Raw genomic sequence first — 115,939 nt, 5'->3', positions numbered from 1 at the left:
ATTAAAATAATTAAAAAAATTTATTAATTATTTTAAGATATAAGAATTTAAACCTTATTTATTTTAAGAAATTAACCTTATAAATATTATAAATAATAACCTTTTTTAAAATATTTTAATAAATTTTAATTTATTTAACCTTATTTTAAATAACCTTAACTTTAATTATTATTAAAATTAATTAAATATATCTTTATTTATTATTTAAGTATATTAATTATTTATAATCTTAAACTTATTAAATTCTTTAAACTTTAATATTTAAAATGCTAAACTTATAATATGCTTATATATAAAATAAAGAAACTTAAAAAATAAGCCTTTATAATTTATTAATATTTCTTTGCTTTAATTAAATAACCCTTAATATTCTTAATATAATTAGCTTAGCAATACTTTTAAATTTTAGCTTAAGTATTTATTTAAAGGGGGAGGGTTATCTTTTCTTATATATATATATATATATATTTATTATAATATAAAATTTCTTTTTTTTTTATATATATTTATTTACTTAATTAAATTTAGCCTTAAGTTTAAATATAAAATATTATATTTTTAAAAAATGCATTATAAAATTTATTATATATTTATTTATTATTTTTTTATTAAGATTAAAAACTTTCTTTTTCTTTTAATAACTTAGTTTATTTTTCTCTTTTTTTTACTTTTACCTTAATTATTATTTATACCTTATTAAAAGCTTATTTTTATAATTAATATAATAAGAATTTTATATTATAAGGTTATAATTATTAACCTTAAATAATATTAATCTCTTTATTTTAAATAATATTAAAATTAATTATTCCTTTAAGCTATATTATCTTATTAATAATAATTATAAAGTTAAGCATATCCTTAAACTTTATTTACTTAATTATTATAGCCTTTTATACCTTCTTTATATTATTATATTTATTAAAAATATAATTAAATTCCTTAATATAATAAATATAGTTAATATAAGCATTATTATAAAAATTATATAAGGAATAGTAATTAAAAAAAAAAATTATAATAAAAATATTCTTATTTATAATTAAGGAAAAGTTGCAATTTATATGCTTTAAGTAATATTTATAAAGAGAAGCATTTTAATAGTTATAAAAGGTTATAAGTAAAGCTATTTAATAATAATAATTAAAGTAATTATATATTATTATTATATACTTTTTATAAAAAGCCTTATTACTTTCCTTAATAATAATAATATTTATATAGCTTTTAATTAAATTCTTAATATTATTTAAAAATTATTCTTTTTATAACTTATTAAGAAACTTATTAAATAATTCCTTAATTATCTTTTTAAAGGTAAAATTAATAAATTATTAAGTAAGATATTAATTTTATTTAATATTAATAATTTTATATATATAAATGCTTTTTATAAAAGTATTATAAAGAATAATCTTAATAAATTAATCTTTATTAAAAATGCCTTTTAATTTAAAGAAAGTATAAATGCTTTTAATTAAGATTTATTTAACTTATAAGTTATAATAAATAACTTAAAAAAAGAAAAGAAAATCCTTTTATATTAAACTTTTTAACCTTAATTAAAAAGAGTTTAATAATAAAAATGCTATTATAAAAAGATATTTAAGGATAAGAAGATTATAATATTTTATTTTAATTTTAGCTTAACTTAAAGGCTAATTAAAGTTAAAAAAATATTAAAAAAAGAAAGAAGGAAAAAGAAACTTAAGGAAAGAAAGGAAATTTATATATATAAAGTTATTATAATAAAAGGAAATAAGTAATGCTAATAATAAGCTATTTTATTATTAAAAAAAATAATTTATTACTTTACTTTTAATTAAAATTAATTTATTATTAAAAAAAAGTTACTTATCTTTAATTCCTTACTTATAAAAAAGTTATTTATCTTTTTATTATAAAAGAATTTTAATTAAATAATTTATTTTAATTTATACTTAATAAACTTATAAATTAAAAAAAAATACTTTATAATTAATTATTATTTAAAAAAAATAAAAAACTATATATCCTTTTACTTTAATTATTAATAAAATAATAAATTAATAGCTTTTAATAATAATTTATAAGCTTCCTTATTACTCCTTTTTTTTAATTAATATAATTATTTAATTTAAGAGTAGTAAGTTATTAGCTTTTACTATTTTAACCTATATATACTATTATACCTATTTATTTATAATTAAGTCCTCTTCCTTTTTCTTTCTTCTTCTTTTTCTTCCTACCTTTATATTATTATTAATTAAAGGTTAAAGGTTAGTTATTACCTAGCTATCTTAATAATAATATGCTTTTAATATATTAATCTTTTCCCTTATTTAATTTTTATTTAAGAATAAATAATAATTATTTATAAAAGCTACCTTAAGCTATAATTAAATATTAATTATATCTTTTCCTTATTTTTAACCCTCTTTATTTTAATTACTTATATAGCAATCCTTAAAAATGCAAGGCTTTTTTTATTACTATATTTCCCCTTTTTATTACTTAACTTTTATTACTTACTCTTTACTTTACTATTTATTTCCTTTACCTTTTTTTTTATAATTAAAAGTTAAGATATTTTTTAATTAAAAAGATAAAGTAAAAAAGCGCTCTTAATTATTTTTATATTATAAAATATCTTAAAACCTTAATGCCTTAATTTTAATAATTAAGCTTATTAATTTAAAAAAGAATAATTTAGCATTAATAATTTTAAAACTTCCTTACTTTAATAATTTTAAAAACTTACTTAATAAAGCATTATAATTTTTAAATATTATAAATATTTAAAATTAATAAAACTTTACTTAAAAAGTAAATATTAATTTCTTTAAAAATCCCTTTAAAATAAGAATTATTATAAATAAAGTTTATTTAAATAATATTTAATAATTTTAAATTCTTAATTAATTATTATTTTTTAATATAAAATAAATAGCATTTAATAATAAGCTTATAAAGATAATATAAAAATATTTCTTAAGCATTAATCTTTACCTTAAGCTAAGAAAATTAGCTAAGTTAATAAATTTAATAAAATAATATTAAGCCTTTTTTACTCTTAATTTTTTTAATATAAAAGGGATGCTTTATAAATGCAAAGAATTAAAAACTTAATATATTATAGCCTTTATAATTTAATAGCTTTTTAATTTTTAAAATATTATATTCTTACTTAAAAAATCTTTATATTATAATTATACTTTATTTAAGAAATATTAATAATATAAATTAATAAAAAATTATAAATTTATTATTATACTTATTTATATGCTTAATTATTAAATAATAATAATTTTTAATAAGATAAAGAATTATTACTTATTATAAAATAATTTTATATTAAGAAATAAAAAGAGTAAAATAAATAAGGATGCTAAAGTATTTATTTATAAATATTTAATAGCTACTTTAAAAGATAAAATGTAAAATTTTAATAAAGAGTTTATATTAAAATTAAAATAAATTAATAAAGTATTTTATAAATAATATATTATTAAGTTTATTAAAAACTACTTTAAGAAGAATTAAAAAAAGAATAATTAAAAGATATAAGATTAAGCTAAAGCTTTTTTAATTAAAATTATATATTATAAAATGCTTAAAGCTATTATTAATATTATTATTTAAATATTTATTATTTAATTAAAGCTTAATAAAATTAATAAAGTTATTTAAATACTTATATTAATTCCCTTTATTAAAATTAATAGTATAAAAGTAATTAAAGTAAAAAGTAAGCTTTTATTATAAAGGGATATTATTTAGCAGTAGCTATTTAAATTGCAATATGCTAAGATTATTGCTAATTATAAAAAGGATATAAGGGAAATAATATCTTTAATATAAATTAATTTAATAACTTAATTTTAAATATTTAATATATAATAAGATATAAACTTTTAAATAGCTTAAAATTAATTAAGCATAACTTTAATTAAATAAGCCTTTAACTTAGGTATTATGCTATAAAATATTTTAAAGCTAATAAAGAATGCTTATCTTAATATATATAAGGATCTTTTTTGCTTACTTATCTTAATAATAAATATAAATAAAACTTAAAGTATATTAGTTAATTTAAAATAATTAAAATAATAATAAAATTTATTTAAAAATAATTTAAAAGGCTTATAAGTAAGCTAGCTAAGTAATTAAATATAAAGCATAAATATTAAAAGTGAAAACTTTATAAGAAGTAAAAGCAAAAATTAATAAAGCTAGCATATTATGCTTAATGCAATAATTAAAAGGAAGAATAAATTTACTTTTTATTTTATAAAGATATTTAAATCTTTAATAGCTATATTAATGCTAGCTATTAAAGCAAACTTTAATAGCTAAGAAGATATAATTAATAAATATATTATTAAATAAATTTTAAAAATATTTAAAGCTTTTATAAAAGAATAAAAACTATAATAAGATAAGTAAGTAAGGAATTAAAGATAATAATAATAATTAGAATTATAATAAAATAAATTTTAAAATTTATAAGCTTAATTAAAAATAATAAAGTTTTATTTTAATAGTTTTTATAATACTTATTATAAAGTATTTAAAAAAGGGTATATTAGCGGATATAAGGAATTATATAAGAAATAATATTGCATTAAATTTTAATTAGCTATAAAAAGCTAGCTTTTATGCTTATTTTAAATATTTTTTTAAGAAATTAACTTTTCTCTTTTTATATATATTTAATGCTTTAATTAAGCTTTTCTTATTTTTAAGAATTTTTAAAATATTTATTTTTTCTTTTTCTTTAATTCCCTTTTATTCCTATCTTCTTTTTTTATTGCATTAAAGCTCCTCCTTAAGTTACCCTTAAGAAGGTTTAGCAAAACCTATTCCCTATTGTTTAGGTAGCTCGTTTTCAATATATATATATAAATGCTTTAAAATTATGCTTTTCCTTTAAATCATTACTTAGCTAATTAAATTGCTTAATTAATATAAATATCTTATTCTTTAAGGGGCTATAAAGGGCTAAGTACTTTATAGCCATTGCTTTAATGGGTTAAGTATAAGTATTTAAGTATAAGTATGCTTAAATATTTTAAGTGCTTAAATTACTTAATTAAATTATTTAATTGTTAATACTTTAAAACTTTAAAGTATTTAAATGCTATGCTTTAATTAATTAATTATTACTTTAATAGCTTCTTTCTTTTTATTATTAAGTTAATTAAGGTGCTTAAGGAATGAATTAAGCCTAAGCTAATAATAGTTATTGCTATTATATCTCTTAATAAGGAGGAGGTTATAATCATGAAAGAGGTTATTGCCATGGGGTTTGCGTTAAGGGCATTGCTAGTTAAGAAAAAGGTTATAATTAATAAAGAGGAAAAGGAGGTATTAGCTTTTTAATGATTAGCTTTATAATAGTTAGCTTTATTTTAATTAGCTTAGGCTTTTTTTAATATTTATATGCCTTTAATTATAAGTAAAAAATTATCATTATAAATTTTTTTTAGGGCCATTAAAGTAATTCTTAATTATTTATTTAAGCTATAATAATTAATGCTTTTGCTATTGGTATGTAATTATATCTTATATATACCTTATGATAATAAAATATTTATTTAAGCTTATGGAAAAGCCTTTAATTAATCTTTTAAAAGCGTTCCTTTATTTATTTATAAAACTTGCATTAAAATTCATTAAAAAGATCTTTATTATAGCCTAAATAACCCTTAAAGCTTTTAATTATATTAATAACCTTCTTTTTATTAAAGAAAGGGGCTATTATTAATGCAAAGATTATTATTATTAAAGTAAATCTTATAATAATTAATTATAAGGTAAAAAGAAAAGGGGGAAAGAAAATATTCTTTTGCTATGCTTATAAGCTAATAATTAGCTTTTAAACTATTTACTTGTAAGTAGTGATGCTTAAATGCTATTACTGCTTAGTAAACTAACTTATACTAATTTTAAGGCAATTTATGCTTAAGATTTTATTAAAGGGCGTTAATAAGGAAGGCATTAAAAAGAGGGAAAGTTATGCTTATTAATTTAATATTAATTATTATTAAAAGGTAAATGTTTTAAAGGTTTAATTAAGTTGTTTATATAGCTAAATTAGCAATAAATCTTAACTAGTTCCCTTAATAGTTTTAGGCTAATTAAGTAAATAAAATAATTATATTAATTATTTATTTTTGCTAATTAATACTTTAAAGTATTTAATTAAGTATGCTAATTAAGTATGTAAATCGCTTAAAAGAAACATTGTTTATTAATACTTTAAAGTATTTAAGCGCTTTATGCTTTATTAAGTGCTTAAGGGGTTTTTAAAGGGTTATAAGCCTTAAGGATATTATGTAAGTGCCTTAAGGGGCATTAATTATAAATAAGGGCTTTTTAAAAGTGCTAAGCAAGGGTTTTTTAAAGGTATTAATTAAGGGCTTCTTAAGGGTGCTAATTAATAGCTTTTTAAGGGTATTATAAGAAGGGCTAAAGGTGTAAGGATAATATAATTAAAAGTCAAGTATTTATTATAAATTAATTAATCTTACTTAAAAGTTAAGCAATTTATTATAAATTAAATAAAATTAAGTAAAGCTTATTATTAATTTATTTAATGATTAAGGGTATTATAAAAGGGCTTCTTATGGTTAGGGAAGGTTATAATTACTTAAGGGTATGTTAAGAAAGGCTTTTTAACTAAGGCTTATCATAATTATTATTATTAGCGATTTGCATTAATATACATAATTAAAGATTAGGTATTATTGCTATGAATTAGTTTTAATGCTTAGTTAAGCTTTTTAATGGCTTATAATATTATTATTAATATAAAGTTCCTTAACGGAATTATTATAAGCAAATAAGCTTTTAAGGGATAAGATTTATTTCTTTAATACTTAATTATTTATGCTTATTAAGTAAATATTAATTAGTATTGGTTTAGCTTTTATATGGTTAGTAATAAATAAATAAAGTATGTAATTAATTTAGCTATAGTATAAAGAATAGGTTGCAATAAAGCTATAGCCTTCCCTCATTTAGCTATAGGCTAGCTATAGTGATCTATATGCAGGGTATGTAACTGCCAGCTGGCAGCTAGCTAATACCGGCTGGCAGCTGCTATTAATAAAACTAATCTAAACCTTGCACCTCCAAATCTATGCATTACCTGCAGCGCACCCACTGCGTGGGCACGCTGCACGTAATGCCCACACGTACTATTCCCACAGAAATAAATTTTTTTTTTTAAAGATTTTTAAATTTTCTTTTATTTATTATTTTATTTATAAACTATATATTATTTTTATTAAGTTTTATAAAATTTTATATTTTATATAATATAATTTTGTTTTATATAATTAATTCTTTAAAATACTTATGGCTTTTTAAAAATAAAGGTTTTAATATATTTATATTAAATCTACTAAATGGCAATTACTTATTTAGGACATAACTACCCCCCTTATACCCCCTACCCTTAGCATTACTACTTAAATATAATCATTAATATCTCTTTATATAAGAGACTTAAAATTATATAAAAAATACTTTTTAATAGATTTTATTTATAACTTAATAAATAAAATATTATTTAAAATTATTCGCTCTTTAGAAAAATAAATATAAAAGGATACGTTACTTTCACCTTAAATATAAAAATTAAATACTACTTTATATAATTATATAATAATATTAAAATTTTTCTTAGTATAATAATATTATTTTTATATATAGAAAGAAATCTTTAAAAATGTTATGTATAATTTTATTATTTTTGTTTATTAAAACCTATTTACCCTTATAAATGCTTTATTTTAAAACTAAATATAAAGCTTATTAAGGCCTATTTACCCCTATAAATGCTTTATTTTAAAACTAAACATAGAGCTTATTAAGGCCTATTTACCCCTATAAATGCTTTATTTTAAAACTTAAATATAATAAATATACTTAGAATTAAACTTACAAGGTTTAAAATAAGTAGGTTTAATTAATAAGCTTATATAACTCATATAGTAATAATAATAATAAAACTTTATAACCTTATATTCTTATATATAATAATATTTAATATTTATTAAAAGTCTTATTAAATATAATAAAATTTAAAAATTAATAATATATAAAATATTTTTAATAAATAAAATTTTCTTTAATAATATAAAATGTATTCTTTTTTTTCTTAAATATTAAAGTAAATTTATAAGTTTTTTTTTTTTTTAATAAGTAATTACTATAATTTAGCGGTAAAGCATATAACTATAATAACTACCTAAGTTACCATTAAGAAAAGATTAATTTATTTTCTTTAAAAAGCTATAATTAATACTATATTAATTTATAGTTATTAAGGGCCTTAAGGGATATTTTAAAACTTAATAATTTAGATTTTATTATATTATTTAAACTTTAAGGAGCAAGGTTATCCATTAATTTATTAATATAATGCTTTAATTATAAGCTATTTTAAGAGTAAATTACACATTTCGCTATATATTTATCTTATTTATTCTTTTAATAGCTATATAGTTTTAAAGCAATTGTTATATTTTTATTTTTTATAAATTAAATTATAAAGTTTATTTAATTTATATTATATATATATATATATTATATAGTTTTAAAGTAATTATTAATATTAATATATTTTATTTTTTTATAAATTAAATTATAAGATTTATTTAAAATAAGTAATATATATATATTATAAATTAAATAAACTTTATAAAATATATTATAAAATTTATTAATCCATTATTTCCTTTAAATCTTTAATTTCCTTTTTTAACTCTTAAATATTATTAAATTTCCAATTCTTTAATAATATTAATTCCCTTATTATCTCTACATTAAAATTAACCCTTAACTTAATAATAATATTATTAATAATAGAAAATATTCTTTTTATAATAATAAATATAGCTAAAATAGCAAGGTATCTTTAGGCTAATATACTTAATATAAGGTATTAAAATTTATTATTTTTCTAATACTTTAATAAATTTAGCTATTTAAATATTAAAATTTATTTTTAAAAAAGTTTAAATCTTTTTTTAAAAATACATACCTTTAAATTATAAGTAAGTTCTTATAAATAAATTATATACTCTTCTTTATTATTATTAAAAAAAGAATTAATATATAATTTATTATTAAAATCATAGCTTTATTAAAGGAAATTAATAGGTAAAGAATTAAATATATCTTTATTTAAATTAAAAACTTTTAATTTAACCTTAATAAATATTAATATAAATATAAAAGTAATAAAAAATAATTAATAAAAAAGCTTACTTATTAAACTTAACCCTTAAGAAAGCTTTAATATCTTCTTTTATATTTAAATAAAAGTATAAATACCTATTTACTTAAAAATAAAATATTTTAAAGCTAGGGTTTAAAATTAAAGCTAAAATAAAAGATTTATAATCTTTTAAATTATTTTTAATTTTAATAGCTTTAATAAATATAAATAAATATTCTTTTTATTTATATAATTAGTATTATATTTCTTTTAAAATAAAATAAAAAGTAACTTATAAAGTTTAGCTTTTGCTTATACTTTCTTTTATACTTTCTTTTATACTTTCTTATTAAATCCTTTAATTTATTATATATTTAATAAATATATAATAGCCCTTAAAAAAAAGTTATATATAACTTTCCTTATAATTTAATAAAAGGTTTTAAAAAGACTTTAAAAGTCTTTTTAATTTATATAAGAATAAATAATTTAAATATGCTAAAAAATATATTTTTATATTTCTAATTTAAGGTATTCTTACTTATATAATTTAAAGGTTCCTTTAATTTTAAGAAAACCTTTAATATTATATAAGTAGAATTTTAATACATAAGGGTATTTAATATTAAGTTAATATTTAATTTTTCTTATTATTTATAAAAAGAAATATTAAATAAATAAATTTTATTTATATTAAGTTATATGCTTTTAAAATTAAAAAAATAACTTACTAAATATAAGATATTAATATTTATTAATTTTTTCCCTTTTTAATAGGGAAGAGTATATAAATAAATAAATTATTTTAAAAAATATAAATATTTATTTTCTTAAGAAAAGGGAGTTTATAAGTTAGGGAATTAAATTTATCTTTTATAATAAAAGGTATTTAAGAATTTTCTTTTAAAAAAGAAATATTATAATTTTTAATGAAAATTACTAAAAAATAATAAAAAATAAGAAAGCAAAAGAAGATATTTTATTTATATATAATAAATAAAATAATAAGAGTATATAAGTAGTTAAAGTTTAAGGAAATAATAAATAAGTAAAGTAGGCTTAAGGAGTAATAAAGAAAGAAGAAAGAAAGAGAAAAAGAAAGAGAAAGAAAGAAAGGTTTATATATATAAAAAAAAAAAAACGGATAATTTATTCCTTTAAATTAAATAGTTTATTTCTTTAAATTAACTAAATATTTACTTAAAGAAATATATAATATTTTAATTTTTAAAATATTAACAAGCTTTTAAAATAATATAAAAATATATATAAATAAAGAATAATTTAAGGAAAATTCTTATATATCTTTTATATAATTATTTAAATATATTTAATTTAAATTTAAATAATATATATTTTTATTATAACGGAATCTTAGGTTTTAAAACTATTTAATTTAAATAGTTAATTACCCTAAACTTCTTTTAAGCTAAAATAAGCCCTATAGCTACTTATAAACTTAAAGTATTTATAAGGGTAAATAAGCCTTAATAAGCCTTATAGCTACTTTTTAAGTTATAATATTTATAGGGGCAAATAAGCCTTAATAAGCCTTATAGCTACTTTTTAAGTTATAGTATTTATAGGGGTAAATAAGCCTTAATAAGCCTTATAGCTACTTTTAAAGTTAAAGTATTTATAAAGATATATAAGTTTTAATAAATTTATTTACATAAATCTCTTTATTATTTATAGAAATTTTTAAATTTATATAAAAATATAATATTTATATTTAAAAAAAATTTAATATTATTATATAATTTTATTAAAAAGTATTTTAAATTTTTATTTAAGGTAAAACTTAATTAAAGTTAAATATTTATTTTTTTAAAAAGTAAATATATTTTAAAAGTTTTTTATATATAAAGATTAAAATATAAGCTTTTAAAAATATTTTATTTATATTTATAGCTTTATAAATCATTAAGATATTAAAGGTTATATTTAGGTAGTTACGCTAAGAGTAGGGGGAAGAGGGGGGGGTATAAGGTATATATATTATATATAATATATATACATTATATATACTTATAAGGAAGCCAAATTATATATATTTCGTAATTCCATAGTGTATATAATATAATTATATATAGCGTTAATAAAATTTATAATAATTATCCATAATAATTATAATAATGCTTATTAATTTATTAATATATGAATATAATATAAATTCCTTGCTTATAATTATATGCTATATTATGTATTAATAGCTAGGGGTTTTAAATCACCTTTAAAATAGATTTTATTTTGTTTTTAACTCTTTTTATTCTTTTAATTCTTTTAATTCTTTTAATTCTTTTAATTCTTTTAATTCTTTTAATTCTTTTAATTCTTTTAATTCTTTTAATTCTTTTAATTCTTTTAATTCTTTTAATTTCTTTTAATTCTTTTAATTCTTTTAATTCTTTTATTCTTTTAATTCTTTTAATTCTTTTAATTCTTTTAATTCTTTTAATTCTTTTAATTCTTTTAATTCTTTTCTTTAATTCTTTTAATTCTTTTAATTCTTTTAATTCTTTTAATTCTTTTAATTCTTTTAATTCTTTTAATTCTTTTAATTCTTTTAATTCTTTTAATTTTTTAATTCTTTTAATTCTTTTTAATTTAATTAATTTAATTTTTTTTTTTTTTTTTTAATTAAACTTAATTTAGTTTGTAATTTTTTAGTTTTAATTAATAGGCTTAACTAAAAACTAAAAACTATATTAAGTTTTTAAAAAAGTACTAACTTAAAACTAAAACTAAAAACTACATTTAGTTTAACTAAAACTTAAAACTAATTTTACAACCCTATATAAAAGGTATTTTAATAATTAATAGAAAATAAGCTTTATTTAAACTTAAATAAGTATAAATTTGCTTAAAAGAAAGTTAAATACTTAGAATTTATTATAATAATAAATATAAGGGTTATGCTAAATTTTAAAAAGATATATATAATATTAAAATAAAAGGCATTTACTTTAATTAAAGGGGTATAAAGCTTTTTAAATTTCGCTAACTTTTATTATTATTACGGTTTAGGCTTTGCCTATTGTAATTAGTTAGTAAGCTTTGGCTTTATAAGAATAGGCTTTAGCATAAATATAAATAAAAAGTAAACCTTTTCCTTTATACTTTAAATATAAACTTTATTTAAATACCTTATAATAAATAACTTAAGGTTAATTTATAATATATATTTAAAGTCCTTTTATATTATAAACTTATAATGTAATTATATAAAACTTAATATAATAAGATTTAAAAAGAATAATGGCAGCCCATTAAATTCTTTTTTATTTAAAGGAACTTTTATCTTAAGAATACTTAGTAACTTAGCTAATAAAAATAAGGGCTAAGTTTATAATAAATAGGAAGGTAATTAATGCTAAAAGGGCTTAATTCTTTTATATATTTAATTAGCTAAGAATTTTTTATAATTAATTTTTACCTTATATTAGTTTTATAAAGATATTTAAGGGGCAGCTAGAAAGCTTTTTAAAAAAGGTTTGCTTTGTATTTAGGGATTCTTTTAAGCAAAGATATATTGGGCTTAGCTTAGTTATATTATAGCAGCATTATAGGGAGGAAATAGTAAAATTTCTTACTTAATTTAATTAATTAGCTTATATAGTAAAGGCTTAAAATTAACTAAATAAGTATAAAATATTATTAATAGCTAATAATTTAATTTTTATAATAAAAGCCTGGCTTAATTGCAAAGAATAGCTAATTATATTTAAGGCCTTTTGCTTTGCTTTATAATGATATAAAAGCGTTTTTAATGCTATAGCAAGGAAAAATAATACTTAATCTTAAAATAGTAAAGTAATAAATATTAATATTACGGTAGTTTTAATAAGCAAAGTTAAGTATTTTATATATAATTAACTTAGCTATTATAAGCATAATTACTTTAATTATTATAAGAGAATAAGAATATAGCTTTTATTAATTAAGGCTAATAAGGGGAAGGAATTTATTTAAGGGGGTGTAAAATTTTTTTTATAAGGTAGGGCTTAAAAGCAATGCTAGCTTAGCGCCGGCTTGGGCTTAAAGTGAATTAGCTATATATTAATTAATTTAGCGTTATAAAAATACTTAAAATTTAGGAAATTTTTATTAATAAAGTAAATTGCTTATAATTAAGCGTTAATTAATTATAAATTATATAATAAATTTATAATTTTAAGGTTTTAAGTAAAAAAGCTTATATAAAAGGCTTATATTAAAGGATTATAAAAATGTTATTAATTTAATTATTAACTTATGCTTAAATAATTATTTTTTATTAGCTTACTTTAGCTAATATATTAAATTATAAGGGCTAGGATATATTAATTATAAATAATAAGCTAAGCCTTTAGCATAATTAAGAGGCATTAAGGTATAATTAAATGGTTAAGCAAAAAGTAATATTTAATTTATAATTAAATTATAATATTCTTTATTTTTTATTATATAATTACCCTTTAAGGCTTGCTATAAAGATTTAGAAAAAAAGGATATATTATAATTTAAGCTTTGCTTATTATAATTAGTTAATAAGCTTTAGCCTTATAAAAATAGGCTTTAGCGTAGGTGTAAATAGGGAGTAAACCTTTTCTTTTGCACTTTAAATATAAATCCCATTTGGATACCTTACGGCAAATAACCCAAGGCTAGCCCATAATAATTATATATTTATTAAGAATTATTTTATAAAAGCTGCATTATTAATAATGTTAATTAAAAAGAATATGCTATTTTAATAAATAAAAGATTATTAAAAAGCTTTTAATAGGCTTAAGGAAGCCTTTATATAAGCCTTAATCTTAACGTAATGGGATTTAAATAAAAAGATATTTTTAAAGGCTAATTATAATAGTTAAGGATTAAGAAAGGTATTATTTTATAAGATTAATAATTAATTAAAACTTATAACCTTTTACTTAAGGAAGTTAATAATAATTAAGCATAATTACTAAATTATTAATAAAGAAATGTTAATAATTATAAATTATTTTTATTAATAACGCGCAAAATTAAAAAGCATAAATTAATTTATTATTTTCTTTAATTATAAGAATTTAAAATATTTTATAATAAAATAGCAATTTTTAAAAAGATAAGCTTAATATATAAAATTCTTTATAAACTTTTTATTTAATTTAATATATAAGCTAAGTAAGAAAACATTAATACTTAATGCCCTTTTTTAAAGGGATTAAAACTAAATAATATTTATAAATAAGAAAGCAAGAATTATTTAAATAATATTAAAAGATACCCTTAATTATTAACGCTTTAATATTACTTAATTAAAAAGGGGTATAAAGTTAAAAAAATCTTTAAGTTTTTAATAATTTAAATTTATAATAATTATAACTAAAAGTTATATTTAAAAATTAAAAATATATAGCAATATATAAAGCGATTTTATAAAGGGATTGCAAATTAAATTTAAATCTTAAACTTTATATTTAATTAGCTAAATATAGTATTAATCCTTAAAAATGCTTAAAATATTATAATAAATTATAAATTTTAAGGGCATTAATTATAATAAAGAATAAATATAAAAATATTAGCTTAAAAGACTTAAAAGCTAATATTTTATATATAAAAATTATTTAAGATATTTATAACTTTAGTATTAATAAATATCTTAAGAGAAAAAAGATAATTTTTGCTATAAGCTAATACTTTTATTAATTATTATTATAATAAAAAGTAAGGTAGTTTTTAAGGAATTATAATATTTATGGGAAAGTAAAGGTATGGAAAAAGGCTAGGAAGGTATTTTTAAAACCCTTATTAATTCCTAATTAATATTATTAGGAAATTGCTATGGATTTTATTATGGAATTACTTAATTTAAAAGGGGGTAAATTTAAGAATATTTTTACTTTTTAGGGTTGCTAATATTTCTAAGTAATTTATAATTATTTAAGTAAGGAAATTATATTAAAATTTATATATTTTATAAATATAAAAGCGTATGCTAAGCGCTTTATATAATATTAAATAAGGTATTATTAATGGCTAAGTATAATTATTTTTAATTAAAGTTTAAATTAAGTAAGCTAATTTTAAAAGTATATTTGCTAGTTATTATAAATTAATTAATAGCTTAATATAATATATTATTTAAAAATAAATAGAAAATTAAAAAGGATAAATTAAGAAATTAAGGCTTATTTATTAGCTTTTATTAATTAAAATTAAGAAGATTAAGTAAAATGGGTATTAGTAATATAAATAGTATTAAATAATTAAGTAAATATTAATATAAAGATATTAGCCTTTTTTGCAACTTATGGTTATTAACTTAATTTCGTTATTTTAATATTTAAAATTATTAAATAGGAAACTTATTTAATTATCTTATTAAAGGAAAGAGTAAAGGTATTTATAAAGAAGCTTTAGTAAATCTTGGATTTATATTAAGCTATTATGGTATTTGCTATGCAAATTTAAGAGTTTGTGGTAAATCGTAGGAAAACCCTAGCAGTATAATTTTAAGTGGAAAACTTAGTTTAAGTGAATTTAAAGAATTATAGGTTTCTTTGGTATAAAAAGAAACTTAATTAAAAATATATAAAATTTTATATAAAATGCATAATATTCCCTTTAATTATAAAAATATTTAAATTTTTAAATAAAAAGTATGCTAGGATTTATATAAAGTTATTATGATATGCTGCTTTAAACTTATTACTTAATTAAATTTAAAAGGATTTTTAGCCATCCATAATAATAATTAATAAGTATTAAGAATATTTAATAAAAAAGTTGCTTTATATATATTTAAAGCAAGTGGGTAGGAAATTTAAAAGGGAGGGCTTAATAAAATAAGTAAGGTATAAGGAACTTAATTAAATTAATTTGGAAAATTTAGTAAATATTATAGCTTAAAATAACTTTAAATATAAATATAAAGATTTATAAAGGGCTAATAAGCCCTTAGCTAATTATATAATATATAATTAATAGTAAAAAGGGGGTAAATTATAATGCAAGCAATTAAAAAGAAATATAAGGAAATAAAGGGGGGGATAATATATTTAAATATACCCCTTTTTAAGAAATATTAAGAATGTATTTAATATTAAGGAGAATAAGAAAGAAAGAAAGAAAGGATAGAAAAAGTAAAATTTTAAATAAGGTTGAGAAAAATTTAAAATCTAGGAATAATTTTATAGCATTTAAATAAGGAAGATGGAATTTATAATGGCAAGGAAATGAAACTTACTTTTATATATTTTTTGCCTTTAAAGAAAACGAAGTATAAGGAAATAAGGTATATATTTATAAAAAATAAGATATTGTTATGGGCTGGCCCTAAAGGGGCTGTAGGCTGGCTAGCACCTTCTTCCATAAGCTGCAAAGCAGCAATTATTTGCATCAAAAGGTACGTAATAATTTAAGCTCCCTTGGATTATTTAGCTATACTATATAAGGCTTGGGCAATAACTTAAGCCCATTATATAGCCCCTTCCCTTAGGACCCTTTTAATATAGTAGTATAATTACCCCTAAGGCTTACTTATAATATCGCCTTTTTAAGCTAAAAATCTTCTTTATAAAAGGGGTGCTTACGTAATTGCGGTAGATATAACTTAAACCCTTAACCCTAAAGCTTAGATTATTTGTTATAAGCTGGCCTTAAAGGGGCTGCAGGCTAGCTAGCGCCTTTTTTTATAAGCTGCAAAGCAGCAACCATTTATACCAAAAGGTACGTAATAATTTAAGCTCCTTTGGATTATCTAGCTACATTATATAAGGCTTGGGCAATAGCCCAAGCCCATTATAAATATAAGCCTTATTAATTAATTAAGGGAAGTGTAAAAGGCAACCCTTAAAGGAATAATTTATAATAATAATATAAAAATATTAAATTTTAAGGGAAAATGGTAAATTTTTAAGAATATCTTTATAATATTTAAAATAATAATAAAGCAAAATATAAAGGTAAAAAATCCTTTTTTCTTAATTTAAAAGCATTATTAACTTATAAATTAATTAATTAAAACTTAAGCTATTTAAATTTAAAATTTAAATAAAAACTTATAAAAACTTAATAAAATGCATTAAAAAAGTTTTAATTATTAGTATTAATATGCTAAACTATTAAGTTAATAAAATAAATAAAAGTATAATTATTATTTTTATTAAAAAATATTTAAAAATTAAGGGGAAAATAATTTATAGCGGGAAAATGCTTATTTCCTTATATTTTAATATAATGCAATATATAATATAAAGCTTCTTAAAGCAAGCATTTTAAAAAAGTTAGCAAATTTTAATAATCTTTCCTTAAAAATTAATAAAAATCTTATTATATAAATTTTAATAATATTAATATTATTATTTTTAAGCTTTTCTTAATAAGCAAGGATAAATAAGAAAGTTGCATTATAAGTAATTAAAAATAATTAGCTAGATTTTAATAATTTTTCTATAGAAATTATATACTTTTCCTTTTAATAATTATTGCAAGCCTTTAGGGTTTAATTATTTTTATTAATAGTAAAATTATAATTATAATTATTAAAAAGGCAAGAAAAATACTTATATTAATTTCCTTAAGAAAATATTAAGAAATTAAATAAAAATTATTAAAAATTATAAAAATTAAAAACTTACTTAATCCTTAAACTTAATTAAATAAATAAAAATAAATAATATAATAAATAATAAATTTTTAATTTTAAAGATTATTAATTTTTAATTAAAAAGCTTTAAATATTAATTATTAAAGATTAGAAATTATAATTTTAAGTTTAAGGTACTTACTTAATATATATATTATTAATAAAAGGAAGGAAAGAAATGAAAAGTAATGATTTTAATAGGTATTTATAATTATAAAAAGGGCCCTGCAAATAAGTTTTTACTGCTTATAAATAATTTTTTTTGCTTTTAAATATAATAAGCAGAATTTAAAAAAAGGGTAGAAAGGGGGTAATATAATAAATATAATTTATTAAGGTAAGGGTTTTAGGTTTTAGCTTAAAACTTAAGGTTTTTAGCATTTTATTGCCGGAATTTGGGCAATCTAGCTTTTATACCTTTTCTTTCTCTCTCTTTATTTAATTAAGCTTAGCTACGATAGTGCTTAGCATTTGCAATACATAAACCCATTACAAAAAGTAGCGGATATTAGGAAGTAGCGGATTTTCCTAACTTCAGCCAACTTTAGCAAGCCCTAACACCCACTTAATGTAAATAATTTAATTAAATTTAGCATTAATTAATGCTAATTGCATTTAAATCCTTATTTATAATTAATTTTATTAATTTAAAGGCATTAACGTAATTATAATATTAATTTAAACTAATTAATTTTTAATGGAAAATATGCATTTAATATTATTTAATGCTAATTATACCCTTAAAAAGATAATTCGCCGCAAATTATTAATATATATATTTATATTAATTAATATTAATTAAGCTAGATTTGCTATAATATAATTAAAATTTAATTAAATAAACCCTTTTTTATCTTTCTTATAAGTTTTTATATTATGCGTAATCTTACTATAATTACCATACCATCTTTTCATTAATCCGCTGCAAACCAACTCTTTAATATTACCATTTATTTTATTAGCTAGCTGCTTCCTCTTTTATTTTTCTTAAATAAAACTTTAAGATTCTTTAATTATAAATACTTCTTTAAGCTATACTTAAGTTCTTTTAACCCTTTAATATTTAATAAGTGCTATATTAGCCTCCTTAAAAATATAAACCCAATCCTTTAAAATAATAAGTTTATATGCTATTACTTATATACTCTTTGCTATTTAATTAACAACCTTTATAATTAATATAAAGAAGCTTCCTTAATAAGCAAAAATCTTATTCTTAATAAAACTTAATTACTTAATAATTTATTAAGCATTTAATAATATTTAAAACTCCTATTTTTAAGGAAAAAAAAAGAAGAATTATATAAGAGTTTATAAGTAAATATTAAGCTTAAAAATTATAAAATTAAAGTCTTAAGGGGAAATTCCAACTCTTTTAAATGCAAACTTAATATTTTTTATTATAAAAGTCTTATTATAAGCTACCTAAAATGCAAAAAAGAACTTAAACTTAATAATATAATTAATAAAGGCTTAAATAAAAAGGTTAATTTAATTACTATATATATGCTTTAAAGGCAAATATAACGCAATATTTAATAGCTAAAGTAAGTAAGATAAATGCAATAACATGCTAATAATAATAATCTTATTATCCTTATAATATTAATTAAACTTAATTAATATATAGCTCTTATAATTATTTATAATTAATATTTCATAATTAATATTTTTCTTTAATTTAATATATTTATTAAAGTATTAAATCCATTTTAAACTAATTTCATTATTTATTTATTTATTAAAAATAAGCTTAATAACTTAATTATTTAAAAAACTTAACTTTATTGCTTAGCTAGCAAGGTAATAAGCGCCTTAAATAATTATAAATAATAAAATTTATAAGCTACTTATATTAATGCATTTAATAGCAATTACTTATTTTTAATTATTAAGCTAAACTAATTTAATCTTTTTATATTTATTAATGTATATAATAATTATTAATGCAATAATTATGCTTATTATAAAGCTAATCTTATTAAAGTTATAAAGATTATTATTAATAATTTAATACTTAGCCATTATATTGCAAAGTAATTTAAATTAATTTCCAATAATCTTTAAATCTTTATAAAGGGCCCTTTAATAATTATAAAAATAGTTAAACTTAATCTTTAAGCTAAGTTATAAATCTATAAAGCATTAAACTTAATACTTACCTATAAATTTAGCATTATGCAATGCTAATAAAAAGTTAGCTATATTTTTTATATTAAAAAGTTATAAAGAAAATCCTTAAGCATCTTACTTAATAATATATTAAATAAGCGTTTGCTCTTTAATTTAGTTAAATTTATGCTTATTAATGCATAATTCTTTATATAAGCATTATTAATTTATTTTATAGCATAATATAATTTTAAGGATGTAAAAAATGCTAGCAGCTTAAGTTATAAGCATAGGTTTTGCATTGTTTTTCTTTAAGTTTTTAATTACTTATATGGCTAAAAGGATTTTATTTTCTTTAAATAAAGAATATATTAATAATTATTGATTTTTAATATATTAAATATTTAATTAAGTGGATTAAAGCAAAATTAATGCAAAAAACTAAGACGCAATTTACATTAAAACAAGTTCCCCTTACTAAAAGTTAATTATTTTAAACTTAAATATAATTATATTAATCGCTTTAAATTAATAAAATTAATTATAAATAAGGATTTAAATGCAGTTAATACTAATTAGTACTAAATTTAATTAAATTATTTACATTAAGTAGGTGCTAAGGCTTGCTAAAGTTAGCTAAAGTTAAGAAAATCCACTACTTCCTAATATCTACCACTTCCTAATAAACCACGTTAAAATAAATATTAATAAAAACTTTTAATTCTTATATATTTTTATATTAAAAAATATAATTTCCTTTATTAAAATTTATATAAAGAAATATTTATACTTAACTTTTTAAGTTAAATAAAATTTATAAATTTATATCTTTTTTTATAACTTTAATATATTTATATATAAGGTATAAAAATAATATTTTCTTAAATTATTTTAAGTTATATTATATAATATATAAAATTTACTTTATATAATTATTATAATTTATAAATAACTCAAATAATTAAATTCTTTTTTTATATTTAATATTATATAAACTATATATGCTTTTATTTATATTATTATAAATTATATATTAAATAAAATAAAGGTAATTAAAATATTAAAGTTTTATAAAATTATAATTTATATATAATAATAAAAATAATACTTATATTAATGTTTTTAATATAAGGTTTAATATATATAATGTATACGCGGTTTTATTTTTAAAATTATAGCTATTAAATTAGTGGAGATAAATATTAGCTTTTTGGTGTGAAAAGTGGCCCGAATTAGGGGGTGGCCCAAATGTGGGCCACTAGACTTACGAAGATTTTCCTTGCGCGTGGCCGACGGCTTCGCACCGGGACCAAATCTACACTTGACGCCGGGCAAAAATCGACGTATAAATTGTAGCCCCCCCCCCTTTCCCCCTCCACTGCAAAATTGTTCCAAATTCAACAATACACCCTCTGAGGGCCACCCGAACGGGCAGCCTGCACGGCCCACATTCGCACCGCACGATCCGAAAAGTGAAGGGCATCGGGGCATATACTTGACACGATGAGAAACAGATGGATGTAAAAAGGGATTGTCATCAGAAGAAATTGATGCAAGGAAAAGAGGATAAAGTACGAGAGGTGCGAATACTCGAAGGCATAGCTTCGACGAAACGAAGAAACGCGGTCGTCAATGTACCACACCAGAGCTCCAGGGCTATGGAGGATGATCTCGGAAGCATCCGAAGCCAACAAAGCCAAACAGGGGGCACTCCTGCTCACCCCTGGCCAACCGTCAATTCTCGTTAACCTCACATCATCGTCAATGCAATGTCGTCGTTCTTAATCTCTTGCTACGATTACCTCGTCGCCTTTTTGTCTTTGTCAACGCAGACAAACTCCCGCACAGCTAGTCAGCTGCACTTTGTCAAATTGGCCATGGGCCAGCTCCATTGCCGTCTTGGCACGACGCTCGGCATCGATTGCCCGCAGGTTGTCGCAGGCTGGAATGTCTGTGTGTCAAACGGCAGTTGGTGGCGTTTCAGGTCTCCCACTTGTTTTGAATGGGCACTTCTCAACATGTGAACGTTGAACTACTTCTCTCATACATCACCATCACCATTACCATCGAGGTCGTCGCCGTCGTCGCCCATATCATCGATCAATCCGATGTCAAGTTGCTATAGCCATCGACACTCACCGCCGTCATGATGCTGTGCCAGAACAGACAGGAAGATGTCGTGAGTGCCTTCTAGCCCTTGTACTTGCTCCATGCAGGATACCAGATGAGGAGCACACTTTCCGCAACTGACAGTCAACATCAGTCATTCCTCTTGGGTGCATCGCCCGGCCTCCCATCACAATGCTTTTTCGACACCATCCTGGTGCCGTTACCGACCTGGGTCTTCATCCTCGCCCTCCCAGCCGTCGGCCTTATCCGCACCAGGGTGCCGTCCACACAGGTCCTCCACGCCAATGTCCGCCGCGCCTGGATCCGCAGCGGAACGCTAGGACTCTACTACTTTTGCGTGTTCGCTATCGTCCTAATGGAGTCTATCGAGGTTGGGCGCCTGGCTAAGGCCGACATGGGCGTCGGACTGCTGCCCTTCGTCTACGTCGCTTGTGTGCTGGCCGTGGTCACGTGCTGGACGGATGCCAGGGTAGCGGGCGCGCTGGGCTGGGAGCGAGGGTGGTGGCACGAGGCGGTTGCGCTATTCTGTGTCATGAGTGGGATCATTTCCACCGTCAAGACCATCGCCGTCGAGGCGCTGGACGGGGCCGGGCGCTTGAATACAGCGTATCCCGTGAGCGACCAGTATACGGACCTTGTCGTCCTATCGGTGCTGTATTTCGTGCTCTTGCTGGTTGTCGTGGTCATGAAATACCTGGTCAGACCGCAAGCGCCAGCCAACCACCGGCCTGAGTCTAACAACATCGATATCGAGGAGGTGGAGCTCACAATGAAGGTTTGAGTTGATCTATGCGCCAGCGGTCTCATCAGGTGGACCTCTAGACGCTTCACCAAACTCAAGGCGATGACTTTGGAATATGCCTAGAGCACCTAGTTACCCACAGCCTATTGGGAAAATTGGGCAAATTACTGCGGATTTCGAAAAAGGGAACCGTGGGCGGCTGTGGCATCAGCAACTTCGTTTTGCAATTCTGCCCTTATCATCGCTCCTTCTTCACCTCGATCTGGGTCGCCCCCCTACAAAACCACCGAACAGCCCTCCTACCTAGGTATTCACTGAACTTCGCTCTCCCGTACTGAAGCAACTTCTTCGGCATTATTTCGCGGGAGAGCGTCAATCCCAGGTATTCATCAACGTTTCTCTGAATCCAGTAGATACACTGTACACTTAGTACTCTCCTCATTCCGCCCGGACAGACAAATACTGCATCAATCTCCGTGATTGAGAGCCATGGCGCTCCAAGAACAACAGGGAGCTCCCAGCGACGAAGACCCAGTTCAACAACAAATGTAAGCCTACCTGGTATCCCCAACTTGGCTCTCAGGCATGTAACTCTCACGCGACAGTATCGTCGCGCCCGAAGACAGCACCGAGCGTCCAGGCCAGCAGCAACCCACTGGGAACAGCCACGACCAGCCAGCGTCGCTCCAAGTCCCGACTCCCACCCTTGGGCCCCTCGGTGAAGACCAACGCGAGCCTCAAAAGTCTAATGACTGTGTCTACGCCACTGGTCCCGGCACAAAGATATGTCTTCCCCCATCTGACGAGCAGACTCCCTCGAAGACGGCCCGCCCAGCAAAGGGCAAGGGCAAGTGGTGCGCCCGTTGTACAGAACTCAAGACCCAGCCTGGCAAAGATGGCCGCTCCAGGAGGAACGCGGCATACGGCTGCAAGGATTGCGCAAAGCTGAGGGGGGAGGCAGGGCCCCGTGGTAAAAGGCGAGCTAGACACTCTTCCACTCTCAGCGGCCAAGGTACCCCGCTGGCCACACAAACGCGGCTCCATCCAGGATATGCAGGGCGCCCGCAGCCGAAGTTATCGTCCTTGCCGTCCATGGCAGAGACAGAACCCAGGAGAGACTGCCCATTCTGTCCACCGCAAAGGGTGGAAGCTAGACGTCCCGTCCAAGCAAAGGCAGGAACGAAATCGCGGTTTTGATCCCGGCACGGAATCGGACGACTCCGACAATCCCCCGAAGCCCAACATCGACAACCCCCTCGTGGACCGCTTTGGGACGCAGAAAGACCCTTCCTTATCCAATCGCCAGATCCAGTCCATCCAGGCAATCCAGGGGTTCGGCCAGCCACGGACCACGTATCCTCCGCAACCGCCTCTTCACCAGAGTTCCGTCGTGTCTGGGGCTAGGCATGCCTCATTCCCCCCAGCCCGGACTGCGACGTCGACCCTGAACACGAGGAGCCCGTCCCAGGTCGTAGGCCTGCCCGACCAGCCGTCGCTGTACGAGGATCACCCCCGGCCCATGGATACGCCACGGATGTACGACTTCACGTCCTCGCTGGCGACGAACAATGCCAGCGGGCCTCAGCAGCAACGATCTGGAGGAAGGCCCGGCGTCTTTTCCCTCTTCCCCCCAGTGCCGTCCCCGTCCTCCGGGGGACCGAGCTATCCCAACGCAATCCAGGGCAACGCGAGCTTTTCCAGCGCCTTCACGTACCCGGACCCGATGGAGTGCGAGCTATATAGTACATCCAGCCATTTCGACGACGCATTTGACCGTACGGAGTTGTTCAAGGAGGGCGAGGCCTTGTTGGAGTCTGATTCCACCGGTGGACCGAGCCGTGGTCCCACGGCCGTGCCCACTGGGCGATTTCACAACACCTTCGAGGCCCCCTCTCCGGCGCAGCTCGACCTCTCCGGCATGCCCGGGCCCGCGAACCCGGCGCCTGCGAATCCGCCCGTGTGCCAGCGCCCGGCCGGCCTCCAGCCCGGGTCAATCGACCCACTGCTCTCGGGGGCAACGCAATAGTCCTGCGCATCCCCAGGTCCAGCTCGCAGCTTCCCGAGTGCTACGGTTGTCGGCCAGGACAATCGCGAGCCGAGCACGACGACTGTAGACCAGGACGATTACGGTGTGAGGATGCAGTTAGAGTACTTTCGCGAGTTACGCCGAAGACTGTCGGAGAGGCCATGACAATTGATATCACTCCGAGCTGCAATGCGACGCATCGAGCATGGGCATCACAATCAATGAGCAGGCATCATGCCATAGAGGGGGCTAGAACGGGACTGGCCACGTTCGATGAGCACCTGGTTTCGACGAGCACATGACGGTTTGAACAGTACACGGTGGTGCGATTCCAACACGGTCCTTCCTGAGTTGGCGTTTTTCTTCGATAAATTCATTAATACAAGGACTATTCGGCCTCGCGGCCCCTAAAACGAGATCTCGTTATTGTTACATTCCGTCATCCCCTCCGCTCCAGGGCAGCGAGTGGCCCGATGCTTGCTATCCGTGATCAATTTTGAATGCGTTGTCGTCTCAACCACCATTGCTTTGTGTGCAGTTGGTGACCCCGTCTTGCGCCCCGTCCGTGCCTCACATGTCCAGGCTCCCGATATTTGTCTTGCTGGCGTGCTCCGAGGCGCCGGCCGTCCTCACCTTGCCGCGGGGCAGGCCGGACGCGCGGGGGAAGAACTGCCGCCGGACCGTGGCGCGGTCGCTGCCCTTCTTGCGGTCTTGGTTGAGTGGATGGTCTGTTGATGTTGGCGCTGTGATGGACTCCATCTTTGTGTATGTGTGTGTTTTCTTGGTTGGGTGAGCGATCGGTGGTAGACACAGAAGCAGCTTGTTGGGATGCAGGTGAGAGATATCGGATTATGAGGAGTGATCTTGGTGCTGGCTAAGACTTATGCGATTTATATAATGGCAAAAGGTGTGGTGGTGGTAGTCACAGAATGGAAGTTGTTTCCAAGAAGCGTGACTGACTGTTCTTGATGGAAGTATGCCCAACTCGGGAAACGAAGGTGGATGACGAGCATTCTTATAAGAGCGAACGGCCCCGACATGTCTCAGTGGTAAAGTCAAACAAGAGACCGGTGAGATTGAACCCGGCTGGGCCCTCGCGATGGACAACTCGAACCCGCGCGTGGGTGGGATTGACGCAAGTTTGAGCCTCAGTCGCGGCGGTGTCACTAACACCACCGCCCCGTAGGGCTCAATCCTGCGCGGGGTGGTGCATCATGCGTGTGAGAAAGAGAGAGATGCCTGCCTGCGTGTGCCTTGCCCCCCCCCCCCCGGGGCCGCGGTGGCGATCGGTCAATCATGATGCCCACGCGCACACGTTACACAAAGGACCCACGTCCTCGTCTTACCTCGCTACCGCCTGAGGATCCCGGCGCTGATGTAAGCTGCAACCCCCAGCCGCAGCAGAGGAGGATCGGAAAGACAGACAGATGTCTTAGGCAGACCGCTGGTTTGTGTCCCCATCAATCAGGCAGCAGAGACGTTTGCCTTGTTTGCCGGCACGCGTTCATATTCCATATGGAGAGGGCGGAAGAGGGGGTCCCTGCGGGTGGTGTGAGGTGGTCGTCACCGTACGTGTGCCGCCTGGGCGGTGTATGTGCTGGGGCCTTGTGGGCTTGATCCATTGCCGCTGACTAAGGATCATATCAGGCAAAAGAGAGACAGCGCCGCGTACGTATAGATCTACGCGGTGATCGCCCCGTATTGGAGAGTAGATGGGCTGGATGGAAGGGCCGTGGAACACCCAGTGGAAGGCAGCCTGCCCGCAGCCTGCATTAGCACGTCTCGCCTGTGCAGCACCGCCAAGATACCAACAATGCAGTCATGGCACGAGGCGATGCCGGGGAGCTCATGCGGTATCACCGGCGGGTGCTCTCGGTCGCCCTCGACTGGACTGGGCTCGGCCAGAGGAGTGCATGTGCTTACACGCCGGTGAACAAGCTGCGTGGGGGGGACTGGTCGCCAGCATGCCAGGCATGCACGGTGGCAGACACGTGCCGTACGAGCAGGGCAAACGCAGAAGAGCGGCGTCGGCCCGTCTCTCGCCATGCCGGCACCTATCCCGCGCAGGGCAGCAGCGGCACGCATGCGCGCGAGGGGCGGGCGGCCTCGGCGGCCCTCTGCTGTTGCTCGGCGTGGTGAAGGCGTTCGCCTCGTCACCGGAGGGCATACGACGCGCTCTCTCTGGCGATGGGGGTTGGCGATTGGGCTGTAGTTGAGGCAGAGTGGCAGATGGCCTCGGGCTTGCTTTGCTGTTCGGTGAGTGACGCCGATCTGTGACGAACGAGCTGTCGTGATGCTGTCCGCGCGGCCATGGCCAAGCAAGGTATGAGCTGCAAGGTTCGATGGCAGGTCATCTGCTTGGCCGCACTCTACGCGCGGGCACTCGCGCCGATAGCCAGATGTCGCTGTGACTGTGGTTGATACTCGAGTAGAGTGGCTTGTCGAGGAGTAACTGTGTCGTGGACCGTTTCCAATAGCCTGAACGTTCCGTTTCGAGGCCGGCTGCCTTGTTTTCCCACCCCAACTCTCTCGTATGCTGCTGAAGGGTGGTTGACAGTGATGAGTTGTCCCGGCATCGCCTTGGGCAGATGACCAGAGTGTCCCGACTTGTTCATGCAGGGCAGGGGCCAGGTGTCAGTCATCCGTGGCGGAGGGACGAATAGACGCCGTCCAGGGGATGGCGGGATGGGAGCTAGGCACTGCTGGGGACGGGCTGGTGGTGGGCGAGGAACGGAGCGACGGGAACGGTGGGGCAGCCTTGGAGGACTGGTGTGTGGGTCGGCAGTGGAGCTCCCATCAGCAGCAGCCCCTCTGAAGCCTGGGGGATCCCTGGGGCGGGCCTTCCTCCTGATTGAGGGCACTTGAGCTTTCCACAGTTCTGACCCACGGTCAAGCGTCCTCCGCCACACGACATGTGATGTCCTTTGCACGGGAGCTACCCAGCTAGAGCCTTAACAAGGCCGTTATTATCTCTATTTGCCTTCCTTTTTCAATCGCTCGATGTTTTTGTTGTCCAATGAGAAAAATCACTCGAATTTATCTCTTTGCCTTTTGGGTGTCTCCAAGTAAAAATCCCGCGCGGCGTGGCTGAACTGGTCTGAATGGCTGCATCGGCCCTCACCTTCGCGACATCTCTAGCCTGAACGCCACGCGACCGGCGTCGACTGATGTCGGTGACGTATTTGTCACCGACGTTCCTTTTTTGCTTTTGCTCCGAGCTGAGAATGGCGAATTGAGCACTACTGAGGAGAATTACATTACAACGTCGAATTCATGGTGATTTCTCGATGGTCGGACGTGGTGACTCAGACACCCCGAGAGACAGACAAGCGCGGGCTATCCGGACTTACTGCTGCGGTGCCCCCCACGGTGCCAGCCAATAGTCAATAAGCTCAGGAATCCCACTTCGCCGGGTCTCGTGGAACGTATCACGGTTGGTGTGCTGCATTGCAGATCGAAGGCATCTTGCCCCTGCGCCGACGGGCATGACCAGACTCGTGGGAGCTTCAATGGTCAGGAGTTGGTTGCCATCTACTGAGGGACCATTTACATGGCCCTAGACAAGCTTCTCGCAGATTATTTTTTAATGCCAAAGGGATTTTCATTTTATCGAATTTATCTGAGGGCTTCTTCCCCTCCTCCTTGGCAGTGTGGTGTGGTCATCCTCCCGGGGTGGTGACTACCTCTGGCTGCGCGTCTACGCCTCGAGTCCAACACCAGGCCTCAGGTCCGCACGTGGGATCCCCTCCCCATCGACTCAATTCCTCGAGATCGCTCGTAGCCCCACTCCCGACACGACACATCGTTCCCCGGGTGTCTCACTTGCTGGCAGTTCGAGGGCCTTTAGCTTCCATTGTCACTGCTCACTGTCTCAGACAGCATGACTTCATCCCCACAGGGCCAGGGCAGCACAAGACCTGGTTGCCACTCTTGCGACACGTCGCGAGAGCCTCATTCGATATCTTCAGCAGATGTCTGAGATTAGCTGCCTCATGTACCTTGACTTCGAGCAAGTACTGCCCGACGAAGATGTTAGCCAGCCTGCCAGACGCAGATGGGTGGTGGCGGTGGTGACCCAAGATCAAGATGATGTGTTATCTCGACATCAACTCGCAGTTCCTTGCTGCTAGGTCAAGATCAACATCCGCGATGACCTGAATTCAATCCGGCCCACCGATTCCTGGCTCCTTATCACATCACGCACCGTGGTCGGGCATTCACCGTGTAACACGGGTAAGCCGCCCAATATTGACAAATACGCGTCGGCCAGTGCTTTCTGTCAGGAGGTGACACTCATATTACCCATCACCTTCCTTCCATGTCACTCCGAGGCTACCCTAGCAGCACTGATTGGTATCTGCCGTGACTTCGACTGGACGGTCCATTCATGGGGGAAAGGAATCTTGAACGGTGACATCAACGACGCGTCGTGGGATGAGTGACGTGTCTGCGTTGCCGCCGAGGTTGGCGTCAAGATCTCCTAAACCAACAACACCGGTGTGGGAGCAATCAGTCACGGCGCCTATGTACATGGCCGGTCCTCGCATCACCCCACGTCCCCGGGAGACCGAGAATGGCCCGCCCTCCCTGCGCCACAATGGAAGGGGATGAAGAGTTGGTGTGGTTGGTCTATATCGCCTTCCTTGAATTCTCTTCCAAGCGAGACCCAGTCAATGAAATACGCGCTTGCCTGTTGCCACCATTTCAGGCCGGCGCGGATGGCATCGCCCTGATTTTGTGTTGCGTGCTCATCATCCAACCGACTGGCTCAGCTTCTCTTACTTGTGGCGACCTGTCTATCTTGTGACGCTGTTTGTCACTGGGAACAGTCTTTTAGTATCTTGATGGCCATCCCTCGTGTTTAAGTCGCTTCCAGGCTGGTAACGCCCCCACGTCGTGAAAGATGAACGTCTTTTTATTTCTTATGATTGTCCATGAATATACGATTACTTACGTGAGGCTACTAAAGTCCGAGTCTTATGAGGATGTTTGCCTTTATTATTCGGTATTTTCGTGCGCTATTTCCTAGGATAAACAGATTGTATACTCTCGAGCATGGCAGAGTGAGATCATGTAGACTCCCAGATCATTTCGTTTATAAGTCCGGATGTGATCGACTACCTTGTGATAACCTTTGGTCTTCGGAGCATAGGGGTACCGACCTGCCCAGAATTAGAATTGGTCCATGCAGCTCACGTTACACAGAAGGAGTGGAAGATCAAGCCATCAGAAATAAAGCCGGCTGCGCAGAACATCGGAAGTTGAAGACCGGTCACCTTGGTCTCGGCTACAAAAGCACAGGGAGGAGCACGACATCTGATAAATGTACAATTATGATATCTCGATTTGACGCAGAATATCCCCGAGCTCTAGTTAAAGTGACTCTTCCTTGGCGTGATCGGCAGCCGAGGCCAGGGCCGAGCAGACTGAGAGGACTGGGCATCCATGCTATACCGCGGCCGCTCAACATCATCCAGTGGTACTCTGTGCCAGTGGTTCCTGTACACGTGCTCGTCATCCGGCTTCTCGTGGTATGATGGATTCGATAGCGATAACGGGCGGAAAGCAGCAGCGCTTTTTTCTTTGGCACGACCTTTCGTCTCATCTGAGAGGATATTAGTAACAAACTCGCTGATGGGGCTGAGAGAAGAATTATTCGAAAAGAAAAAAAAAAAGAAGAAAAAAATGAAACACTCACAAAGATAAACAGTAATCAGCTCGAGCGCCACGGGCGCCCAAGTGACAAGCGACAAGACCTGCCCGAACGTCCACTCCGTGTCCTGGTCCGACTCGCCGCCTTCTGCTTGACCGCCTCCCTGTACGCGGTGAACAGGAACAGGAACGTCCACATGAACAGACCGCAGACGGCGCCGTCGAGCAGCCGGAGGTACGGCTGCGACGCCTCCCACCTGCGGCGCCACGGCCCCGCGCCCGAGTAGTCGACCCGCCCGTTCTTGAGCTTCTCGAGGCTGCTGCGGCGGAAGGTCGCGGTGGCGTGGTAGAGCCAGCGGAGGCAGTTGAGGGCGAGGAAGACGTGGCCGGCCGTGGTCATGGACGCGAGGATGCTGCGCATCTTGTGCGAGTCGCACTTTGCCAGCCAGATGTCCTCGCTGACCATGGTGTCCTGGTTCCAGAGGTACTTGAAGTAGGCGCCGTAGACGTAGCGGTAGAGGACCTCGACGGTCAGGGCGAAGATGATGACGAGGAACCACAGGAAGAGGCGGATCCGCTTGCGGCGCAGGCCCGGGGACAGCGACTGTAGCGCCAGGGCCGGGAAGATGGAGAAGGAGGACATGAAGTTGGCGTTGAGGAGGCCGTAGAAGGCGTGCGGCTCGTTCGGGTGGACTATTGGTGCTGCCCAGCGCGTGATGGAGGCGACGTTGACGGATATGGCGAAGAGGAGGACGGCGCTAAACACCATGTTAGAGATAAGATCCTCATAAGCTTACTTATGGCCCTATATCGTAATTATCTTGAGAAACTCACTCTTGGAAAGTGTTCAGGGACTTCCGGAAGCAGTTGATGAGGATACTATGGCCCTCCTTCTGTCCTGCGGGTATAGCTGCTCCTGAATAGTCTCTGAGGCTATCCGAAAAAAGAACGATAAAGTATAAAGTTGCGAAAACGGCCAGCATGTAGTAAGACATCATGGCCTGATGTACCACTGTGGTCAGCATGGGTAGGTAAGAGTTGGTAGGTGGACTGTGCAAGCTAAGCAGTACTCACGCCAACACCAGTGAGATCGGGATCGCCTTCCCACTGAAGCTTTGGGCAAACTTGTGCACTGCACTTTGACAACGGAAAGTTGATCATATCCATGAGAAGTGCGTTGTTGTCTCGGAAGTAATTCTTTTCATGATACCAAACTAGAAGGTTCGCGTCCGTCGGTTTGGTCCAATTCCTGGGTATCATAGACCCCAGATAGCCAATCACGATGTCAAAAGAGACACCATCCCAGAGCGAGCCTTCGTCCTCATAAAGCTGGCCATATGCAGCGAGCCATGCGGCTGCTGCAGAGCAGTTGGTAAAGTTCAGCCATGCTGCTGGTGGAGGGCTCCAGGTGGCGTTGACGACGTCACCAACAGTAATGACCATTTTCCAAAGCGTCGAATAGAATAAAATGTGCCAATAGAAAGAGCGCGGCTCCAGAGAGAAGAAAATCACGGAAGAAGAGATTGAGAGGAGATCACCCGCACCCTTACCACTGATCGCAGGCCTGGATAGATGTTAAGGTTCTGGCATTGTTGATCATGCTCATATATTTGTCGTACATGCCCCATCTAGTCTCTAATGTAGTCTCCTTAGCCGAAATATAGTATCCAACCTTGTTTCGCGCATCAACTTCGTCAGAGGCAGCCTCCGTCCCTATCCCTTTCTCTCTTCACCCCATACTTCATCTCGCTTGACCTGTCTTCGGCATTGACTGCTGCTGTTCAGGTGGGTTTGAAACACAGATCGGCCTGTGGCAGATCTCTCATCAGGGGTGCGAGTCATGCTGCGGGTAGGCCACGTGTGAATAGGCAACGGGCATACCGTGGTGAAGCAGCAGTGCGCACGTCTTGGCCAAATAAAAAGAAACAGGAAAGAGAATCCACGTCTAGGTATATAAATACGCACAGTACAGTCGTCGTAGATCTTCTCACAGCACTGCCCTTACTTTGCCCTGGGGCTTTGGCCGCAATATGCACTGCTGCGTCATGCACGCGACCAAGTTCCGCTGCTCGTCCCAGAGCCGGCCCTCTGAATACGTCCGGCCGAAGCCAGCTGCAATAGTCTTCCTCTCACGGAGGTGCCAGTTGCTCAGGTCGACATCCGGCGTGAAGAGCCGCAGAGCGAAGTCAAGCGTCGAGCAAGCCCCGGCATCGTCGAACCACAGGTGCTCATGCCACAGGGGGAGGAAGGACAGGCCGCCGTCCATCAAGAACGAGAGAGCAGCCGCCTTCTCGCCAGCCGACGTCAGGACCTCCTTCGTCTTGGCCCAATCTCCCGAACTCCTCTCTGTCAACGGAAGATCGTCCTGGTCCGTCGGATGCGTCCTCAGGAGGCCCAAAACATTCTGACCCGTCAGGCCCTCCGCGCAGGTCCTCGTCTCGAAGAACTGCTCCATCATCGAGAACATGACGGTGTTCTTCTCGGCCACGTCGCTACCGGCAAGTCCCTGAGCGACGGCTTTCTGCGCCAGCTCCCTCGCCGTGGGGCTCTCCCGCGGTCCCGCGAATGGAATCGACGGCGGCGCCGAGTATGCCATCAGCGCCGGCTCCTCGACGTGAAAGTCGGCCAACAACTCCATGCACGCGCGCAGCTGGCCGTCCGGCCGCCGCTGGCTGACCACGACGCGCCGGGTAGCAAAGGTCTTTGTGTCGCGCGTGGCGTGGACGGTGCAGAGCAGCTTCTCCGTCGTCGACGCGGGGCCGAGGAAGTGGCCCACGAGGGAGTACAGCGAGAACGACTCGGGGACGGTGGCACAGGCCGCGCGGGTGGCTATTCCTGCGGTGCACCCGCCGTAGGCAATGGGCATTGCGTTGCCCATGCGTTTGGGCAGCTCCTTGGAGATGAACTGGCCTGGTCCGGTCTGCTCGATCGCCAGCTGGTCTGCTAACGTCTCCGCCATATTTGGGAAGTAATGAACGCAACTATATGTAAGTGAATGGATGAGGAATATTAATTAGTCTAGGCTTTATTGCTCCTGTGTTGGCGTTCCCGGAATGTCAAATACGGGATGATGTGCTCTAGTCTTACCAAGCGAAGCCGAGGTGGCTTTTCGCTCGTCACCAGATACCTCGGCACAATTCCCGACATCATTCCTTCGGATCTTTACCTATTTAGCACTCAAAGCCCACTCCGGCCTCTGTCGGGTCCGAATGCCCTGGTAGCTAGTCTACTAAGCAGGCTTTTTGAGGACTAGCGTGAGTCCTGAAGCCGAAGGATAAGGAAACGTGCGCTGTCCCGTTTCAAAAGCACAGTCCCCGTTGTAGTGTCTCAACTACATAGGAGGCAAGAAGAGCTAGCATCTCCTCATGTCGAATTTGGTAGAAGGTATGACGATGGCTATAGTCTTGCTTTATCCCTTGGCTGCCATCGTCATCAGAGCAGCGGCGCGCTGACAAAAGTGGATCCAGCCAAGGCCAACTTGGACTCAGCCCAGTGTAGTGGCGAGACAAGCACGCATAGTCGGAAGAAACAGCACTGGACGCCATGGCTGGTCAAGAGTGGAAGGTGTTGGCATTACGCGAGAAAACTCGACTTTTCGTTGCACAAGGCCACCTTTAAGTAGGGCGGATTACCTTCGCCAGAAAGTAGCCAAATTTCCGGCATCAAAATGCCATTTTCTAAACACCCCGGGCCAGTCACACATCGTCGGTCAGACTCGGCAAAACCAAATACACCATTTTTTAGGCATTAATACAGAGTTACTGCGTTGAGACACGTCATGAGTAAGGTCAAGAAGTATCCGGCCCCAGACACACCAAAAGTGCGAATAATCGTGCTGGAGACGGACGAGGCTCACCCCGACACACACGCGGAGAAGGGCAGTTTTGGAGAGGTTCTGCACAGTCACTTCCAGCATGCAGGCGCCGAACACGTACCCGCACTGGGTGTTGATACGGACATGAGATTCGTGGTAGAAGACAAGGGAGGCAAGGTCCCGCAATTCGAGGAGTTTGACGATTACCAAGGGGTCTTGATCACGGGGAGCATGTACGACGCTCATGCCGATAACCCGTGGATTCTGAAGCTCACTTCTTTGATGAAGGGTGAGACAGTACTAATTTTTTGGTGGCACAAATTAGAGAGAGGCTGACCATTTGGTATAGAACTGTGGGAGCGCCGGCCAGATCTGCATCTCAGCGGCGTGTGCTTCGGCCATCAGCTGCTATGCCGAATGCTGGGAGCCGACGTCACCCCTGCCCCAACCCAGGACTGGGAGCTCGGCCATTCAAGGATTGACCTCTCTTCCGTGGGGCATCAGCTGTTCCGAACAGATGACAGCAGCGTCCACCTGCACCAGATGCATTAGGACCATGTGGTGGCACCACCTAGTCCTGAGACGTCGAATGGTCTACTCCGACCGGGTACGAGGGTGGATGTGTGGGGCCATAGTAGCCATACAAAGGTGCAAGGTGTCTATATCCAGGGGAGACTCTTCACGACGCAGGCTCATCTGGCTTTTGACGAGGACATGGTCAAGAGACAGATCCAGCTGAGGGTTGAAAGTGGCGGCATCGAGGATCTGGACCATGCAGACAGGGCAGCAGAGACGGCTCACTGGAAACATGATGGCGATGTGGTTGCTGCAGCAATCTTGAGATTTTTCCATGGTGATGATGATAGCACCGAATAGATCTGTGGCTGATTGGATACTCTGTTAGTTAATCCAATCTGTTCGAGTCGTGTCGCATGAGCTGGATTCCGACAAATGTCATTTTGTATCGACATTTTATTTGTAAAGGAGTTTGGTAGAGTGTATGGTCCTGAAACCGATTTTGATGAAATGATTTCCGATCAGGACAAGATAGTAGGGAGATGCAGACGCAATAAGTTAAGCTGCTTACGATCTGGGCGACATGTTTGTGTTGTGTTGATTTGCAATGCCATCTGTGACATGCATCCAAGCCATCATACTTTCATTAGGTAGAAAGGACACATAATCTCAATATTCTATTGCTCGTTGTCAAATTTTGGCTACTGCGAAATGAGAAGATGACATGATGTAGAGCGGTCTTAAGACGTTGGCTCCTCCTGCTGCCTAGTTTGGTCAGGACACAGGCCTCAACTTCATCAAGCCACCTGTCACGGATCTTCGATGTTCTTTTCCAGCTTAATATAACTTACAATCTGCGTTGAAGTTGAACTTTTGTGAAGTTTTGACTTCATGATCAACTTCACAGATTTCCAGTCATGGCAACGACCTATAAGACGGTCATTCTCCCTCTTTTCATCGCACTGTTGCTCCTAGGCGGACTTATTACTGCCTATCCGACTCCGACGATTTACGACAATTCATTGGCAATCAGCAATTACGTCAGGGACGCCGAGCACCAGAATTCCAGCTTCGAAACTTTTGATTCCCTTTTTGGTCATGCCGATCCTCTCAAGCTCTGGCGCTTCTATCCCAATTGCTCATTAGTTTCAATACCGGGCTTATACGAATACGATAAACATTTCGCCCCTTGGAACTGCTCCTGATGGGAGCGGTTCAATCCGTATGAACCATGCAGTCTGGGGAGGTGTATAGCAGGAAGGGTACACGAAGAGTGCGAGAAGAGTGCAAAGTACGCAGCCCACTCAGTACCTTCCTCCAGAGGAGAGAAAGGCGCCCCAGCCCCAGCCAGCCAGAATGGGCATGAGGAGATGAGGAAGAGAAGAAGATGAAGAAGAGGTTGTTTAGATTGACGTTAAGTTGGAATTTAAGAAGACTCTCTATATGCAAAAGAACGGGAGGGCAATTCTGAGTGGGCCATTTTAGACGCCGAAGCTTTGCACTCTTCCTGTAATCTGCACCCATCCCGCATGGCTTCCCTTCCGAACCTCTCCCAATAATGAGTCGTTGATTGTTTAGAACTGTTACAAAGCAGCTCCAGTAGGGGGACTGTTTCTAACTAACAGGAGTGATTCTGGTATGGTGAAAAGACGGCAAAAATACGGCTCAAATGTACCGCCGACGAGCTATATTGTTGTTGACGAGCTAGGGGCGGCTCGACAAGTCTCGACCAACAACCTCTGCAGGATGGAAAGCTTACTTCAGCTTTTCAGATCATAGACATAATTAGTGAGAGCACAACACGCACAGCGGGGTGTCTGCTGATCATCACCGACTTCATTGCTGACGCCGTGATTTCAATTACAGGCCAGGGCTTGATAAGTTCCATCAAGGTAAGAAGAAATAATCAAGTAATCAACAACAATGACAGGTAAAAGTTAGTAAATTCGAGTGCAAGTACTCACTTGGTGGATTCTTACAGCTAGAGAATAAATGATAGCACTATCCCCCTCCCCTCTGCATATAAGGCACTCGAGGCCACGAGGTAGTGGCGTAGGAATTTTCATTTGTACCACTGGCTTCTGTAAACATGCCGGCCAACCACACTCCAGACCGAATCTGGGGTCCGGGGTCGGTGCATGGCTAGCATTCGGCATCAGACACGTCAGTATCGAGAAAACCCCCCCGAAGAAAACCCTCCGAATATCTACGTGTTGAATGAAGTCTCAAAAGAATTTCAAATTTGTTTTTACAGACACTCACTCGAAATAAAATCTTTAGTGTCGACTTAATGATTTTTTTTCTTTCCCGCGGGTAAAGCTTGGCTGCAAAGATCAAACCACCAAGCAACCCGAACGCCCTCTCTCCACGCCGTAGCTTCGTGAACACACATTTATCACGCCCTTTCCACAGAAATTTCGGTCACCATTACCAACAGGGAGAATGTCGACATCACATTCCGAGCCCGCACCATGCATCTCGGAGCCTGCTGTGGTCCCGTTCAGGCCGGGCTTGAAATTTTGGGCTATCATTGTTGCCATCGGGTTTGCAGGCATGCTGACTGCACTCGAGGCAACCATCACATCCACTGCACTACCCTCAATTATCGCTGAGCTTGGTGGAGGAAGCGAGTGCATCTGGGTGATTAATGGCTATTTTCTCGCCATGTGGGTAAACATTCTTCCCCCACCCCCTTTTCCCATCGGCAACCCGCGCTGACCACTGCCCACGTCAAGGACTTCACTACAGCCGCTCGTCGGCCAACTCGCTAACGTCTTTGGTCGTCGCTGGCCTACCATAATCTCAACGGCTGCTTTCATATTTGGTAGTGGATTGTGCGGGGGCGCGACCAACATGGCTACGCTGATAGCCGGCCATTCCATCCAGGGAATAGGCGCGGGGGGCATCAACGTCCTTATCGAGGTCACCGTGTGTGACTTGGTGCCCCTCCGTCAGCGAGGCAACTATCTTGCAGCGATCTTTGGTCTCGTCGCCATCGGCACAGCTCTCGGGCCCTTCTTTGGCGGGCTCATTGTCCAGTACAGTGATTGGCGATGGACTTTCTATATCAACCTTCCTGTCGGCGGCGTGGCCCTGTTGCTGCTCTTCTTTTTCCTACATGTCAAATCCAAGAAAGAGCCGACACTTGCTATGAGCCTTGACAAGATCGACTGGGTTGGCAGCGCTCTGTTCGTTACCGCCGTCTCATCTACCCTCGTCGGCCTGGGCTGGGCCGGCGCCGTTTATCCCTGGAGCTCTTTCCGTGTCATCGTTCCGCTGGTGCTTGGACTCCTCGGCCTTGGTGCATTCCTGGTGCTTGAGATGTTCGTGGCAGAGCCGATGGTCCCATTGTGCCTCTTCTCCAATCGCACCTTGATCGGTGTGTACCTCTTGACCTTCCTACACAGCATCATCACCTTGTGGTCCATCTACTTCCTCCCAGTTTATTTTCAGGGCGTCCTGGGCGCGTCGCCGGGTGACTCGGGTCTATACCTTCTCCCTACTATTCTGATCCTCGTGCCGACGGCAGCAGGAGGTGGTGGCATCATGTCCAAGACCGGCAAATATCGTCCCACACACTACGCCGGCTTTGCCCTGATGACTATCGGCTTCGGTATCTTTAGCCTCCTGGACAAGGACTCGAGCACTGGCGAGTGGGTTGGATATCAAATCCTTGCAGGGGCTGGCGCCGGTCTCGTCATCCCCACGCTCCTGCCGGCGATCATGGCGCCGCTTTCCGAGGGCGATACTGCCTTAGCAACGGCCACCTGGGCTTTCTTGCGCAGCTTCGGGCTTACCTGGGGGACCGCGATCCCCGCAGCAATCTTCAACAATCTGGTCGCAGCTCTTTCCGGGCGCATCACAGATCCCCAGGTTGCAGAGACAGTGACCGGAGGACGAGCCTATGAGCACGCCGTCGCTTCTTTTGTGGACTCGCTGGAACCCGAGACAACGGCGCAGTTTGTAAATGTGTTGTCCGACGGGTTGAAGCGAATCTGGGAGGTCGCCATTGCATTCGCTGCTTTCGGACTTTTCCTTGTTGCTCTTGAAAAGGAGTATAAGCTGCGAGATGAACTCGAAACAGAGTACGGGATGGTTGACAAGGAAAAAGCAACGACTGATCCTGAGGCCGTTCCGACCGCGCCAAAGAACAGCTGATGTAATGACAGAAAGTTTGTGGTCTGTGGACAACACATCGCGGGACCGAAGCGGAGCAAACGTTGATGTTGTTGGGGGTGTGTATGTAGCGTTGTATTGTGGCTTGGACTCATAGACACAGAGGATATACGGATGAGGTGACTTCATGTCTAAGTGTGACGGCCGTACACTGTTACCTGTCTATAGTGAAGCGTCAGTTACAAAATGTTCGTGTATCAACCTTCATTCACAATAGACTCGTAAGGGATCACGTGCATTTTGTAATTAGAGTTATGGCAATATTGTTATATTGAACTAGTCTAATGGTGCCTCCGAAGTAGGCGCCTAAGTTACTTAAATCATGCCCGACGCGGAGAGGGACCACTTTATCTCGTGAGCTGATTGTACTGAGCGAGTCCCCGAGCTCTGCAATGCTTAATGCCATCACATCCCGACGACGCGCTGCACTTCCTGGATATTGTCACATAGGGAGGCGATGGTGGCTTTACCAGCACCGTTGGACATATCCTCCATGACCGTCTGAAACAACTTACTCACTTCCATATCGAGACTTGAGAAAAGAGTGGTGGTATGGGATTTCCCAATTCCGGTGCCGCTGCGGCGTACGACAGAGTACTCATCCGGGAGCCCCAAAAGAGCTTCCACGCTTTCCAGCTGGTGATTGATCACCTGAACCATGATCTTGATCGACAGGCCCCCTTGCATCAGGCTCGTTCCTGGTACACGCAACCCAATCGTCCTCATGGGAACTCGGAATGCATCAAGGGGCATTTCTTGCAATATGGCGCGAATGTGACCGAACAGCTTGTCGTAGAGCTCGAGCAGCTGCAACCAGGTCGCCAATATCAGCAATATGGTAGATGTGCTGGGTGAGTCGTCAATGTTGGGACGAAGGCAACGTGGAGTCAGAGATAGCGGAGTCTGGTTGCTTGTGGTCGGTACGGCTGCAGGACATCTGTTGGAGGATCGCAGCCAGCTCCGAGTTGCTTTGCAGAACCTGAGCAAGAGGGTTTTTGATCCATTCCCTGACCTTTTGCCATGCAGCTTGCCTGAACCTGAGACGGATGCCACGAATACGTTTCAACCCTGTTGAGCTGCTGGGCGACGTTCTCGCTCAATTTCGAGAGCCGGATACGGGGGGTCCGCCAGCGTCGTGGTCGTAAAATTCTGCTCCTCAACGCCCATCTCGCTGATAGGTTGCATCTCCCACCCCACTGAGTGAGTGTGATCGAAATTGGCAATAGTTTCGAGGAAGTCGCCACCAGCCACGCTTGCCCTGCGCTCCAGTTCCATCGCGTTAAGGTCCCCATCTCCCGCGTCTCCGAGCAGCTGAAGCTCAACAAGACTCGTAACACCGGGCTGACTCGGCCTTGGTGACGATGCCTGGCTTTTGCTCGATTCGTGTGGAGCAGAGGCGCAGGTCGAGGAGCTGAAAAAGTCAGGGTATGCATCGAAGCTGGCAGTCGGGGACCAGAGAGGTATATTTGCTTGTACCGGAGTTCTGTTGGAAGGTTTTGCCGACGAGAGACCAATCACACCACCGCTAACACCGGACCCGGTAGGGAGTTATTCAGCCACAGGCAAGGGGGAGATGCGTGGCCGGCCGTTGGGTCTAGAGCTGCTCGTGACACAGATGGCATGAGCGCGCAAACAGCGGCCACACGGCTCAGTGGCCGAGTTGACGCGTGGGCACCGCAGCTTCTGATCTCGGCACCGATCACAGGCCGCACGCTTGGTCACAGCGCTGTTCATGGTAGCATGTGTTCGCACAAAGCAAGTGTTAAAGATCAGACTGTGGAGGTTGATGGCGAGTGGGGCATAGGCCTTGTGTCAGTATGCTGGCGGTTATATGTTCTGTTGTTCGTTCCTGTGGCTGAGCGGCCGGCTGAATCCTTCGACTCCAGCCAACGGCACAGGCTGCAACGGTTTTACCAACTCGCAGAGCCCCGATTTCCGGGCACCTATCAGGATCTAGCACCATCAAGTCAGCGCCTCTAGGCAGGCGACCAATAAACATTTCTGATTATTGCTACACTTGATTGTGAGAAGCGAACTGGGCCTTGCTGAGCTAACACTGTTGCAAAAGCTTGAATTGGGATTTCCAAGTTAATGCAGCCACCCCAACCTACTTGATGCCCAGAGTTCGAGTCTCTTTCCTCACTGGACACATGGTTCAGGACACCTTTCGAACTTAAATGCAGGTCAGCGATAATTCGTGCAGCCATCAGTTCTGGTTTGCAAACTCTACAGAGACATTGAGCTGACTAGTTAGTCTACCACACGGTTCATCTGCCGTACTAAGTATAGAACCCACTCTTCCGCGGTGCCTACCAGTAGAGATATTGATAGCTAGTTTATAGAAATCTCTGTATAAAGTTGGTTTTGCTAGTACTATAATAGGGCATATTCTATATATATGACCGTTTTACTTAAAGATCACTTGCTGTTGTAGTGGTATATTCTTGTGAATAATAGTTAATTATAAAGACAATCCGATCCTCTAAGTTCTCAGAGTGCTACAGCAAGAAAGATACATTTTAGCACCATTCTAAGGATTCTGTTTATGGTTATGCTGGCTGGGATGCTGCTTTATCATTCATGGGTCTCTGCTTATCTACACTGGGCTGATAACTTCTCCTGCCCTGCGACTTGTGTGATACAGCCGTCGGTTCGAGAACAGGATGGTGAACCTCTGTCCTGGACTATCTCAAACTTTGTGCTCGTCTTTTACGCCTACACAATCGCATTCATCCAATTCTCCCCCACTATACGAAGTATCTGGCTTACAGGAGTCCGATCACATATAGTTGTGTCAAGGAACCACCGGACAGCCGAACCAGCATCAACCGGGACTATCTGGAGATGTGGCAAGACCGCAACGTGGGCCACTGTTCAAAGCATCAGAATATATGTTCTAACGCCAACTTGGTATATTTTGGCGTCGGAGCTCGAAAGTGTGGCTGAGCAGGTGGTATGGTTTGCTTTGGGAATTTATTGGACCCTTTCGGACGGATATCTGGGTCATTATGAGATGCATCCCGATGAGATCGTCACAGAAGACACCTGGGGATTTGGACAAATTGTTCCTGTTGTATTGATCCTCATTCCACTCCTGCAGTTCATTGGGACACTTGAAAATGACACAGGACAACGACGTCATCAGTGTCTTCCTGAGGCTATCCACTCGGGACCGTGTGCAGCAGGGTCCCGCTGATTGTACAAGACACCAGGAACGGCCGGAGTGACACAGGAGCGGTCGAAAAATATCCGAACTAAGCCAAAAGATGCAGCTAAGACGTCGCTCTACGCCGATACATTATATAGTAGGGAACCAAAAGGTAAAAATCGTTCACAACGCTCTGGACAATGCAGCGCAGCCTACCTGCCTGTGCCGTCCGTCACAGCAGCCACGGGTTGCAAGAAATGATTATTAGAGCGTAATTAAAGCCGATCTTTAAAAGTTCAATCTTAACACAAGCATCTATCACATTCTGAGCATTAAAGAGGAGTTTAAGCCCAACAACTGTTAGAGCGGTTGTTATAGTGGCATCCCCACTTTCCTTAAAGGACTGGTATGTCCCTTTGAAGATATGACCTCCATTCGGGTAGTGCCCTCTTATGCTGCCACCCGCCCGTTGTTTGCTGCAAATCCTCAATAGCACTCGCCCATTTCACAAGCTCACTTTCCGCCCAGGCGGCCTGCATGATAGCAAGCCCGAAAGGCATTCCATCGCTTGAGTGCGTGCCTGCCGGCACTGTGATCATCGGGTATCCTGCCTGCGCCGCAATCTGGTACGTCTGCCCGACGTCCGGGGGTACGAGGAGCCCGTCGAGTTTGGCCTTTCCTTCTGGGATGTCTTGGCCGCCACCTTGAAGCGCCCAGTTGATCCCTTCCCTTGTCTTCCCTTGGCAGAAAGACAGAGCCTGCCAGTAGGTTTCGTTCCTGATTCCGCCGGTGGCCAAGGAGGCTAGAAACCCGTCTTGTCCCGAGGCGAAGGCAGGAATGCCCCCTGCGTCAGGATAAGGGTAGCCGCCTTCGCTGCCGTCGTTTTCATAGTTGTATTTGACAATGTCTTCTAGACTTTTAATGTTCGTGTTTTTCAGCTCAGAAAGGTACGATTGGATGTTGTTGTAGAAATCAACCGCAACCACGGTGTACTCGCTCTCGTTGGGACGGCCTCTGGTGGTTCCCCAATCCCAGTCCCAGCCGTCATTGCTGACCAGTGTCTCGTAGTCAAGAATTTCGGTTTCATTCAAAATGGTGGCCCCGGCTGACTGTATCAGGTCCAAGATGGAGACGAGGATTTCTTGTTGCTCGGCGTCAGCATATTTCCAGAAGCTCTTCCACGGGAGGCCGAACACAGCGCCTTTGAGGCTGGAACTGTTGGTAAGGAATTGTGCATAGCCACCACTTGGGGTATTTCCATCCTGGCCCAATGTGTAGTTGTCCCGTGTGTCGACGCCGTATATCGCATCCAAGGCGTAAGTAGCGTCCCGGACAGTCCGTCCAAATGTCCCCACCGTATCTTGATGTTCGCACTCGGGAACCACACCGCTTCGTGATGTAAGACCAACCGTAGGCTTGATGCCCACGATGGCGTTCCTCTCAGCCGGGTTGATAACACTGCCGTCTGTCTCCGTCCCGAGAGAAAACGCGATCGCGTTGGCAGCGACTCCTGCCGCGCTGCCGGAACTACTTCCACCTGGATTCAGCGTCAGGTTATACGCGCTCCTGGCCTGGCCGCCGCGCGCCGAGTAGCCCTCCGAATACCTGTTACTTCTCATGTCGGCCCACTCGCTCAGCGCGGCCTTCCCGAACAGCACAGCACCCGCGTCGCGTAGCTGTTTCACTACGAACGCATCCCGTGGCACGATACTGCCTAGTAAAGCCCAGCTTCCTGCTGTTGTCTCGAGATTGTCTCTCGTGGCGATGTTATCTTTCACCGTAAACGGTATCCCGTGCAACGGGCCCCGGACCCGGCCTGCTGCGCGCTCGGCGTCCATCTGGGCCGCGATAGCAAATGCATCTGGGTTGGGCTGTAGGAGTGAGTTTATGTATGAATTCGTCTGGTACGTGCGAACGAGATAGCAAGCCACTAGCTGTTGGGAAGTAAGGCTGCCATTGGACATCGCAGCTTGCATTTCATCGATGGTCGCTTCTTCAAGACGGAAAGTACCGCAAGGGGACATCGGAAAGAGGGCTGCAGAGTCTGCATATTGCTCGAGAGGGAATAGAGGAGGGGTCAAGCTGGTGCTCGATGCATTCTGGCCCCCGTTTGAATACGCGGACACAGCCGCTAGCCAAACACACGGTAGGGTGAAGAGGTGGTCGACACGCATCTTTACGGGCGCTGCATCTTATTGAGGTGGCTGGTGGGTGGTGAGGGAGGGCGCAAAGAGGTCACACGTCGATATTCAAGGTCAAAGACGGCACTGTCGTTGCAATGCTCAACAATCATAGTCAAATGAAAAGAACTACGAGATTGATCTTGCATATGGCTAATGCGGTGTCAGCACGCCAATCTCTGAACGGCGGGCAAATGCCAAGCCCACCGGCAAGTCTTGGTGCTTGTTTATCTCGTCAGCAACCCGCTGCGTTATCATGGTCATCAAAATGTGTCTTGCACATTGGAAATAGTATTGAGTTTGGCCTTGCAACGAGAGTAGCATTGCTTGAGCTTGAGGATGCAACTTCGTCGGTTAAATTGCTCGATGCTTCATGGAGTCAAAGACACCATTGGACGGCCGGGAAGGACATGATCAAACAATTGTGCCTGCGCCGGCCCTGCACGTGGACCAAATTCGAAATCCATCGGCTGAAAATATTCGACGCTTTGAATATTGGCCATCCATCAATTTGCAAATATCCTAGGAATCGTTTTTTGGCCTGAAAAATAGATCCTACTGCCCTTACAAGCTGTCCTGACTGGATAACCAAGACTGGGTGACTCCTTGAAGCAAGGGCACGTGCGTCGAAGAAAATGGATACGCATGAAGATGGCATGTGGGCTCTCTCGGTCTCGGCTCCAACACATGGGGCCATATTTTTTGTCAACGAAGAATAGGAGAGGTGCCCGACTAAAGCCCATCCAGACTTTGGTCCGACCCACCACTCAGCTTACTCCATACTGATGATCTTTCCTCCAACAACAATTCGAATGTGTGTCAAAAGGCTGTGGGGAATCACTATGCGTTGCCCTTTCTCCGTGCCAACGCGGCCAAGCCGTGCAGTACAGACATGGTTCGGATCAACACAACCGGTAGGAGCAAAGCATGACAACTTTTCTTGAGCTGCTGCGATGTTGATTGAGACTGCAATGAGGAGTGCAATGCAAAATGCTACGATATTGAAATTGCTCTATCCTCCCGGCAGGCTTAGAGTCTTTAAATGTTTGGGATCTATTTCGCACACAATGTAACTGCACGATTGCCCGTGCTTACTGACCGCCATGACTTGACAAATCACAGATCTGCAGGAGGTCATGATTCTTTTCAGCTGACAGAAGGTTACATGGAAACCTAACCAATACGTGGTATGCCAGCGGCCCGCTGGCTGCTGGAGAGTGGAGGCCATTGAATACGGATTCGTTCCAGCAGGCTCTACAGCGCATACAGCCTGGTGTAATATTTTTCGTGAAGATGAATTCACGTTTCCAATTGGATGAGTACTGCCTCTGTTCCCTCATTGCGGTGTCGTCGCTTGTATATCGGTCTGCTGTACTTGTGGTGGTGGTCTTGCCCAATTAGGTATCGAGCTATAATTGGCGTGGAACAACAGTGTCGAGATTCCCTGGTGGTGCTGAACACTCGGCATCGACTTCTTTCCTTGAGTAGCGTTGCAACTGTCCCAAAACCTTGCGAGAACCGAGAACCAAGGGCACCAGGCTAGGAACGACTCTTTACCCGTTGAGTGGTGTGAAAGACACCGTAACGACATCATCCCGCTCCCGCTCGTATTTTCCTCGCCACAGGAACTATCGTATGGCAGCAACTGCTGGAGCGTCTGAGTAGAAATCGCATGTCTGTTCTTGTGCTTCTCAGATGCTGGGTTGAACTTTGGGTGTCTTCTACGATTGCTACCTTTCTGACCTGGCGGTGCGGCTATGAGATACGGGACAGACAATTCTTTTTACATCAGCGATGATGAAATGTTCAACCCCCTACCAGACTTTCTGCTGTGGCGGAACATTGTTGCATGCGAGGTCAGCCTCACTCGTCCGTCGCGCACCACGTAGACATCCGTAAGCCTCACGGCGCACGTTCTCTGAGTCGTAGGACAGTAATGCGTCACGACGATGCTTCATTTTCCATCTGCGCCGCCTTCAAAATAAAGCTGATCAATGTCACCACCAGGCTTAGGATGTCAAATCCGTCATGATCATGGGTGAGCTTGAGCGGAAAAGCTCACTTGGCAGAGGCCTTCCACTTGACACGAGGCTACCTCTTTCTTTTTCGGCTTCATTTCCATAGCCTTGAGATCTTGCGCATGTTTTTTTCGTCGCATTGATGGTGATAGACAGTTAACCTTCTGTGTTGGGCCCATGTACACTTCACCACATGTAACGTTATGTTGGAGGCCTTCTTCTGATTCAGGTGAACGGGGAAGTCAGACATGCCCCTGTCGTTTCATTGGCCAGGCACAGCGCACCTCGGACACGTACTGCTAAGGTAATGTCGTTGTTCTGTAGATGATGAGTGGCCGGGAACGAGTCAGGCGTGCGGCTCATCAATCTGTGGCGAGGCGGAGGAGGGTCCCGAGGGCTTAATGAGAGCTTGTGGATCACCCAGTCTAAGTCGACGACGATCACAGGTCAGGATCCTCTTTAGGGGGATGATGGAGACCATGACTTTGCGACGATGAATCTATTTTTGTAACTTGTGGTCTTACTGTACACGGGGAAGGACGGCAACACATCCCGAGGCCCTTGACACTCGGGTCTGAATGACGCAGATACTCTCACAGCTGTGGCCGGACTGCGCTAATTTGTACCAACCTCATCGACCGTTGTGTTTTTTGGTCGGAAACGTTACGTAGCGAAGGCGTTCAATCAGCGGAAAAACTCCCCTAGTCCGCTGGTTTCTCCCACCTTGCCATCCGAACTTTGACGTGACTAAGATCAACGACAATAACAGGCCGCCTGATCAGCACCTCTCCCGCATTTTCACGGCCCAATACGAGAACGTTCATTGGTGGCCCAAGCTGTGGGCATCGGAAGTACTCCAGAGGAGCTCTGGACACCCCGACACCTGAGCTGGCTCGCAGTCGGGGCCTGTAAGAACCGATCAGCGAGCGCACTTCGCCTTGTGGGGTGGGTAAACCGGGTTTCCCGATCAGCTCTGCTGTGCGGGCGATCCATCCCATGGAGCTCCGCTGTAAAGACAACACATCCACACCCGACACGGGGCAATGCCGAGATCTCGCACGGCGTCGCGCAGGAGGCCCAACGGCTCTCGCCAACACACCCAACACGGTAAAAGGGCAAGGCAGATGTCAATTTGGGGTTTCCAAGTGTGCCTCCCACCGACTCGCGCGCAAGATATTTTTGTGAAAATTGAAGCAGGACGGCTAGGGCTGAAGCCCACAGCCCAGCGGCGTCACACGTTTCAAGTGATTTTTTCGGGGATTTAACGTACCCCGTTGCCAGGATAAATACGCTCAGGGTTAGACTTGACATCACAGTTAAGCCAGAGTTAAGCTTAGTTGATCTAAAAGGAGAGGTGGGCATGGGTTGCTTGGACGAACTGTTGTTGATCGCCATCCAACATGGTACCTGCGCCTCGGAATACGAACTGGGAACCACACAAGTTGATGGCATTCCCCACACAACCACGATACCCACACCGGTGATGTACAGCCGACCTGACCGACTCCCGAGTTCACCATGATCTCAGGGGCCGAGTACCAAGTTCGCGCAGCACGTCGACGATTATATATATCGCTGAGATTCTTTGTTTCTCTCGGTCTGGATATTTGCTTCATCACTCACCACACTCATCACTCACTCTCAACCACCTCTCAACACTTTCACTACCACTCCATCCACCTAATTCCACCTTCACCCACCACCAACCTTCAAGATGTACTTCTCCAAGGCCACCATCATCGCCGTCTCGGCTTTCATCGCCCAGGGCATTGCGACCCCCATCATTGAGAGCCGCAACACCAACGTCGCCGACTGCGCCGCGGTCCGCTCCGACTGCCAGTCCGGCCCTGACGCCAACCAGGCCATCTGCGCCGCCAAGGCCGCCGACTGCTGCGACACCAAGGACAACGCCTGCCGCGTCGGCCCCGACGCCAACATGGCCACCTGCTCCGCCGAGAAGGCCGCCTGCTACGGGTCGGCCAACCTCCCCGACCCCTACGCCAGCACCAAGCGCGAGGAGCAGAACTGCGCCGTCGTCCGCTCCGACTGCCAGTCCGGCCCTGACGCCAACCAGGCCGTCTGTGCCTCTAAGGCCGCCGACTGCTGCGACACCAAGGACAACGCCTGCCGCGTCGGCCCCGACGCCAACATGGCCACCTGCTCCGCCGAGAAGGCCGCTTGCTATACCGACGCCAACCTCCCCAACCCCTACGCCAAGCGTGCCGACGCCGACGGCGAGGAGTGCGCCGCCGTCCGCTCCGACTGCCAGTCCGGCCCTGACGCCAACCAGGCCATCTGTGCCTCTAAGGCTGCCGACTGCTGCCAGGAGAAGGACAACGCTTGCCGCACTGCCCCTGACGCCAACATGTCCTCCTGCTCTGCTGAGAAGTCTGCTTGCTTCTCTGCTGCCTCTCTGCCTGACCCCTACAGCAACTAAATTGTTGCTTCAGGGTAGCCATGGGAGCAATGCTCAAGAGTAATTAATACTGAAGGGGACGATGGTGACGCTGGTGGAGCTGTGGAGTAGGCCTCTCGGAGGCATGGAGAGAGCGTGGTGTACACAAGTGTGCGACATTTGTATTCAAATTCTTGTACATAAATACAATTCAATCAGAGTGATTGCGACCCATTGAACAGTCTCCTATTGCCATGTGAAGTGCTTTGATCATAAACATTGACTGGTGGCCAGGGTGCCTAGCAGATGGCCAGATCGGCGAATAAACATGGACGCAGTCTTCGAATGGCCCGACTTCAGGCAGGAAGCATGACTCTTGTCTTCGCACTGCGATGTTTGGTGCCTTTTTGCCATGATGAAACGTCAAGGAGCCGGTTGGCCAAGGCGTGTCACACAACACGGACAAAACGTTCGACACCCGCTGGCTACTGCCGTTTGCCGCCGCAAAAGGCAAGGAACTGCGCATGGTGCTTACTTACTGGCGCAGATTATCATCTCTTGGCTCACAGATCCCAGCGCCAAGGTGCATGCCAAGCATTTCTTTTCTTTTCCATGGGAAAGCTGCAGAAGAGCCTCATACTCATCAACCGTAGGCACTATGCATACTGGACTCAATATTCTAGGTTTGTGGTGGAAATGTCCGTCGACGGGAAGCACTGAGCGGAAGCGTACGAAGACAAGCATTCTCGGGCCACTTGGCCCGGAACTTTTCAGTCGTGCATGGCCGTCAAGGATTGACCATCTCCAACCCCACGGCCGGGTGATTCGGATAGTGCTTGACTGAAATGCTTTCTCTTCCTTTTTGCTCCGAAGCCCCGGTCATAGAGACAGAGATGTTGCAGATACACTTGTATGTGACATGATAGAGTCACTTCGTACCGCAGGACGTCGCGATCGCGCCGTCTTGGTCCGTGGATTGTTGGTCTGTCGGGCAGCCTCCTGGGCATGTCCCTGGATAGGAGCAGCAACGGATGGCATCCCTTCCTGTGTGCCCTCGTGCTTTTTCTTGCCCAAAGGCTCGTGCCCTTTTGTACGGACTGTCAGGCTCGCCATTCAGGGTGGGTGCATGAGCCGATGGCGCGTTGCTTCATCCTCTGTCAGGACTCAAGTACCGGGACTAGAGCTTGTATCCCAACTAATTCGATGGTCCTCCTTGTGCTCTTATCCATGCGCAGACAGGTTGGGTGAACTCGAGGTTTTTGGGGTTCGGTTCGCTATGCCGTTTCGACCGATCGTGTTGCAGCGGCGTACATGTTGCCCGTCTCTAATTGCGTGACAGGTTGTGTCGCTACTGTGTCGGAGGAATCGCAAAGGCAGTAATATCGTACGCAGTGGACGGATCCGAGGAGCACGGCTGAAGATGGGAAGGCCGTTCTTGGGAATGCGGTGTCGATGTCAGCGTGAGGTGGCGGAGGCCGTGAGCTGTCGTTGTCGTTGAGTCACGGTTGTCGGTGGCGGCGCTTCGGCAGCGTTTCCAACCTGGGAAAGGTGGCTGGAAGCAGAAAGCTTCAGGCGGGTGTGGCCCGTGTGGAATGACTCTGAGCTGCATTGACACAGCCTTGGGACAGTACCTAGGTACCCGGGTAGCACGGGCTGGGCAGGCTAGTGCAAAACCCCTGTCTCGCCGGAATGAATCATCCTGCATCTTGAATTGACGGCAACTGACGCCATGCACCTGCAAGAGCACCTGCATCAACAGGCATCGTAGTGATAAAGCTGGAGTCGCAAACCCCCCACATCCTCCAGAGTTTCTGCAGCAAGAGATCGAGACTTCGCGACACGCAAGACGCAAACGATTGAGGCCTGTTGCAGGGCAGAACTCGCCCTTCAACCTTTCCCCCAAAGCACCCTACCTTCATAGCTCGACCGGTACATACGCCAGTACGCTCTCTCATCAAGTCGCCAACATGATTTCCACCACAAATCGCCAAGGGCCTGGACGTTCAGACCGGCAAGCCACCAGGGCTGCTGATACGGCTCGTGTTGTGCCCAAACCCGTTCCAAAGGCCCAGTCTGAGGACCCGAGGACATACCAGATCAAACAGCTGCACAAGCGCTACTCGCCCAAGGAGTCGACCGTGGAAAATGGCGCCGCAACCTCTCTGCTCTTTGACCTGCTGCCTTCAGACCCTGACTTCCCCTTTGAGCTGGACCACCTAAAGTGCCAACTCCGAATTCCCAAAAACTACCCCAAGGACTCGTCTCCTCCCACGCTGGCCATCCTGAATAAGGACATTCCGCGTGGGTTCGCCATTAATGTCGAGAAGGGATGGGACGAGCTGGTGCAGGAGAGGGGCGAGTCTACCCTTTTGGCCCTGGTGAATGCACTTGACAGGAATCTTGAGGAGTTCTTGTCCAGGAAGCAGGTCGACACTGTCAAGTTGACCATGTTTAAGGACACGAGGCATTTGGAAGAAGCAGTTTCGGGCGCTCAAGATTCGTTACCGGAGAAGGCGGCCGCCCATGTTCCCAAGCCCGCCGAGAAACCAGTTGTGCGCGCGCCATATGTCCCAGAGGAGACTTTCACCAAGGACCAAAAGGCCGAGGCCAAGGCAAGGAGGGCACAGGAGACCAGACAGATCGAAACTCGAATGGGACGTCTTCCCCACTACAAGCGATCGAGCGACGGCATCGTCTATACGCTGCCTCTCGAACCAAAACGCAGATCTGAGCTGCCTGCTGGCTTGCGAGGCGTCAATTCATTTCAGCTCATCGTCCCAGTCCTTTACCCTCTGCAGCCACTCCGCATTCTGCTTAACGATGTCGAGTCTGAGGATGCCGAGGAGGTTGAGGAGCTTTTTACGGAGAAGGCCAGAGAGAAGGCTGAAATGACACTGATGAGCCACATGAACTACCTGACACAGAACATTCATGTGCTGGTCAAGCAGGCTCTGGCAAGGAAGAAGGACACTGCACCAGCTGCACAGGTCCCTGAAAAGGCCATAAATGCAGGTTTTACTGTCGAGGAGGCTGCCAAGACTTCGACTGTCGTCGAAAACAAGGGCAATTTCCAGGTGATTCCTCGACCGCCGGAGTGGGACTACCAAGACGAAGAAAAGGGTAGCGGCGAGGAATCGTATGAGTCTACTACCTCAGAGGATGAAGACGGCGGCGTAGCTGTGACCACTCAGCCCGGCGCCTCCCCTATTCCAACACAGACGGTCGAGCGAGGCACGTCGATATCCTTCCCATCCGTCGAGCTCCTCGGTATCGAGCTATTCCAGATTTCCATCCTCGCCCTCAGCGTCAAGTGCCAGCGTTGCAAGACTATCGACGAGATTGGCGGGCTGAAACCAAACACACCAAAGACCACCGATTCCTGTCGCAAATGTGGCACCTCGTTCTCACTGACCTTCCGGCCCGAGCTCGTACACGCGTACTCGACAAGGGCCGGGTTCATCGACGCCACAGGCTGCACCGTCGCAGACATGCTTCCGTCGACCTTCGTGCCCACTTGTGCTAAGTGCTCAACGCCCACGGCGCAAGGCCTGGTCGCAGTCCGCGGCGACACCACGACCAACGTGTGCCGAGAATGCCACGCGCGCTTCACCTTCAAGATCCCAGAGGTGAAGTTTCTAGTCTATTCAGCTGCCTCCAGCGTACTCCCGCCGACATCGGGCCCTCGCCGCCGGGACGAGAAACTCGGCCTCCACGCCGGCGAGCCTCTCCCCAACAAGGGCATCTGCAAGCACTACAGGAGAAGTTACCGGTGGTTCAGGTTCAGCTGCTGCCAGAAGGTCCACTCGTGCGACAAGTGCCACGACGAGACCGAAGACCACCCGAACGAGTGGGCGAACCGCATGATATGCGGGTACTGCTCGCGGGAGCAGAACTACACCCCCGGCAGCTGCACCTTCTGCGGGAGGAACCTGGTCTCGAAGGTGCGCACGGGCTTCTGGGAGGGTGGCAAGGGGACGAGGGACAGGGTGTTTATGAGTCGGAAGGACCCGAGGAAGAAGAGACGGCCTCATGTTAAGAAGGACTGAGGGGTTTTTGGCCTGCGTCAACTTCGGGTGGTCGTGTAGATACCAATCAAAAGTCTCATGTGAACCACACTCCATCGTCACTAGTAGTTAATCCCTTGAGAATATGCATCCGTCCCAACCTATCCTCCTCCGCTATGCCTTCCGGGAGTCGAAAACATGCGTACGAAGAAGGGACTGAAGTGCAGTGGAATACGAAATAGAATGTTGTTCCATCAGTATGACTCGGTTAGTATCAATCTAGAGACACAACTTGGTCACATCGCACCAGTTTAGGCCTTGCGAGCAGTGTCGAAAGCGAACGGCCTCACTTCTCATAAGGAAGTCGAAAAGACTGGGCTTATCAAGACTCCAGGAAGCACATTCCACTTCAGTCAGCGGAACAGTCGGTACATTTGTGAGAATGGTGTGTTTTGTAGTAAAGAGCCGAATTATACATAGGAGGCTGCTAAGAAATCCAAGAATATCAGGAGGATATAGACATGCTGAGGAATTCAAGCAGGCACATTTGTACACAATCAAACAACCCGGACCGGACCTCAAGTCGTCCTACTGTGTCCGACACGCAGCAGTGTCGACCGCCACCACCTTTGCCGGCTCACTCCCCGACCCAGTCACGACAAAAGCCGTGTTCCTGCTCACGCTCCCACGGCCAAAGGCCACAGACGCCGCGCCCGCCACCGTGGGCGCGGTCGCCGCACCCAGCGCCACAACCGGGGGCGTTGAACTGCGCCCGGGCCGCGCCGGCCACCGTCCCGTTCGCCGCGGCGGAGGGCTGCAGCGCCAGCAGCGTGTTCCCGGTGTTGGTCGTGACCCACAGGGACCCGTCGTCGCGGACGTCGATGTCGTCCATCCAGCTGGCGGTGGGGACGGCGGCGATGGTCTCGACGGCCGCGCCCGGCATCGGCCCGCTGCCGTCGGGCATGATGGCGATCCGGTAGACGGTGCGCGACGCCGCGGTGGTGAAGTACAGCGCGCCGCCGCGGACCTTCATCCCGTTGAGCCCGAGCGCGTCGTCGGCGCTGCCGGCCCCGGGGACGGGCTTCATCTCGGGCAGGTCGAGCGCGGTCGTCACGGCGCCCGAGGCCGTGTCCACGCGGAAGGCGACCCCGAGCTGGCTGTCGCCCACGAGCACGGCCGAGGTCCCGGGCACGGCGGCCAGGCCGTTGAGGCGGGGCGCCATGGGCATGTCGGCGATCTTGCGGGCGGCGACCTCGAGGGGCAGCGCGGCCGGGCAGCTCGGGTCCGGGGCGACGCCCGTCTTGGGGCCCGGCTGCGCGGGGGACCCGCTCGTGCGCAGGTCCAGCTCCCACAGCGAGTTGCTGCCCAGCACGCCGTTGGCCGGGTTGCCGCTGAGGCTGATGTTGCCGGCCACGACGGCGAAGACGTCCGGCCGGTTCGCGATCTCCGTGATGCCGTGGGTCCCGTTGCTACCGGGCACCTGGAACACCGGCACCATGGTCGGGCACGAGGTCATCGGGTTCTGGATGGCGAAGACGTTGGCCTGCGGGACGGCCATTGTGACGAGGAGGTCCCCGTTGGCGCGGGTGGCGATATTCTCGAGGAACGTCTTGTCGTTTCCCGCCCCGAACTGGAAGATGGTGCGGGATTGGAGGGGCAGGCTCGGGTCGTTCTGGTTGAGGCACGAGGAGATGGGTCCCGCGGCGCCCTGGGCGGAGGCTGAGAGGGGGAGGAGAGCGGCGGCGGCCAGGCCCCAGAGGAGTGGCCGCCGCGGCGCAAGTGTGCTTGGATTAATTGACATTATAAGTGGTTAGTTAATTGGTTGATCTCAGATCATTTCACTCAAAAGAATGGTGTTTACGTTCAGATTGTGCGAGCCCAGCTCGCAGTGCCCTAGGAATGAAAGAAGGATGGTGACAACTTGGGAGAAGTGAAGGAGAGCATTGCTGTCGACGATGCAGCGTGAGCAATGCAAGGGGCAAATGAGTCTATCGCGGGCGTGTCATGTGGGAGTATCCGAGTAGACTGATAGCGTAGATAGTCTTCGTCTCATGTTTCTGGTTGTTTCATGCTAACGCCAATCGGATCGGGGTCCTCCGCAGGGCTTGTATCATCGGCTTGGCCTCGTGCCGGCATTTGGGGTTGGACCCAAGATATTGGAGATAGCTAGACCAAGTTATTAAATGACTACTTTCTCCCAACTGCGATAATAGATCGAGATGTATCGTCCATAATATACTTGGTAGCATACTAGTAGTTGATTGAACTTGCAGGCGACTCTGGTTTATGCGACATCTTACAAATCTAACAACACACGGAGTGATGTGATGGCCGTTGTCGTCTTCCAACACGCGTAGATGGAATCCGGGGTCTTGGGAAACGAAACACATCGCACTGACACACCACACCTTGCACAAAACTTCATGCCTTGTTAGCGTCAACCAGATGTCATGTCAAGGGGATGCTCTGCCTTTGAGACAACTGCGGGGCTGACGAAACAACTTGAATCGAATCCAACGACCAGGTATGCGTCTGCAATTGTTTTCCTCTCCAGCAGAAGAGGCTAATACTAGATGCGTTTAACATGAACTTACAGAATTTGCGTATATAGGAGGCCCTCGACGTATTTTGAGGCCTTACTGCCAACGCATTTGTGTAAATTCAGAATCTTGCTGGTGATTACTTTCTCTTCAAGTCTCTCCTCCCTTGTGTGCTTGAATAACTTCCGAGATGAAAGTGATCGTGATAAAGCGCCAAAAATACGCTTTGGGAGCGAAGAAGTACGCGCAAACTGCTGTGACATTGTATCACATGTACGCCCTTCTATTTTGCCTTGTCGGTCACGCAACGTTGGCTTTGGCGGCCTTGGGGCTTATTGGTCTTGGTTACATACCCAAGATCGTACCTACGTACGGAGATAGGACGTCCAATGTTGTCTGGGTCGGGCCATTCCGTTCGTGTGAGTAGCGTAGAAAAGATCGGTGCCGGAGAAGTCGGAAAGTTCGGTTCCGCGACGAATGCGGGTATTTGATGATGCCGCTCGCTCGCCGGGAATGTCATCCTCGCAGGAAACTTGCTCACAATCTGCGCGGCCAGAGCACTTGGGGGTGGAGGCAGTTCATCTAGCCAAGCCTGCAAGCGTCCAATCGTCAGCAGTGTTAGTGCCCGAAGGATTGCGGAGGACGAGGTTGGCAGTACTTCTTATTTTCCTTCGAGTACCCTTACAATTTGCAGAGTCTGTGTCGCGAGAGGCGTTCTCCACTCAACAGGATGGACTGGATATTTAAACATCATGGCTGCACCGGAAAGGAAGGACAAGGCTTGGGCGAGCACTTGGAGTAAAGCCCTTCCGTGTGTGGTCAAAGAGCAAGACTTTGTTCACTTCACCGTTGAATATCGACTTTCTTTTTAACTCATTGTCATTCCAATTCGAAAATGCGTTTCGGAAACTCATTCATTGGCGGTATCACGAGCCTGCTGGCTTTGGCCAATATGGCCATCTCCACCTCAGCTGTGGAGGGCAGAGATGGTATGTTGGAACAGATACAACCCTTGTAGGGAAGTGGACTCACCACAGTCAAACAGAGGCCACACCGCAGCTCAAGAACTGGGGCGTCGTGCTCTTCCGCGCTTTCGACGGCCAAGATATCTTCGGACCCCTAGACGCGCTGCAGCTACTGGCATTCCAGCGCCAGATGAACCTCTACCTCATCGCCGAGACCTTGGATCCCGTCACATCCGAGCCCGCATCCGCCGCGATGAACTCGAAGAACTCGAGCTTCTGGCCGATGATCCTCCCGACTCATACCTTCGCCAATGCCCCGGAACTGGATGTTCTCCTCGTGCCCGGCGGTGCGGGCGTCCGTGCCCCGGACGTGAAGAACATCACGGACTTCATTGCTGATCGTTACCCGAGTCTCGAGTATCTCATCACTGTCTGCACCGGTGCCGGCCTGGCCGCTAAGTCGGGTGTGCTGGATGGAAAGCGGGCGACCACAAACAAGTCGGCCTGGTCAACTGTCACGGCGTGGGGGCCCAACGTGGACTGGATTCGTCAAGCCCGATGGGTTGTGGATGGTAACGTTTGGACTGCAGCCGGGGTAAGTAAATGCCGGAATTCTAGATCGACTACTGAAACTCACATTGTTGGTACAGGTCACGGCTGGATTGGACTTGACCTTTGCATTCCTAACCGAGATGTTCGGGTACGAGCAGTCTCATCGCATCGCGACGCTCATGGAGTATGTACCAAACACAAACTCAAGTGACGATCCGTTTGGAGCCGCCCTGAACATCAACAGTTCGTGATGGGCATGGGTCAGGTGTGACCTGCGACAGCAACATGGGATCTGAGTATCAGCCACGCAGACTCTGAGAACCGCAAAGCCAGTTTCGAGTCTGAAAATATGGATAATAATTGGGTCTTTTCCGTCACAGGTCTGGACCAGAGCGTGAGGACAAACATTCATATTCGTCGAAGCTGGACGAACCAGAAATTGTACATACTTGCTTTAAAGCGGGCGACGGCACCGGTGGTTTGAAAATCGAGGCCATCATGGGCCACTAACAATCTTGGGAATGTTCAGCATCTCATTGAGGTACTCTCATGGAAACTAATCAACGAAGAAGAGCATGAGACTTGCGTAAATTCAAGATTCAAATGATTTATTGCTATCTAACTTTCAATATTTGACGTGCAGGCCGTCTTCTTATGCAACTTGGGGTACACTGAAGTACCCGGTGCATCCATGGCCTGTATCAGTTCCGCCACAGCAGGGTGCATTCCAGCTGCTGCTGCCTTCTTTATCCATACCTGCATTGGCAGGACGTCAAGGGACTTGCTCACCGGCTCCTCTGCCGTCCCTGTCAGTCTTCCATATTCCGACACGTTCCCATTCACCTTGTCGACGCCATTGGTTGTCAATAAGTACTCAGAGCTCTCCATGCCCACCAGGGGAATCACGATATCCCCCACCTCATGCACATACCGTATACCTCCTTGTATTACAACATCATCGTCAAAAACCTCTCGCAATATGCCCTCGCAGACACTATCGACTCGCACAAGATCCAACGCCCCACCGATATTGTTCCCGATTTGAGGGATTGCCTTCAGATCACGCACATATTGTAGCAAAGAATTGACCCAGTCCAGCCTCGAACCGCGTTATTACCGGCATCCTCGAGGGTAAAGCCCAGGGAGCCGCCAGTGAATGGGCCATCTTTATGAAGCCGGGTCGTCATACTGAGGACCACGCCGTACGTGCCGCCGCCGCCGCCGCCGAGGGCCCAGTAGAGGTCTGTGTTCTGTTCGGGTGTGGCTATGAGATGCTCTCCCCGGGCTGTGACGACCTCCCACTCCAGGACTTGGTCGGTTCCCATTCCGTACTTGCTGTTCAGGATCGAGTGGCCGCCTCCCTGCGAGTATCCCCCCGCGATCCCGACGCTGCCGCACTCGCCGCCGACTGCTCGGTAGCCTTCTGCCGCTGCGGCTTCATGTGTTTCTCCAACCAGTACACCGGCGCCTAGTTTGATCGCTGGTCCTGTGTAGGCCTTGCTCTGGTAGCTTGTGATTGTTTCCGTGGTCTTGAGATTACGCATCCATAGCGACAGAGCACCTTTGCCGGTGGACTTTCCGTTGTAGCTGATTGCAGTCAGTCTATCAGAATGCGATGTAACGCAAATATCCACGGAAAGCACCTACTCATGACCAGTATTCTTGACGACTACTGAACATGCCGCCTCGTCGTAGTTTGCGTAGGGTGTGGCGTGGCAGACGCTTGCCTGTGGGATGGTGGCGACCAGCCTCCCGCCCACGGTGGAGTTCAGGGTTTGCCAGTCTGCCGAGGAGGGCCATGTCTCGTCGCCGGGTATCCGTCTGCAGCTGGAATTACTTGTGGCGGGAACTTGAACACATAACAAAAGAACAAGAATGCATGTTGAAAGACACCTTGTCGTGCCTAGAGCGCTCGCATAAACCATGGCTGAGTGTTGAAGCACAAGTGGTTGTGATTCCGTTAATTCCGTGCTATGGGTAGAAAAAGGAGGCCAGGTACGGCGTAACCAGGAATGGCGGTCTTAAATACCCGAAGCGGCCTGTAAGTAACTTTCCTTACAGTAGATATAAAGCATCCACTCTAGATGGCTCACACTGAGTGATAGAATCAACTATTGCGAGTTCGTTTAGGAGAAAAAGTAATGTGAAGGCATCGCGATCTACACGTTGCTCATATATCTATCCCAACTCCTCACACTCCTTCCAGAGCTTATCCACTCACAAATAGGACTGCATTTTGCAGAGAAATGCCTACATCCTGTTTGGCTCCAGGCATAGCAAGCATGGGGCGAGAGACTTGTCGAAACACTTCAGTTCAATGGTTTCATGAATCATTTGTCTTTAGCGAACCTGGTACCAAGTGAAAGCACCTGCCTATTAGATGGTGGCCGACAGTATGGACGCGACTTGGGCCACGCATGTGGCTAAAAGATTAGCGAGATACAAGCATGTACGCTATGAACCCTGTTAGTGCTTAGATTTACACATGTAGATTGGCGGAGTCTCGATCATTCTACCCTGGTTATGGTTCCGAGATCTGGGTGGTATCGGGGCCGGCTGAGCTTTGGGTCGGTGGTGTGGGATTAGAATTATCGCGCTCCAACGGCTGAACTAGTGATGGTGGCGTCTAGTGGCTAGGGTGCGTCCTCGGTGTGTTGATCCACCCGGCTGATATGTCCGAAGGTTGACATGATAGCATCCAATGGGTCCTTTGCACCTCTTGGATATTTCAAAAGACACCCGCTCTGGCACAGTCTCAAGCTTGGGGCCTCCACCTTGATGTAAATCCTTCCAGGCCAGCCGGTCTAGGTTAGCCAACATGGCTCCAGGTCCCTCCTTCTCGACCTTCTTGACACACTTTTTTCCGCCCAAGCCCGAATTCACCGACAAGGAGGTCCCAGACCTGACCGGCAAGGTCTGCGTGGTGACGGGGTCCAACACGGGCATTGGCAAGCATGTTGCTCGATTCTTGTACATCAAGAATGCCAACGTCTATATGGCATGTCGTTCAGAGGAAAAGGCCCTCAAAGTTATCGAGTCCATCAGGACAGACCAGGCCTGCGTCAGGTCTAGCGGAGAGCTGGTCTTCCTGCCGCTTGACTTGAGCGATCTACCAAACACGAAGACCGCGGCCCAAACCCTCATTGAAAAGGGGCAAAAGATCCATCTCTTGTTCAACAACGCAGGAGCCATGGTCGGCCCCGGTGAGCCAATTCCAAGAACCAACCAGGGGTACGAACTCGGACTGGGCGTCAACTGCCTCGCCACCTTGCTCCTCACGCAGCTGCTCACGCCCACGCTGGCGGCCACCGCCAAGGCCGAGCCGCAGCCCAACACGGTGCGTCATCTGGCTGTCCTCGTTCGGGCTGGGCCTCTTCGCGTCCGAGGGCGTGGGCGTCCCCCTGGACAACCTCGACTTCCACGAGCCAATGGGCCACACCGAGCGGTACGGGCTCAGCAAGACCGGGTCCTGGGCCCTGGGCGTCGAGTACGCGGGGCGCCACTCCCGCCCGACGGCATCGTCAGCGTGCCCATCGATCCTGGCAACCTCCGGTCGGAGCTGCCCCGAGACCAGGGCATCGTGATCAAGATTGCTGCCACGTTGCTTGGGTATCCCGTCGTCAATGGCGCTTACACCGAGCTGTATGCTGCCTTCTCGCCGGATGTGACAGTCGACTCCGACTGGTCTCAGGAGTGGGGTGAGTATTTCGTTCTATTACCTATATCTCACACATACGGTTCCGTGCGCTTCGGCCAGATCTGCCTAATGCAACAAAGACTGAGGCTGAAGGTGGGACGGGTGGGGTCAGCAAGTTCTGGAACTGGTGTGAGGAACAAGTAAAGGAGTATCTGTAGCAAAGACTTATGTACATGCTAGTACAGACCAAATCTGCAAAGCGTCATTTATGGTTACAGAAAAAAAAGGGAGACCTTGCTAGGAGCCCGAGACCCTGTAACGCGGGGCCGGAGAACCGTTGCCTTTCGGCCCTAGATTGCGGGCAAGCGATACTAGTATCACACTACTAAACAGCAGTCTAGTGAACCATGAACCACAGGCATGGCCTATCACTGATAGACGACCACAAGCGAGTTTCCAGCAGGCGCAGGATCCGTAGGATTATCCCGAACTTGCGGAGTTGCATCCCTAGACTGGGTAGCGTGTTGATAAGCTTTCGTCACGGGAACGAACTAAAACACCATCACCTCCGGCGGCTGAGTTCAGTCATTCATTTATCAGCCTTAGGGATGTGTGGACGGCATGAGCCCGGATGCGAGAAGTGACCGCGCATAGTCTGCCTCGGCTCAGTCGAGGGACAGCTTCCCAATCGCCCAGAGGATGACACCAACGCCCCGTGTCCAGACCGCGGTGGTCCAGGTCGCCGCTGGCAGCACAGCAACTTCCAAGCTGCCACTTTTGGTGTCAGACGCTGTGCCTGTACCCTCCTTGACGTCGCCGGATCATGTTCTGGTCCGCGTGTGTGCCGTGTATGTCTTTCTGGAAAATGCTCCCTCCCGTTTGAATCCCAGTGCCCAGTCTGTCTTAGCGACTGGAGCTCAGCTCGCTCTGACATCAAAGAGTCGAACTCATTGGTCTATTTCCCTTGGCCTTGTTTAGACTTCATAAACACGTGACATTCCTTCTGACGTCGCGCAGTGCTCTCAACCCAACGGACCACAAGTTTGTCACGCATTTCACCCAGCCGGGCGCCCTAGTCGGCTGTGACTACTGTGGCATCGTTGTCGACGTCGGCACTGCAGTGGCAGCCGCTGGCCGCGTTTCACCGGGCGACCGCGTCTGTGGAGCCGTCTTTCCTTATGACAATGGAAATGATGCCGAGGGCGAGGTGAGGAGCGGGTCCTTTGCCCAGTGGCTCGTGGCTGATGCCCGCGTGCTCCTGCGTGTGCCAGAGTCGTGGGGCGATCTCGAAGGTGCAGTATTGGGTGGTGTAGGCTGGGGCACCGTCGGTCTTGCATTGTCTGGGCCGGACGCTCTAGGTCTTCCAGGTCTTCCGTCGCAGCCGGCCGATGTTGATGAGAAGGTTGGCGACAGAGAGCCGGTGTTGGTCTATGGTGGCGCGACGGCAACTGGTACCATGGGGTGTCAGCTCCTGAAACTGTAAGTTGAATCAAATTCATGCTGTCCGTTGAACTGTGGCATCCTGCGGATTGATTGACGAATTTCTTAAAGGTCTGGGTACCTCCCATTAGCAGTAACATCACCCCAATCTGCTGGACTGGCCCTCCAGTACGGTGCTGCAGCCACAGCCCTCTACACGTCTCCCACCAGCGCCGATGATATTCGCACAGGACTGACACGACCTGGGCTTCCTGTTCGCCATGTTCTGGACTGCATCACCAGCCCGGACTCAGCTGCCACGTGCTTGGCAGCCATGGCGCGGACTGGAGGGCGTTACGCATGTCTGGAGTCGATGCCTACAGCCTGGCGCACGCGGAAGGCCGTCCGTGTCAAAGAGGTGGCGGGCTACGAAGGTTTGGGGAGGCCTGTCTCGCTGGGTCCGGCTTCCACAAACATAAATGACGGTGAAGTTGATGGGTCAATTGAGGCAACATATAGCCGTGAAGCTAATCCCGTGCTCTTCGACATCACTCAGCGCTGGACGCGAGAGGTGCAGGCGCTGCTAGACAAAGGCTTATTAAAACCACATCCGGTTCGAGATGTCACTGATGGCGATGGCTGGGGAAGTCGCATTGTCAATGGTCTGGTAGAGCTGCAGAATGGCGCGGTTAGAGGGCAGAAGTTGGCTGTTCGGGTGACCCAAGACTAAGATTAGATACAGGCTAATGTCTCGTCGTCTGACACGTCGTTTTGGTCCCTATCATATCTCATAAACTTAGCTTTGTCAGTACTCGAGTCAAATTGTGAATCTGTCTTGATAATAAAATATCCAACGGGGTAAACAATAATAATTCCATTTGAAACGCTGCCTACCTGATATCTGCCCAAGAAAGCCCTCCTTCTTATACTACAGTTGGGATTTACAGTTACATACGATATAGTGAATTCTATTATCTCAGTTTTAGAAAGCTAATAAAACCCAGTGAACCTCAGACATGGGACTGCAGATGACATCTGTGGCCTCCCTGGGCCTCACAATTTGCTGACACCTATTGCAACAGTCCGAGCCACACACATGTGACTGATCACTCTGTGTTCATTATTGAATCTCTGAATGATGTAGTCCTGAAACCTCCACATCATGAAGTGGGAGGCTCAGGGCTGGGCTTGCATTCCAACGGACTCCTATTTCAGCTAATAGCTATATGATGTTAATGATCGGCTTCACAATGACCAGATACATACTCTGTGGCTTGACAAGTTCCCGCTCAAGCAGAGACAAATTTGTAATTTTCTCCCTGCATCGGAGAGGCATGATCTGAAGAGTCATTACCCCGCTCGACTGTCGTGAGGGATGGGCAGATTTCGACCACGTAGCCCAGCGCCATGTCTTCGCACAGCCGACTTCTATACACATACCTAGACGCCACTGTAACTTCATTGGATGAACAAATCGACTTGTTGGAAATGATGACCGCTGATTTCGACCAAGAGACAATTAGAACGAGCCAAGCCAGTTGATGTGTCAAGGATTACGGAGTATTGTTCAGCTGTCCTGGTGGCGGTGGCGACCGGGATGGCTCTTCACAGAGAAGAAGGGATCAGTCCATAGAGTAGACTTCATGGAGCTAGCGGAACTCATATCGGAGAGTCTAATATTCAGGGAAATCCTTAGGTATAAAAAGAGCGGGTCCGCCAGTGTCGCGTCTTTAAACAACAACATCGAAGTCGAACAGACACACCACCATTTGGCCTCTGTCTGCTACTATTACTTCTCCAATAGATCTATTTCACGACATAAGTCTTCATTTAAAATGCTCATCGAGAAGATTCTGATTATCTTGGGAGCTAAGCTCGTCGCTGGCTCTGCAGTTGGGACGTCTCCACAGGTGGTTGACCTCGACGCAGAGCTCCTGCGAGGCAACGGCTGCGCCGCTGCCGGCGTTGTCAACGGACAGTGTGGCCGTTACTATCGGGCGACCGGCTGTAAAGACCAGATTGGAGCAGTTGGCCCTGGGGTATGTCATTGTCATACTCTCAATTGTCCTCATTGTGTGCTGACAGCGTGCATAGAAGTGCAGCAGAACTTGCTACAAATCCTCCGATGGAATCCTCAGCGTCCGCGCGGTTGGCGATGGTACCTATGGCGTAAACTGTCATCTTTTCTATGATTACAACTGCCAGGAAAAGATTGGTGAGACCGGAAACGCGGTACTTGGTGGCGGGAAGTGCTATACGCCGTCGCAGGGCACGTCTGGTCACAGTTTCTTGTGCTGGTACAAGTGCTAAACAGTCGTTCAAACCAAACTATCTGAGTAAAGGTAGTTGTCTGGATTGCTTTTTAGGACGTCCTTAGTTTCCAGCAATATTCAGGTAGCGAATATGATCTCTTCAAAAACGGACCATCAGCCTCATTCCTTGTAATTAAAGCCCGTACTCCGCGTTATACATAGCTGGGAATATCACGGCACCTTGCCATATTCCTAAGGCTCGTAAAAGATGTTTAGAGTTCAAGAGATTCACTGATCAGTTATGTTTCTCGAGGCTACGTCAATATGGACAAAAGGTTGGTCCGCATAGTGTAAACGAAGTCTCAAAATATGTTCAGAGTTGCCCTCGCCTAGGCGTCACATCTTCACGGCAAGTAAAGAAGTAATCGTCCAATGCCCGTCCATATCCCATATGCACTGCGGACCACAGCTAATATGCCACGGCTCTACACGCCTTTCGACCCAGCAACACCGCACGCCGTCGCTTCATAGCATCCGCACGAGCCGGAAATAGCAGCTTTACAGCGGCTCGACGCCGGGGCTGAGGCGCCTTGAACCCGTTCACGAGGCCGGTGCTCTTGCTTCTCCTCACGCCGCCGCTCATGACCCTACCATCCCGTCTTATTTGCAAAGCCTCCAGGCTCCTCAGAACTTTTTCATAGCTTCCAAAGAATCGGTGAGCCCTCACATCAATTCTCCCCCTTGCTTCGACCATCCCGTGGCCCAGAGTCACGCCCCAGAGCGACACTGCCTCCTCCGACCCACCACCAAGCGCAATAGCATGGGCATCGACATCCTCGTCTCTCTCCAGCAACACGCTGTATATCGCACCAGTGTACCTCGTCAGTTTGCCTTGGTGCACCTGGGCAGGAAACACCCAGCCACGCCGGCAATCAGCGGCAGCAGGCAAGGCAATGGGGTGCCACTGAGTGACGAGGACGCCCCCGAGCCGGACCATGACCTGCCTACGCACAGGCGTCACAAGCACGGCGGCGACCTTTCGGGGCCCGACGGGCGTGGTGACACTGTCCCCCCTCCGCAGCGACGAGATTCGAACATGCTTGCCACCGGCGAGGCGCACGGCCGTCCGCCCCGCGAAGCACGGCGCGCTGGACGAGTTGTACGACCTCATCGAAATGGGAGCGCCGCCGATCCTCACCCCGAAGTCGGTAGTAGCGAAGAAACCACCCCCGCGCCCGCCGCCGCCGCCACCGCAGCGGGCCATCGCGTGCCCGCCCGGGTCGGCGGGGACGACGTTGCTCGGCTCCGGGGCCGGGAGGTCGTCGAAGGCGGAGCTCAGGGCGTCGCGGCAGCGGGTGAAGAGCGGGGAGCCGGCGCCGTACCGCAGGGGCCCGGGGTCCTTGAAGCTGTTGCAGGCCTGCCGGGCGTGCGCGCCGTGCAGGCTGGGCAGGTAGTGCTGGCCCCAGCGGGTGAGGTACTTGTCCCTGGAGAGCGCGAGGGAGACCTGGCCCAGGGGCTCGGGCCCGACGAGGTCCTGCATGAGGGAGGCGCAGCTCGCGTCGTCGGGGAAGTGGGCGGCCGGGAGCGAGGCGGTGAGGTCGCGGAGTTGTTGTTGCTTCTCGGCGAGGCCGGTGGCGCTCTGGAGCTTTGGGGAGAGGCGGTGCTCGCCGAGGGGGTCGATGGGGAAGAGGTCGGCGAGGAAGGCGCAGATGTGGGATCGGGAAACGTGGAATGCTATCTCGGCGTCGGAGAGGGTTGTGAAGGAGAGGTCCATGAGGTCCCGGCTTGTATGGCTGACGTGCTGCACTTCTGTCATTTTGCTGTATTGAAGGGCAACGTTGAGATAGGACGGCTCCACGTCATTGTCTGTAGAGCTGCTCTTCCACTTCAAGTAGATATCCCGAGACTGGGCGTACTGGAGACTTCCCAGCGGTATGCTGAGTTCAGAGTTGCCGCCAGGAGCCTGAACAGGCTTCTCTTGACCCACAGAAATTCCCACTGTCTGCTGTATGGTAACGATGTCGGGGTATGTCAGGCGGAGAGTGGCACTGCTGGCGTAGGTAGATTGCAGGTTTGCAACGGCGTGGACAAAGACGGTGCCTATCATGCCTGCGTCGGGAATGAAGGCGTAGTTACCTCCTCCAAATTCTGCGATGGACTTCAGCAGTCCTGACCTGAGGACGTATCCAAACCCAAAGGTATGGATGGACGGCACTATTTCGCCCATGGCCCTAAGCGCTGGTACGTATCCTTGTTGAGGGCACATGTGGTTGGGCACACCGTCCGTCAAAACCATGACAGCAGGCACTCGGCCCGTGTTTGCCTCGTCCTTGAAGAGCTTTATGCCGTCTCGCAAGCCGTGCCACAGATTTGTACAGCTTTCAAGTTGCATGGCCTCAACCTTTTCCTTGGCGACCTCCTTGTTGGCGTCCGTCATCTCTGTCAGGGGTTGCAGGACGTTGGACCCCCCGGAAAATGTAACGATTGCCAGTCGATCCTCCTTTGTCATCGTTGACATGATGGTGCGGCATGCGTGCTTGACCAGGTCCAAGACCGAGAGGCCTGTCTTCTCATCCTCGCCGGGAGCTGGGGCATCAGCACCCATGCTACCTGACACGTCAATCACCAAGGCGATGTCGCATGGCACATGTGAGAGCTTTTCATTTTGTGGCCCCTTCGGCGGCTGGACTGTGAGGATGACCCCATCTTTGTCGGGCAAGGGCTGGATCTTCACCGTGGCACCTTCTTCTGGAGCAGTGGTCGCACCATGCGGCTCAACCTGGGCATAAGGAGGTGGTGCCTCGTGGACGTCCGGGGGGTTTCTCCCGAAAATGGGCACAACAACCTGCCGTCGGATTAGTCTCAGTCCACATCTGTGTCTCCCAGATAGACCGGTCCCTACCATTGTGATCAATGCCACGGAATAGAAATCAGGTTAAATGTGTCGGTCAGATTCTGAAAACTCAGGTTTACTGTGCGGATCCGTTGCCAAAGGAAATGGACATTTGGAAGGGGGGCGGTTGAAGGGTTGTGTAACGTGTTCCATTGTATATAGAAAATGCACCCGGATGGTTGCGACCAGGCCCCCGTATTCCATTCGGTCACAGCCCCTCAAGGGACTGGCATCATCCTTTGTCAAACGGCCAGGCAGTGACCGGCCCGAGAGAGTGAGGGAGATGGTCGGGTCTTCGGCGGGAACGGGCTTGAGACCAAGTAGGCCTTGCCTCCTGACTACTGTGATTAGCGGCACGCTTGGAGAAGGTCCAACACCCGATAAAGAGGCTTTGCAGTGAGCACATGGATAAAGATAAGCCTGCTCAGTGACTCGACGCCGGAGGCGGTGGCATCTCGACAAAGGGAGACAGCAGCAGCGGTCCAGCATCTAAGCTTCCACCGCTTTAATGATCCCACTCGAGGAGTAATTCAACTTCCGAATTTCTCAGTCTATTGGTCGGGATACGGCACGCCTACGATCCTTCGGCCCAGTCTTTGGGTGCAGGTGGGCCCGTCTTCCACACCTTGGCATTCTCATCCCCCTTTCCAAGGTTTCCCCTTGGACCTTGGCTGTCTGCCTTGCCTGGATGCCTACAACTATTTGGCAAGTAAAACATCACCCGTAATATTTACAGACAAGACAGGCAAAATCAGCAAAGCGAATGCGCAGTCGTTGCCGATAGGAACTAAATCTTTGTCATCTTTAGAAATGTAAGAGTTGGAGTCCTCCGTCTGCCCGCAGGATCTAGCGGCGCACGCCCAACCGTCCCTCTAAGGCCGGCTCGTGGGCCTGCAACAGCCACCGAAACATTTGGTCATGTGGCCACGGCCGTCAAACAGTCTTCTCATGTATGTAAGATAAGAAAAGAATGGCGTCTTGTTGAAAACTGGGACAGAAGGTGACAATTCTGAATTGGAAATAGAGTTTTTTGACAGCTGCTGTGCAACACGTGCGGCTCTGCACCTGCGAGCAGACGGGGTCAACTCCTTTTATTTAGCGGGGCACCCGGCGAGAGCGGCTTACTGCGCCTCTTGTTGCTCTCCACCGGAGACCGCGATGGGTGGCTTGGTGATTACCTACCTACCCAGCCTACCTTTAGGCAACATTGATTTTTTTTGTGGTTCCCTCCGTGTGTGAACCCTTCCTCCCATAGCCGTCAAGTCGTCTTATCGACTTCGGTCACGATTCTTCAAGTTGACATAGGTTGTTGCTCCCGTCACTTGGGCCACCTGAAGCCATACCTAGCTATGTAAAAGAAGCACAATTCTGGTCGCCGCTTTGCTTGACGTATCGTACTGGAGAATGAAGCTCAGACCCGAGTCCGCTCGGCGAGCGATGTCGCTGGGGGAGCCTTCAATATCGCGAGGAGCTTCTGAGAATTTCGTCATTCGTCAACGCACAGACAATGGCTGTGCTATTGGAAACAATGATTCGAGAAAAGAACGCCAATGGGATCCTAGAGATACAAGCAGTCTGGGATGCTGCTCAAGACTCTCGCGTACTTGAGTGTGCGAAGGTAGCCATCCGTAAACATGGTTTCACTGCGAGACTTCATTCTTCCCAGGGTTCGCATTGGCTGTCTCGTTGGTCTTAAATCACAGATATCATTTCTCACTCACAGTCAATTGTCTCCATGAGTATCAGGTATGAGAAATCAAGTGCGAACAGCCACAGCTCGAGCTTGAACGCGTGCTAGGTCTATGGACATCCAAGTTCCCACCGGTAAGTTTGAGTTACCAGATCGTTTTGATACATATTCAGGATGTGGAAGAAGACAGTGTAATTATAAGGAAGCTCTCGTACCTGTGTGCTCACGTCTGCAATTGTCCAGATGTCACATTCGACATTCCCACCGTACTCAGAAGGACCGCTGCTTAGATGCATTTAACAAAGCCCCAGGTATCAAAGCTATGTGCCTTCCTAGAGATTGATATTCTAAAAGATTGGAAGGTAGCTTAGCTGGGTAGAGCGGCTTGCAAAGGTGCGCACATGCCGAACGCAAGTGGTCCTGCGTTTGAATCGCAGCCTTCCTATAATTCCTTTTTGCTTTTTGTCTGCATTCATTACTGTAAATTGTGCGTTACGTGTAATGTGTGTCCATGTCTACTTGGTCCTCAACCCTAGCCAACCGCATCTGCCCAGACTTACCTATCGAATGCCAAACGTTACTTTCCTTGAGCCACTGAGGACTCGAACTCGAGTGCCCACGACATTGTGCAACGAATTAGCAGAAAAGGTAGAGACTCAAAGATTCATGAGATCATCTCAACTTCAGACAATTGGGAAGGTAGCTTAGCTGGGTAGAGCGGCTTGCAAAGGCGCGCACATGCCGAACGCAAGTGGTCCTGCGTTCGAATCGCAGCCTTCCTACAATTCTTTTTTTTGTATAACCGCATCCTTTGGTGATCAATCTATGCCGTGAGTACTCTTTTTGTTTGTGATTTTGCAATGTCTCGTGGCGTTGGGGAGAGAACCGTTTAATCCGACGCCGCACCACGACCCCAAGGGCACGTCAATCACTTGTTGGCGCCTTGTCGTCGACGGTAGAACACTCTGTGGAGGAACGAAAAGAAATGACCACGAACCTATACCCTCCCCTTTCTTCCGTTCGAAGTTGTCTAGAACATCCTCTGCAGACCATTGGTCACCTCGGCACCGCCTTATCATTTGCTTCCAACCATCACCTTCGATATTCACTTCCTTATGTACCTTTTCTTGCTGCTGAGAATTGTGCTGGTTACTTGACATACGTCAATTATAACGAGGCTCGAGTCACATGAGAAGCAGACAGGCATTGGTCACACTTGAGCATGGTATGGGTACAAGTGAGTGCGTTCGATGCGATTTGATTTATTCCTACAATTGCTAGCTCAACCTTCCCAACGCAGACGTCAACTGGTAGTCCTGGACGTCGTGACATTTCTTTCTTGCGCCGCTAGCGGGGCATGAAAATCTTCTACACATTACAAATCACAGGCCTGACATTAAAAGTCTGGAGCCAAGGCGACCCGTCTCTCGCAAATTGGACAGAGTAGCTTTCCAATGTCATCTTCAGATGAGTGGGTGAAGGCCTGCCCGCATATGCAGAAGCGGGTGTCAGTAGTCTCGGTAGGTTGGACCATGAATGGAAATTTGTTGTGTATTGATTATGCTGAAACCTTTTTGTTAGATTAATGGTAGAGGTACAACACCGTAAGTTGAAAGTGAGGGATTGAGAGCATAATCAAAATGCCGTTGTCTGCTGGAGGTGGGTAGAAGCAACGTCGTTCGTTTATATCAGCGAACTCTCCGTGGTGCATTGTCGGCGCGGAGCGAATCATGCCTGGAGGTGAGCAAGTCCGCGCGGCCGTGATTGGCCTCGTCGTCGCATACATTCTGCATCACTTGTGTCCCCGCGGTGCTTGGCCCAAAGTCCGCCCAGTCACTCAACGACGGAGGCGTGGAAGACCACTGCGCGTCACTGAATTAATGCCTATCAACCAAAGCTTAAAGGGGCCGGCGGGGCTGCGTCTCATTTCACCAAGCAATACGGAAACGATGCGATGTGTGGAGTCCGGGGCCGGAAAGCAAAGCGAATCGAAGGCCCTGCGGTTGATGGACGGGATGATTGGGGCATTGTGGGGATATGCTTTTCCGGGGGCCGCGAGCTTAAAGAAGCATGACGAGATTCTGATGGTCGGTGACATCCCGAGACGTCGACGCCGACGACAACAGAGACAATAGCTGCAACAAATAACAAACCGGACGTGGAGGTGATGCTGGCCCGTACGCCCTGGCCATACGGGAATAAGCGCTGTGCAGCACATGTGCGTGTGCGTGTGAGCATGTGCCACACGGGGACGCTGATCCGGCGTCTGGAACGCGGCTCTCATTTGCAGCAGCAGGGCCGTGCATGGTGGGGAGCCTCGAAACGGTGTGATGGCGTTCTGGTGTGGCATATCGGATTGGAGAAGGTTTTGGCAGGTACGCGCGTTGTCGTTTTCGCGACGCGCTGAGCCAGCTGTTGGCTAGGGGGTCGTTGGACGACAGGCCACAGGCGTTGTGGAATGGATGTGATGCGATGTGATGTCAATGCTCGAGGGGATGGGTTTTGAGCTTGGATGGTTCTGCTTGTGAGGAATTTAGATAATTAGCATTTACTGAATTTATCGATGGATTGATTGATTGAATTTTGGACCTTGTTCTCCATGCCTTCCTTGCCTGCCCGCGCATCTCGATAAGCTCAAGGTGTGCCCACTGCTCACCCGCACACCGGTCTGCCCTGCTGCTACCTTCAAGCCCCAAGGACAAGGAGGGCTGGCTCCTTTTGCCTTTGACGCCTGGCTACCCCGGAATACCCCAGGTACCTGACGATTCAAGGGGGTCAAGTATCTCTTGCAATGACACCACTCGCTCACCGTCAAGTCATGTCCCAGGGGTCATCATCTCCTTGTCCATGCGATTGGGTCGGTAGCTAGATGAACGGACTGGAGCCTCAGAGACTTCAGCTACACAGTAAAATGGGCCAGGTGAATTCAGCTCGGTCGGCTCGGGTCGGGTCCAGGTCAGGCGCATTACACGTCGGACGTCTACCAACACCGTTACATGGGCTGCCTGCCGCCTCCACAAACGCGGTCTGCCCTGCATGCTGCAGGTGGGCCTGGCCCGGGGAAGGTGGGTCTCTCCTTCCGCCCCCAGAACGTTGTGTGGGGGAGGAGCAAGGCGACAGGGCAGTCCCCAAAACGGAGAGGGGAGAGCAGAGGCAGTAAAAAAGCATCAAGACAATGCACACATGCTTATTACTGTCTTGGTGCGTGATTCCTACTTTGGCGTACGGGGCAGCTGCTAGCGACTTGCTCTCCCTGCCCTTCCCTCAGTCTACTCCGTACCGTGGACCAAGCTCAACCACCCGCGACTTCCTCCGTTTTCGATTGTTTCGCGCCGGTTGCGAGGCTTCCTCATTTGCCTCCTCTGCCAGCATCTCACCGTCTAGGTCTCTCATCCGCCTCCCGTTGGAGCTGGCTTTCTTCCGAGACACTTTGCACGGAAACCCTATCTTGCATGGCTGGCTTTGGGCCTGCGATTGCAGTCGTCGCCAGCCCCTTGCGGACCGACCTTCGCAGCCAACCAGCGACTCGCTCCCGAAGATCCCCCGCCCTGGCCCCAATGTTCCTCCGCGGTTCTACCGTTCAAGACAATGTCTTCGATTCCGAGGCCTGGCCCGCGGATGAACCCGAACACGCTTCTCTCAACATTTCCAGTCCTGCTGTGGCATTGCTGTGGCAGCAGAGCCGCAATTGAGACGCTGTGGTTGCGGGAATGAAGCCGACCCGTCAATCCCGTGTCGCTCCCTGATCTCCCTTCCCCGACCCATGGCTGCAGCTGCAGCCCTGGCACCTGCAGGAATGAGCCGCTTGCCGTCATAGGGTTACACTGGGCCAGCCATTTTGCGCATTTGGGTCATTGTTCAGCCCCCGTTGTGTTTCCTTCATTGGTGGTGGTCGAGCAACTGCCAGCATCGAATGCCGCAGAGCCCTTGCATGGTCAACTAACACGCAGGCATGATCGGCCGTTTTCCTGTCAACACTGCCTGAGCAACGAATCTGCTGACTGAAGACTGACTGACTGCGTCTAACCGACTGTCTGCATGAGAGGCTGACTTGTCAAGCCTGTCTTCTCAACTGTTGATCAAGCGACTCGAGTCACCAACGAGGAGCATGTGATACTAGGCTTGAAGATATGAACAACACTCCACATACCCAACCAACCCAGCCAACTCGCCTTGCGGGTCCTTCTGCGACTCCGCGCATCATCCCGTTTCACCGAGCCGCTCCCCCTGCCGAGCAACGCCGGTCCCGTCGAGAAGGCAAGGCTGCAACGAACATCCCAACTCAGTATCACACATGCAGCCTCGGAGACTTATCATCCCTCGGTCGACTCGCGCACTTGACACCGATCGGCCGGAATGCTCTCAGAAGCAATGGTCTAGACCGCCATCCCGAACCGGGGCGGGAAGGATCAGCACACGATGCCGCACTATTAGACAGAATACCAGTACTATCGAACTTTACAACTGGCAAACATTGCATGGCGTTCTGTCTGCTTCTCCCTCACAATAACAATGAAGTCTAGGCATCGAACCTTGATCTTAGAGCAGTCACCCGTAAACCGATTTGAACAGGTCCGAAATCCCGACGGCATTTCGGCAGTGAGTCTCGGTTGATAGCAACAGATGTGCTCCTCGGCAAAGGCACGCAAGGTGTATCGGCCAGCGGACCGGGAATCTGGTATTATTGTCGGGTAGCATCCAACAATTCATCTCGCGATTGGACTTTGGCAGTTGAACACTTCACGGCCCCGCCGTGACAGAATATTCGGCTGGCGTTGGGCATTAACGTGAAGTTACATCACACGTGGGAGGACCCACCAACGCCTCGATTACCTCAACAGGGTCAATTGAGTGCGATGGTGTCTTGCTGCACAGCGGAGCCCCGCGAAACGGTGCCCGCCCTTTGTCCTCAGCCTCATTTCCCGCTGCACATCAATGGGGAGTTTCGATTCTGTCACTTTTGACACCCCAGCATGCACCGACCTCCTGCCACGATTGACGGGCTCCCGCCAGTGCGCATGGAAATGACCGAACACCAAAAGCTCCTCGCTAATCAAAATAGCACACGGGACACGCAGCTTCTCCGCTCGTCCGTAGGGTCGGCTGATGACGACGCATCTCCGTGATGGAGGCAGACATAGCTCCCGACCGCGGTGAGATGGGCCTGGACGGGACCGGACAGGGCCTCAGCCTTGGACGTAGGCTAGCGTTATTGCGCATTGCTGGGGCGTGCGAGGCTGCCCCAGACCCCATGCCATTGTCCCAGCCACGCATTTCCTTATTATTCAGGTTTACCCGTCGGGAGCCCGCCGCGCTCGCTCTGGGCGTAGGTCGACGGAATGGTGGTGTCTATTTTTACAAGGCCACGACACACTGGTGGCATTGGCGCTCGGTTCTTCCCAGCAATGCCTTTAACCCGCTCAAGCACTACCGCCTTGCGACCGTAGGCGACGTTCTCCCAAACTACGAAGCGCAGCATGGTGGTGCAAAAGTGCAGCTCGTGGTGTTGCGTTCCAAGCGCGCCCTGTTTTTTCAGCAGGTGTGTGTCTGTTCATCAATGCTTCAGCTTCATCGAAACGGTCATGATGCTCAAAAAGTGTCCTATGGCCGCTGGGCTTCCATTTCGGGTGCAACGAACGAGTCAAGAGGCCTCAAGCTCCCTGTCGCCGGAAACCCATCCGGTATCAGGGACAGGGATTCAAACCCCTCCATTGCCGCGGCATCTGGACTTTTCAGGGGCACAAAAACGTGGCACAGTCGAGAGAAAGGGCCGAGATCCCAAACAACGGTTCATCTACTGGCGGTCGATCCCTGCCTGACGCATGGAGCTTCTTGGTGGTCCTTCTGGAAGAATGCCAAACGGTCGACGTTTTCTGGCTCCTCGCCGGTTCCTGGGTGGGAGGTAAATTCGAAAATAATTGTTCGCCATTTTATTGATTTCTGGCTCCCCCATTATTGACCCCGCCTACCAGACCCTGGCTCACAGACGTGTCGCGGCTTCTGGTCTTTCAGAAAGGTTCACCGTACTTGTACTCGTCTCCCGCGCCCGGAGGCCCGCCAGCCCCACAGCCGGAGTGTTGACGGGAACAACATCACTGGAACAAGGCTGCAGCAAAACAGTGTCAGCGAGGCTGGCCGTCCCTTTCATGACCAGGATCATGTCTCACAACGACGACTTTCGAGCTGCGTCTCGCGCGCCATCAGAGACAATCGTCCAAGACATTTGCAGGTGTCTCTACAGGCGACTTCGATGGCGTCTATTACTTTCAATTGAATTGACTGGACGACAATACCACACTCAGCCATCCAGATTCGGAAATTCCGTTACTACCAGCTCGCAATTTCAGCCTGATAACACACGGAGCGGTCTCCTTTCAGTGCCCGTCCGCCTGGGAGAGTGCAAAGCCGGAAAAGCCAACCGGAAAAGAGTCCCTGGGCGCACACTCCGGCTTGTACGGAGTAGACGCCCTACACGCACTTGGACAGACTGCCGTCGTGGCCCGACTGACTCGTTGCCCGCTCAGAGTCAAACGAAACGGTAGCGCCGCAGTCGAGGAGCTGTCAGATGTAGCGGATGCGCACCCGAGTGGGGCGCTATCTTCTCATCCAGGGGGCCGGGAGGGGTCCCCCGGGGTCACAGGTTTGATATCTGGATGCGACCTGAACGGCTAGTGCATCGATCGAATACGACGGGTATGCCTTGGTCGTGACGGGTGCGTCTTACCGCGCTCCCGCAATTTAGAGTCTAAATCTCAGGTTCCCGGGGAGAGCTCAGCTATACTTTCGCAAAGTGCTGGTTGAAGTAGCCACGGGCACACTGGAGCTGGGTCCTCGAAGACTGCTCAGGCCGCCCACCAGCATCGTGGGCTTGGGCTCGATGCGACTCCGGTTCACTGGGTGGTTCCGGTGGCTGGCTATTGAGTCGTAGTGGATGGTGACAACACATATTTGGTGGTCCCAATCCAGAGTCTATCGTTTCAAGTGATGGGCAATCTTAGGTCAAGTCGTGATACCTGACCGAGATACCGGCTCAGGTCTCGGGGACTTCACCGCGGGCAATGACTCGGCCGCCTGAGAGCAGCGCCGGAGTGGCCAAATGGATGGTCACACCTGATTCCAGCCTGACTCTCCACAGATAGCCGCATTGCATTGCATTGCGACTTCACGCGACTAACAAGGCTCCCAAGAAGTAGCCATCTGCTGAAACTGACGGTAGTGTTTGCAACCAATGCGTTGGCAGCAGCACTGACGACTCGCGACTTTCACATGCAAGGCAGAAAGGCCATCTCGCTGCCCTAAACAGAGCAAGCGTCCTGCACCGTTCATGCATCTCCTACCCCGGAAGGCTGACTCGAAAAAGACACAATCGAGGTCGTTCACCGACAAGTTCGTTTCGCAGCAAGATCTTTTACGTGGCCGGGCATGAAAGGCTCTGCAAGGCCACCGTCATGTGAAAGTCGCATCACCGTGACCTCATCTGCGGCCTCGAGCTGTCGTGCGCACGGCCGGTAGAGCGAGCTGGCTATACTATAGGCGGCGTCTGCTCCGCGGCTTTTCCCCCATGGGGAGAGCACGTTGAGCTAACTACCCCATGGGTCGTGGTACGACACGCACTACGACGCATTGTACTCAGGACCGCGGTGCTCGAGCAGCGAGCTCGCCTAGCCTGGCTCCCCCAAGAGCGCCAGAGCTTGCCGCAGAAGGCTCCTGACACCGCGCATTGCTCTGCGCCCTCGCTTGTCCTGTGATCAGCACGGTGGATTATTAGTTTTTTCTTTTCTCGGCCGGGCAGAGACTCGGACGACAGACTGTCACATGTATATCCGCGACCGCAAATGACTGACTCTTAGCTGGCGTCGAGGCCTGCCTGGACTCCGCAAGCCGCCCCGCGCGGTTGATGCTGAGAAGTGGATGCGCACAGTCCCGGCAGTGGAGTGTGGAGAAAGACAGACGGTTCCAGTGGCCGGCGCGGTTATTTTGGTCGAGAACGACCTGAAAAACCTGGGGTGCAGCTGCTACCATTTTAAGATTTCCTGCCGCTTTTCCAAGCTTCTCTTATTCATGCCCTTCGAATTGATCTCCAAAAATTCCAGGCCTCTTTGTCGGGGGGATGATTATCAACCGCAAGCGCGGTCAGCGGCAGCTTGGCGGACTCGCTCGTTTTAGTGCGTGGAGCGCCTGTGGTGGGCACTACTTGCAGATCAAACTGCCAGACTGCGAGACTGACCACGTCGATATTTTGGAGATAAATAGGGCTGATTTTAGCAGCAGGTTGCAGGCATTCTTGGTTCAACAGTAGTTGAAACAGAAATGACCGACTGCGAAACGGGACAGCAGAAACGGAGATACATTGTGCTTCGTTGACATGCAGATGTCCTCTAAGCGGCTTGGTCGCTCACAGGTCGGAAGGCTTCCCTCCCTTAGGGCCGCACGTCCTGCACGTATTTGGACCCTGTCCCTCTTGCTCAATGGCGATAGATGGCAGGTCGCGTGCGAAGCGGTATGCAAGCCTGAATTCAAGGCGAGGCGGTTAACGGCCCGCCTACATGGGTGCTCCCCACCATCCCCATGTGTGGCTGCTATCAGCCGAGAGATGTGTGACGGCCGATTTACATCCAACATGTACCCACAACGCAGTCCTTCCGCAAAGGCCATGGATGTACCCCAAGGGGCTGATACACTACCCTACGAATGCAATTCTCCGTGTATAGCATCTCGCCCTGCCTCACCGGTCCGAATCCTCCTACCATGAGGAGGGCCATATCGACGGGTGAATTTCGGCGCACATGGTTCTAATGGTCCGTTCCGTACTCCCGTCTTGCCCCTGGCGCTCGATGACTCTTCACTCGTGACGTTGTCTCGTGCAATGATCGCCAAAAACTTGACTGTACCACGTCGCGAAAGCACCCAGTACCGTGTACGTGGGATCTCTGTGGCACTAGGGGGCGGCGCCAGCACGCAGAAGGATCTCGCCTCGCCAGATCGCGTAACCGGAACCCCCACCGTAAGCAATGGCGTTCATGCAAGATGACTGCACGTAAAAATGTGGACGTCCTGCGGACGACAGACATGTCAGCGCGGGGTGGTCATGTTCGACATGTTCGTGACTAAGACCAGGGAGGGAGGTCGCCGCTGAATCAGCCAGCGTGCTAATTGCGATGAGACGCGTGAGAGGCCTGAAGGGGAAGGCGAGTGTGTGGTTGTGATGACGTCTCAGCGCGGTGTTCGGCCAGATTACACATCCTGTACGGCCGGCTGAAGTTCAGCAAACCAAACCCCCGGGTCGCCGTTGGCCCCTGCGTGCCTGACGGTCACAAGATCTTCCCCTTCGGGGGCGGTCGACGTGATCGGAATCCGAAAATGGACGTAATAATCTGGGGTAATTGACGATGAGACTCCGGTGTCTCAATCGATGTCAGGGCAGCTACATCGGCGAGGAGACACGTGCGGCGTCCATCATGCTCGACCCTGGATTGTGCGCCCTGTCTGCCCTGTCTATCTGACCCCGCCAAGTAGGGCCGACAGCCTGACAGCCTGACAGCCTGATGGGACGTCAACTGCCCTGGCTAGGCTGCGTGCCTCTGCCACTCTCGGTGGATGCAATAGCTCATCCTTCCACCCACACTGAAGGGCGGGATCGTCCCAAGATTTGGGATTCCGTGGCTAGAGAAGAAGAGATGCTCGCCAATGCTACCCCACAGGCTGCGCCAGAGGTGAGAGAGGGTGGGGGTGCTCGTTACCAACAAAGTCCCCAGGTGCTGACTGAGAGCGAGCAGCGTGCAGCCTCCTTTTTGGTAGGAGGTCTGGTCTCCGGGGAAGCGTTCCAGCCAGCCATTGCGACGGTGGTCAGGGGCTGGTTCCCGAGGTGGTGGTGGCGAGTGACAACCCCCCGGGGTTGAAACGTGAAGGAGGTTGGAAAGGGCCGGGGATCTCGTCCGAGTTCGTCACCGGTCCGCCGAATCAGGGAACGGCAACCCTCCATCAGGTCAACCACGTGCGGCGGATTCAGATGGCAGCCCGGCCGAGCGCTGCCCTACTCACCACCCCCTCCTTCCTCCGTTTCCAAATTCCTTCTCTCACCCAGCCCTGGTGTTTGGCCCTGCTTCGGCCCCGGCGCCCCCCACACCATCACCACACCCTCTTCGGCCGCCGGCTAAACTTGGGAGACGGTGTGAGTGTCGCCTGCGCGCTCCTGCTGCGTGGAATGCTTGTAAGCACCCATGTACATGTGAGCGGCATGTAAGAACCCCCGCTTATCTACAGCCCTCTCCCCCTGTACAGATTCCCCGTGGGGTAGAGACTGACATAAGGACAGCCCCTGGAATATGATAATCTTCAGCGGGTCGAGGGACCCGATGGATGGGGAACGAGGGGATACACAATGCATGAAGGGTACCTCTTTTCTTGCTTTCTTTTTCCCTCCATGTATTTGTTCTCTTCCTTGCCCCTTGTCCAGCATGCATGCGTGCATAATGAACCAAACCCCCTCCCCCCTCCCCTACCACGTAAGTGGCCATACAAAAGGTACCGTCTCGCTGCTGCCCAACCAACAGCCACATTCTGCCCACCACACCCCGGGCCTTGCCCAGGCCTATGCTTTATCCGGCCTGATCTGCCGCGGAGGCGGGATCTTCTTCTATGTGTACCTTCGGCGATCGGCTGGGTGATAGTATACTTTGAGAAGGTCATCTCTCACATTTTAGATGGCCGATCCGGGCGTGTGAGATGCCCGACGAGAGGGGAGGGTGGCGACCTTGCAGGCTTTGTGTATGTCAATGCCTGTGTGTGTGCGTGCATTGCATTGCTGTCCGCATTGTAAAATGGCGGTCTAGAGAAGTGACGGTGTGCTCTCTGAGTGATGGGGACAAGCTGGCGCGAGACATGTCGGCTCTGTAGACTATGGCTTGAGGTGTTGTGATGGCCAACGGAATGGTACTGAATGTCGGTCCTTTCCGAAACATCCCCACCCCCCTTTCGTTTTGTGTGGAATTGATGATCCCCAGAGGCCCCCTCAGGGGGCGGAGACTCAAGCACCTTGTTGGTAAGAGATAAAATAATTGTTAATTTACCAACATCAACAAATAGTGATAGTGAGAGGTGCTCCCGAAGTCAGCACCCCCACCACTCCGGGTACACGTCCCGTCTTTCTGTACATTGCCACTAGTACCTGTATACCACCAACCTGCTGCACGGAAAATGCCGTGCTCACCTGGTCAGATATGCTTACCCAGTGGTTGCAACAACAGTGATACAGGTCCAGTCATAACAGGCCAGGCGACAAGGACGTCTTCCCTGGCATGGCGGTGCCCTATCAATGTGTTTCAAGCTCGAGACTTTGCTCGTGTCGCTGTCAGCACAAAAGGGGTAAAATCAGTAAATTCCTTGGGTATTATTTTGATTGGCTGGACTTGGGCGGATTCTCTGACGGCGCCATCCTCATTCGTCTCGCCGTGCAGTCAGCTGTCCAATCCTCCCCTTGCTATACGACCGTGAATGACCGTTAGGAGTATGGCGTGGCAAGCCAGCAGGCCTCATTCTTGGGGAATTGTGAATATTTTGACGAAAGAGGTGTTGTGTCGCTTATGTTGTTATCCAATTTCGTCAACCTGTGGTCAAAATCCTCAGATGTGTAATGTGGGTGTCATCATTGTAACCAACAGTGTAATCCACACGGGCTGGAGTCCCTTGAACAGGAACATGATGCTAGATCAACGATTCGTATTGGTCCAATATTGAACCAGCGCTGTCACGGCTTCTTGATTGAATTGAAAGAGGACACTGCACTCGTTTTTTGGTTGCCCAGACATCACAAATCCAGTCCTAGCTCTGATCATGCACATGTCTGAAGATGGGTCCTCTATGTTTCATATCGATCGGACCATTTGAAGTAGTGAAAACCTACGACGGGTACTAATTGTTTCCTTCTTTATGTGTATCAACGAGGAAGGCTGAATGTCTGTCACATAGTACGTGACTTCTTCCGGAGTACTTCCACAATCTTCTTCATGTTCATTGGGGAAAGACAGAATCGACAATTCTAAGAACTGAATCATACGAAAGTCCATTTGGCTTGTCGTTGGTAGCAGTCCTATCCGTTCTGTTCACATCTGTAGAGACACCGCGCACGGGAGAAGCCAAGGGAGCCTATACTATGGCGGGTAATCTGTAATATGTATCAGCCTGCTGCATGCTTTCATCCAAGCGATGCTTCTCATAGATTACCTGTAGTGCAGGAATACGGTGTTTATGGCTGTGGAAATTTGGAAACATCCATCCAGTTTAATGGAATGATGTACATTCCGTGAAATCGACCTCATTTCCGAACAACATGCCGATGTCTTGGATACTGCCAGACCCATGTGGCGGAAGAAGTTGACCCGTTTCTATTACCTCCAAAAAGATCCTATCACGCCTTCTTCCCTTTGAGCTCAGTCACCAGGCCCTTGATACCCCTCTTCTCCTTCTCTGTCAGTCGGATGTCAAAGTACTTCTCCAGCGCCCGTACCCGGTCCTCCTCCGTCTCCAGCACCTCTATGATGCGGTCCTGCCCGCTGGCACCCTCCTTGACGACATTCCCATGCAGTATCCTCTCTCCGACCAGCTCGCCCGTGGCCTCGTCCAGGAGCGGCCGGTACGCGATGACCGCCTGCAGGAACCAGCTCTGCGGCCTGGTCATGACGAAGTAGTTGAGGCACTCGAAGTCCTCGGCGAAGAACTCGGCCTCGGAGAACGAGTACATGTCCTCCCACTCGGCCTCGCTCCCCTTCCTCGACGACCATACCCACAGCCGCTGGGACGGGTCGTCCTTGGTGACTTGCTTTCCGATATGCTTCAGCTCCAGCCTGCCCCTTATCGGGGCGATGGTCGTGATCTCGTGCCCGTCTTCGAGAGGGATGGGCTGCGTTGCCTCCTGGGCGCCGAAGCCGACGTCTACTAGGTACTTCTTCCCCTCGATGGTGACCAGATTCACCATGTGGCTCCTACGTAGGTTATCATTCATCAGTGGATTGTGCCCGTAATTACGTTGAGGCCGAGCGAGAATCCATCTGGGTACCGGTAGTAGACCAAGGGGCCGGAATATGCCTTACAGTCTCTCATGTTTTACCCTCCCGGCAGCGCTGTAGAGCTGGAACCCGAGCGTCCTCAGCACGGTCGCGAACAATTCGTTGACCTCCATGCAGTAACCCCCGCGGCTGTTTGTCACGATCTTGTCGAACAGGTCCTGCCGGTCCAGCGACAGGAGCCGGGTGGGCGAGTAGTGCAGCGCGACGCTGTCGAACGGGACCCGCGCCTGGTGGTGCCGCACGAGGCCCGTCAGGAGCTGCAGCCTGTCGGCCGGGTGCTTGGCCCGGGGGTACCTGATGTGCTGGAGGTACAGCTCGAGCTGCTCCTCGCTGTACGTTGCCATCGTCTTTGTGGGTGTCTGTGCCTCTGCGGGACTGACGCACTCGGGGCCCGACTATGATACTTCTAAGTTGGTAATCACAGGGTGAAGTGGCAGGACTTACGGTATTGCAACTAAGGATACGGTACAAGGCTGCTGGCGGATGGTTATACCGTGGGTTTACTCTTCATTGCCGCCGCCGGGGAGCTTTGCAGCTCTGAAGTGAGGAGTTTGAAGGAGTCCCTCTTTTCCCTGCACGCTATATAGACACGTGTTACTAAGCTTCTACTAAGCCTACAATGACGAGGTGAGTCTGAAAATAGTAGTCCACTTTCGGTGTACACTTAGCTTAGACTACATGTGCATGATTCCTATGCGCTTTCAAGCTGCCATGTAAGTTCAGTCACTCCTATAATGCTATCACTTGAATTTGACGCCTGCTCAGACGTAGCCCAGCATTGAGTGCAAAGACAGGGATTAGGGACGAATACTAAAGCAATTGAATTATGCTGACGACTGTATGTAGGACTATACAATTTACAGATTGTCCAGTGTATTGTATTTGCATAGCCTCGTGACGGACGTGCGGTCATCTTTCTTCTGACTCAGCCTCGTACAACAGCCACCAGTCTCAACCTCCCATCATCCTAGCTTCCACACAATACCTAAGCATCATGCAAGAATTGCAGCCAGACTCACAACTGGACCGAGTCGCGCTGACAATTTTATTCTGTTTGCCTTGAGGTTGCGCAAGTTTTTCGAGCAGGTTGTACCTGTTGCTTTGCCCTGCCTGCGGAGTTTGAAGCCCTCCTGATATTGAGCCTGTGACAGCCCAAGTCTTGATGCTCAGGCGAAGCCGACCTGAGAGCGGCATCTTCTCTGCGGAATGTTCTACAAGATCATTCGAGCCCTCATCCGCCGTCAGTAGCAGTCTGAAAATCGCTAGAGTGCGCCTTTCGTGCTTCTATGCCGCGCATGAGAGCAACCAGTGCCAACCTGAGCAGGGCTGGAAGCATGTTTACCCGCGATGCACTTGCAGCCGCGCCAGTCGAGATTCTTGGCAGTGACAGACCCTCTAGTATGGCCAGGCGGAAATCCCTTTGTCCGTCGTGACCGCCAGAGTCATTCGCCCGCCGGGCTTTGTCCACCCACCCCAAGTCATCGATGTGTCTATCAAGGTACATGCCGGGGCTAAAGGATAAACGTGCTTCCCCATGCTCGCCACGTCACGGACGCTCGCTAATTTTTCATTCAATTTTTTCTCTTTTTCTAGCGCGGGGCCCCAGGTCTTCGGCTCACCTTATTCTGAGACGAGTACATCGGTACATCGGCACAACGGTGGGGGTAGAGGAGGGAAGGGTTCAGGCCCCCAGATTCTCACTGCCCTGCCGCGGTTTCGCCAAGGGCGAGTGGGTCAGCCGACGACGATATCGCAAGCAGGATCTTAGTACACAGACCTCGTGCCTTCGCTGGATTTTAGCCGACAGGCGCGGCGCGATGATGTCGGGGCGGAAACGTTGGGAGGGAGAGGGGGCTTGGAATCTGTGGGTCGGAAAGACGTCATCGCAACAGTGGTTACCTCAGCCACCAAAGTCCGAGCCGAAATTTGAGGGTATCGTGAGCCGGGTCCGGAGTGACATAACCAGTATTCCCAGTCTTCAGTTGGAAGATGTTGCGGGTCCAGAACAGGAGGTCCCACCGCCACAGCCCTGGGGACTGGAACCCCCGCAGTCGATGCCGCCCCCATGATCTCAGTTGATGCGCATTGTACGAGATCTCGCTCGAATCTAGGATCTGGGAAATCTGGTAATCCGGGAAATCCAATTGTCGACCACCGCGCCCCTCCCAGTCGGCCACAGGGCGAACGACGTCATCTTTGGATCAGCAGACTCGGGAGGACCCTGAAATCTAAACTCCTGGGCGGAGCCTCTCCGCTCCCTCCCTCCCACCAAACCCCTTTCAAGCGGCACCGGGCGGCCGTAGAAACGGTCGTCGGAAGCCGACCAAAACGGTGGAGCGGGTCAATCGATTGTTCCTAGGTCTTTGTTGTGGGTGTTATTGCTGTGTGGTCTGTGTACGCATCCAAGAAGCCGTTGCGTCGGATTCAGCACCCAAGTGTTTCGAGGAAACCAACTGCCGTGACAGCTTCGGCGACTTGGGAGCACTACTGCTAGGCTGGCAGGCTGGTGGGCGTTTTGGCGCTGCGTTTTGGCCCCCTGCCCATCCCCTTTGTCCTGGCAGGATTAGTCGCAGCTCAGCCCTACCCACCAATTGACCAAAGTTGCGTCATGACCAGAGCCTATGTATCTGTACCAACCGTCTTGTATCGGCGACATGAAGATCAATGTTGAAGACTCGACTCATGGCATTCAGGTTATGAGCCCCGGATGATGAACTGGGAAACTCAATGGCAGCCTGTATAGTTTCACCCAGGAAACTGGCCTCGCAACGTGCCTGCATATGCCTGAAGCCATGTGCCTGGCACTCACAATGCTAGTGGCAAAACTGGTGGTTGCTGCTGACTCGCCAGCAAGCGATCCGACTGGTCCCGTATGAACGGTCTTCCGCCTCTTAACCCATTGGCGACCTTGCGCCGAAAAGGGTGCGGAGTGACGCCGACGCCACAGCTCCGGGTTTCAGTGAAAATCTGGGGATGGTCTGAGCGTTAATCTTTGTACCCAGCAACCTTATGGAAGAACACTAGGGTCTTGCGCGCGTGGTTCATCCCCCCCCCCCACACACACCCGTGTTGTAATTCGAGTTCAATCAAATATCCGGCTCACATCGGGCATTTTGACCTTTGTCGGCTCAATCTGGGGTATTGGGTCCGTTCAAACGCGGTCCGAAGCTTGTGGCAAATACAAACGGCAGATGTACCTAGCAGCTGAGAGGGCCCCATGAGCGCGGCAAACCGTAGCGCGTATCTTGGGTCGGGTTGGACATCGGGTCTTTGGTTCCTATTGAAGGCTCGCTGGCCCGTCCACAATTCGAAGCTTTCTCAACAGTGGAAGGTGTCCTGTTGCGGGCTGATTTGACCGCTCCAGCATCTGTACCCGTGTCATGGTGCAGACTTGTTGGCAATGCGAACTGTGATGCTGCAAACGCCCCGTGACCTCGGGTTAAACGGTCGTCGCGACTGTACCGAGTACCCGATTCTGCAAGAATTTCCGACGGGCAAACTTTCAGATTGTGGACACGGAACTTCCCAAAAGACATCCCAGGACCTCGACCAGGCCTAGACTTGATGACCATCCTTCTTGCCACCCGAAACCATCCGTTTGAGAGAATTACACTGACAGGCGGATGACGTGTGGATCGACACGGAAGGCGTTCTGGCATGTCTTTGTCTGAGACAGGAACGGCTTTCTTGGCAACATCGTCCCTGTGGACGCCTGTGAGCTTGTTAATGTGCATCCGACGCTCAGAACTTTTCGCTTCACGACTCAAGAGGGCTGGAACGTCAATCGTCCTCCATGCTGTCTCAAAATCTCGTCCCACATGGAACTCCGACATGACTTGGGAACGCCACCAAGGGCTGAATATGACGGCATCCCGCAATCAGACGAAGCTTAACAAGAGCCTCCACGAGGTTCAGGAGATTTTATCCTTCGGAATGACTCGTGATGCGTGATCCTCTAGCCCGCACTAGAAGTTTTCTAGAAGAGATTCTAGCATGGTCACCCCGCAAAACGCTGCAGGGCGCCGACTCCGGTGACCTGGATTGGTTGGGGAAACGAGCCGGTGGAAAGGGGTGTGGGAGTGTGACAGCCAAAGTTTAGACTGTCGGCCGAACCTCGCACTCAGACGAGACGGTCAAGCTCGATGCGGAAGTCGCCCTCTGGCCCCCAAGGAACGAAGAGAGTAGGCAGCCACGGACCGAACGCTGTGACAATATCGCCATCGGTTGCAAATCATGTCCGCCGAGAAGGAGCCGGGCGTCGTCGTTTCAAACGCAAGCAGCAACTCTGCGGCCATGTGTTGTTGTGGTTTAGGGCGACAAGCAGCGAAGAGAGAGAAGACGGGCAGACTGCAGCCCAACAGCTGTTCGCACTAGGATGCATCCAGGACGATTGCGTAGCGACGACGTTACGCTAGCCGTGATATTGGTTCGGATGGACTGCCGGTCAGCAACCCGCTGTTTTGTGTGTTCGCGAAGCGCCGCCAATGATAGGCGGCGGTTAATGGGCTGACAGCAGGCGGCGGGCAGTTTAAGCCCCCTATCCCCAACAGAAACGGACGGGCCAGGATGCTGGATCTTGGGAGCTTCACTGCTCGTCCATGCCAGCGATACAAGTGGTCGATTCGAGGTAGTTTGTTGACCACGAGCGACTGTAACAAGGATGCCTTCGTTGACAACCACTATCTCCCGGCCCAAAGGATGATGGAAGGAGAGAGCGAATGTTGAACTGGGTAGTATCCTGTGACATGTCTAGGTACCTCTTAGTGAGAGAGCAGCCCTCCATCCACAGGGAATATACCCTCCTTTATGACGCTGCAAGTTGGCAATGGGTGTGTTTCTGTGATGAAAGTTGCCGCTATATGGTGATCGTGTATATGTGCGCTGCGGGACAATCATAACCATGAGAACACTCCAGGCAGGAGGAGCACTGAAAGTCTGTGATGCTGCTCGAGGAGTCTAAGAGCGGCTGCTGACCAGTCCGATCTAGCGCAAACGACCGCTGCGACGGACTAAAACAGAAGAAGCCTATGAAGAGAAGGTGAATGGTGAGCACACAAAGCTCCGGGCGCCATCCTGTCCGGCCGGTGATCCGGGATCGGCGTGGGGCGAGCGGGAGAGTGGGTCGGCTGATTGCCGTCGAGTTGACTGCAGACCGGCTGACTCCAGATCTCTTTGTGCGGCAGTCGTGGGACCCGGAAGATTCTGCCAGCCATAGATGCGGTTGGGACAAGTAGCGACCATGTTGCAGAAGCGGTGAGAAATTCAGCTATCCGCAGGGTAATGACAGGGCAGGCATGGTAGCTGGAAGCTCGCAGGTGATAGCGGCGGAGGCAGTGAAGCGAGGCGGAGTGAGTTGACCTGGGGTGTCGTGTTGAGAAACGGGTGGAGCAGCCGTTACGGCATGGCACATTACAGTAGAAACAGCCCGTGGATGAAACTGTGAGAAAATACCATTGGGCTGGAACGCATGGGACGGGGGGTGGTTGCAGAGGCTGCAGATGCGTCAAGAGTCATAAAAGTCGGTGAGATTGAGCTATTTGGTGTGAGTGGGAATGGGATGGGGGTTTTGGAGAGAGTTGGCTGTGGTGTGGTTGTGTGGTGTTGGTGGTGGTGTTGAGAAACAAGAGCTGCTGCAGAACGGCCGGCTGCACGATAAGGAAACGCTATGCCCAGGCAGGGCTTATCGCCCACAACCGTGCAGGCCGCCCATGCAAAGACGTCGGTACTTGTTGATGTACCCAGGTACCCAAGCATCCAAGTACCCAAGTACCCAAGTACCCCTCCGTTCTGCACGCCAGCGTAGCCAAGCTAAGAGAAAGAGCGTGGGGCATTGCACACCTGCCATCTCACTACGGTTGAGTCTTTGACAAAGAAAGAGCTTTCTGGTCGAATGACAACCACCCAGGAAGATACTGTCAACTAAGTCTGGCGGGAACGGTCCTTGTCGGCCTTGTCGGAGGGCTGAGGCGAAAGAGACGACAATGGGCCAACCTGGTCAGGCAGGCGCATGCGTGGGCTGCACTTGCACTGCTCGTGCTTGGTAGGAGCTTTTCTTCCTGCAAGCACCAGTTAACTCAGTGGACTCAAAACTCGAACTATAGTACACTACAATGGGCCGCCTCTCCACCGTTCTGGTGCTGTAAATTGAATTGATCAATTGATTGAATTTATCGACCGCCGGCAGCCATCGCAGAAATCATCGCAGATTTTGCCACGGCATGTGCACCGGAGCCGCAGTTATTGAAGGGTGACCTCACCTCCGCGACCCCAACCCCAACGCGATGCCTCCCTCCCCAGACAACGATATCACCTCGCCAATGCAAGCCGCAAAGCATCGTGGACTGGCAGACTGGCAGCATGCAGCAGATGATTGACCCTCAATCCCACGGCGCCACAGACACTGCCGGCACAGGACGACCTGTTGCCTGCCCCTTACATACTGCACTGTCGATACAGTAGTCTAATTAATATATGGCACATGACATGAAGCACAACACATCATGCCTGCGGAATACAGAGGCAGCTCTCGCCCCAAAACGGCTGCGCAGGGCATGTGAAGCAGTGCGAGTCGGCTCTAATGGGAGCGGTGATAGACCGCTTTCGAAGTCGACCGGTTCGGCTGGGGATACCTGCCTACAGCCACCGCATCACCGCACATGCAATGCATGCTTTCTCCCGGTCCTGCCGCCGGCGCCCTCCCCCTCCCATCCCCTCACCCTCCTTGGGAAATCCAACTCAAAATCGCCGTCACTCCGCAGTCCACCGGGCGCGCAGAGGCGTGTGGCCCACCCCCACGGAAAGACTGGATGCGAGAACAACACCATGGAAAGGCTATGCATCCGTTGTCGCGGTGTGCTGGAGTCTCGTGTGTTGTTCCTGTGAAGGGGGCTCCCGGCAAAGACAACGCATCGAGCTGGGCAGATGTTCAACAACAACAACAATGCGGGGACGCCGGTGACAGGAGCCGGGCCTGCCACACTGCAACACCTCCCGCATTTACTCCCCGCTCAGCTGCCAATCAGCCCTGGGCCTGGAACAGATCTGCTGCTCACATGCACATTGCCAAAATTCAGGGTCCTTCTCTTTCCTCAACACCACAGGGGTGGGCCCGCATGCCTTACCTCATTTCTCGTGATGCCGACCAAACGGACGATGAGAGAAGATGCATGATCATCCGCCGAGACAGAAACCCCCCCCTCCCTTCCTGCTCTGTGGCGGATAGACAGCGCCCGACGCTTGAACCTGGCGGAGAAACTGGCAGCCTGGTTTACTGGTACCCTCCTTGTGCGCGCCAAGGCAGGGCGGGCGTGATGCGATGCTGCTGCTTCTGACACCGCGATGTCACAACTCCTGGTGCTGAATGAGCCGCCCTGGGGGAGACGACATGTCGGGTTGGGAACCACAGCAGGTGGGATCTCTTCACCGAGCTGTTGGCCGACCCATGCTCACCAATGTTGGAGAGCACAGTAGATAGCCAAGCACGGCCATGTGACGGGCCTGACCTCGACGCAGTGCTACCACCCCGGCCCAAGCCGCCTCCGCCCATGCCAGACTCCGGTATTTCGTGTGCAGCGATGCAATGCAGCGAGCCTCGCGTCGAGCTTCCAGCGCCCATCACCGCACAGCCTGCTCTGGTTCGGCTCGCATTGCACTGGCTACCGCCTGCACGGCCCTGCTCTACGGCCGAGATGATCTCAGGGTGGACCAGTACTCTCTCCACGACAAGTGTTCACACCGGTTCTGCACGGTCCGGTGCTGGCTGCCCGCCAACGTTTGGTGCACATATAGTACCATAATTGCTGTGCCCGAGATGATCTACGTCTACAGACAATTGGCTCAACGCCAACGGCTGATCTTCGTTACTGGCGCTGTTTTTACCCCAGATTGATCGCCAACCTTGGCCGTGAGACGGGTGGCAGATTCGCTTTGGATCGTCACCCGGGGTCTGGCGCAAGGCTGTACGACACGCATGCTGTGATGGGCGACCGTCCTTTGGGAAACCCCGGCGCCGACATGGCCGTGCAGCGCCGTGACAGCTCACGCACCCACGCTGCTGGATCTCGTCGCTGGCCCCTGCTGCACCTGGGAACCCGAAACCGTGGCTCGGGCTGAAAGGAGAAATAGAGACCGTTTGACAGCAGGCAGCACGTCATGCACGACGGGAGACGTGGGCCAAATTGAGAGTTTGAGTCCCACCGTGACCAGCGCATGGCCCTCTCAGTCTCTCTCCTCTCATCCGCCATGCCAGCTTGCCCATCCCGCCCAGATCTCACCGGTCTCCACGGGCGCGTGCTGGTCGCGCGGAGGCCCGACAGACAGCAGCAAAAAGAGACGAGACACGACGTGGCCGGCCGGCCGAGCCCACCCCGTAGCATCCTCATCATCCTCCTGCCCTCAGCCTCTCCCCCCCCTCCCTTCGAACGGCGGTGAGAGGGAGACATGCGACATGCGTGCACACGCGACATGCTCATTTCCGGCGAGCCTGGGCCCCTAAGTCCCCCATCGCATCGTGATTTGAGTGAGGTGGGCTCCTCAATCTTGGGAGGCGTGCATGAGCCAGCCCATGGCCATCGTCACCGACAAAGACAGACAAGGCCCATCATCGGGGTTCGGCGGCCAGAGGGGCGGGGCCCGCAAAGCTTGGGAAGATTGCGAAACCCAGCTCCCCCCTCTCCCCCAAAAACCACATGGCATGGCATGCTCGTGTGGGACCCTCTTTAACCTTGCCCCACCAGATTGTTGGCTTGGATCCGAGCTTGTAAGGGGAGGAGGCAGGGCAGATTTGCGATCGGGCGGAGCAGGAGCAGTCGGGCGCCCGAGACATGCAGCCTCCGAGACCAGGGGAGAAAGCTTCGCGTGCCCTTTGACGAGGAGACGCGCTTTGCCGACCCGATGTCAAGCCGCGACAAAAAGACTTGTTTCTAGAAGGTTGACGGGCGGCTGGACGCTTGAGATGCTGAGCTTCTCTCTCCCGGCCCTCCGCCATTCAATTACCTGCGGCATGGTCCGTGTCACGAAAACAGAGACCCCCACCCGGGGCGGACGTGCGGTGGGCAAGGTGCGTGCGTTTGTGTGTTCGCAGGTGTGTGTGACAAATCACTCAAACCTGGAACTCGGAAAAGAGGATTCTCATGAAAGTCCACTTTTCTGCTGATTTCTGTTGTGTAAAAGTCCTCCCATGGGGAACAAAAGTTGGCATACCCGACAGTATACGTATCAGCCACCGCCAACAATGACGACCCAGGACTGGAAGTTCCGACTTGGGTGTGCTGGTCCGCCAAACCGCTATACGGCGGTCGCTATATCCCAATTATATGGAAGGGGGGGAGGTACACCCGGGGGGGGGGGGTTGCCCGTTTGGTTGATTTAATCGTGGTATGCATACCTCTGATCCGATGTCCGATGTGTATACGGTCCGGCACAGCACGTGTGAGGATCGGGTGAATCAAGATCTAACACGCCGGCCCTGACAGCTCACGGACAGACTCCGTGTTTGCGACCGGCTGCCAGGAGCTCCCCTTATGTTCTGTGGCTGGAGCGTTCGATTAGCAGTAGTCTAAAGTGCACCATCATTCCCGCAGCGCAAAAGCCGCTGGGTTAGGTAATTCACATGATTGAGAGGGGGGGTCACCACTGGGAAAGCCATCACCGACCTCCAATTTACAACTGGGTTCCTACCCGGAGAAGGTGTAATAACACCACTGTAAGAGGTAGGAATGACCCAGCGGGTGGGTACGGGGGGCGACGTCGCCGCGCGGACGGAGGACACGGGCAGCGACGGGGGCACCTCGGGCTGTTCGGTCGATGGCCGTTCCTTGCGGTTCCGTTTCCCATCGCCCAGCGCCCAGCCCCAGGGCGCGGCCATGGCGTGAGAAGAACTGCTGAGCCGCCCTGGCAGCCGGCGACAATCTGTACAATCTGGACCGCATCCGCCCAGCCCTACTGCGGGCGACATGATCCACAAAGTGTCATACAAAAGTGTCAAGAGGATGAGGCCCCATTCCCCATCCCCATTCCAGGGCCTTCCACCGCTTGGCCGAGTTGTCCCGCGCAAAAGTGCGAGAAGGCGGGCTGGCGGTAGTTATGAGCAGTGAGTTAGCTGAGTGAAATGCACACGCAATGGGCCGGTCCCCAGGACCGACCAAAACTTTGGTTCAGGGAGCGACCCATAGCTAGCGAGACTGGTCCATTTGTTTCGTTTTGCCCGCCAGCCCGGCCAACGAACATCAAACACCGCCGATGGAGCGCCGCGTTTGGAGACGAGGAACGAACCAGACGGAGGAGGGATACCAAGGGTTCTCGACTTTCGACGTATCATGCCCGATGAGGCAAGCCGACGCGGCCGAGCCGACTGGGTTCTGTCGCTTCCTTCTCGTACTGGCGTTTCTCGACCAGATCAGATCAAATCGAATCAAATCAAATCAATTAGATCTAATTGATTGCCCGTAGTCTCTGTCTGTCATCAGCAGCCTCTCTCTCTCTCTTCACATGGCAACAACATCCATTCCATCATCCTCCTCCTCCCACCACCACCCCACCTCCGTTCAATTGCAGCGCGTATTTCTCCCAAGTAGCAGTGGCAGTAGTAATACAACACAACACAAACACTCGTGTATTAGACTACGCATCACCCCATCCTCCCCTCCCCCCTCCAAGCCCAACACACTAGCCTCGAGCATGTGCCCCGAGCAAGGTTCGGGCCAGCAAGCAAGCCTGGCAAGCTACCCAGGCAGAGACAGCCATAGCTTGCCGTGGCGCTGCATAGTCAGCAATCACATGTCTGTCTGACTTGAACTTGAGATCCCAAGCTCCTCCCAAGCAAGGGCCGGCCGGGTCCTCGAAACCTCCTCTCACACCGGTCCGCGTCTTGTGCTGTGTCACGCCATTGGGGACTACACGTGCATCGCAAAAACAACAGAGGGAGAGCGCGTGCCACTCTCACGCTCAGAGTCTGTGCATCAAGCGCTGCTGCGCCTAAGCTGCCACTTGCTGAGCATGGTACATAGTCAGCAGGCATGTGGACAGACAGGCATTGCTCATGTCCAAGAAACCGACCGACCTGCCCAGACACAGACAGCGCCGGAGTAGCAACAAACAACAACGCGAAAAGAAAAAAAAAAAAGAGGGCCCGGATCCCGCCCTTCCGCTGGTAGCCTTTGCCTTTGCCTTGCCTTGCCTTGCTCACCTTTGCCCGCCTGAAATGTCTCGCGCTCAGCGATTGCAGGTACAAATTAGAACTAGAACTCGCTTTTTCCAGCGGCCCTTCACACGGCTCTTTTATGGGGCCCAGCAGGACAAAAAGAAAATGGCGGGAACGTGAAAAATTCAGTGTTTGATTCCCGATTTTTTTTTTGGGCTCCACGTGGAGAGTGGCAGCCGACCAACCTGGAACATGCGGCTCCGCGTTCATCCCTATTGTCAATGTAGAAGTATCAGGTTTTCCCCCCTCTGGGTGCTTTGGTAAGCACGAGAGAGAAAGCGGGGCCGGCGGTGTTGGGGGTGGAGAGAGGGAGGGAGAGGAAGAGAGGTGCGGCAGCCGACGGAAACGTTGGTTGGTTGTTGGACCGGCCACCCCATCCCTTCCCTTCTTCCCACTGCCCCACGGAACTGGGCCGTTCATGCCGCGGTCAGCACGATATGCGATCGGGAACACCATTCAACATAGCCGACGACTAGCTCCATGTCAGACACACCACAAGATCACGTAGCAGAGCGCGTCGCAGGCGAGCATCAGGCACGAGGCACCGTTTGGATCATGATTGTGAAGTGTTCATCAGGTTTAATATTTTTTTTAATCAAGCCTCGTTTGCTATCCGAGGTCGTCCTTTTGAAGGCGTGCTTCCACTTGTACTTTTGGTTTTGTCTCCAACCCCCGGTCATCCTGTTTTCGGTTTTGCTGCGTAGCAAGGAACGCACTGTAGCTTGACGGAAAGACCGTCTTTTTTTGTCTTCCGCCTCCTCCCCGGTCCTTTGGTGTGAAGGAACATCTGCTGGTTGCCCAACATGCTGGTTTTGTACCCTGCGGGCCGTATTAGAATACACCCTCTTTCCCTCTTCCTTGCCAGTGACCTGATGACGAAAAAATTCCAATTCCCCGACCAAACCCCATCATGAGGGTATCGCGAAGAAGAAAACGAAGTAGCCCGTACTCATGTACGAGAAGACACTGATGCGATTCGGAGACCGTGGTATCATGATCGAAACGAAACAAGGAAATAAAGCAAGGCACACTTCAGGTCAGTCGACCGGCCTGCCCAGATTGGAGGCCGGTTCGTCCGTGTGTGGAAAAAAGCAAAACGCCGCCAGTCATTCGATGTCGTTAAAAAAGCATGTCGCTTCGCAATGCTTGATCGATTGAAATTGTACAAGGGCACATTCTTGTGTGCCGAAGATATGGAAGTCCAGTTTTCCTGTCCTTTTTGGGTATCACTTTTTGAATGGGTATATGCAGATGTAGAATATCGTGTTTTGCGTGAGGGCAGTGACGTTTGTGGTATGATTTACCAGCCCTTGGTGTGGTATCCGGCGAAGGCCTCCCGAGTAAAGTCCTGGTCCCAGCTGCTGGCATTGATGTCGTTGTTGTCCCGGTTCATGTGGGGTTGTTGTGGATATTGCCTCAGGTTAGCGACGTCCTGAGATGTGTGGCGACGCTTGAGCACAGCATTGGCAGTCGAGGTCTTCTGGGACCTCTCCCATAGGAGGTGACGTCGCAGCGACTCAGTGAGCTCCGTCGACATCATGTTGCGGCGGGTCGTCCTTGGGGAGAAGGCAATGGGCTGGCTGACACCGTTGCTGGTAGGGGCAATGGGTTGAGCCGACGAGCGGGGAATCTCGTTGATAGAGCGCAGGGGGCCACCACGGGGCTTTCGCTTCATCATTAGAGGCGCATCGTCAGAGTCGTTGGGGGACGCTACCATGGCAGGGCCGTTGTAGTTGTTTCGTGCACGCTGTGGGATAGCCGAAGTCGACTGCGAGGCGATGTTACCGAGGTGAGGTGCGGGACCACGACGCTGGTTTGACTCGAGGCCCAAGGTGATGAGAGATCGACGCGAGGTCAGGTTGGCATTCGAGTCGACTCGCTGGAAGAACGTCTTCTCATCCACACTGTTCTTGCTGCTCTCCTCCTCGTTCGAGTCCTCCCAGTCCTCGTCGTCATCATCAATGGCGCTCTCATCATAGCAGCTCTCCTCGTCCTCATCGATGACGGCGGATGAAGAGGATGGGATCGTAGTCGTCAGGTTGTTGGCGAACGAGGTTTGCTTCTTGTGCACACTCAACATGCCATGGCGTGGGGACGCGAGCGCGCTCTTGAGCGAGCTGTCCTCCTCTGAAGAGCCTCCGATCTGGAACATCTTCTTCTTGGGTACTGGGGGTGCAAGAGTGGGTCGAGTCTCAACGCTGTGGCCATGGTCGCTGTAGGACTCCTCTGATGATCCGCCGAGGACAAATTTGGCCCGAGACTTCTTAGACTCGACGTTCTTTGCCGCTGGGGAGGACTTGGGAGCAGGAATTTCGGATGTCGTCCTGGGTGGTGTGAAGACCGCGGGGATGGGACGCTGCGAAGGCGAAAACCCGCGGACAACAGTGGTCTTGTTGGTCTGCATATCGGGTGATGCAGGCGACGAGCACTCGGATGGGCCGTCGGAATCTTTGCTTGGAGACTCGGTAGTGGTTGATCCTGATCGGATAAGTTCCGGGGGAGGGAGCATCAAGGGCTCCTCCTTGGGTGGCGACTGGAGGGGGGGCAACGCGGGAAGCGGCGAAGACAGAGACTCCTTCTGCTCCACAATAGACGAAACCATCTTCTCGAGGTTCTCGGAAGAGATGTGTCTGCTGCGGGTGCTCGTGCAGGAGTCTTGCCGTCGAATCCGTGGTCGGGAGATGTCAAGCGGGGAGGAGTCAGAAGAGAACTCGACAGCTTCGTCGTTCTCAAGGGAGTCGACGCTTGCAGATAATCTAGGGACGTCCTCGGCAGAGGACTTGCGTGCTGGGCGCTGAATTTCGCGCGGGAGCGAAGTGGCGGAGTTGGGTGCAGTCTCGTTGGGGACCTCCTCCATTAATAACCTCCAGACGAGGTTCTCTAGTCTTCTTCCTTGTGGCAGAGCGTCTGCGCACCTGGACAGCACTGGATATCTGGTTAAGCCCGGAGCTGGGTGGAGTGTAGGGGATGGGGACAACTTACTGCACCAGAGGTTGAAGAGGTTCTGGGGGTTAGAGGTGTCGACTTGATGGATTAAATTGGCATCCACCTGTAGCACAGGCGCATTGAGGGTCGAGGGCATTGCGCGGAGGCTCTGTTGCTCGAATGGGTCGAGCAAGCGCGGAAGGCCGACCAGGGCAGGGTGGATCGGAAGAGACGAGTCGCGATTGTGTCGCGATGGGCGTGAGAGCAATTCGTTCGGGGGTGAACTCTGAAGGGTAGTAGAGTTCGAATCGTCACCGAGGATGGAGTGGGTTGCGGCGGAGAAGTGGCCGTCGGACGAGGTGGATATCAGCCGGTGATATTTGTAGGGTCTGCGATGGTGGTCAAGGTCGATGCGCGATGACGCTGTGGAGAGACCTTGGATGGGCGGGCACTGAGGGCGACAAAGTGCGTGGAGACTAAGGTGGATGCTTCCAAGTGAAGTGGACGACTTGTGTGAAGATTGCTCCTTGGATAGACCGGTCGTAGGGTATTGCGCCGGCAAGGTGAGGTCGTCGTTATGAAGTTGATGTTGTAGGTAGTGAGAGGAAGAGGAGGGCGGGCAGTAGTAGACGGTGGGGAGAGGGAGACGGGATGTAAATGTAATGGACGCCCGTCCCTGGTTTGGGTTGGGTTGGGGCAGCAGAGGTACCTCGAGACGGGGAATGATGGGAGAGGGTACTTGGGGGATGTATTTTGCCGGAGAAGCAGCGCAGTACGGGTACCCCTTCCCAGGGAATTTGGGCCTGGGTCATCAGCAGAACGATGGACAGGGGAGGACTGTGGAGCTGGGAAGTGGAGGGGGGGATCTGCTTTGGCTGACCAGGGCCCCGGGCGTGGGATGGGACTTTGTGCGGTGAGGACCACCTCTGGGCAGGGGCCAGGGAGGAGGGGAGGAGCCCAAGTCAGGGCCTGGCCATAGGGACGTTTTCAGATTCAGTGACAGCGACACCAGCGGCTGGTACGTACCGTATCCGGTACAAAGTACCACGAATCGATACGTACCGATGGGCTTGTACTTGGATACTCCGTTTCGGTACGTACCCGTCCACGTCCGCCATGTACGCCATGTACTATGTATCTTTCTGTCCGAATCGAGCGCAACAACAAAGAGCAGCAGCACCACACCATCAATCCATCCCATCTCATCCCACCCGTCCACGCCCTGCCTGGGACAATGTGATCTCCCCAGACAGCACTGGATGTTGGCCATCAAACACGCAAAGCACTTGATGACGCGGGACGAGAAGCACCGTAGTTTCTCCCTGCTGTGGTCTGTCTGTCTGTCCGTTCACCGGCTGAGCGCGCGCACGCGCACACGCGCGATATCGAGGCCTGTCTGCCCAAGCATCCACAGCATCCGGCTTCGTTTGACGTTTTGCCGGCTGATGCGTTGCGGAAGCGGCCATGGCTCAGGTACCAACACACGATGCAGGAGCTGTCTTGCTGCCTTTCTCTACCTCCACTTTTGATACCCCTCTGAAGCCCAGAACATTGGGAGAGTGGGAGCTCGGATTGTCTGAGATGCGCCCAAACGGGCGGCTCAGTTCGAAGGACGGGTGCCTTTCTTCAGAGACGGGCCGATCGTGAGAGAAGGGCACTGTTCCTGATGGAGCAGTATCGCAAACGGCGAGGGTGTCCAAAGAGGGCAGTAGTTGGGCTTCCGTTTCGGGTAAGCTGTCGGTTTTGGCGCCAACCCTTTTGGGTAGCACATGGCCGCCCAGGGATTTTGCGCCCGTCGCTCGTCACATGATGGACTTTGACGGGTCAAACGCGGCTGGGGGTTACTGCCCCAAATGGAGAAGCCGCCCTTGTGGCGGTTCTGGCCCTTCTGGCCGACGGTTCGTGGAAATGCCCCCAGATCGGCCAAGTTCCGCAACCAGCGAGGCGGAGGGTCAAAACGGTGGCTCGCCTCTCCGTCCCGCCCTTTGCGGGCGCCTCCAAGCTCCTTGTTCCCCAGACGGATCAACTCCTCAGAGCCACCGTCCCGTGACCATCAACCCAATCCAGTCCCGGTCCAGGTCCCATCCAGCCTGAGGTTGCCCATCCCGCGCCTCATCACAGTCCCTCCCTGCCCTTGCCCTGCCCTGCGGTCTGGCCCTGAACTGACTCCTCGCTCGGTCACCCACGCACCCGCAGCACCTCACCTTGGGGGAGTGGGAGTCGTTTCCCGATTCCCCGGCGAATTGACTGGGCCTGGTCCGCCCGTGTCACGGTCACGATGGTCACGTCCCTGGATGCGTCCAGATCTGCGTGCGGATGGCTGATCATGGACCACTTCGTTTGTTGCTCGCCCTGCCAGCCTTGCCTGGCCTGCTCGACCGCGCATTCGTGCGTGTCAAAAGTGCATCACAAGACTCCTGGAGGACAACGCATTGCTTTGCCCCAGCGCCGCACCGACCGGTTCGCTTCCCCAGATTTAGGGTTTTGGTTTGATGAGGGCATCCCATATGACCCCCCAATATGACCGTCTGCAAACAGCTGCTATTTTTGATATGCGCGGCAATCAATCTGTTGTCAGGTCGGATAATCTTGCATCGGCTCGGGGCCCCAGCCCAGCGCCCCAGCCCTGGAAAACTGACAGGCCACACATGGCAATCCTCAACTGTCCATCGAGCTTGAATGCCTCGCCAGACCGCAGCATCTACCGCGCCGCGCACGCAGCCCGTGTGGCAGCCGCTGATTGACCAAGGTTAAGGAGCTGAAGCCAGACCGTCGCAAACAAAACCAGTTTCTGGACTCGTCGCCGTCGCCCAATCGACAAGACAGAGGGCAAGGCAGTGCTGGCCAGCTCATACGTGACGTGACAGTCTCGACCGGCTCTAAGGGGTGGAAAACAGGCCCAAAACGGCTTGGAACTCCCGCCCCTTGTTGGGGGCAGATGACCTCGGGACACGCTCATGGCATTCCGCGAGCGTCATCAGAAGCGTCAGTCCTGTCTGCCTCGGACAGGCGGACAGACTGTCTAATTGATTATCCGAGGCCTGATATTGCGCTCGCACTTGCCCAGCTCGCGATCGTCGGGTGCACTCTACTACACACTGCAGTGCTCGCTAGGAGGTCAATCACCGGTTGCGACCCCTCTGGAGGCGCTGCGTTGTTTGTTAGGCAGCCATGTGCGCATGCTTGATGATAATGGCAGATGCTATCCGGCATACCTAGGCCGTGTTTTTGGGCCAATGTTGTCGGACGTTGCAGTGGGGGAGACGGGGTCGAAGAGGTCATATGCCAGAATGAATCCTACCACCGCCTGTGGCTGAAAAGCGCGGGGAGAGGCGAGCTGTGTTAGCAGCGCACGCTCACCACTGGCCTGCCGAAACACGCAATTGCTCCTGGATCGCCTGCGCTGCTGTGTATCAGTGGGGGTCCTACTTGCTTTTTTTTGCCAATGATTGTTCTCACGGACCTTCGAAACACCACGCACTTTCCTCGTGTTCCGCACGCTGGCCCTCCGAACCACATGATAGGAGCATAAGTCGTCGCGAAAAGGGCCTCCCGTGCTCCTGCTAAGCCTGCCTCACGAGAATCTTATGCGACGACGGCCGAGCGAGAGCGCCCTCCTCACGGCCCTTATTCATCGGATTCTACGCGCTAACAAACACAATCGACACTAACACTGACAAAGGCGGTTCAACCATTCTCCCCACTGGGCACGCAGAACTGCCAGACAACGGCTCTTACAGTTTCAGCTCTAGGATCGCCCTGCCCCCCTCCTCCCGTCTTACCACCTCCCGTGTCTGGCTTGACGTTAAGAAAAGCGCCCAGGCGCACCAATCGAGAGCATCCCGCGCTGTCCCTTGCTGATCTGATCAACACCCACGGCACCAGCCCAGAGAGTGGAGCCTTGCACCCTCCCCCCCCCCGGGCAGTTAGAATGGAAAGCTGACAGAACCCCCGCGCGACGGGAAGGGCAGCGGCGCGGGCCATTTCTTACACGTACCATAGAGCGCAACCTGACAACTCACCTGTTGATCCATCAGGATGCAGTTCCCTGGGCCTGTCCCCCGTGCCTCTCGACGAAGGGCTTTCTCAATTCGGATCTTCGAAACGTCTCCCAACGTCCTGTCCCTCCGAAGAGAGTAGCAACCAACAGGCCACGGAGTTAGGGGGGTTCCCCATCTCGTCTCACCTCGGATCATTTGGGGAGAAACGTCGGCAGAGGTGAAGCGAGCGAGCACAGCTGGGGCCTCCCCCGCGTTCACCGAGGGCCCCCAGACATGGTCCAGGGTTTGTGCGCTCACCGGTCACCCGACGCCCACCTGGCGTTATCATTATCATTATCATTATCACGTTCATGTCGCTCGGCTGAATCCTTCTCGAAGCAGGTTCGAAGGATGCCGAAGGCTGGCCATGTTTCTTGTCAAGCATCCATCTCGCGCTCGCCCGTGGGGTTGCAAATTACGCAAATGCAGCCATCACGGCATTGAATTCTTCCTCGAGATTCACTACCAAGATAGATTCCAGGCATTACGTGGTAGCGCGGGAGACCTCTTAACCCCCCTCCCCACCACCCCTTTCACACAACCTTCCAATTTGGAATGCCATGTCCTCCTCCCTGGGAGCGGTGGCGCCTCGAGATCTAAACGTGGCCCGGCCTCTTGAGATCAGCACCCACTCGGGGATGCGAAACGTGGGCGAGAGGGTGTGCGTTTGGGGGACACTTTTATGATCCGTCATTCTCTGTCAGCCCCGGGGCTGACGATGGCGACATGATCTCTCTGATTTTTGTGTGTCCCCGTGAGCGTTTGCCCTGGGCCTCCCTTTGCTTCTGTCTGGTCTCCTTCGCCAATGGGCTCCTTGCCCGGAATTCTAGATGATCCATCGGCTCATGCGCCGCCATGGTTTGCACGTCGCAGCGCAGCTGCCTGACAAGCATCGCCAGCAAAAGAAATGCAGCATGCTTGCTATTTTCCTTTCTCTGCGCCGGCGCCTGTCCCCCGGTTTGCCAGCTTTTTGGTATCTGAGATGCGGCGCCACAAATCTGGCAGCCTGTGACGTCGGCGGCCGAAGTCTGCAGCGGGACACGCCGTCGGGTCCTACTGCACACTCTCCTGGCGAGTTGATACAAGCTGCACACCGCTCGCGTGGATGGATGGACGAAGGGTTGCATGACACCATAGTCGCCAATACCATGCAGTATAATACCATCTTCTCATTTCAGACGAGATCCGTCACGTTGGTGGCGATGCTGGCTAACAGCGCCGTTACCTTGACGTTGGTTCCCCGATTTCATAAATTAGACCAGACCGTATCCAAAACCGGCGGTTCTTGCTCAGTTCGTCCGGTGCGACCGGGCTGCTGGGGGGTGGGAGGCTAGGGATGGGGTTTGCTGCCGGAAACAGCAAGGCGACCACTTCCTGGGAAACCTTAAATGAGAGCGTGCATCACATGGCGAGCATGGATCTCAAAACGGGCAACAAAGTCGAAGGGCAAGGCCAGGCCCCGTCGTTCTCAATGCCGATGGGGGAAGCAGGTTCGGGTTTGTGCGACGGGGTCCTTGGACTGCAATTTCGCTCGCAAGTCTCGTTTGCGTGTCAAAACGGGGCCGGAGGAGGAGGGGGGGCCACCTCGACATTATTTTCGAACGGTTGATGGCTCACATGCTCGCCCACCCGGACATGAGCGCAGGGCCCCGAACAGCAGCCCGAAGCCGTCAACGATCAGTACGAAAATAAATAGCAAGCACGCAAAACCACGGGTCATGAGGCTGGTTTACGGTGGGTGCAAATCTACCAAGACTTTACAAGACGAGGTATCCTAAGTTCCACCGGGATCCTACTCCGAAACGTGGGCTGCGTTGCTCGCTCGTTGCTGGGAGGACTACCGGGTGAAGGCCCCCCCCCCCAGAGAACGTTGCATCGCCAACCTTTCTGTTTTGCCCATTTGCTTGCTTGCCCGGAGTTTCGCAGGCATCAGCAACACCCTCCCTCCATGCCCTTCATGTCACACCATGTGCTGTGTTACTACCGCGGTGAGGGGGCACCCAGGCCAGCGGTGACCGCCGTGCATGCGGTGGCCCTGCGGTGGCCGGAAAAGAACCACGGCAGTAATATCCCACGATTCGGAATCAGGACCCGCACCGGTGAGAGAGAATAGGATCCAATTCCCAACTCACCGGCCGGACGTGCAGGATGCGCAATGCTGTGCCCAGGTCGGTCGGTTCTCGACTTTTTCCCCACACCCGGATTCCCGGGTCACCAGACTGGGTATTTTTGTTGTTATTATTATTGCAGTACATACCCCGTGTAATAGGGACATTGGAGAGGGTCGGAGAGGGTCGCGGAAGGGGAGTCATCTCTGGGGCCGAGAATGTGGGTAAACAGGTGATTCTTCCCTTTTAGATTTCGGCAGGGGACGAGGGAAAGCAGGCTTAGATTTGGCCGAGTCGGCTCTCCCAAGGCAAGGTGTGCTTGGGCCCTGCTGTGGCCGGATACCATCAGCTTGGGTCAGGGACCAAGTCAGGCAGGACCAGGCTGACTACATGCTGGCTCTCGCAGCGCAGGGCATGGCGCATGCTCAGTCCGGGTCGGCCTGAAAATCCCAAGGACAAAAATCCGGTGGTACCGGTCTGTGAGGAGCCGGTGTTCGGATAAGCCAGGCCTGCACCAGGGGGAGAGAGAGACAGGACCCCCTCCGACCTCTCACAGCCCACCCGTTTCCCTTATCCTGCTCCTGCTTGTTCAAGAAGTTCGTCCGGGGCCCAGATTGTCGGGAATGGGCAAGGGCAGGGCATGCCATTTGGGAGGAACCCCACACCCGCCCACGCCCATTTTGCCGAGCTCGGCCTGGCGCCTCGGCCGGAAGGGAAGGAGCCCTCTCGCCTAAAAGCTTCGAGCAATTGGGCGTGGGCGCGGGTTGCGATACGGCCGATACTGTGGTTGAGCGTTGGTTGCCTGTCTATCACCTGGACTTTTATCTCGTGTTTTTTTTTTTTTTCTTGTAAGTTGTTTTGTATTTCTCCGCTCCCTTTGACCCAACCCTCGCAGATTTTACCGCCCGCATGAAATTAACGAGAAGTCGGTGTGCGCATGGTGTGCTCCGACGAAAAAGAAAAGAAGCGACCGTAACACCTGCGGTCCCACGGCAGCTGCACGCAAACATAGCAGCAACGGAAGGGGTCAGGTGGTTCTCCCAGGAATTTGGGGGGGAAGCACGAGGGGTGGGAGCACGAGCCCGGAATGTGCATCAATTCCAATGTGCATCGAAAGGTGCATCAAAATGGCCCCTGGGAGGCGGGTGCGATTGGCCAATGGCACCCCAATCTATACCACGAGGTTGAAATGGTTGCAGGTCGCCAATCTGGGGCAGACGTCTGGAGTCCGCCAACCCCACATGAGACCACCCTTGTCGCCTGGGACGAGCCGTGGCCACACCTCACCCTCAGGACAGGGCCTCTATTTTTTCCTCTTTCACACCGTCGGCAAGTAGCGACTGAGGTGAGTGAGTGGTCACGCCCTCGAGAGATGGAATGGTGGCTCGCCCAAGACTCGAGTGTGTATCAGATCGCTGACTGCATGCTGCGATGTGGTGTGCTGTGCCGTCCTGTGCTGGACGGAGGGAGGGACGCCATATTCCATATTTTGCAGTCGTGTATCGGACGCCCAGAGATCACAGCGGTTGATCTGTTGAGGAATAGATCGTCACTGACATTACATTACACCTGATGAGCCTTACCACGGGGGAAATAATACCTAGCCGTAATAGGTGCTTCCTCGACCGTGGAGGATCAACCACCGGTTCCCGACCAAGCACCTTCAGCTCCTCATCGAGCAAGCACATAGACCCCCGTCCCAATTTAACCCTCGTGCTCCCATTCCACCGCGTCGCCAACCCCGTCAAACACGCGCGAGACGTCATGTATGTCCGGCGTCCGCATAACAGGCTTGGCCGCCTCGCCTGGGGCCCGTGGCGTCCCCCCAGATGCGCTCCCTGCCCTGCGTCACGCAGACGTGCAGGTGAAATGCAGGGCGTGCAGGCACACTGTCACTCTGGCACTTGACTGTAGGAGGGGGAGCAGCGCCCACGGCACAGATGCACGCGCACCCTTGTCCCGCGGCGAGCAGCGTCCAGGCCCCGGGGCGCGTTGTGGTGTGGGGGACCCATGAGTGGTTCGCCGGGGAGGCTGGGGACGGCGTCCCCAAGCTCCCGCTGCTGACATGGCTGACACCCATCAACGCATCAACGCTCTTTTCTCGCTTTGCTTTGTTCGTTGTTATGTGTGTGGGTTGACTCTCCCCCTTTCCCTCAACCGCTGGCGATGTGATGGGCAGGGTGGCGGCGGCGTGCACGACATTGCCCTCAACAAACGGTGCCGCCCCCGAGGTAGCAAAGTAGGCACGCGGACGAGGTGGTGAGCTGTGCCCGTGGGTACAGGCCTCCGGTATTGATACATGCTTTCATCACGTATGCACCGTCTTCAACTGCGAGAGCTGGTTCAAAACGGAGGTTGAAAAGGGAAAGCCTTTGACGTACGAGGCTGCGACGTCAATAGCTGGGCGAGACTGGCGAGATGGCAACAGCTGGGAGAGATGGGATGAGATCGGTCACCAACGAACAGGTTTGGCGGCACATTTCCGCCGTGCCGCCGCCCGTCTTCGTCATCTTTTCTCACTACCATCTTATTTGAGTGCTGACAGCGTTGTGTGCGGGAGCGGGAGCGAGGGGCGCCTGGCGCGAAATCGCCTGAGCGGATGAGACATCCGTAAAATTGCCCTGCTTTGCCTTTGTCAGTCAGGCCCAAGCGGCGGGAGTTGCCTGATGGTTCATGCAGGTAACAGGCACGTCTGCGACGCACGGAATACTGGGGTCGAAATGCCAAAGTGCAGGCCTGGTATCACATCTCAAAGAGCGACAGAGACCGGACTCACAGTTTCAATATCCTTTTTGCTCTTGAGAATCTACCTGAGCCTCCAATCGGGGCTGTGGCCAATGCCTGCTGCGATCGGGCCTTGCTTGTTTGACATGGGCGCCATAGATCAGATGTCGGATTTCGCCCTAGGTACCGCCCACCAGGTCGCAATACAGCTTCACTGAACACGTCAAGTACCGCTGCAAGGAAGAAATAAAATTGGAAAGAAGAAGAAAAATTGACGGCCGTCACCATGCAACCGTCAAATGGTCTGTCTGATCGAGATTGACGAGCCCCGTCCCGCCTTCGTGTCAATGCAAAAGCATAGCGGACCACGTCACAGCCGTCAGAGCAGTCAAATCACGTTGACATATGCTCGACACAGGGCTGCAGGGCTGTCATGGCTGTCAGGGCTGGGCAGGTGTAGCCAGACCAGACGACAGCGATACGAAAGGAAGAGGATTATGATGAAACTGTCGGCTGTTGTGGTCGGCGACACTAATTTACCGGCAGGATGGGCATCGTCCTAAGTCGCCATCACGATTTCATCTGTCACTTGTTGGTGGCACGACGGCGAGCAGGCAGCCAGCAGGGCCTTCTCCTCCGCGCTGTCGCAGACACCCAAGATGATTTTTTCATCCGGGCCCCTTGCCTCTCAGTGCGCTCCTTCTAATTTTGGCGAGAGAGATGAGATCCAAGATCCTGCACCTCACTACCGGTGCGCCGCACCACTTTTGTAAACCCGGCTGCAAATGAGACATGACAAACGTTGTGCGCTCGAGGAAACCACCTCGCAAGCCCGCTAATGTCCGCAGGGAGACGAAGGTATCGCAGCCACCCAAGGTATGTAGTCTACATCACAGATGGTCCGCGCACAATGTCGCTCGCTGGCACGGACGACGACTGCCCGTTTTGCGAAAGCATCGGGCATGACAGTTGCCTTGTTCAGCTACAACCGTGTCTCTCGGTCCGGGCGCCCGAGTCTCGGCCGGCTCATGATCTAGGGAGGAGACATTCCGCTCCAGCAAAGCCATCAAGTCGTTCGGTCACCTGGGAATAAGCTAAGTGCGCAAATCCGGGGAGGATAAAAAACGGTAGCCTCGCCTGCGCCCAATCAGCCTAGGTCGATCACGAAGCCGTTGGTGCATACACGAACACAAATATTCAAGGTCTCCCTTTCTCTCCATCTTCCTCGTACCCAAGATAGCCCCGATCCCGTCCGATGTCAGATTATCTCCGGGCCTAGAACTCGAGCCCGGCGCATTCACCAGGGAGGGACCAAGCAGCTTGGTGTCGGATGGAATTCTTCCGTCGGCTATCAGGTGCAACGGTCCCCCTTCGCCAGCAGATGCCCCACTGTTTCCCGCCGACAGGATCTGGGAGTAGCTCTGGGCATCTAGCGGAATTTCCAAACTCGGTCGGCCAAAAAGGCTGGATTCACGAGACCATCCTACAATAGTACATACGAGAATCCCATTCTTTGGTACGCTTGCATTGTTGGGCTGGCATCTAGGGATTTCTTCTCGCTTTGCAGGCGCTCTGGCGGTGGGACATGTGAACCCTGATCGTCAATGCAACGGCAGCTGCAAATAGACCCCTCGGCGATTTCAACCGTTAGCCCGGGCCCGGCTCTCTGGGCACCAAGCGGCCATTGTCTGTCAGGTGATAGGTGAGGCTCAAAAATCCAGGCCCACGGTATCAAGCTGTAGATCCAGTGATCCACCAACGATGTATGCATCGGCGTGAGAGAACCCCATGAGCTTGGGCAGGAGCTCCTCAACTCTCGGAGTCTTGCCGATGCATTCTCTTGCAGCACCTGCATTTCTCGATCTATCACTTGGGCTCGCAAGCTTCGGCTCAAGATAGCTAAGCGACGGGCGCGCGTGGCGCGTGGCGCGTGGTGGAACAAAGTCTCCATTCTGTGCAGGCAGTCATCTCTCATTTTCTCGCGTTTCAGGGCCAATAGAGGCCTAACGCGCTGCCACGGATATGCAGCTGCTGTGGACTCGACCGCCGTCGCTTACAAGTACAGACAGATCTGGACTTCGTGACCCCCAAGCCCAGACCCTTCAGGGTCCCACATATTATCGTGGGCCCTCTCGCAAGTACCATCTCGCTGGCCGTTTGGACTAGGCAGGAGCGGGAAGGTACACACGGCAGAAAACGGTCTGTTCTTGAGCCTCAATTATGGGGCTGCCGACCAATGCTAATTACGCAACATCAAGTCCACGGAGCACTGCAAGGCCAGTGACTGACTGGAAGGCATGAATTACCTCCCTGCGCCTTGGGCCCTCTTTCATTCCGGAAACGGGGCCGGACTGGGGGAGTGACATCAACAAACTGGACCTTGAACGGCCCTCTCAACGAACCAAGGACCGGCGAGATGGCGAATTGTGGTTGGGAAGGTACGGGGTACGGGATACAAGCGGTCTTGTCACTCGACCTTTTCATCGGGCCGTCAGTTGGTGCAAGGTCACTTGGATCTGGATCTCTGCAGATTCGTTCTTACCCCTCGAAAAGCGGGCATCGTAATTTTTTCTTCTCCCTGCCTCGCCCACCCTCGCCCGTTCGTCCCAGCTTGTCCAAGCTTTGTGAAGCAGCCCCTGGGCGGAGTATCTCAGAAAAACCCCTCCCCCCACCCAGAGAGAAGCGCCGAGGTAGTAGCGCAAACTTTCATGCGAAAGATCCCAGGCCGCAAAGAAATGAGGGGACCGGTTTGTCGCAGCGGCCTGCAGGATCACTGCAAACCACTGGCCCGGAATAGCCAGAAATGCCTTTTTAAAGGCTTGCGTCCTTCCGAATTGGTGCTCCGCATGATCGGCCCACGAGGGCGCCTGCAGCTGTCAACGTCCAGCCCTGGGAGGACCCTGAATTTTGTTCGAGCTCTAGGCTGAATTGGCCAAGCACACAACCGGGGCTGACACCTGCTAGAACGGTGCAAGCTGCACGCGCACCGGCGTAAAGCCCGGGCCGCCTGCACCACAACCCTGCAGGACGGCGGAGGGTATTCCGTCGGTCAGTCAGTCAGTCAGTCAGGCTCTGGCGTGCTGCCTTTCACGTGCGACGTGGCGGCTATTCTGCGAGGCGGGGCGAGCCAGGCGACAAAGACAGCCGAGCCAGGCAGCTGTTCGCCTGTGGAAGGCAGCGCCACTAGACGAGCTCACGAGATCTGTGGGGCTCTCTGATGGGCCGCGACGGTTCTTTGCCCTGACCTCCAGCTGGCGCCTCCTCCAGCGTGTGGGAGATGCACGCATGCATGCAGGCTGGCAGGTGGTAGGCCGAGGCCAGTGCGACACGGGGATGAGGATACATGAACAAGGCTGTGTTTCTGTTCTGTCCAGCTGACCATCTGTTCCCCTCTCAGATGGGCGGCCTCGACCTCGAGGATTATTCTTATTATTATTACTCCGTTTCGAGGGCTCGATCCGCAGGCCCAAACCGCAGGCCCGCCTCGAGGGTTCCAGGGTCTCAAAGTGCTGTGGACTTTGACATTATGGTCGTGTTGTCGCCACCATGAGCAGTCCGGCATTGGGGCCAGCTAGAGAAGCGCCGCCCCGCATTTCTGGAGTCATCAACAAATGTTCACGAGACAACAATCAGCGATCAGGGCCCCTCGCCCGCCAACACGGCGGAGGCTGAACCTTTACCCCACAATTACTCCCCCTTCCAGTGCCGCGTCTATCTCCCCGGTGGGGCGGGGGCTGTCAAGTGATGATCGGTTGACCACGAAGGTGATCAGGAAACGCCCCCAAGCCTGAAACTCAGGGCGCGAACTCTATCTCATGCTAGAGGCTGCTATTAGATGCCGAGATCATGTTGCCAGATGCCGCGGCCGCGATTAGTCCCTCAAAGGACGGGTTGAACACGCGCTGGACCATGGGATTAAAGGGATGCGCCGTCTTGGGAGGTGAGGGGAGGCCTAGATCGCGGGGTTCTGGGATAGATCCTCGCGACATTTCCCGACGTCCAGGTCCTGTTGTTTTACGTCTAAGTTACCGACAACCCCAAACTTTCCTCAAGCTGCCGTCTCGGTCCTCGGCACAAAGCTGGGCAGAAGGCTGCACCCTTCTTTGGATCATCCATTTATACGCGCGCGTGTCTGCGTGTCTGCGCATGTGTCGTGTGCCGAGGACGTGCACGAGCCGAGTTGCCGGGCTTCGGCCGCCCGCAAGAAGGGCAAAATGGGAGGTTCAGATGACCGGAAAAGGGGCTGAACCTGATCTCCGCCGTCGAAGAGACTCAATCGCGATCAGTGGCCTCGTCAACAGCCGGCAAGCTTTCCCAACGCCTGGGCGCCTTCCCACGTAGTTACTGGAGGTAGCTCGCTCAGGCAGCCAGCTAAGCAAGACAGCTACTAGCCTAGGCATTCCGCTGAATCCTCGGAGTGGTTTCGGCAGGGCACACGGGGAGACAGGAGACAGCACAGGCGCTCGGGAAATTGCCGAGCTCGCAAGAGGTAGGCTACAGTTAGGCACGAGCCTTGGGTTGACGATGCCGACGAACCTTCGTGATGACCGCGTCCGCTTGCGAACCAGGCACCTCGTGATCAATGGGACGGGCTGGGTCTTCAGCAGGCCCGAAACGGTGGTGAGATGGCAGCTGACGATGGGGCCTCGAGCGGTCTCCGTTACGAGATGCAGCTGTTTGTCCAGAATTCGAATTTACCTCTAAAATTATCATGATTATTCTCCTGCATCCATCTCCTGCACATGCTTTGGGGGCCGGGGGGAATAATGCAACTGAAAGCAGGTGAAACCGGGGGGCGCGCCCCATCCCTCGGTACCTATGCCGCACGCGAGCAGGAACCCTCGGTTTGGCACATGCAGCCCAGCTTCCTCTGTGGTTCCCAAAACAGCTTCACTTGTGAGACCCCCACCCCGGCCGCGGTGCCGCGTCAAAACAAATCCCCCATCACGACCCCCGGGTTGACCACCCTCAACTCGGGGTTGTTTCTGTGGTGTATTGCATCTGCCATTGTCTTACCTGTCTGGCCTGCCGTCGCATTTTGGGAAAGTTGCAAATGGGTGTGAGGAACTGGTTACTTGTCCTTGATACATCTGAGCACGCAGGCAGGGAGAGGGAGGATACAAGCGAGCAATCGGAGGCTGAGCAACACACCACGATGTAAGCCGATTTTCAGCTCATTTACATTGAGGTAGGCTTGATGTTGTCACGATCGACCCGGCCCTACGTCTCGTAGCACATCGTCATCTCTGAGCTGCGGTCTCGTTGGACAATACCCAGGCACGCATCACTGCCGACCGAATAGCCGCGGGCGCAATTCTGATCATGGGATCCGGGATGGGGAGGCAAAAGGGAAACAACAACAAGGATGTCTATTCTCAGCCCTGTGGCTAACGTTGTGTTGCAATGTGTCTGGCTCCTGTTTGCCTTCCCTCCCCTCCCCCCAAAAAACCCAAAACCAGGGGCACACTCCATCCAGCCCAGCACTCGGCACCCAGCGAACAGGATAACGCCATTCCCAGATGAGTCCGCCCCCAAAATAGGCCGCTCGTCATCCTGATCCCACCTACGCACACCACCCCCGCGATCCTTCCACTCGGGGACGGCTCGCTGTGCCACCCCCCGTGGCACGGGCGGTGGGATTTTTGTACGGCAGTTATTTGGGGGTGGGGTGGGATGGCGCTTATCTTACCTGCCTACCTACCAACCTGCAGTCCTGCTGCACAGCAAGCAGCAAGCAGCAAGCAGCAAGGAGCAGCAGCAGCAGCAGCACCACCACCACCGGCACAGCAGGAAATCCTGTTGCTGTCTGCCCCAGCCCGGCCGCCCGGCCGCCCGGCCGCCCGTTTCTATGTCTCCTGACAGGCCGCCGATGATGTCGTAGCTGTATACTGCGCATGCAACGGTAAGCCCGGAGATGCACTGCTGCAGCCCAGCAGCCTGGGAACGAATGCCCGTTCGTTGGCCGGCACCCCCGCGTGCCCGGTCTGACTCTTACATACATACATAACATCCACCCACCTGGCTCGTGGTTGGAATTAGGTTTTTTGGCGGGCGTCAAATAGGCGCGTCCAAGGGGGGGAAGCAAGGTTCCGCGCTGGGAGGAGTCATCTCCCGCGACCCGCGACCCAGAGTCTGTGGTCAACTGGCACTGTTGCAGCAGTTGCCTTGCCTTGCCTCTCACACGCGGTCATACGAGGCCCTGTCCGGATGGGAGTCTGGTCTGACTGGGTGAGTGAGTGACTGGCTGGCTGGCTGGGCGGTCGATGCCGACGTTGGATGATGGGCCAGCGATCACGCACGCTGCAGCGCATGCAGCAGCGAGTGGGTCACGATAATGGGAGAGACAGACACACACTGAAGCTTTACCGCCTGTTGTTGGATTCCTGGGCTATCAATCGACCCCGTCGTAGGGCGTAGTTTGGCCAGGTCCCCGCCTTTTCGTGAGGGTGTCGAGGACCAAGACAATCTTGTTGCCAACTCATCTTATCTGCCTGCGTTGGCCTGGGACGTGTTCGATGGGCTGATCTCACCCCAGTTCAGGAGGCAGATGATGGGTAGTGCTCACTGTCATGTTCATTCTTCAGCCCCAGCTGGTTCAAAGGTCCGAGCCGAGCCTAAGGTCTTAGACTCGAGGTTGGGTAAGCATGCTTTTTTGCCTTGAGACTCAGTCAGCGTGGGTCAGTCGGCCAGGTATCAGACTGCACGATGGGGCAGGAGACCACGACCTCAGGAGACCCGAGACACGACAGACAGACAGACACACAAACTGGGTGGTTGCTGGTTCTGGCCGCTTATCGCACAGAGAGAGAGAGAGGTCACGAGTCCAACCCGCTGAGAGGCCCCTCGAGTCCCGGCCCCGAGAGATCCAGATGCCCTCGGATTGGCCTGCCATGGCCGGCTGAGGAGGGTCATCTGTCGCCTCCTCTGCTGAGCTGGCAAGCTGTGTCTCTTCCCACAGGGCTGGGCCTAACCCCGCGGGCGGGCGCGCATGCTGCCTGGGGACCCGGTACGGTATGTGTGCCTTACAGGATGGGGGGGAGGTCGTGCCGCCCTGCGGGGGTTGACCTGATGATACCTCAGCGCCGGGAACAGCGCAGCTATCGGCAAAAGGACCAGATGACTAAAAGTTCCTGCCCACCCATCAAATCATCTGTCTTGTCCTGTCCTGCGCTGTACTGGCTGGGCTGCGCAAGGCACCTGGGTCAGATTACTGGGCGGTGGCACGTCCAAGACGGAATTAAGGGTCTCATCGAAATCTGACCCACTGCTCTCTGCATCGGCCGCCTACTCACTGCGACGCTCGTCTTACTGTTGCGCGTCACCCCCACGGGGGATGAAGGACAGTAGGAACCATGATCCTACTCTGCGCTGACGGTCAGAAAAACCTCGCCACCACCACCAGCACCAACCACGGCCGACCACCACTCCTTATGCCCCCTCTGCGCTCGTGGGGATGATAATTCCTCATCTCCGGCGCGCAGTGTGGGCCTTGCCAGATATGTGGCTTACTGGTCGACGCTTGTTCACCGGTCTGCAACGGCTGCCACATCAGATGACCTGTAGAGCTGGAGGATCATAGACGACATGCGTAGGAAAGGGCGGCAATGTCACTGATATGCCAATTCTCCATTACCAAATCGCCCTCCCCAGGAGGGTCAGAGAAGGGGGCATAATCTTTCTCCCGCGCGTAAGAGGAGCTGCCTTACACTTTTTTCTTCCCCCTGCGCGTTTGCCCCCGGAGGATGCCTGATGTCGACATGACTGCATCAATGGGAGGGGGCATTGCCCACTACGAGACGGGCGAAACGATGATCACTGTCCTCAGGCAGCAGACGGTAAGACTTTCCCTCCTTCCTGTCTTGGGAAGGGCTGTCCGATTCCTTTTTTTGAACGGCAATACGGGCGCTGGGACTATGGGGAAGAGAGACATCTTGACTCAGAAGGGAGGCTGACCCAAAAACACAGAGGATATGTCCCAGGTACCGCGTCCAAGTCACGGTACTTTGCTCTGGGTCGAGGTTCCTGGAACTTGCCGTGGGTGGAGATCGTCGAGAGGCCAGCGCCTTTGAGAACACCCACTGCGCTACCTAGCTCACTCAAGGCTCTGGAGTTGCACGAAGGTTTGGCCTGCCATTACACATGGCACCTTTGCGGGAAGGACGGAGCGGCGGTGTGAATAATGAGGCACTCAGGTGCTCCCTCCTGCTGTGACCATGAAGCTTCCCAGAGCCCCCGGGCGATATTGCCAATGGGGGGCGGGTTCGGCCGCATTCCGCCCCGCGGATAGGCGCAGCTCATGTCAACCTTATGGGCGTGCACGGATGGGGCCCCGGGACCTGGCAAGCATAAGCCACAAGGGGCGTATAATCGCCATCTCCGGCTTACATTGGAGGAGAGCCCGGCGACGACAAGCCCCGTGCTTCAGGATAGAGACCAAGATGGAGTTCATCCGTCAATCACTTGCGCCAGCACCGACGGGCGGGTCTCTCTCTCTCTCTCTCTTTCCTCGTCTACGCACCAGGCCGAACCGAACTGGAACTGACGACGATGAGATTTTCTCCGCGGTCGACCACAGCGGGACTGGGCGTCTCGCGTCGAACGGCCCAGCTTCGTGCCGTCCGTCCCGTCCTCAGCACGTATCCATCCATACGCGCGACTGCTGGGCGAAGTTAGACTCGAGCCGGGAGCAGCAGCAGCAGCAGCAGCAGCAGCAGCAGATGGGAGGAGGAACGCCAACGGCCGTTTCCAGCCATGCAGTCCGCCAGATGACCTGCACACAAGCGCTGTTCATCCGAAAGCTGACAGGCAGCTTCCTCCCCCAGTCCAGCTGCCATGCCGGTCCCAGGATGTTTGGTGTTGCGCCCTTCTAGAAGGATTTCACGACCTGTCCAGCTGATCTCGACGAGGGCCGGAGATCCCAGCTTGTGCGACCACTGTCCATTCGAACTGTTTCAGGGAAAAAAGTGGTTGATGGGAGCGGAGCTATTTTATCATTTGCTTTTTTTTTTTTTTTTTTTTTTTTTATTTTTTTGCTGCGCTCGATTTTATCGGTGCTTGCTCACTTGGTCCCGACCCTGCGCCCGTATCCTTTTTCCCCCCCTTCTTGTGCGACGACCCTATGCCCGGCATCGTCAATGATCGACCGCCCCGACCGTCTCGTCCCCCTCCACCTGCAACGTTGAACATGGCGGCGCCGTGACAAAAGGCGCCTGGGAAGAAGAAAAAACATGAATCCCACGTCGCAAGATCAGCCTCGGATGGATATCCGTTTTCCTTTTGAGCCCAGCCTCGAAAGCATGCAGGCTCTAACCTTGATTGGTATTCCCCTGCGGCAGCAAGCGGCCACCGGGCGGCGTGCGGCGTTCGGCGTTGCTGGAGTGTGTACTGCAACTGATCTGGGCAGACCACACCGCTCCTGGACCCTGCTGGTGAGGGAGGTCTGTCTCTCCCCCGCCCCTCGTCTTGTGTATCTCCGCAATCTTGCGAGTGGCGGCCGTGGGCTGGGCGGGAGGTACGCTGACACATCATCCAAAGTCCATTACTTTGTGCGACGGCGCACGACAGATGGGGAAGATTGAGGCCGGTGGGCGGCGGCAGCGGCGATGACGATGGAGATTTTGGAGGGGGGCAAATGGGAGGGGGGAGGGGGGATTGGGGGTGAGGTCAAAACGAGCGTCCTTTGGGGGAGGGAAGGAGGGGTGCATATGGAATATCGGATGCCCGATTTCCCGGATTTTGGGCCGCAGTCCCCTTAGCAAGGCAGCACAGCAGCAAGTTAGCAGCAGCAGCAGCAGCAGCCAGGCAGGCAGGGTTGCGCTGGTGGGACTCGATCAATGATGTTCGTCCGCCCGGTGCTTTGTCTATGATGCGGTGAAGCTGTGTGGGAATGACAGGCTGACAGATCAAGGGTCCTGCGCAGGACCGGACAGGTCGTGATATCCTGCAACTGCATTCAGCCGTCTTGGTCCGGGGGTTTGTACCTGTGTCCACGATGTGTGTGGTCTTGGGATGCCGCGTCCTGCTGGTCATCACCCTACTGCTGCTGCTACTGCTCCTCGTCGGCCACAGGGCTGCCTCGTATCTTGCCGTTTCGAGATGGCCTAGGGCTGCACGATATCTGTGTCCGCCGGGCTTCGTCCCCAGGCCAGAACAGGGCTTTCGCAGTGTCGTATTGTTCCCGTCGCTCTGGCTCTCCCGACTATCTGGTTATCACATGGGACAGGGAAGCGGATGCAACAGGGGGGACGCGTATGCTGTGTATAGGGATCATCGATCAGCAGCCTGTCGCTCTTGATCTTTGGTCCCGCCGTATCTTACTCAATCGGAGGGACAATACATGTCACGGCCGAAATTAGCATCCTCGTCAGCAACAGGCGCTGACGAGCTTGTCATTCGCGGGCCCGGTCATGAGGTCGTCTCCCCCATCGTGTTCGAGACTCCACACACGCCGGTCTGAGCCCAAGAAGAGGCGGGAGAGGCAACCCGTAGAGGGAAACGGCGCCGAGACAAGGACGAGGTGGTTGAGAACGCCCCTCCTCAAGGAACCAGCGGCTGCGGCTCAACTTGCCCATTCTTCCCACGGCGGGCGGCTGGCTGGCTGGCCTTGACCTGCTCTCACCGTGAAGGTGGCTTTTTTTCCACCCTGACTTTGCCTCTTCGGTCCCCGGGGTTACAGAGCGGCCGTTCGTGGCCCTGGGCCGGGGCTCGTCCACTTGACCTGCGCCATCGTGACACGAGCAGGGTTACCAAGGAAAAAGCAAACCAATGCCACGAGCCTGCAAGCGACCCTGGGGAGACACGGCATCGAGCGAAGAAACCCCCTGTGGCCCTGGCACCCCTCCCCTCTGCGAAACCACACCCGGCCACTTGTTCAATTGATTAACAATACCCAAAAGAGACACGGAATCTGTGGTATCACAACCCTATTTTTTGAGCACCAGCCTTATGTCGGGGCTATTGGAAATGGGATGACCGCATGAAGGAAGGGTGGGCCGGAAGGCCTGATGTGACTGTGAAGTGCACGGCCATCAATAATCCACCAGAGTGCAAGTCATCGTCTGGTCCGAAGGAAAAATCCGCGCCTGTGTCGGGCGTAGATTGGTAATGTGTCCTTGGTCCCCAGCAGCGCCGCGATGGCTTTCTGCCGGTACCTGTGGCGACAACTAAACAAGCAACTGCTACAAAGCAAA

The 115,939-nt window shown here is 48.6% G+C and overlaps 23 protein-coding genes and 2 non-coding genes across 25 annotated transcripts; 13 read left to right on the top strand and 12 right to left on the bottom strand.

The window, feature by feature from the left end:
* Nucleotides 1-22,086: 22,086 nt before the first annotated feature.
* On the top strand, nucleotides 22,087-22,851 carry INS49_009604 (uncharacterized protein; the record flags this gene model as incomplete). The annotated part of the gene is made up of 2 exons (XM_043170332.1): nucleotides 22,087-22,119; nucleotides 22,204-22,851. The coding sequence occupies 2 exons, from the start codon at nucleotides 22,087-22,089 to the stop codon at nucleotides 22,849-22,851; spliced, it is 681 nt and encodes a 226-aa protein (XP_043024897.1).
* A 450-nt stretch (nucleotides 22,852-23,301) lies between these two features.
* INS49_009603 (uncharacterized protein) lies at nucleotides 23,302-24,838 on the top strand (the record flags this gene model as incomplete). Its single annotated transcript, XM_043170331.1, has 3 exons — nucleotides 23,302-23,360; nucleotides 23,418-23,782; nucleotides 23,955-24,838. The coding sequence occupies 3 exons, from the start codon at nucleotides 23,302-23,304 to the stop codon at nucleotides 24,836-24,838; spliced, it is 1,308 nt and encodes a 435-aa protein (XP_043024896.1).
* A 388-nt stretch (nucleotides 24,839-25,226) lies between these two features.
* Nucleotides 25,227-25,597, bottom strand: INS49_009602 (uncharacterized protein; the record flags this gene model as incomplete). The annotated part of the gene is made up of 2 exons (XM_043170330.1): nucleotides 25,227-25,245; nucleotides 25,413-25,597. 2 exons carry the CDS (start codon nucleotides 25,595-25,597, stop codon nucleotides 25,227-25,229), a joined length of 204 nt encoding a protein of 67 aa, XP_043024895.1.
* Nucleotides 25,598-30,207: 4,610 nt separating this feature from the next.
* Nucleotides 30,208-31,933, bottom strand: INS49_009601 (uncharacterized protein; the record flags this gene model as incomplete). Its single annotated transcript, XM_043170329.1, has 4 exons — nucleotides 30,208-30,443; nucleotides 30,605-31,248; nucleotides 31,325-31,491; nucleotides 31,565-31,933. The coding sequence occupies 4 exons, from the start codon at nucleotides 31,931-31,933 to the stop codon at nucleotides 30,208-30,210; spliced, it is 1,416 nt and encodes a 471-aa protein (XP_043024894.1).
* Nucleotides 31,934-32,477: 544 nt separating this feature from the next.
* INS49_009600 (uncharacterized protein) lies at nucleotides 32,478-33,449 on the bottom strand (the record flags this gene model as incomplete). Its single annotated transcript, XM_043170328.1, has 1 exon — nucleotides 32,478-33,449. One exon carries the CDS (start codon nucleotides 33,447-33,449, stop codon nucleotides 32,478-32,480), a length of 972 nt encoding a protein of 323 aa, XP_043024893.1.
* An 819-nt stretch (nucleotides 33,450-34,268) lies between these two features.
* Nucleotides 34,269-34,856, top strand: INS49_009599 (uncharacterized protein; the record flags this gene model as incomplete). The annotated part of the gene is made up of 2 exons (XM_043170327.1): nucleotides 34,269-34,593; nucleotides 34,654-34,856. 2 exons carry the CDS (start codon nucleotides 34,269-34,271, stop codon nucleotides 34,854-34,856), a joined length of 528 nt encoding a protein of 175 aa, XP_043024892.1.
* Nucleotides 34,857-37,262: 2,406 nt separating this feature from the next.
* Nucleotides 37,263-38,978, top strand: INS49_009598 (uncharacterized protein; the record flags this gene model as incomplete). The annotated part of the gene is made up of 2 exons (XM_043170326.1): nucleotides 37,263-37,486; nucleotides 37,556-38,978. The coding sequence occupies 2 exons, from the start codon at nucleotides 37,263-37,265 to the stop codon at nucleotides 38,976-38,978; spliced, it is 1,647 nt and encodes a 548-aa protein (XP_043024891.1).
* A 423-nt stretch (nucleotides 38,979-39,401) lies between these two features.
* Nucleotides 39,402-40,271, bottom strand: INS49_009597 (uncharacterized protein; the record flags this gene model as incomplete). The annotated part of the gene is made up of 2 exons (XM_043170325.1): nucleotides 39,402-39,843; nucleotides 40,114-40,271. 2 exons carry the CDS (start codon nucleotides 40,269-40,271, stop codon nucleotides 39,402-39,404), a joined length of 600 nt encoding a protein of 199 aa, XP_043024890.1.
* A 2,268-nt stretch (nucleotides 40,272-42,539) lies between these two features.
* Nucleotides 42,540-43,982, bottom strand: INS49_009596 (uncharacterized protein; the record flags this gene model as incomplete). The annotated part of the gene is made up of 1 exon (XM_043170324.1): nucleotides 42,540-43,982. The coding sequence occupies one exon, from the start codon at nucleotides 43,980-43,982 to the stop codon at nucleotides 42,540-42,542; it is 1,443 nt and encodes a 480-aa protein (XP_043024889.1).
* A 4,074-nt stretch (nucleotides 43,983-48,056) lies between these two features.
* On the top strand, nucleotides 48,057-48,779 carry INS49_009595 (uncharacterized protein; the record flags this gene model as incomplete). The annotated part of the gene is made up of 1 exon (XM_043170323.1): nucleotides 48,057-48,779. The coding sequence occupies one exon, from the start codon at nucleotides 48,057-48,059 to the stop codon at nucleotides 48,777-48,779; it is 723 nt and encodes a 240-aa protein (XP_043024888.1).
* Nucleotides 48,780-50,704: 1,925 nt separating this feature from the next.
* Nucleotides 50,705-52,783, top strand: INS49_009594 (uncharacterized protein; the record flags this gene model as incomplete). Its single annotated transcript, XM_043170322.1, has 1 exon — nucleotides 50,705-52,783. The coding sequence occupies one exon, from the start codon at nucleotides 50,705-50,707 to the stop codon at nucleotides 52,781-52,783; it is 2,079 nt and encodes a 692-aa protein (XP_043024887.1).
* Nucleotides 52,784-53,378: 595 nt separating this feature from the next.
* Nucleotides 53,379-54,542, bottom strand: INS49_009593 (uncharacterized protein; the record flags this gene model as incomplete). Its single annotated transcript, XM_043170321.1, has 1 exon — nucleotides 53,379-54,542. The coding sequence occupies one exon, from the start codon at nucleotides 54,540-54,542 to the stop codon at nucleotides 53,379-53,381; it is 1,164 nt and encodes a 387-aa protein (XP_043024886.1).
* A 1,634-nt stretch (nucleotides 54,543-56,176) lies between these two features.
* Nucleotides 56,177-57,049, top strand: INS49_009592 (uncharacterized protein; the record flags this gene model as incomplete). The annotated part of the gene is made up of 3 exons (XM_043170320.1): nucleotides 56,177-56,270; nucleotides 56,327-56,841; nucleotides 56,897-57,049. 3 exons carry the CDS (start codon nucleotides 56,177-56,179, stop codon nucleotides 57,047-57,049), a joined length of 762 nt encoding a protein of 253 aa, XP_043024885.1.
* A 367-nt stretch (nucleotides 57,050-57,416) lies between these two features.
* Nucleotides 57,417-59,033, bottom strand: INS49_009591 (uncharacterized protein; the record flags this gene model as incomplete). Its single annotated transcript, XM_043170319.1, has 4 exons — nucleotides 57,417-57,851; nucleotides 57,905-58,385; nucleotides 58,446-58,619; nucleotides 59,020-59,033. 4 exons carry the CDS (start codon nucleotides 59,031-59,033, stop codon nucleotides 57,417-57,419), a joined length of 1,104 nt encoding a protein of 367 aa, XP_043024884.1.
* A 583-nt stretch (nucleotides 59,034-59,616) lies between these two features.
* INS49_009590 (uncharacterized protein) lies at nucleotides 59,617-61,918 on the top strand (the record flags this gene model as incomplete). The annotated part of the gene is made up of 4 exons (XM_043170318.1): nucleotides 59,617-60,135; nucleotides 60,185-60,264; nucleotides 60,324-60,491; nucleotides 61,453-61,918. 4 exons carry the CDS (start codon nucleotides 59,617-59,619, stop codon nucleotides 61,916-61,918), a joined length of 1,233 nt encoding a protein of 410 aa, XP_043024883.1.
* A 1,771-nt stretch (nucleotides 61,919-63,689) lies between these two features.
* INS49_009589 (uncharacterized protein) lies at nucleotides 63,690-64,164 on the top strand (the record flags this gene model as incomplete). Its single annotated transcript, XM_043170317.1, has 2 exons — nucleotides 63,690-63,893; nucleotides 63,949-64,164. 2 exons carry the CDS (start codon nucleotides 63,690-63,692, stop codon nucleotides 64,162-64,164), a joined length of 420 nt encoding a protein of 139 aa, XP_043024882.1.
* A 173-nt stretch (nucleotides 64,165-64,337) lies between these two features.
* Nucleotides 64,338-67,011, bottom strand: INS49_009588 (uncharacterized protein; the record flags this gene model as incomplete). Its single annotated transcript, XM_043170316.1, has 3 exons — nucleotides 64,338-64,358; nucleotides 64,618-66,951; nucleotides 67,009-67,011. The coding sequence occupies 3 exons, from the start codon at nucleotides 67,009-67,011 to the stop codon at nucleotides 64,338-64,340; spliced, it is 2,358 nt and encodes a 785-aa protein (XP_043024881.1).
* A 2,034-nt stretch (nucleotides 67,012-69,045) lies between these two features.
* On the top strand, nucleotides 69,046-69,134 carry INS49_009587. The gene has a single exon. It is a non-coding gene; the product is annotated as a tRNA-Phe (tRNA).
* A 248-nt stretch (nucleotides 69,135-69,382) lies between these two features.
* Nucleotides 69,383-69,471, top strand: INS49_009586. Its single transcript has one exon. It is a non-coding gene; the product is annotated as a tRNA-Phe (tRNA).
* Nucleotides 69,472-73,970: 4,499 nt separating this feature from the next.
* On the bottom strand, nucleotides 73,971-74,273 carry INS49_009585 (uncharacterized protein; the record flags this gene model as incomplete). The annotated part of the gene is made up of 2 exons (XM_043170315.1): nucleotides 73,971-74,213; nucleotides 74,268-74,273. 2 exons carry the CDS (start codon nucleotides 74,271-74,273, stop codon nucleotides 73,971-73,973), a joined length of 249 nt encoding a protein of 82 aa, XP_043024880.1.
* Nucleotides 74,274-81,095: 6,822 nt separating this feature from the next.
* INS49_009584 (uncharacterized protein) lies at nucleotides 81,096-82,097 on the bottom strand (the record flags this gene model as incomplete). Its single annotated transcript, XM_043170314.1, has 2 exons — nucleotides 81,096-81,669; nucleotides 81,778-82,097. The coding sequence occupies 2 exons, from the start codon at nucleotides 82,095-82,097 to the stop codon at nucleotides 81,096-81,098; spliced, it is 894 nt and encodes a 297-aa protein (XP_043024879.1).
* A 9,108-nt stretch (nucleotides 82,098-91,205) lies between these two features.
* On the bottom strand, nucleotides 91,206-91,618 carry INS49_009583 (uncharacterized protein; the record flags this gene model as incomplete). The annotated part of the gene is made up of 2 exons (XM_043170313.1): nucleotides 91,206-91,285; nucleotides 91,432-91,618. 2 exons carry the CDS (start codon nucleotides 91,616-91,618, stop codon nucleotides 91,206-91,208), a joined length of 267 nt encoding a protein of 88 aa, XP_043024878.1.
* Nucleotides 91,619-94,253: 2,635 nt separating this feature from the next.
* On the bottom strand, nucleotides 94,254-96,035 carry INS49_009582 (uncharacterized protein; the record flags this gene model as incomplete). The annotated part of the gene is made up of 2 exons (XM_043170312.1): nucleotides 94,254-95,860; nucleotides 95,936-96,035. The coding sequence occupies 2 exons, from the start codon at nucleotides 96,033-96,035 to the stop codon at nucleotides 94,254-94,256; spliced, it is 1,707 nt and encodes a 568-aa protein (XP_043024877.1).
* A 7,931-nt stretch (nucleotides 96,036-103,966) lies between these two features.
* INS49_009581 (uncharacterized protein) lies at nucleotides 103,967-104,269 on the top strand (the record flags this gene model as incomplete). Its single annotated transcript, XM_043170311.1, has 2 exons — nucleotides 103,967-104,139; nucleotides 104,206-104,269. The coding sequence occupies 2 exons, from the start codon at nucleotides 103,967-103,969 to the stop codon at nucleotides 104,267-104,269; spliced, it is 237 nt and encodes a 78-aa protein (XP_043024876.1).
* Nucleotides 104,270-112,492: 8,223 nt separating this feature from the next.
* INS49_009580 (uncharacterized protein) lies at nucleotides 112,493-112,841 on the top strand (the record flags this gene model as incomplete). Its single annotated transcript, XM_043170310.1, has 2 exons — nucleotides 112,493-112,585; nucleotides 112,716-112,841. The coding sequence occupies 2 exons, from the start codon at nucleotides 112,493-112,495 to the stop codon at nucleotides 112,839-112,841; spliced, it is 219 nt and encodes a 72-aa protein (XP_043024875.1).
* Nucleotides 112,842-115,939: the final 3,098 nt, after the last annotated feature.

The sequence above is a fragment of the Diaporthe citri genome (genome assembly GCF_014595645.1).
Source record: "Diaporthe citri strain NFHF-8-4 chromosome Unknown scaffold_4, whole genome shotgun sequence".
Classification (NCBI taxonomy): Eukaryota; Fungi; Ascomycota; class Sordariomycetes; order Diaporthales; family Diaporthaceae; genus Diaporthe; species Diaporthe citri.
The sequence above is the reverse complement of the archived record's forward strand: the minus strand, read 5'-3'. Positions and strand labels throughout refer to the sequence as shown.